Source organism: Thermobia domestica, chromosome 7 (assembly GCF_964235325.1).
Source record: "Thermobia domestica chromosome 7, izTheDome1.hap1.1, whole genome shotgun sequence".
Classification (NCBI taxonomy): Eukaryota; Metazoa; Arthropoda; class Insecta; order Zygentoma; family Lepismatidae; genus Thermobia; species Thermobia domestica.
In genome coordinates this window covers 288,244,076-288,380,700 of record NC_137460.1, presented here as the reverse complement: position 1 = coordinate 288,380,700, position 136,625 = coordinate 288,244,076, and the positions used below count along the sequence as shown (strand labels likewise).

At 36.6% G+C, this 136,625-nt stretch overlaps 1 protein-coding gene across 11 annotated transcripts; it reads left to right on the top strand.

The window, feature by feature from the left end:
• The first annotated feature begins 49,246 nt into the window (after window positions 1-49,246).
• LOC145691011 (uncharacterized) lies at window positions 49,247-133,258 on the top strand. Of its 11 annotated transcripts, none has more exons than XM_081766518.1 (10): window positions 49,247-49,360; window positions 61,922-62,260; window positions 83,397-83,905; window positions 87,873-88,430; window positions 92,614-93,150; window positions 102,647-103,210; window positions 104,606-104,959; window positions 117,448-117,963; window positions 122,840-123,346; window positions 132,371-133,258. In XM_081766518.1, the coding sequence occupies exons 2-10, from the start codon at window positions 61,977-61,979 to the stop codon at window positions 133,066-133,068; spliced, it is 4,527 nt and encodes a 1,508-aa protein (XP_081622644.1). In that variant the 5' UTR covers window positions 49,247-49,360; window positions 61,922-61,976; the 3' UTR covers window positions 133,069-133,258. The 11 variants fall into 11 exon arrangements, with proteins under 11 accessions (XP_081622644.1, XP_081622641.1, XP_081622640.1 ...); XM_081766515.1 differs by lacking the exon at window positions 49,247-49,360 and adding an exon at window positions 49,404-49,544; XM_081766514.1 differs by lacking the exon at window positions 49,247-49,360 and adding an exon at window positions 49,451-49,751.
• Window positions 133,259-136,625: the final 3,367 nt, after the last annotated feature.

The window sequence follows — 136,625 nt, the reverse complement described above, 5'->3', positions numbered from 1 at the left end:
CCATGATATATGCACAATTATACTGTTAGCAGGATATCACTTGACACAGAGATTAACACTCACGATAAATATTTTTAATGTATATATATATTTTAGCCTTTGAATAATCATAAGCAAGTACGTTTAACACAAACAATAATATACTTTACCAAATGGAATGTAGGCCCAAGATGATCATAAACGAACAAACGCGCACGTTAACAATACCGAGGAAAACGTACAAACATCAACGATTTTGAAAGTTCATTTACCAAAATACGTGATTATTATTCGAAATAAAAAATATATTCGTTCTTATCACCATTGGGGGTATGTAATGTTAATTAGTAATTCCTTTGGAAAGGTCCTTAACTGTTTTTCCTTTATTCCATTGCCTTCAATAGAATTGAGAAAGAAATTCGTCCAACTTTCTTCTTAGTTGACCGGCAACCTTACAGTTACATTTTAATTATATAAAAATTAAAATTATTACTTTGAAGATATGTTGTAATTTTACATTTTAAAATTCACTTTCTCACTTCAAAACATACTGTTAACTTTTATATATATATATATATAACATAAAAGAAGACTCCACTTAGATTATTGAGCAAAAATCATACAAAAAAGCAGGTAATCCTTTTAGTTCCCAAGTCTAACTGACCGCGCTCTCACAGCGTCAGGCTTACCTCATGCAATAAAGGCGTAATAATACACTAAAAATAAAAAAATAGTTCCCACAAAACGTTTAGTGTCTAGGTAGTTGCTTCACTAATAAAAATTGATTAATTAATTATTACATTATTAAAACACATTAACCACAGTTATTTACATGGCAATATAAATAATAAATGTTCTTTATAAAAAAAATATGCACATTATAGTATATAATTCGCTCCTGCCTTTTAGTCTTGCATTTCAGCTTCCAAAGATGGGAAAAAAATTAAGCTAAGTTAAATTCTCCATCCATATTTGGCCATACAAAAAATGGGCAAGCAACCACACACACATAAAAGAACTTGTAAAGAAAAAAGCACGCAGCATCTTAATTCCAAAAATTTTGTCTCTGACTAATTCCAAAAAGTCCTCTTCCATATACGAGGATTATTCAAAATGTTTATAACAATGGCGTTATAAGATATGATCCTAAGGTTGGTGAGTCGTTGTTGTCTTGTTAAGTTTCTGAGGTAATTTTTTATGATCTTTAGTTTGCTAAAACTCCTTTCCTGCCTTATAGGCAAAATAAATATTTGACCAGTTTTGTACCCTCAATCTGGCGCAGGGGCTTATAAGCCACGTTTGCTCCCTTTAGTTACGTCATTGCTTGTTACCTCCGCTTTCCAATCCTATATCCAACATAGTCGGCGTTCCATCGTTCTACATGTCCCAACCATGTCCGCCATAGAGTGGGAGCGCACAAAGTGACTGTATGCGCTCGTGGTATAAAAAATACCACGAGCGCACAAAATTTATAGCGATAGTGCCACATTGTGTGAAACAGTTTCTTGGCATTAACTGACTGATTTCTCATTACAATAGCACCATTAACCACCATTAAGGAAAAATATTGCATTATTCTGTATATTAGTCTTTCGTTGTAAACGGGGGCACGGTGGCTCAGTGGTAGAGTGTTTATCTCTGGTCGCTGGGGTCCCTGGTTCGATCCCCTACCAAGTAATTTTGTGGTGAACAACATCGTGTCCGTGGGTTTTCTCTGGATACTTACGTTTCCTCCAACTTTGTCTTTCCACCAATTCTTCCATCATCATTCACTTGCTGTAATCATCGTCTCCCTTAGTCTAAACGACATAATCCTGGGGCGTTAAAATGAAAGATTTCATTTCTTTTGTTTGTTGTAAATGGTAAATAGAATAAATATTGAACATCGGAGATGAAAATAAATTTTATATTGTATTTACCAAAATACAGTGAAACCAAGAATAACACATTTTGCGAGAGATGTTACGTGCATTGTGCTCGCTTCCCACAACGTCTGTCAATTTTTGCCCTGGAAAAGAAAACGCAACTTGGAGGTAAGTTAACATATTTTTGTTTAATGTTTTATATATTTGTTTTCTATTAGTATTCACAGCCAGTGTTCGTAGTTTGATGGAAATTTCCCTAATGTAAGGAAATTCCGTAGGTATATTTAGCAGAAAGGTAATTTTTCGATAAACCTTGAAAAATCCAGGGAAATTCTCGTGCTGACTGATTGATCAATATAAATGCTTAGTGTTTTCTTTGTTCTTCAGAAATAAACTAATAGAATACTAATATTTTGGGTAAGTGTGTGTGTGTTCAAAATAGCATTATTTGCACTCGTGTTTGGCCGGATGTATTTGTGTGTATTTTTTGTCGTTAAAAATAAAACAATCTTTGAGTCTAGGCTAAAGGAGACGGTGGTGATAAGAAATGAATGCAATGGTGGAATGAATAAAGTGGGAGGAAATGAGAGAACCCCATAAAAATCCACGAACACTGTGTTTGTTCACCACAAAGTTCACTTGGCGCGAGTTGGAATGAAACCAGGGACCCCATCCACCTATTTTCTTGATAAATTTGAAAAATTTGAGACAGTTTCAACGTATGCCGTAATGTTCTACTTTTTTCAGTAAAATATCACGGTTTATTATATCATATGCCTTACTCAGATCGTAAAAAATACCGAGTACTAATTTTTTCATTTATTTCTTTTAGTATATGGTCTATTAAGCTATAGGAAGCGGTTTGAAAGCTTTCGTTGAGCACAAAGCCGTGTTGCTCGTTCGTTATATCTGACATATGATAAAGTCCAATAATCTGCTCTTTACTAGGTGTTCAAATATTTTACTGAAAGCAGGTAGCAGCGAGATTGGTCTGCAATTTTCGACGGATGTGGTGTCTCCCTTCTTGTATATCTACGGGAAGTACCCAAAATTTTTTATGATCATAAGTGAATAAATTACAAGATCAATGAACTCCGCGTATTAACAACATTTAAAGTATCAGGTTGTCGGAAAAGTCATGACGTGTTTTGGTAAAAGATGACAAATGATGAATTTGCAGATATACTAGAGTTATGCGGATTCGTGCAATTGTTGTGTCATGAACAGCTAGGAGGTTGAGAGTCTTTGGTATTAATATTGTTCTTTCTTGGTTTAGTTTATACAGAGTTGACAACACATAGAAGACGAAAAATTGCATTTTCACATTTTATTGTTTTACTTCAAGAAAGGGAAAAGCGCACGAAGAGTCTTTGTAATTTTAACTGTCCTCAGTATTTCTGTGTTGTCCCTGTTCTTAAAGAATTACTGGAAAACTGGAAAAGTTAGTTAAACGAGTAAGATTGAGTGAAACGAGTAAAAATAGGAAACGTAAGGTGCTGAGAAAGGTTCGTTAAATTATTTAACTTTAAAAAATAGTCCAGTGCTCTGAAATACCAGATTGCAGTCAAGAGGATTACCTGTTAAGGGTTCGAAGTCCTTTAAAGGTCAGTTTCTCCTTCATGTCTTTGAGTGTTTTTATATCTTCCTTGTCTTTCAATTTAAAATTGAATTCTCTTGACTATTCTTTCTACATAAGACATGACTATTTTATAATGACTGAAATCAGTGTTTCGTCATTATTACAACATTTGAATCATAAAAGTGTGCAACGCGCTGAATTCACTGCACACAGAGTCCTTTCTCTCTTCCTCAGCAGTGATGCTATCAGTAGTAGCTTCAGCGTCGAGTGCACAATCCTCGCGTTCTTGGTTGGATTCCCGCTGAGGTAATTACGGAAAGTTTCATCATTTGCAATATTGATACCTCTGATGTATAATAACATGAAAAAATATTCTATTTCTCTGGGTCACATAGTTCTGACGACTTTCTTCGCAGGTGAAATACCAACAGAAAATTACGTCATCCGTATCAACCTTGATTCATACTGTCTGGGAAAGTAATGTGTTTAGCCAACAATTGATGAATACATAAAGCTTATCCTTACTGTTAGTATGGGCCCAAAATGTGACTGATCAAGAACAAACGTTGTTGTTTCCTAGCAATTGTGGAATTGTTCCTAACTGTGCATCATTTGCAGTAAACTGATCGAACTTACAACTGTAGTCAGAAGAACGAGCTATTTAAGATGCCACCTCACCTTTCTACCCAGAAGGGCAAAACAAAATTCATTACCGCTTTCAGCTAACAAATATTTATACTCCATTTCGTGTTGTCATAAAATAATTCTATATGTAAATCCATAAACGTAATAAGAATACTGCGTTCATAGGTAAATCTAAGAAACATCTGACATCTTTTCTGTTCCTATCAATAATTTCGGCTATGTAACTTTCCTTCTATTCTCGTACTACTACTACTACTAGTACTACTACTACTACTACTACTAATAATAATAATAATAATAATAATAATAATTATTATTATTATTATTATTATTATTATTATTATTATACATAGACTGTTTTCGTCAAAAACCTGTGACTTTAGGAGCTGTAGTGTAGAAACGTGACCGCCAAACTTATGAAACTTCTGAGTTACTGTAGTTTTAATCCTGCAGTAAGCTATCAACCAAAAGAACTAGGAACTTTTTTAAAAAATCTTACATTTGTTTATTGCCTACGAACTTATATTCCAAGATTAGCTAACTGGACCGTTACACGTTTTACCGACACTGTCTCCATTACCTGCTAGTAGATCGCGATCGACGGTTTGGCCGTCGCAGGTGTAGAGTTTTGTTGACGATACCACTAGACATTTGGTTTGCGTGAAATGATATTCCTTAGCGCTAATGTGCCTACAAAGTGAAATGTGTTTCTACACAATTTGGTTTTCTCGTTTGACTCAATAATTTTAAAAAAATTAAAAAAAAAATATTGTAAAGAAAACAAAACATAGGACTTTAGCGGGTATTGATCTGAAGACCCTATAAACGTGAGTCCACGTTGTTATATATTACACCACGAAGACGCATGATTTATCAAGAGGGGCAAAGTACTTCAAATCGAATATATTTCCTTATTTCGTTTTTATTATGTTTACTCTTTATGTTTTTTGCACAATGCATGGAGAAACAAATACAGTTTTCGCTACGGTGTCCAAGAATGTTGTTCTATGACTTATCAAAATATAGAAATCTACTGGCGAAATGATATGAGGTAATATGTAGTGTTTTGTTTTCATACCATCGATAGCAGTAAGGAACAGATGATACTATCTGCGAAAAACATGCTCTAATTTCTTGATAGAAAGTACAACAATGTGGAGCCCAAACATTCGTAGTCCGAAGGGTTCGTCTACCTCAAACGATATTGAAAGCAGACATTCATCAAAGAAAACATACTCTCAGTGCTGTGAGATTTTAAAGGAATCGTGTTTTTTGAGCTTCTACTTAAGAATAAAACAAGGGATTTCGAAGAGTGCTGTCGGTAATTGGACAGTATGAACGAAGCCATCATCTAGAAACGGCCAGAACTTGTTAATCGTAAAGGGACAATGTTCCAACATGTCAACTCGAAACCACACACAAATTTGGTCATTTGTCAAAAACTTTCAGAGCTTGGATGAGATGTGCTGGTACACCCACAATTCTCGCCCAGCTTTGCTCCGACAGACTTCCACTTCTTTCGCTCTCTTCAACAGATCTGCTGTGGTGTAACATTCAATTCCGATGAGGCTGTAGATCAGCACCTTCCTCAGTTTTTCACGGATAAAGACAGGTCCTACTATGAACGAGGAATTCTGCAGCTTGCTGAAAGTTGTCACAACATTATTGAACAAAATAGGCAATATATCATAGATTGAAATGTATTTTTGTGTTATGAAATACATGTTGTAAAACAGACCAAATGCATCATGACTTTCCTGACAACCCGATAACATAACTAGCAGAATATGATTTAGTACATTCTCTAAGCATGGTGACTATAATATCCAGAATTTTTATTGGACATTGTTCTCAATATACTATCGTTATGGCTCTCTGCTCTTCCTTATCACCGAGATTTTGCAGCACAGACCTGAAGCATGCTTCATTGCTTCTTACCAAACCTTTCTCTGCTATACGAAACGCATTCTCATCAGAAAGTTGGTACATGTCCAAACAACGTTTTAATTTACAAAGAAATTGAAGAGGAGCACCTGGAGTTACGTCCCCCGGGTAAGTTGGGAAACTGTTTAAGTCTTATACTGTTAGGCTCGAATGGAACAATGTAGGACACGAATTAATTTGGTAATGGATGAGGCATAAAATATCATGCGTAGTTAGCCAGACAATTCCTGGCTATATGAACGAACGGATTGTCATGCGCAGTGAGTAGGGATTACATCCTAGATTTGATTCCCTGTTTGGTCTGGCGTTACCGAGATTTCCACTCAGGCCAAAGGTTTGATCCAATATGGTAAATTCCATAGCATCGCGAAAAATTATTTCATTAACCAGATCGTCATTTTTAGGTCAGTCTACCTTTACGTTTTGTTAAGTTGGTGTTTGTCTATTTAAATTAGGTTGTGACGAACCAGATGGATTAGGATCTTATCGACCAACAAGATTTAAGGAGATTAATCGTTGTTCAATTGTATTATTATTATTCCTTCCAACTTATGTTCATCTCCGATATTCAACGGAGGATATGTTCGCATACGAGGAAATTTCTCAACATCCTGTTTCTCATCATTTTTAAATTTAGTTTCCAGTTTCTGAATACTTTCACTAAGGAACGTAATCTCCACTTTAGTACAACATTGTGAAATTTTGGATTGAGCCTCTGCGTGATTCGATTTTAATTGTCCAATACCATTCTGCGTTTCAGTTTTACAACGTTGTACGCTAGTAAGCTGTGTTTCACATTGCTTCCTTCGAGACGAAATAAGTTGAATAATTTTGTCATGATAACTTAATCGGGATTTACAACTGTCTAAACTAGATTCAACAACTTCTAATCTCGAATTACAATCACCAAAATCCATTTCTACTTTCGGAATTTGATCAAGCAATTCACAAGCTTTAGTTTCTATTTCCTTTAAGACTAGCGTTTACATGATCAGTTTTGACTGTTAGATCCCTAATCGAAGCTGAGAAACATTCCATCGTATCATTAAGTTAATTTATTTCTTGCATTAGTTTCTTACTACTATCATTCATTATCTGTGTCATATGGTTAATATTCGCGTTCATTTCTTGCCTATTTCCATTTATACCTGACTCTAATCTTCGCGTCATAGTTATTAAGGTCTCAATTGAGCTATTCGAAAATGAAATTGCACCTGAAGGCTCGTTAATTGATGTCCAGTGCACTATTGTTGGAGTTGCGTATTTTTTAGGAGATTATCAAACTTGCTAGCGTCAGCGAGTAGCGTGGAAGAACTTTGCAACTGGCGAAGCGTACCATGAGGCTCTGAGGCCGGGCTTACCCTGTTTTCTACCTATATTTTCTTTATATTTGGTTTCTTATAAAATAAAGTCAATATTTTGTAACTATTTCGATTCGAGGTCTCTGGGCGGACATTTATTTGTAACCACTCCGTGTAATCTGGTCGCTGTTCGTGGTTCGTGGTCCTATCAATAAGTATTTTTCTGATACCTCAACTTACCTGGATAGGACGATGAAGGGCCTCTCCAAGAAGGGTTACAAATTGTTTACAAATAGCTCGTCGGTCTCAATGATGAGACGAGCATTAGGCGCCGAGAGGTTCGGGTGTCGTCTCGAAAACCTCACGGTCGATCAGACGGTCATTCAGACCATAACGCACACAAACATCACTCACACAGACAACGGAAACACACCGGATTAAATAACACTATATTTATTTATTAGAATGCTATGATACAAAAAAAAATAACGAAGAGGAAGGAACACAACACTGAACACAGGATATGTATAATAATTTGCATCACTAAAATAACACTTTGCCTTTTTAATGCACTGTAGCCCTTTATATACATAAGATTATAATTCGGATTTCACTGTAAATGCTTCTCTCACACCATTGACGCACTTGGGGGATTAGCACTGGGGGAAAAGTTGCCTGAATAATCCCACGAGGAATCCAGTTGCTACGCCAAACAATCCTGAAGCCTAAAGATGAGTCTTCAGCAAATTAAAAGAGAAAGTAGAATGCTGATGTTGGAGGACGCGTATATAATTGACATGTACGCACAAGGTCTGCGGACCTGGGACTTCACTAGTTGGGGGCTAGCTGTAAGAAAACGTCCTTCACCGGCTAATAGCTTATGCCCTTAATACAAAGTCATACTTGAAGCTCGACGCGGCGTGCGTGGTTACGGTTTCTAAACCTGGAGTCAAACTTCCTGAGCACCAAAGCTCAAGATACGGGCTGCAATGGTCGACTGAAGAGTGTTGGCAGTTCATTCCAAAAATCACTCAGTTAACTCACCTGTATGCACATACACACAGAATACGGAAAATAATTTTAGTCAACTGCCTACAATGCACGAGACACTGCGATAACTCTGGCGTAAGAAAGTACAGATAACGAGCTGCAAAAGCAACGCAGTTGGTGCCACTTTGGTCACTTGAACATCTGGTCAGCCAATATTTCTCTAAACTTCTGCAATATTTCCATAAGCGATTAAAGAAAGCACTTAATTTAGTTCCAAATAACTGCAGAATATATATTGTGCATAATAATAAGTCAGGGAGAAACACTGAAATAGTTCGTCACTAACTGACATGTTGTCACTAAAAGCAATGTTTTAAATATATATATGAGAAAACAATGAAAGACTTCTTTGTCCAATTGTGTGGGAAAGAAGCATTCCCACCAAAGAAAGAACTTATATGCGTCGCAGAATGAAGTATAAATCGAAAAAATAGTCACTGTCTTTACGAAATATACAGAGAGAAAAATACTTTTATAACCTGGTAGCGGTTATAATTTCAACATTTAGTTTTTTTGCGGTAACAAAATAGTAGGTTGAAAACACTTGGAGCCCCTTCCGTCTAAGCCTCACCAGCTCGTTAGACAGGCTTACGGGCTATGCTGCTCAGGGAGAGAAGCTATTATCGCTGGGGATTGCACATATTATTGGGATGTGCGAAGGCTCGCCTCTAGGAGTTCAGTTTTAGCATTGAAGGTATCTTTCGATGCTAATATGTTATAAAATGATTTCCTTAACATAGTGTAAGAAGTTTCTGTGTACGATTATGTGTTTCTATTAGTGATAACTTGTTTAATTTAGGTATACACTCTCAGGACTTATTCAGAGTAGTTGTTTTAATCCCTCTAACTACCAAACGCGTACCGTACAGGATAAAAAGTAATATTTGTGTAATTTTAGTTGAGCTTTCCATTTCATAAAATCACTGGGGTATTTACGATTTTGTTTCGGGGGAATTTACTTGTTTGGGGAGGGGCTGTGCTAACTTTATTCCTGAAAATGTACAAATTCTGCAATATGTATAAAACAATAAAAAGTTGCGATAAAATTTCGGTGAGTGCTTAAGCCCGGAAGCCGTCCTCTTAATTTTGTCACTGTATAGAATACAATATTAAATATCTTGTGTTGATTCAAATGAAGATCCTTCTGAGTATTAACATTGCTAGTGAAGTCATTATCACGTGATGCATTAATTAAATGCAATATTGTGCTTACTTTAAAGTGTGCTTAAAACAAAAGCTTATCCAAGAAATTTGACAGTTAAATGTAAGAATGTACTTACTTTTACTCTCGTTCCATTTTCAAATATGCACGAAATAAAAACAGCAAGTGAGAAGGAAATTCTTCTCAACCCCGCTGCAAATCCCAGGCAGAAGAAATATTACTGCACTTCAAAATATTTGTAGTGGAGATAAACGAGAATATTCCATTAATATACACTTTGCATGTTTTCCTCCATGTAAATATTTGTTGAATAATAGTAATAATCCGTCTACTTTTGCTTATATAAATATTCATTTATTCGTGTTAAATTAAACAACAAAATTTAATATGTATACATGCAAATAAATTTAACTCTAAACAGAGTTGAAAATACAGCTAAGAAAGTTCTTTAAAATAAATAGATTTGGTAGTTTCTTTTGTTTAACTCAATAAGGAAAAAATAATGTTATTTGTGTTATTAGTTTATCGAGTCTACCCTACTTGTAGGATTACGCTTCGCCACTGCAATGCAATAGTGCTCACTTTTGGTTACCCAAGATATAGGCCCTATACAATGTTCAAAGAACATAACGAATAAAATTTGGAATCTGCCTTTTTTCAAATAGAGCTCTCCAAATAACGGTCTCATGATGTTATTATTGTTCTGCCTAATACTTTTAATCAACCCTACAGATCCATGTCCTCTCGCAGCAAAATTAAACTAATGTTTTCCACACAATATTTTTCATACTAATATATATTTTTATACTTTGATCCACGCGTGAAAATGGAGCTTTAGAACTAAGGTGACAGTATTAATAGATCAAGTCTGATCGGGCTATGTGACCAGAATACAAACCCAGAGAGAGAGAAGGAGGCAAGCAAACTTTCATGAAGAACTGACTTAAGTGATAGCGATTATTGCAGAACAAATAACAACCAAACAAAATCAAGATCACATTCAGAGCTCCTTCGTGACTAAGTGGGTAGCGTACATGTCTTTGACATGGAAATACGGGTTCGATTCCCGACGGGAGCTCATGTGGTTCGGATTCCACGGTAATATGTAGGTCCGCGTCTCATATAGCCTTGCTTCTGAAAGGGACTTTAAAGTCAAAATCAACTCAACTCAACTCAAGATCACATTGAACTCAAGTTTCTTATTTGTTATTTATAACTACTGGTATTCTTTCTTTTTTGGACAAACATTTCAACTTACTAAAAGGGCACTATCCCGTCATGTATTCCTGATTTCTACTCCTATTTGGATTTCAGACTTGTTGGCCGTGGGACCGTTTTTACCCGAGCCCTTTTGTTGCGGGTCCGTTTTGACTCGGCTTTTCTGTCCTGGCCCTTTTGTCCGACCCTTTCTGACATGGAACCCACTTTCTTAACTTCGTCTATTCCTTTCATCTGACTTTCACTCACTCTTCCTTACAAACAAAAATAAATTCTTCAATTCAACCGGTTAATTTCCAAAAATTGGTCCGGTAATACAGCACTTATAGGCCTACTACACATATACTAAATCTGTGGTGTAATTGCTTATTTCAAATAATTTATCATAAAGAAATAGTTCATATATATGGTTTCAGATTGTTTTGGACATGTAGTATTTTCGGGTTACATGCGTAGGATCGAAACTGCGTAGCGTCGAAACTGCGTACGATCGAAACTGCGTACGATCGAAACTGCGTACGACCGAAACTGCGTACGATCGAAACTGCGTACGATCGAAACTAAAACCGGCGTAGGATCGAAAACAGATAAGGTCATATGATCAAGCAATAAAAAAACAATTATTTTATAATCACAGAATATTAAGTAATAGTAATTTTTTGAAGTTATATAGGGAAAAACCGGAGTAGGATCAAAACTGTATACGACCGAAACTGCGTAGCGTCGAAACTGCGTAGGATCGAAACTGCGTACGGTCGAAACTGCGTAGCGTCGAAACTGCGTAGGATCGAAACTGCGTACGATCGAAACTGCGTAGCGTCGAAACTGCGTAGGATCGAAACTGCGTACGATCGAAACTGCGTACGATCGAAACTGCATAGAAACGAAACTGACAAATAAAATAGTGACAAATATAATTAAATAATCATACAGGGGTGTACCCAGGAAGTTTTTCTTGGGGGACTATGACTTATTCAGGAGGACCAAAAAAGCTAAGTCTTGTCTCAGCAGGGAGAAAGGAGAAGCCTCCCCCCAAAAGCCACTACTTCTGATCAAGTTGGCAAATTCCTTGTTCAGAAGATTGCCGTTAAGTTCAATTGACTTAGCTTAACATTTTCTTAGTTACCTAGTTGCTGTGAATTGTCACTTCTTTTATAGACTTTGCAGGTGGCACAATCGAAGGTTCATGTAATTAGTTCAAGTTTTTGCTAGTTTGGGCTTCGTCCCAAATTTACTAACTTCCAGGGTTGTTTTGTTTAAAACAAAATATTTAAAACAAATGATTAAAACTTTTTTTTTAAACAATTGATTTTGTTTAAAACAAATTTTGTTTATGTTTTAAACATTTTGTTTTAAACACGTGTATTTTGAAGACTTGTCTTAAACATATGTTTATTTGCATTTTATTTTATGTTCGTAAAAAAAAAAAAAATCTTCCAGAGCAAGAGAACTGTCCAAAAGTGCTCCCCAATCAGAAGACTATTTTCTTCCCATGTGAATGGTTTGATTTCTCGTGGCTACAGCAGGTCAATGTGGTGATCTACAATTTATTTTGTCTCTTTTCCTCCTTATTTTTAACGTATATTGTATTGTTTAAATGCTTCTCAGTTAACTTGCGAGAAAGTGTAGTAGTCGAAGGTTGGACTACTTATAGAACTGATATTAAAAAATAAATAAAATAGTTATCACGGAAACAAACTGTTGTGTTATATTCATTGCGACGTTGAGGTTCTGAAATTAAAATATCGCAAGCATTCGTTTGTACAGTACATGTTAGTTCTGTCTCCGTACAACATGGAATCGTTTAACATGGGTTATACGTAAAGAAAAGGACATGATTTGGTACAAATTTATTAGAGTAACTCAAACTCAATCAGGTAAGTAAACGATCAAACGAGTTTGTTGCAAAACGTGTAAGAAAGAAATGGGTGGTTTAGCTCCAAGAACGAAAATCATTATGAAAAATACAATGCTTGGTAAAAATGGAAACCCAAACAAATGGTAAAAATTTTGATCCGAAAATTTCTTCTGATGAATCTAACGTCAGTGGTGTGGCTGAGATGCAACTAGAAACTTCAGGTAACAATTAATTTTGTATCAACAATATCTTTCACATTATATTATGAAAATTTTATTTCGTACCTCTTCCCCACCACAGTTCTAAATTTTCTTTGAAACTTTACAACTTGGCATAGCTTGTATGAAGAGACCAGGTGAGAAACGCAAGGTATGGCAGTCGATCGTGTAACTAACCAAGTGTGATACTTATTATAACGTTAGTGCTGAACGTCAAGGTCTGGGACAATTTGATCTCAATTTGTTTGTTTGTATGTATGTACCACGCTACAGGGTGCAATATTCAGTCTTTTAACATTAATTTTTGAGGATAGAGACACGAGGCGTCGGAATTTGCTGTATAGATTTTGACTGCGATCCCACGTAAAATTTCAAAATTAGTGGGTCAGATCCCACTTTAAACAAAAAGCCCTATCTCATATAGCCTTGCTACTGATGCAAGTTGTAATCAATCAAACTAAACAAACTAATTTTATATGTTTCGAACAAACTTGGGTTGCAGGATAAATTTGGCTTCAACTCAACATTTAGAGCACAAGGGATCCAAGTTCATTTTCAGAAAGGTTCACTTTTGCTCAGCAAACGTAATATCTTCGTAGCATAGGGTATGAAATAAATGAAACAAAAACCACGGGAAAGCGTATGGACTAGAGTTTCATAGGACAACCGCTAGACAAGGGCGTTGACGGAATGGGGAGGAGGGCTAATTTTCCCTTCCCCCTCCTTGCTCATACATTTAAGATATTAACATTATACTTGTATTGTGTATGTTGCAGCGTTGGAATGATTAACAAGTCAAGCTCCGAATGTCATAGTCAATGATGCATAATTACGTTACATAAATGCAGAATGTGTTCAAAAGAATACATCGACGTAAAATGTCATATTTTCACAACCACGAATCCGAGATGAAAGAAAGAAAAACTACCTGAAAAAAAAGGAATCTAGAATTTTGTATGATTGCCGCTAGATAGGGACGTTCGTTTAGAAATCATCCGTCTTCTACCCTGAATTTCAGATTTTTGGGGGCAGTAATGCAGATTTAGAAACATTTTGCTTAGCAAAGTCCAACATTTAAAAATTGAAGTCCTTGCACCGAATAAATACGGATTTTGATCATTGGCCGTAAGGAGCTATAGGCCTATATTGCTTTCTTGTATATTTTTTTTACCCAAGGATTTACTTTCGAGTTTCGGGCCTGCTTAAAATTCAGGAAATTGGACCTAAGCAACTTCCCAGTTTTAATCATCTGTATGTTCTTCGTATTTATTCGGTGTAATTACCTCAGGCTTATTCTGTTGGACTTTGCTTATCAAAAGATTTCTAAAACTGTCTTACCGTCCCCAGAATCTGAAATGCAGGGTGCGGATGAGGGTGGTTGCCCTCCTGTTCCACTGACGCCCTTACTAGCGGCTGTCATATGAAACTATCCCACGCCTTTTCGCATGGTTTTAGTTACATTTGTTTTGGATTCTTGACTGCGAAGTATTATTTTTTGAAATAGAATTCATTTGCTGAGGAAAACTGAAGTTTATTGAAAATGGATTTGGATCTATTGTGCTCTGAACGTCCCAAATATTACCTTTCGTCAATAAATTTTTGACTCAAAAAACAACCAATTACATAGACTTGCAGAAAATATAAAGTTAGCACAATATGAAGTGTGCTTCAAACATTACTTTTCGAAATCGTAGCCCTAGTATTATAAAATAATTTTATTAGCACCAGTGTTATGAAATAGTAATCAAATTTTGCAACAAAAATCTCACCCGCCTCCACGAAACGCTAGCTTAGCCCCTAAAGGCATAACTACAAAACTTTTAGAAGCGGTAACTCGAAATGATTTTCTTTATGGTTAAAATAACCGCACAACAGCATTTCTGGTAAAATTCTAGCCCTCATGTAACATGACACTATTTGCATTTGAAATTTCGAATACTAAGCACAGATGTTCGCCATGATGCTTGATAGCACCATCTGATGTGTCAGACCACTTCCAAGATTCATCATTCTCCCTCAACCCGTTGTCAACGCACAAGGATGGTGAGGACTTTTGTTTTGCCATGTATATTGATAGATTGTGTGAAACCTCTATAGTTGGTAAATTTTAAAATCTACCTTAAAAGTTTACTATATCCAAGAAAATACTTACTGTATGAGAGTCGCTGGCAAGAGGGTGTAATAAAAGGGGTCGTTATATGAAATAAGTTCAAAATTACTAATCTATACGGAAATGTTCTGTACCCAACACTGTGTAGTCTTAAAGAGAATAAAATAAATGAAAAGATCGGTTGAAAGAGCAAAAAGTCTTAATAAATACGTGATTACACGATTTTGAAATATGTTTAAAATAATATTTTAAACTGTTCAAAATGTTTAAAACATGTACTTTTTTGTGTGTTTTTTAAAACATCTTTAAAACATTTTAAACACTTTTTTCATGTTTTAAACACGCGTTTTGTTCTTTTTTTTTTAAAAAAAAAAACTGTATTTTTTCCAACCCTGCTAACTTTTGACCAAGTTGGAAAATTAGAATGCGTTGTTGCCAATATTTACTTAAAAGACTTCCGTTTCTTTCAATTGACATTTGGATTAGCATTTTCTTACTTACCCAGTTGCTGTGATTTTCAATTTCTTTATGAACTTGGCAATTGGCAAAATTGAATGTTTATATAATCAGTTTAGTTTTAAGTAGGTGGGAATTTGTCGCCAGATACAAAATTTCTCATCCTACGGCCTCGCGCCTCATAAACCTACTAACATACCAAAATTCCTAGTTTTTATTCCGATTTCAATTACGGTACCTAAAATATGAGATTTTGTACATCCAAAAAGTCTATTTAAATTACACAGTTTTTTGTCTCTTTAAAGCTGCTAAAAATGGAAAATATTCACTTTTGGAAATTTTCTATATAGTCCCAGGAGGCTAAAAACTTTGCCAAATTTAATCCTTGTGGTTCTACTGGAAGTGCCTATCTGTAAAAAATCGTTGTATTATTTCAACGACATGCCTATGTGTTAGCACGATTGTGTTAAAATATAACACAAACAAGTGGTTAGAACAACTCACTCTCCGTTTGGAGTTGTGTGTCAAATGCCGCTAGTTGAAATGACACACAGCCTGTGTGTTAATACAAGTGTAGAATCTTCGGTGTTGTTTTCTGCGTGATTGCCAAATATGTTGGGTATCTAATTATAAAGGCTTATGAACTGAAGCTACAGGCAAACACAGTAGAAAGAAATACTTAAACAAATCCAAGTATACGCAAAATTTCAAAATACAAACCGCGCGATGTGTTTTCAATTGTTTTACAAAATGTTTCTGAAGAAACCCTAACAGCACAAGATGTGCTAGGCATGTACCATTTTGGTGTTCTAAATTCATCTCCCACATTTGATGCATTTATTGCTTCTTTTTTCAAAGTGGTTGTGTACTAGAAGCAACAAACGCATCAACTTGATTAGATGGCAACTGGCGCCGATCATTTGAAAGTGAATATGGAAGAACTATAAAATAAAGTAAATAGACAGTCGTCATTTTGTAATAAAATTAGGTCTACATGGCGAGCAGATTTTATCCCGAACGGTTATCGTCGCATATACGCGGGTTAAAGGAGCACTCTGATTAGCCAAATTCAAAAGACCTTAAGAATTTATCCCTCTACAAGCGACGGTTTACGTGTTATAGGCTGCCAAAAACATGAAAAAAGGAATTTTAAAGGTCCATAGCTCCAAAACTATGGGACCTACCGCAGTCGGGTCAAGACTTAACTTAGAAACTAGTATGTGCCCTATCCAAAAATGCGTGTGTGAGAATCCTGAGGTGCTTCCACAACAATTTTTATAGAGGGAGTTTAACTACGGGCCTATGATATAAAGTATTCTCCAACTACCTCCATAAAAATTGTTGCGTGAGTACTTTAGGAATATAAAACATGTATTTTTGGATAGAGCACATACTAGTTCCTTAGTGAAGTCTTGACTCGACAACAGTAGATCCCTTAGTTTTGGAGCTATGGACCTTTAGAATTCATTTTTTCATGTTTTCGGCAGCCTTTAACACGTAAAGAAGGAACTGCCATTTCGCCCCGCTGCTACAACCGTCAGCGTCTTGTATCGTGTTTACTGTAGTTTTTCTTTCAGTGGTCGACGGGATTGCAATGATTGTTAGTGACTGAATAGGTAATTATTACTCCTTGTTGCACATTTCATGAGGACTTACGTAACACAAATGAACATACTAATACATACATAAAATAAACTATAAAATTGTATTAGTTTAGCGATGCCACGTTTTTCATACTCGATACATGTGGGGTGAAACCCGATTAGCATGTACACCTGGTCTTACCCCACCATTAGGGTACTTCCGGGTGATTTGCTTTTTTGTGAAAAACATATATGCAAAACAATAGACAGAACCTATCAAATTTTTGTAGTATTCACGAATTATAAGTCAAGAGTAATTGTTCTGATCATCATTCCATTTTGTTGCCAATCTTGACTTTGACAACACATCAAATCTTAGTTACCCATTTCTATCCCACTTTCCCCTATATAAAAATTACTTTAATATCCTTTTTCATTCATACATTACAATATACGACTCAATTTCATTCATATAGTACTTTATAATATATATATATATATATAAAGCCTGTCATATTTTTTCCATGATAATAGAAGACACCTTCGATCTCTTCCCCCACTTAAAGAACTTTACAACGCAATACATTTTTTTGAAACATTTTCACTGCAATATTTGAAATGGATACAAAGAAATAGCGAACAATCTAAAGCGTTCTCAGGAAACTTTATGCTTCTGTAGTGTGTTTTTCATTTACATGAGATTTTTATTTGAAAATGCTACCCAAATAATGTTATTTAAGAATCTAGCAGACGAAAAAATCATCAATCTACAATGTCCTACATAGACATAATAGTACCCATTCTAGGATGACTCAAGAAAATTGTCTTTACCAAAAAAAAAAAAAAAAAAAAAAAAAAGTTGTTAATGGATTTTCACAAAGAATATTAGTACAAGAAATGCTATTCATTTATTATACGAAACACAATTTTCTTTTCTTAAACAATGAACGTTGCATCTTGCTCATATTGATATAGATAAGCTTATATTGAGAGCTGAAATGGGACGGAACTAAAATACGGGACACTTGCCTGTCCCGTCTAAATTGATGGGGACGCAGGACACTTGAGTCCAAAATCGGGACTCCCGTTTTTTACGGGACGTATGGCAGGCATTATATATATATATATATATATATATATATATATATATATATATATATATATATATATATATATATCTGTGTGTGTGTATATATATGTATATATATATATATATATGTGTGTATGGAAATCACTGTAAATATGGATAATTGTAGTAGTGTAATGTTGTTTTAATTTTTAATGGCATCAGTACATCTGTTTGAATTTAAATCTCTTCTACTTATTGTTTGGAACTTCCAGTTGTTTTGTCTTATATGCAGTTTTATAGAAATACATTACATTGGTGTTCTTCATGAACAACCCCCCCCCCCCCCGACTGACTGATCCTCGTACAGGCCAAATCGCTTAAGGTAGGAACTTGAAATGTGCACAGTATGTATAATTTATGACGTAGGGTACCACTAAGGAAGGATTTTTGGAAATTCGATGTGGAAGAGGGGGAGGAAGTGGGGTTCTAAGAATTTCAAAAAATTGAGCGTATCTCCAAATCACTTATCATCAGAAATCACTATGCCAACAGACGTATAGTCAGGCATAACCAGATTGTTCAAATTATTGAAAGACATTGCGCGTTAAGAGGCTATCAGAGGGGTAAAGAGCTAGAGTTTGATATTGAGAATGTACAATTGAAACAAGACCTAATTGTTGAGAATAACTGTGTTAGTATGTAATTGACATTATCATTACGTTTGAAGGAAATGACATGGATGTAAGGGCAAAAGAAGAGAAAATAACTAAGTATGAAAGACTTAAACATTAGGTCCATGACAACAAGCGATTTGAGGTTCTCCCCTTGGTCATAGGATCCAGGGGAGCTAAAACACATGTTGCAAGAAACGTGTTTACAAAACTTGGGGTGCCTAAATTCACCCAAAAGAAAATTGCTTTTGCTGCTTTGAAGTCTACGATTGAAATGTTAAATTGCCATTTTCATTATGTTAGTGAATGTATATTTTATGTGGATGTTTAAAAAAATTAAGGGACATTTCAATTTATTTTACTTTAATACGTATTTGAATTATGAGTAGGGATGCGCACGAGACAAGATTTGTGGCTGTCTCGTCTCGAAAATGTGCTGTAAAAGTGATGTCTCGACTCGAAAAATGTATATTTCTCTATTAGAAGAGCCGTGTCTCGACTCGAATATTGTAAGGAAAATCCTGTCTCGACTCGTCTCGTGCGCATCCCTAATTATGAGCAATGATGCCGAATGTAATTGGCTATGGTAAATATTGTAAATATGTTTTTTTACACTGCAAATATGGTTAATTATATTGTAAATTTTATTATTTTTTTAATTGACTGGTTTCGTGAACAATATTTTATTAATGTGGTGAATGTAATGCTTTTTTAAATTGAGAAAAGAAAATATGAATTGCACAACTTTTATGTGGAATTTGTGTGTGAGAGGAATATTTTGTACATTTTGAAAATTATTGACAGGCTTTTCAACATTACATTTTGATCGGGAAGAAAAATGTCATTTTCAAAATTTATCGCAACTAGGACTACGTTATTTTAGGAAATATTGGTAACTATAACAATAATTATTATACCTCCAAAACGGTTTGAATTATCAAATTGCCGTAAACAGTATTATGATCCTCACAACCTTTAAAAAGAATCTACGTAATTAGACATGGTACGTATCTAAGCACTATTTTTTTTTTCGAAATAGTCCTTGGAAATGCAATTTTCAATTCCTTGCAACTGTTCCGTCCGTCTTACTTCAGTTATTAGCATTGTAGAGGCCTCCAAAATTTTCGCGTTCCTGAATATTGGTGATGCTGTAGCGTCCTCGGTTTGCAACAATGAACAACAAGTTTGGTTTGGTTTGTTTTTGCTTTGAATGTAGATTTGAAATTTATAATAACCTGACGTAGTGCCATTAAAAAAAATAACTTTGTGATGGGTTGGCAACACTGTTAATTTGGTGGTATTGAAGAGTATGCCAGAAAATGTCACCCTGCTGATATTTGTATGTGCAAAATCCCAGCATTATATATCTATTCGCTTAAAAGTTATAAAGGCGTATCAAGATGAATAGTTCACCCCATATCCGAACACAAAGATGCCGCCTGTCGACAAACACAGACTTTTACATGGGAATGGCTGACCCCACGGTTTTTGTGTCCAATAATTTATATAACCTACATGGTTTCATTTAGATTCTTCCGTCCGAGTCCAGATACATCCCTTGTTGGTAAAATTAATTTTCAAGCTTATAAGAGTAAATGGTACTTAAGATGCATCAAAGTGCTTTTTTCGTGATTTTCGGTGATGCAGCGATGTGGATAAATATTTTTTGTACGATGCCCCTGTCGTTCCATTTTGTTATGTCTCATGATGGAGACATATTTCCGAGCCTACATTTAGTTACCTAATAATGACCTAACCACAATTTGTAAATAGAAAATGCACTAGAGAGAGTTTGCGAAAAGATCTTTTCTATTACTCAACACATCCCGTTTAAATATGTCATATACCTAGGCAGTGGCGTACCGAAGAGGGGGGATTGTAACCCCTCCCATTGAGTCCTTCATATACTACAGATCAGTTCACCCAAGGTGGTTTACAGTGCTGATAACGAGCACAGCGTAGAAGAAGGAACCAGAAGTCAGTAGCCCATAAATCCAGTAGTGAGTAACGTACACCGCTGTGGAAGTTGTTGTGGTGAGCAGCTAGTATTTCTGTTAAAGTGACACCTTATTGCGAAGGTCACATATGTGCACTTCCCGATGCAAAATGCAATGAGTCAGTGATTGTGAAAATGTGTGCGGCAAGCAGCAACAACATCATCAAGCGTGCAGTAGGAAGGGTAATAGCGCTGTAAAAGCACCAGCCCTAAATGTCAAGATCAAGTCGTGAGAGTGAAGAAAGGAGTCCAGCCAGGAAACCACGCGTTGTGAGAAACATCAGGACAGCAGTTGTGAAGAAGAACCCACCCACCCAAAGCAAACGTGCCATCTCATGCACTTATTTGTATGGCAGCCAGCGACTTCAGGTTTTTACTGTACCTTGTCAACATACCAGAAAATTCTTTTTAGGTGACTTGAACTCCTGTGGCTTCGGTGTTCCCAGCTAGAAAAAATCATGAAATTCGGCTAGGGATTTTTTTTTTAAAATTTCACTCCTACATTTTTTCAATAATCCCTCCCGTTAGCAACACTGCAATCTAACTTACACCAAAAAAATAGCCATGTCCCTCTTCTAAAATACAAGACGTAAACGATATCAATCGGGATAACAGTGTTTGGGCAATAAATCATTAACTGAAAGTCTACCAAAAACCCCAAAATCGATTTTGTCCCGAAAGGGTTAATGAGATATGCGCGCCAAAGATTTCGGTCTCTAATTTAACGTGACCCCCCCCCCCCCAAGTTTCTGGGCTGGTCCAGAGAATGAATGGCCTACATAGTACTGTCTACGGGCTGGATAGGCTACCAAATTTCAGCTTTCGTTCTCCCATAGTTAATGTGATATAGGCGCCGAAAATTTGGGGGCTAACTTCACCAGAGCCTCCCAACTTTCTGGGCTAGTCGAGATAAAGATCGATGGGCTAACAAATTTCATCTTTTGGGCCAATATAGTTAATAAGGTGTGAAAATCAAAGTTTTGGAGCGTTAACTTAACGTGAGCCCTTAACTTTTTGGGCAAGTTGAGATAATGAGTGTATCAGGTACTAAACTTCATGGGCCTTCCAACCCATTATTATTTAGCATTTGGGGCACTCAAGGAACACAGATACAGGGTCTCCAAATGTGAAAATGAAAATGCAATCTTTAAGTTTTATGTCCGACTGTCATTCTGGGTAGACTAAAGGAGACGCAGATGATGAGAATAAATGGAATGATGAAATGAAAGAGTTGTGGGAAAGGGAAACTCCGAGAAAACCCTCACACACGGTGTTTGTTCACCACAAACCCCACTTTGCGCAAGTTGGTATAGAACCAGGGCCCCGCAGCATGTGTGAACCCTCTGCCACTAAGCCACTGCGGCCCAGAAGTCCTCGAGACGAGACACATAGGCGTATACCTAACGTGTAATTTGTTCGTAGCGGGAATTTCTGTTATGGTATAGTTAATTACATACAATGAAAAACCGAAAATGTGATGTGGACAATCGCGACCGAAAATGTAATGTGGACAATCTCGAACAAGCAATAAACAATCTGCGTGATTTGTTTTAGATTTCGGAAAATAGGTTCTGCCAGATTTACGCTTATCGACTGTAATCGTTTATTTATTTATTTATTTATTTATTTATTTGGGAGGGAAGCAAAGTATAATACATTTCAGTCATTATACATGCAAAGAGATGTTTTATGGTAATTGTTTTTTGCTGAAATATAACTTCGGTATCTTTTATACGTGTTTAGGAGCTGAGATTATTATCTAATAATTATAAGTAAGATACAAGTTTTTTTTTTTTTTTTAACGAAGATACAAGTTTTTCACCTTCGTACAACAATTCATGTTTAATAGGCGTATAGAAGGGGCTCATGCCCAAAACATTGGGACACCATTTCTGGGGCCCCGGTTCCTGACCACCACTGTGCTGAGGGGTATCGGATCTTTCCAACGTCACCATCTGTATGAAACAACTCCATGCTGAAACGAGAAATAGAGTGGACTCAAGCCCAACATTTCGGAACCACATTTTCTGGAGCTTCGAGGCCAGGGCCCAATTTCTGACATTACCGCTTTCGTTAATCGACCCCGACCTTTCAAACGCTAACACTATAGTACAACACCATGTTAAATAGGCAAATAAAAGAGACCTGAACCCAAACTTTTGGGATCTCATTTCTGGAGTCTCAGGTCCCGGAGCTTTCCAACACCACAATATGTATCCAATAACTCCATGCTTAAAAGAAAAATATTGAAGCCAAGCTCAAAATTTCGGGACACCATTTTTGGACCTTTGAGACAAGGACCCAATTTCTGACGTTAACACTGTGCTCAGACGACCCGAACATTTCCAACTTCACCACCCACATACAATTCCATGTTTAATAGGCGTATAGAAAGAACCCGCGCCCAAAACTTCGGGACCCCATTTTTCTGGAGCCTCATGGCTGGGGCCCGGTTTCTGATATCACCACTGTGCTCGGGAGACCCGGACTTTTCCAATGCCACCATCTGCATCCACTAATTCCATGTCTAACACGGCTTCCCCATTGTAGGAGGATTTTGACGAATTTTCTGCAGGTTCTTTACAACTATTTACAACGTTTCAAACTATTCATAAGAAATGAAATTTCAATACATTAGAAACTATGTTCTTTTAAAATGTTCAAAATGGATGACAGCATTGATTTCCAGTAATAGTTGTAAACTTTCGTAATTTTATTCTCTATTTGAATAGTAGTTTAATTTCGAATCTTTTACGGTTAAAAATATTTTTGTGAAATGTAACGGAATACATTGAAATGCTCCTACTCCCACGGGTACGTGTTCCAATTATAAATCGATTTGAGGTTCAGCGTACAAATGAGAAACTCCCAAAGCGAAATACAATATTGTAACGTTGTTGACATACATATGAATAACTGGTGATTAGGTCGTTAAGCTGTACATAAAATCATATAAATTTTCATTCATATTACGCAGACAAGTACACACAGAACAGCATATGAATCTTTATCTGACTTTTGTTTCTCTAACTTTCTGATAGCCTTTAGAAATAATATCTTTACAATCGAAATATTCGTTAAACATTATTATTATTCTTATCCTTCAATATTCATCATACATCATATTCTTCATTACTTTAAATTCTTCATATTACATAACTATTTTACATTATATTCCGTCGAAGCTGTTTCAAAGTTAGTATTACACTTCTGACATAGTCATCATTACAAATCATAATTGATTCTCAATCCATACGCCTGTAACTTGTCCATCCTACCTGCAGTTTCGATCCTACGCAGTTTCGACGCTACGCAGTTTCGACCGTACGCAGTTTCGATCGTACGCAGTTTCGACGCTACGCAGTTTCGACCGTACGCAGTTTCGATCCTACGCAGTTTCGACGCTACGCAGTTTCGATCGTAAGCAGTTTCGACGCTACGCAGTTTCGACCGTACGCAGTTTCGATCCTACGCAGTTTAGGTCGTGTGGAGTCCATGGATATAACCCTAATTTATAGCTGCACAGCTTAAACAAATTAAAGAGAGAGAAAAAAATATATATTTTTTGAGCGCATGATTAAAACTTAAATTATTTCAGGGCAACTGCGTAGGATCGAAACTGCGTACGGTCGAAACTGCGTAGCGTCGAAACTGCGTAGCGTCGAAACTGCGTACGATCGAAACTGCGTAGGATCGAAACAGGTTTTGAGCTGAATTTTTCGATCGTACGCAGTTTCGATGCTACGCAGTTTCGATCCTACGCCGCATTCCCGTATTTTCAGGAAAGAATAAAATATGAGTAAAAGTTGCCTAAAGGTTCAGAAACCCGTCGGATAGTACTTAAAAGAAAGGTAGATGGCAGCACAGAAGTGCAGGTGATTTTTGAACACGTCTCAATAGCAGAGAATATATTTCGTAATATTTTGTTAGTGTTATAATGAGAAATTTATTCTTTTCAAAGCACAAATGCTTTTACTGCTAGTGATTGATACTGACCTGCATATGCATATTAATATCCTTTTACACTCACAGTTTTAGAAATAAATAAATTTTACTTATTCCGTAATGAGAGTTGCGTGACAACACCATAAAATGTTATATGAAATATATTTTTTGGAGGCAGAGACTATATATGCTGTGGGATATATAACGTCTCTGTTACATAAAATATTTTATATAAAAAAATGTCATTATAGTTGTTAGTGTAATTATGAGTGTGCTTCTGAATTAGTGATGGGAATTCTGATTCCTTTCTGGTATTCGATTCCTTTGGATTCGTTGAGTTCAAGGAATCATAAAAAGTAACGACTACTTTCGTTACTTTGATTACAAGGACTCATATGTCCCTCTGAATCCCTGTACTCAGTTGCCTTTTGGGTTTCTTTCCCTCAGTTCTGATTACCCGTACTCAAACCAGTGGCGGCCGGTGGATTGTGGTTTCGGGTGTTGCAGTACGAGCGATAAGAGACAGAAGATATAAAGTTGACTCATTGACTAATCAGCATAACTTTAGATGCAAATGCTATGTGACCAGTGGCGTGCCGTGACTTTTCTCACAGGGGACTAGGTTCGAAGAGAATGTGTGCTGTAGAGTGGAGGTCCTGAGTAGTATTATTGACACCAAATAACACAATTTATATGTTCCTGTAAACGCTTCTTCTACCAAGCCTCTTTCTTTCAAGAAATGGATAATTTCAGTCACAGTTTTATTTGAAAAATCTAAGAGTCTGTAAACCTATATTAATTCAGTCCGCAAATTGTTAAAATTTGAGAAAAAAAAACTCCCGTAAATTGATTTAAGGGTCAAAAACAAGCAATCAGGAAATCGAGATTTCAAGCACTGAAAATTCTTTAAATCTAACAGCTCAAGAAATTGTATCTCAATGAGATCTTGAAATCTCACCTCCATTTGTTCAATCAGAGTATCAATAATGTCATTGAAGAGACACACATATTTAATTTCTGAATATGTTGAGTCATCTACTTTACGTCTTTTATTAGAAGGTTCCCGTTGTCATGCAATTCTACTTTTCTATAAGTCTTCAAAATCGTTTCTTGCATTTCTAAGTCGAGGTACCATCTTTTGTACTTTTTGGATGCAATATTTCACATCCAAGGTTTTACTTTAAAGGATGTTGAATAGTATATCCGTGCGCGAAAAAAAAAAATGACAAAACTTTTAGTAGAAATGCAAAATCGAAATCCTTCAATGATAACACATTTTTTCTTTTTTTTTTTTCTTTTTTTGTAGTCATGAAAGCTTCGGTGTTGCAATTATCTGAATCTTCTACAATGTTCTCAGAACACCGTAAGAGTTCTATTTGATTTTCATTTACTGCATTCACAATTTTGGAATTGTAATTCCATCTTATAGTGGCAACCGTTGGAAATCACATAGTTACTTCTGATTCAGCAAGCGCGTTACAGCGTTTCGATGAATATGAAAAGAAATTTGGAATGCCACTTATTCTAAAATATATTTTACATTCCTTGATGTGATTGGCAGACTGTGGAACAACGAGATTGAGTCTGTGATGATAGCAGTGTATGGTGAGTGCACTCAAACACCTTTTCACAAAAGATTGTAAACCGTTCAAATGTCCAGAAAATGTGGCAGCTCCATCCATAGCCTAGTGCTACAAGCTTTTGCTTACAATTAAAATGAGAGAGAACTTGGAAAGCATGCTCACTTAGAGCAATCACAGTGCAATCACTGCTTTTTTTAGTAGTAACATCTGCAAAACAAATAAATCTTTCACGAATTGCCGTCTTTCACGTACCGATTGACTGTTGAGAGATCTTTGCAATGTCCGTAGTTTTGTCCAGCATTATTGCTGTAAGAAGTGTATTGTTTATTTCTGTCTTAATTTTATCCAGAATTACTCACCAACACATTTAATAATAAAATTCTGAATTCTGTTTGATGTTCCTTTAAACACTCCCTTGCTGTGAAGATGACAAGTCAACATGGGCGCCCGAACGAGAGGACAGGGTGGGTCCCGGACCTTCCTCTGGCTCACGAAAATGTATACGTAATATAGCAAACCACGTATATTAAATACCAGAAATACCAGACGCAACATAGCAACCATGGAGATGGACCCCTCCCTAGAAAATTTTCTTCAGGCGCCCCTGCAAGTCCATTTAGTGTCGTACTTAGAAAGTAACTGAATTACTTCAATATAATTTCCCTAATTGACAGAATCTTCCTGTTTGTTATGACCTCTAAATGATAGCTCTTGTTTAGCCATAAAACAAGAGGAATAAATCAATCGGTTCATTACTTCTCGGTTTGAATCAACTTCTGCATTGCTTGTTCAATTGCAAATCAATTCTGGTTTCCCGAAAGTTTTCAATTTAGTTATTGTGGACAGGTGTGAATAACAATTTTCTTGGCGCAACTTGGGTTTGTGAAAATTGTTCATGCCACAAAAGCCATCATTATTCTACACGTCCTTTTCTATGTGGAACAGAATACAAAGCCAGCAATACAGTTTGTTTCTTGTCTTACATGCAGTTAACTATTTTGAAGAAGCAAAATAATCCGTTTTGATATTATGTATATAATCTTTCATTTTTGTCTAAATGGAAATGCTTGAAGTTTTTCTACCACTGGTTATTATTTGTTGCATTTCTTGAAAATTAAGGAATCCAATGGTCCAGAATACAAGACTGAAACGGCCGATCCCTACCCCTACTGTCCCCTATACCAATTGAAGCAATATCACTGCTTGCGCTATCGCTTTGCTGCAAGGGACTCGATTTCTCAGACGAGTCCCCTTCCATACTTTATTCTTCGAGTCATTTGCAATATATATTGATAATCTAAAAAGTTCACACTTCACTAGATTTCTTAAAGTGTCAAGATTAATGCTGTAAATTTAATAGCGTTAAAACTATTAACTGTAAGAAGCAAACGAGCATTAAATTCGCTTACGACAGAACGCCCGAGCTTAGAGCTTCGACAACATAATATGAGGACTAGCTGACTGGATCCTGTTCCCTTCCCCGAGAAAAGCCGATTAAAACCCGAGCGTTTCCGATCTCCACTTCTAGGGATGCGTTCGAGTCGAGTCGAGACAGAATTTTCCTGACAAAATTCGAGTCGAGACACAGCTCTTCCAATAGAAAAATATATATTTTTCGAATCGAGACATCACTTTTACTGCACATTTTCGAGTCGAGACAGCCTCAAATCTTGTCTCGTGCGCATCCCTATCCACTTCGCTGTCGCACCCAGCACACGGGCGTTGACTATAGTTGTCAGAACAATTGAAATAGTGTTATTTTACGAAAATAGAGAAATACAAACAATGTTTTCGTTTTCTTTGGTATATATTTATCACAAAAATACTTTAATTAAAATGCCAGGGGACTAGCCTAGTCCCCTAGTCCCCTTGACGGCACGCCGCTGTATGTGACATGTTAAATTAAATAAAATTCTGTTTTTAAAAAATAAAAAATGCAGAACATTTTATCCGATTAATCACCTTAATTAATTAGTAAGTTCATTCTTCTCTCTTTGATGGACCAAATCTGTCTAATACATGCTGGTTGAACTCTGGTATTCTTATTGTCAGGTCTTTTTCGATGGAAAGCATAATCAATGGTGATAACATTTCTCGGGACATTCAATTCCTTGAAAGTGTCAATTCTTTCTCATGTGGAAAAACACTTTTCGTCTTTTGCTGACGCCATAGGTACTGTTAATATTAATTTCAGAAGTTTTGTAGATTCACTCAATATTTTTTCTAGATAATTGCTAACGATTCATTCTAGCCAACTCAGTCCTTGACAGTGATGCGAATTCCTCTTCAGCGTTGACTGAAGAGAGTTCGTAGCGCAGATTAGTGTTCTAAAAAAATATTCATTGAACACACTTTATTCACAGTTTATCCAGGAAAATTGAAAATAAATTGAGGAAATGTATCTGGTGCAAACAACACTACTGCATAAGATATCCTGTAAATTTAAACATGATTTCTTTTAAGAACACTCTCCTGAATTGCCCTTTGCTTGTTTTGTCTAAGCCTTAATTGCAAATTTTTCCTCAGTTGAAAGCTGGTCAATGTTTTTTGTAAGTTATTTACAGAAGTCATGGTATACAATTCATTCAGAATTTGTATGTTATTCTCAGAATTAAAGAACACACAATAAAATTAAACCTAATAATTAAAAACCAAACCAGCTGATACAAAATAGATAGTGGTATATGAATTCCGAATGTCACATATTCATACATCAATACACACACATGCGCGTAAAAGAAAAAAATTACATTCCAAATCATCCGTCTTGCTTGTCACACAATGCACGATGAACACAATATACTTCCACATGAGGCGAAACAATGCTTACCAATGTGATATGTTCTGGAAAGGAAACCTCGAAACCCGCCAGATGAAGGATCAGCATGTAACAGAAGCCAAAAAAATCAAAGAACATCAAAACAAACAGCACTGCCAGTTCTACACCCAGAAATGTTAACTGGGAGGGGTCCAAAGTATTTGAGGGAGGTCCAATACGTCTACATAATATAGAACCTGTCTTATACTGCACCCGAAAAGACGATAAGTAATTCTTACTTACTCTCACCTATATTTTTAGAAAAAAAAAATGATAGAACGATTATTTTTATAAGAAAAGAAGAGTACATGATGAGGCGTAAAATAAAATATTTAGCATACATCAATCGCTTCTGTGTTAAAAAAGTATAGTTTATTAAGAAACTCTATAAATGTTAGTCAAGTTTCCAAATTTTTGGGAGGTCCGGACCCGGTGGACCCCCTCGTGGCTACGCCCCTGAGCAATGCTAACTAGTCCCAAATTCAATGTGGCGTTCCCCATCATATAGTTTTATGTGGAAATTATCAAGAGTATAAAATATACTTATTTTATAAAAGAAATATGTTTATACTAAAATACTATCCACAGGGGAGGGGGTAGCGATTCTACATACTGACTTATTAATATTTGATTCACAATTTACTGTAGAAGAAACCTTCGTTATCAATATAAGCTAAGAATTAACTTGTAAATGTGGGTCTACTTTCATTTGTTTTCTCCTCTATTAGATATTCTCTTTCTTATTTTGAAATTCTGCAATCACTTTTTCTTAATTATCATTATATTGATTTGCTTCAGTAATTTAAAAGTATGAATGCATAAAAACAAATTCCATTTGTTAATTGCTAGTGAAAGAAAATTCAGAAATCTTATTTAGCGCGAAAAAACTTCTCGTTCACTGGAAACCGTACTGTGTTGCAGAAGCACTGCAACGACCAGTCCCTTTAACTTCTGAGATAGGGGAAAGGAGACTTAACATTTGCTCCAATTGCCGCGCTGAAGGAATCTGGTCGTTGCATGCTCGCTGCAACACAATGTAAATTAGAGACTCTGTGACGGATTATTTTTCGCTTTTTAAAACGGATTAACGGAACGGACAGTTACAGAAGTAAAAATATATGTTATTTAAAGTGTATATATGCAAGTATTAAAGAGTATTTTTTCTGTTCTTTACTACTATTGATAATTTTTTTTTTTAAATACTTTGGTCGTTGCGCAACGCTGCAACACTAACATTAGCCGCCACTGACTCAAACACGTTTTCAAAAGCTTGATTCCTCGTTTCCGTCAATGTATTCAGTTTGGCTTCGTAGTAGTTCGCATATCTTCGGCAGCGGTGGAAAATAGTTGTTTTCATTCTTCCTAACTTAATGAACACCCAACGTAGAACTGCCATAAGTTCGATTGTGCTATTGTGAATAACTGTGGGGCGGCTAAATAACACAAAGAATGAAGGGCTGTGTTTCACTTTATTTTAATATACTTTTTAAAAAATAGTGTTGGTTATTTACATGAATTTGAAGTGAATTAACATAATATCCTTCGAAAGTAAGAAAATATCGGGAAAATAAAATGAAATTTGAGATTTTAAAAAAAAAGTAGAACGCAAAACTTTCTGGCCTCCACTACAAATCAAGCCTTTACAAACAACAGCTACAAGCAGTATGCGGACGGCTCGGAGAATACCTTGGAATTCCTCCCCCGGAAAAATTGAAATCTCCCGTGACTAAATAGAAATTGGGTTCTGCCCTCCCTAAATAAATTAATTAGCATACTGACTACAGGTGACAAATTCGATAAGGTTCAAAAATTTAAGGTACCGGTACTTTCTGCGCAAGAATTGTAAGAGTGGTCTCGCATAGCGTAGCCGCTAACACTCTCTCGCCTTTGGTGCGAGCGGTCCCGGGTTCTATTCCCGGTGGGGACACTCGGTCGAAAAAGTGTAAAATCTTTCTGAGGCCAGCCATCCTGATTGGATTTCCTGTTTTTCCTCATGCACAGCAGACAAATGCCGGGATGGTACCTAATATATAGATCCTTGGCCGCTTCCTTCCTCCCCCCTACCCGGATAGCCAAGGACGTCATCCCTCATACGTGACGGGCTAAGGTAGCCATCCATGCTGAAAGCCCAGAAACCTAATTCCTAATCCTATAATCCTAAGGATGAAATAGAATCTTTGAGAGCAGGTAATACGTCGACTCTGATGACATTTTTAACGTATTTTTCTTTTGTCTGTTAGTTTGTCAAGAATGAAAGCAAATACTGGAATGCAAATAACCATAATCATAGATAATGGTGTTATGCACCAGAAAAGATGCATAAAAGCAACCATTAGCGTTGATATCTGTAGACATTTGCAGTGTTACCACAAATTACGATTCAAAAATCTATGTGAAGAAAGCGACTAGAAAAATGAATTTAACCGCATTAAATGAGAAATTGTGTTATCTTTGCGGTATTTTGAAATATTACATCTACTTAATTCTAATAATTGTATTTCAAAACGATTTTGCTTATTACAAATGTAATAAAAGTACTAGACAATTAGAACACAGCCGTATATTTGACAATTAGAACACAGCCGTATAAGGATTCAAATGGAATTGGAACTGCTCAAAATGGCAACAGATGGAGACATTTAGTTTCTGCTGCTGTGAACCATCTGGTTCCTTAATCCATAGCCGGAGAGGGGGCTAGCGTGTAGTTAGCCCCCTACTAAATATACTAAAGCTAAATATACTAAATTTATGTTACTAAAGCCAGGTGTGCCCACAAAGGGGGGCTATGACGCAAACTGCGTTATTGAAATATTGGGGGGTAAAAATCTATATAAATATGTTTGAGGGGGTGTAAAAATTAATCGCAAAGATTTTTTTTTTCATGGAAGAACACCTACGGATAGACAATTGAGGGGGGTGCGTCATGGACATGAGGGGGGGGGCACCACTGCTAAAGCTGATCAAACGTTAAAAATTGGTGATCAAATTATTGACATAAGAAAAAGTCGAATCATGGTGTAGGAGGACTGGCCCCCTCATTTTCTAACCATTATTTCTATGTTAGTAAAGTTGATCAAACGTTGAAAATCATTGATCAAACCTGATCGAACAATTGGCACACGGGCGTCATTTAGGGGGCAGGAGGGGCATTTCCCCCCCTGAGTTTGAGATTTATTTAGATTTTATCAATAGAATAGTAGTACGTCAGTGAAAAACGCGAAATTTTACATATATCAAGGGGTCTTGCCCCCCCAATCCAAATCTGAAATGACGCTACTGAATTGGCATCGAAAAATTCAGAATCAGGCGTGCAGGGGGACTAGCATGTAGTTACTCCCCCCCTGCTATAAAAATAATAGCTTTTATTTATGTTATTTTAAATATAGCTTATATTTATGTTAGTAAATCTGATCAAACCTTAAAAATTGTTGAGCATACCTGATCACACGATTGACATGAAAATAATTTTAATTTTTTTGTAAGGGGGTGCTAACTGCACGCAGGTGATTGCAATCTTCCAAAGTCTCCCAAATTCTGTTTTTATATGCAAATATATAAGAAAGACTGCCAGTGTAAATAGTTGTAAATACATTTAAAAACAATTTGTATATTACTAGAGAATAGACGGCTCCACACTTTTTTTTTATTACTTTGTTGTTTGTTCGCTTGTATGGCTAAAGCCTCGGATTCTGACCGCTGGATGCTAAAAGTTGCCATGCCGTGAGAAAGGGGAGGGAAACAGTTTAGCTTCGTCGTCCTGTTTACGAAGCGTGCATAAGGGCGAAGAGGAGAGAGCACTCAACAAGCAGAAGAATCAAGCAATGAAGATTTTTTTTTTTTTTTTTTTTTTACGAATGCGCACTATAATAGCCATATGCTTCCAACGTGTCTTTTCGTCTGTTTCGTGTGAGTATTCGTTACTAAATCTTGTCAATCTGTCCAATGCAGACGCGAATTGATTCCAGAAATCATATGTCTAACTTTAAATCCGAATCCAAATGAATACTTTGAGTCCTTGGACTCAAAAGATTCCGAAGTGAATCCGAGTCCTTTGAGTTCTTTTCGGTATTCGTTCCTTTCAGTACTCAAGAAGAGTCGTTACTTTGTAACGACTCCGCAAGTAACGACCCATCACTATTCTGAATGCACCAACAGCAATGTTGCCATCCTTGTTCTTTCATCTTCTAAATAGACGTACTGTGTTGAAGATATGATATAGGCAGTGGCGGCGTTTGGACGTTAAAAGTAAAGGGGGTTGGGGGCAAGACATGATCTGAATAGTTGTATGTCAATGTACCTGGTTGTTTCTAACACTTTATTTGACTAAAGGTTGTATAACCAATTGGATAGTATAAAATACCGTATATCGTGTTTCATATTTTATAAAATAAATTGCCAAGAAGAACGTAAGTAGGTACTAGCTCTTTGTAGTCTTAAACAACGAAAATCTAAGAAGAGATTTGATTCTTTGCTTATGAACATCTTAAAATTCTGTCTGGAAAATAGTCTGATCAGGGTATTTAATAACAAATTTCAAAACAAATAAATAGAAAGGATAATATTAATCATAGTAATGAATAATGAGGCTTGGTTTGCAAAAGTTATATTGAAATTGGAGATTAATGAAAATCTTATATTTTTAATTCCACACATGCCATTAAATGCACATTATTACTCTTAGAAAATGAAATACGTACTATTTTCACTTTCTTGGAACACATCAAAACACAATAATACTTAAAATAACTCCACACTCCAGGTATACAAAATAATCCTAAACCCCGAATTATGTTAAATTCACTAAATTTAATTGTATATATACTCGCACACCCCTAAACACATCACTTCAATGTATATTACACTGCAAAACAATTGAAAATATAGAAGTTTTTTTATTACTCTCTTTTTAATTAATATTCTTTATTACTAGAAAGAAGAAAAGATATTTTAGGAACTGATAATTTTTGTGCAATTAAAGAATAACTTGTGAAATACTTTTTTTTTTTTTTCGAAATGTTCTCTCAGTTAGTTTCAAAGCGGCTGACTTACATATCAACCCCTTGTAAGAAGAAGTGATAGTATGCTGGAATTTTGTCCTCCAATATGTTAATTTTTCGGTTATTTTCTGTGGCAATTAAAACGCAATTCCTGTAGCTTTCTTAACTCCACAGGAAGACAACCAATACGTACTCACGCAACGGCAAATATTATATGGTACCATTTTTTCTATGAAACAGTACTACATACAAAAACTACATTTCGAAATGAAACTACTTTAAAAAAAAGTGGGGCAACTGCCCCCTTTGCTTCCCTAATCGCCACCCAAAAAAACAGGCACCAGCTCAAATTCCTTATGATATAGGTCAAAGTGTGAAATATCTCTGTGTCGGACCCATCCATGGGAAGGAAATGTACTACCATCAACAAAAGAGCATTAGCACCTGTATTTTGCATATCTTTAGTACATTAACTAATAAGCTTAATATACACATTGCGCTATAAATGACAAACTGAAATCGGCATTGATAATTTATTGTATTTACCAGTAACTGCCACTTTAAAATTATCGAAACCGATGAACAAAAGTGTATTAATCTTTACATGACAATTTTGGATTTGGAAAATGAAATTTATTCTTTAAACTTCAACTACAGAAAATTGCTTTAAGGAGTCCTTTTTCACTCTCAATAAATGTATAAAATTCCTTGAAAGTAAATTTCAAATTTTCTATGATACAGTCCCTGTCATCTCTCTAAAATTATCTGAACAGATGAACAAAATATATTAATCGTTGATAGATGGTGAAAGGTGGCAGTTTTGGATTTACTGAATGAAAGTCACTTTATTAAATCTATACTTCGAACTAGATACAAATTTAAAAACAAAACGGCCATAAAATGGCTGGTAAGAAGTTTATACTGGTCACCGGCTTTAATCGAAATAACAGAATATTTCCGGCCAGGCCAGTGAAAAACCGGCCAGTTGGCAACCCTAATTGGTAGATTATTACGCATTCTCTATGTTTGTTTTAATAGTAAAATTATGTATTATGTAAAGATATATATATATATATATATATATATATATATATATATATATATATATATATATATATATATATATATATATATATATATATATATATATATATATATATTAGAAAATGAAATGTCTTTACTTTTAGAGACAAAGTGTTTCTAAGTCCGAGCCCTGAACCCTGTGTTGTAGTCTCGATCAGCGTTGACAGAATGCACGATAATTATCGGAACATACGATAATTTTGTGCTTCGATTGATAGGAAATAGTAATTACAAAACATACGATAATTTTAGGATTGAATAGAATATACCTTTTCCACTGGTATTGGTATTTCCACTGGTAAATTACGGAATAATTTTCTGGGGAGCCTCCTATTCCAGTGTTACTACTTTTCGTCTACAGAAAAAGGCAATAAGATCTATTTTTAATCTATCACCAAGGTCCTCATGCAAAAGGGTCTTTCAGTCAAATAAAATTTTAACTGTGCCTTGTCTGTACATATACAAAAGTATCATATATGTAAAGAGAAATGAAAGTAGTTTTCTTCATGTTGACGATGTACATTCATACAACACACGACAAAAGAATAACATATTCACAGCATACCAAAACTATGCGTGCACCAAAAGAAGTGTTCTTCCTATGTCCGCTAAGTTGTTTAATAAGCTCCCAAGTTATTTGAAGAATATCAAAAACATACGAAATTTCAAAAATGAACTATTTAATTTTTTGTGTAACAAAATGTATTATCATATTAATGAATACTTGGGTGATAGTTTGTAAAATAATGTAAATCAATTATATTGAAATGTCTTATTATTATTTGACAAGTCCTATGTACTGGTCTCTGACCAATAATGTACGACATGGATGAATAAACAATGAATGAATGAATTGCATATTTTCTTTGTGCATATGGAAGAATAACTGTTTGTGTGGTGATAGACAGGAACAAAAACAATAACAAAATAGTAAATAATATGACACTTTTCTTTCTGAATCCCAAACGGCTTCAGCGGAGAAGTCTTAGGTTAGGAAGATGACCATAAAATCAGAATGAAACTCTGTTCTCTTTTGGTGGCTGAGGGGGGAGAGGAGGAGTGTAGAATTGCTCTTCCTCGTCTGTACCGCCAAGAAACAGAGAGCAGGCTTTGTGACAAATTCAAGAGAATACTGGTAGGCAGTGTTTGAAGTGGGAAAAAAGCAGGGGCGGTATGTTTTATTACAATGATGAAATACAGTGATGGCATGTTGCCTAAAAGATTGCATTTCCATTTATATAATGACTCAATACCATGGAATAACTTTTCGTAGTAACTGCTAGGACATGGAGAGGCTTTGGCTACGCCCCCAGATTTCTGCGAATAATAATAAAAAAAATAGCCCCTTATGTTGTATTACAGAGAATTATACACGAAAATACTATAAAACCGATTTTATATTAATATTTTTTAAGCAATTTCTCGCAGGTAAACTCCCGGACTCATCACTCGACAGCTCATTAATTAATATTCTTGATACACCACATAATAACCAAACAGTTAAGCAAAATAACAGATTTTTTGATTTCATAAAATATATATGTTTTTCTCGTAAATACCGAGCTCAGTTTTGTATTTCTTTACCATTGTAGGTACAAAATAAGTTCCAGAGAACTCATAACAATACTTTCCGATTTCAGTTTAAAATAGTCCTGTAATTCACCGCCTTTTCTTTGGATTGAACCCACGGCTGATTTCTTTCTGTCATGTGACTCTTATCTCATCTGCAACCGACACACCAACAAGAGTTCTTGTGTAGGAGCAAGGAGTAAACTGTGTAGACACCTCATTTTAAAAACAAAAGATAAGAAAAATATAACAAAAATATCGTTGTTGTCAACTTTGAAATTATTTCTACATGAGAAATAAAATATTTGACGTGGAAAGCCATTCTTCAATTACTGTGTATAAAAATGGATTTCTTAAAGGTATATTAGCATCCACTTTCCAGTGATGGTATCTCTTGATCACTGAAAAATCAGATGCGGTATGGCATACCACCACCAGGGCTAGATTTCCATATTTTGCGCCCATAGGTTCTAGCGAAATTGCCGTCCCTAACCACAGCAATCGCATCGCTCTCTTAAACTTCCGTTTCCTGGATCCACTTCTTAAAATATTACTTTTAGGTTTCCTACTAAATTATAATTATTACTATTACTAGTTATTACTGTTCTTATTTCCTATTTTATGTAATCTATTTTAATTCCTATACCTGGCCAACATTTCGAGTAGATTCATTAGAACTTACCTGGCCTCGGCCTAACCCAGGCCCGCAACCAGAGAGGGGGCTAGGGGGCCTGCCCTCTAAACCTTTTGTGGCTCCTCCAGACCTCAACACAAAATGCTATTATTAATATTAAAAAAAAAATAGATATTTGTAAGAGAATTTTTAATGCCTTGGCCTCCTAACATATTCATGACCCCCATCCCCCAAACCTCTATGGCTGGTTTCGGGCCTGGCCTAACTTATTCAACATTAAATGGTGTTAAAGATGGCAAAATATAAAAACAATCTTAAATCATATAAAGAGTTATATTATTGTAATAAAAATTTACAAAATTACGTTTCTGAAACTTTCGTGTATCAAAACTGCTTGTGTCTTGCTTTGGCATTGGCAAAATCATTAATAACGTCATCAAACTCAAGTTTAACAGTCAAATCATTTTCGATGACCAAAAGAGCTAGATGAACCAGTCTCTTCTGAGAAAGAGTAGATCTCAAATAGTTTTTCATTCTTGACAGTGTGCAAAATTATCTTTCCGCCGCACGGCTAGTTGCTGGTGTACATAAAAACACTTTCAGGCAAATAAATACACGCCAATTTGTGAAAGTACGAGTGTCGAGCTGCCTACTGCCGCTCTTTTCAGCAGATCCATACACAACTGATCAAACCATCATAATAACCAACTGACTTATGATCAGTGAGGTAATCCTGATTTTTTAGGTGGGTATACGCTCATCTTCCGATACACACACACACACACACACACACACACACACACACACACACACACATATATATATATATATATATATATATATATATATATATATATATATATATACAGATGGTGATCAGAAAAATGGAAACACCTGTAGTTGGCAACACGTCAGATGTATGGGTTGGCAGTGGTGTCGTGGCGCCTGAAGCGCCGGACCGCTGGTGGTGGTGTGTTAGGTCGGTCTCCATACTACGTCAGGCGCAGTGGAACAGCAGTGTCCAGTGGCTGCAGCAGACGGAGGTAGTGTAAAATGGGAGACCTCTCAGATTTTCAAAGAGGGCAAATTGTTGGTGCGCGGTTATGTGGAGTGAGTGTGACGGCAGTGGCTACTGTGTTAGGTGTGTCGCGTGGGACAGTGTCGAAGGTGATGACGGCCTACACAACACATGGGAAAACCACATCGGGGAAGCGGAACAGTGGGCGGAAGAAAATCATGAGTGACAGGTCACGCCGGGTATTAAAGCGCATTGTCACGCAGAACCGTCGTGCCACTGCGGAGCAAGCAACGGAGGAACTCAGCACCTCCCCCACCCTGTTTCGACAATCACAGCCCGCCGCGAATTATATGACATGAACTTACGGGGTCGTGTTGCACGGGCCAAACCGCTCATCAGGGACCATAACGCTTTCGCACGCCGCAAACGGTGCCGCGACCATGCAACTTGGACCGTTGAGGACTGGAAACGTGTGATATGGTCGGATGAGTCATCCTTCACTCTATTCCCAACCACGGGCCGTGTTTATGTGTGGGGGACGCCCAAAGAAGCTTATGATCTGCAGTGTCTCCGCCCAACTGTGAAACATGACGGCGGCTCGGTGATGCTGTGGGCCGCAATATCATGGTTTTCATTGGGTCCTGTGGTCACACTTACCGGACGAATCACTGCCAACGATTATGTCGCAATTTTAGGAGACCACTTGCATCTTATGGTCCGGATGTTGTTCCCGGACAATGACGCCATCTTCCAGGATGATAATGCACCCATTCACACAGCTGCCGTTGTTGCAGCGTGGTTTGAGGAACATCGGGATGAAGTTCAACACCTCCCCTGGCCCGCCGAATCCCCAGATCTCAACATAATTGAACATCTGTGGTCCGTCTTGGAAACACGACTCCGGCGACGATTTCCACCTCCATTCCCTCTCACAGAACTGGCCGATGCCCTGCACGAGGAATGGTGTAAAATTCCACTTGCTACCATTCACGACCTCCATGCCTCCATCCCACGTCGCATCAAGGCTGTTCTGAAGGCGAAAGTTGGCCCGACACCATATTAATCTGGTAAGTTGCAATTTCGTTCAGATGTTTCCATTTTTCTGAACACCATCTGTATATATATATATATATATATATATATATATATATATATATATATATATATATATATATATATATATATATATATATATATATATATAAAGGTAACCAAGAAAGTTCTGTCGCTTTTGTGGAGGTCTTTGTTCAATTGGCCTGCGAATGGAGATAAGGCGAAGGTCAGTTGTTGGTGTGGGTATATCCAACATACTACCGGTTCTGGCAGTTCAGTTACACCATGAACTTGTGCTAGGACAGAGTGAACATGAGACCTCCACAGAGCATCATAAGGGCATATATACGAGTTCAAACTGGGGTCAAACGCCGCTGCAGCCGGGCGAAAGATATGCCAGGTCTTTGGTGAGGGTGTCGTGACTACGCAGACAATGCAGCGGTGGTTTAACAACTGTAACGAAACGCTCAAAGACGCAACACGTGCCGGAAGACCAACACATGTACAAAATGAAAATCTTCAGGCAGCAATTGAGGCGAACAGTAGCCATACATGTGAGGAACTGGGACTATAATTCAGTGTGGGTGGGGAAACCATTCGGCAGCACCTCCATCAATTTGGGAAGCACTACACGTTGGGTTAATGGATAACACATGATTTGACTCCGGGACAGAAGGCAACGCAAGCAGACGCCTGTGTTTCTTTGCTGCCTCGTCTGAGGGAGAAGTCATTTCTGGACAGGGTGTTTACATGTGATAAGAAATAGGTCTTGTACAAAGCCCCATGGCACCGTTATCATTGGTTAGCATCCCATAAACCGGTTCCAAAAGAGCCAAAACCAGCACTGCACCAGAAGAATGTCCTCCTGTGTGTTTGGTAGACTGCTCGCGGCATCGTGCATCGGGAACTGTCACCAGCTGGTTAGAGCATCAATGCAACTGTGTACTGCTAGCAGTTGAGAGATGTTCAAGAAAATCTCAAAACTCTGGATCGGAAAGGGTTCCTCCTATTACAGGACAACGCTAAGCCCTACGTGGCTAGGATTACCCGGGACACCATTCTACGCCTTGGATGGGAAAAAACTATTGCATCCACCATACTCTTCGGACATTGCACTGTCCGATTATTATCTGTTCCATTCCTTGAATACTCACCTTAGAGGACGCCAGTTCAAATCCCTAGTAGAGGTACAAAATGCACTTGATACCTTCTTCGTTTCACGGCCCACAAGTTCTACCGCGATGGAATCCATGGGCTTCCAGAGCGTTGGCAGAAAGTCGTCGATGCTGATGGATACTATTTTTGATCTTCGAGGTACGTCTTAGATGACATATCGATGTTTGAAGGTGGTGGGTGAAAAAGCGACAGAACTTCCGTGGTTATTTTTATATATATTCCTATTACAGCACTTGGGGGTTGAAAGTAGACACGAAAACAAACAAAATAATTTATTACATCGAAGTCGAAAGCGGTGTTCTTTCCAAGCCATAAGCGCGGGAAGTTACAGAAAATTGAAAATTGAGCATTAATAACGGAAAGATTAATAGTGTTACAAGAAGTGGTATGGTGAATTTCTAATTAAACCATACTTGTATTTTCGAAAAGTGCCACATTCAAAATATTTTGAGGCTTAGGTTTCCCGCAAAAGCGATTCAAAAAGAAAAATAATAACAAACGACAATCTTACCGAGTGAAGTAGCTCAAGTGGTAGACCGTTGGCATCGCATTCGGGAGGTCGTGGGTTCGATTCCCGCTGCCGACCATCCTGACTGGGTTTCTTCCAGGATTTTCCTCAGTCCTACCATGCAAATGCCGGGATAGTACCTACTGGACAGGCCCTGGCCAGTACCTTTCCAAATCTTTTCCATTGTTGTTAGATATCCAGTATAAAATGGCCTCTGACCTGTATCTAGTGATTGTTAAATAAATAAAATAAAATAAAATAAATACACATCCTGGAAATAAAAAGAAAAAATAGACAAAGACGAAATCAAAAATAACGTTCTCCCCCTTAAAGTCTTTCCTAAAAGAAATAAAAGTTGTAAAGTAAATAGAAAAACTGGTATCTTTTCCACATTTTTAATTTAAATTTGTATTTTTAATTTTTTTTCTTAAAAGTGAGGAGGCAAATGAAACCCGCAAATCTAGCTCTTCTATGTAGATTACAATTTCCGTGATCAGACATTTTCTCAGATATTGAAAGGTATTTTATCACTGCTTAATACATTATGAAGTCTTGAGCACACTGTCAGACAAAAGTGTTTGAAAAGAATGCTGTCTGGACTTATAAGCTGTTGTACTATTCCTTCATTAACTTAATCTGCCAAAGAAAAGCTTACAAAGGCCAGGGAGGAGTATTGGTTATCGATTTTTTTTAAAAAAAGTAGAATTACTCGAAGAGCTATTTCCAGCGAAATTTAAGCCTGGGGCCGTTTACACAATATGTATAAATTCCAATAATAATAATAATAATAATAATAATAATAATAATAATAATAATAATAATAATAATAATAATAATAATAATAATAATAATAATAATAATAATAATGATAATAAATCGGTCAAGAAGGTGTAAAAAAGCATTTGCAGTTCAGCTATCCTAAGAGAGGCTTTTCTTCATTCGCACTAGGGGACAAATGCCGGAATGATACCTAACTTATAGGGCCCAAGTAGTCTCCTTTCCAATAATTTTAACGAAGGACGTTGTCCTTGCATCTTCGTCATCAATCGGGAGATGCCATAACAACTTTTATAATGTGAAATCAATAAATTATTATACTTATGTCTTTTTTTGAAGTAGTAGCCGGCAAATTAACATCTTTGGATTTTTCTTCGCTAGTTCTCGATGTCTTTGCTTCTACGTTTTCGTCAACGGAATTTACACAACTATTGTCTCCTTTCCTTTTTAACCAATTTTCTAACACCTTGGACATCTTGCAAATTGAGAAGCAACTCTTAATTCGTCAACCGACAAAGAAACTTAAACACTACGAAGCAAATATTTTCGAAGTGATGGCTGTACTGAAATGATCAAAAATTGCTGTGACATGCTCATGCGCTACAAGTCTTTCCTGACTTTTGTTTTCTCTCCCCTCCTGTTAAGAAATTTTCTTCAAATATTCTTTATCTGAACGAAAACAAACCAACGATAGGCCAAGTGTTTTTATTTTTTATTTTTTTATTTTTGTGGAGGTCAATGATTCCTTGGCGGCAAATACATTCATTAATTTCCTCTTAACCCTTGAACTAAAGTGAAGACCACATTTTTTCGGAACCACCTTCCGCGATTAGAAAGGAACTGGTTCGATCCCATATTGTCTCACTCAAATTGTATCTAATCAGCAAATTTTTAATTTGAATCAAAGAGGGTGTAGAAGCTGTGGTCATTGCTGTGCCAAAACAGAACAACTTCAAGTGTCACCACGTGAATGTAGGCCCTACTCCTCACTACTCAACTCTATCTCTCACTGATCTTTAGAAACAAGAGTTTCCAAGAAAAGAATTTGGAAACAGCTATTATTTTATTATAATAGCAGAGGTCAGCTTTCAGAAGGTAGGAACAGCACATGTGATATCTTGAGAAAAAAACACGGCAGGTTGAGTGATGTTGTTCATTATAAAAGGGATTCTCGGTCGATTCTCACCCCCGAAAACGTAAACATCTTAAAAGAATTTAGACATCATTCGCGGCAACAGCCTGAAGACCAGCTGTTTAGTGGAATTTACTTTGAAATACATTTTTTGAAAAGCAGTTGTTGTTTGTTCCAATGAAGTGAATATACTATGAATCGAATGTAGCGTATACCCGCGTACTTCCTAAATTTTAGATGGCTATACGATAGGTTCCAAAAATTAGAGGTGGGTATACGCCGTATACTCGCGTATACCCTTCATTACATCCCTGCTTATGATATTTCCTACAACTAATCTGCTACAATATTATCCTAGTCTCGACCATTTGAAAAAAATGGCTTTCGCTTATTTTACTGAGTCGTTGGTGAAATATGTATTTTCAATAGTTTTATCGTTTTTTTTAAATCTCGGGCCCATGTGGCCCATGCCTAAATCCGGCCCTGACAACCCTCACTTCGACCACTTCTGCTAGGCCAACGTAAAACATTGCGAATTGCGATCTTAACTGTTTTTTTCACTTTTCCCTCCCACTATACAGTTTTACAAGTCATGTGTAGAGTAGAGAAGGAAGAAAAAAAGGATGCTAATACCAAATGTTAATATATAGTCATGGTGCGAATACTTAACTCACAATCCGAGCTCTTATTTACCCAACTTAAAAAAAAATGAATATGAAGGAAAGGAAAGTTCGAAAATATTGCAAAAAAAATTTACGTAGTAAACCAATAACAAAGAACATTGGTTCAATAGTGCTTTAGTAAGGGAAATAAACAGCCTGTCAGGCACGTAGCCAAGGGATGAGTCCAGGGGGTCCGGACATCCCCCTTCGAAACCAGAAATGAAAAAAATTAAGGAAGGATCAAATAAAAAAAAAACGAGAAAAAGAAGAATCAGCGTTAAAAATGAAAAGCTACAGCAAGTCTTTGGTTACTCTCTTTTATGAGAAACTTTGTGAGGAGGAAATCGGGGAGAGGATAAAGTTAAAAACGGATATTATTCCGAATTCCATCTGGCTCCATGCTAATCCTATGAATTACAAATGACAATTGATAAACTGATTCGATCAGATATGCTCTCAGGTAGAACTTAAGAAATGCCCACAATTACTAGACCCTAATAATATGAGCCTAGAACATGTAGCGCCTTACGCAGAGTCTTCTGACGAGTGATTAGTGTCATACTAAAGAGTTTTACTAGCATATGTTTCCTGCGGTAGTCAGGTCTTTAGTATGACGCTAATCATTCTTCAAAATGACTCTGCATAGGGCGGGTAGATTTAAAATGAAATGAAATGAAATACGTCCCATGGTTATGCCGGTTAGGCTAAAAGAGGCGGTGATGATGAGAAATGAGTGAAATGGTGGAATGAAGAAAGTGGGAGGAAACGGGAGAACCCCGAGAAAACCCACAGGGATCCCAAGCACCGGAGGTGAACGCTTTACCACTAAGCCACCGCGCCCCCAGGCGGGTAGATTCTAATTAAACTTGTTAAAAATATTTTCAATTTCGCTGCATATTTTACTCGAGATTTCTTCATATTTTGTTATTAAAATACTTATAGGGAAATCGGGTATTGGCGCTTGCGCGGGAAAATGGTGCTCACCTCTATATCTGACAAACCATCGTTCATAGACTGGCTAAAAATGTTCTGAAACCGAGTGGTGAACTCTGATAACAACATGACAGTAAACGATAGTAAACAGCATTATTGATTGAGACGAGGCAGCAGAAAACATTTTTATCAAGATTTTCTTATAAGAATTGTTACTTCTTGCGCGAGGTAAGTTGCACCGATACTTTCATTGAATATTCTTTTAAATTTTAATGTACAAATTTGTAGGATTCTTCCTGTTTATTTCGTGTTGCAACAATAAGATTCTGTTACAATCGGAAAGGAATGCAGCATTTTAATTCCAAATTGTCGAAGGCGGATAATAGCGCTCACGTTGAATTGTTCTGTATCTGGTTGGAACGTTTTGCTGCCATCACAAGTGCCTCAGTGGAAAGTTCTATTTTGTTGATAATGATAACTATTCAAGCCATACAGACCTACAGCTGTAAAGAAAAGGAAATTCATATGGTATCGTTACCCCCCACACACGTTACACAAGCTTCAGCCCTAAGCAGTTTTCAATGAAGAGTGCGAAACTTTTAAAAAGTGTCATAGCTCTGAAAAAGGCACACCGTACAGTAGCAACTATAGAAAAAGCTTTTAAGAAAAAAGTTTTCAAACAACAGGAATCTGGCCACTGAATCCAGACAATTTCTCCGATGAAGATTTTCTAGCTTCAGATAATCTTCAGCAACGAAACCCTGGGGTGCAAAATCAGGGAAACTTTTGCACTAAATGAAGACAGTAACAGAAGGTCTAAACATGAACACCAAACAAGGACTACCGAAGGTGTAAGAGAGGCCTCTCCGAGAAGGACCACAGAAGAAGAATCCTTCAATCAACAATTACAAGAATAGCAATATTCACTTCTCACATAAATTCCTCCCATAACAGGCCCTTACCAGCCAAAAACGAAAACTCGAAGAAACTCTGAAGACAAAAGTCAGAGATTTTAACAGCTATACCAATGAAGGAAAAGTTAGAAGAATCAGAGAAACGCCGAAAGAACAAATGTAACATTTTTTTTTGCGTTTAGCTAACATGGCCTTGAAGAAACCTAAAGTAGCAAGGAACATTAGTACCAATTTTGATAGCAGCTCCAAAGATGCAAAAGAAATTGTTGTTAGATAATATAGACGATTCCTTACATTTAATACGATACCTTCAGGAGAAAATTTGCAAAACGAAATATGCTTGATCTGTGATGAATCTGGACGAGTTGATAAATTATAGTTTTGGTGCACACGTTGTTTTCAGCCAGTCCATACCCAATATAGTGATGCAGATTGCGCAGAAACGTGTATTTGTGATCACTGTAAGAAGTGAAATAGTGTTCTTGTTCCTTTGTACTGGTCTATGGCTAAGTAGTCAATTTTTTTTCGTCTTAGGCTAAAGTTAATATAATTCTCTAAGAGCGTTATTATCCTACCCCTTCGGGTAATACCGCTCAACAGATTGTTTTCATTTTTCTCATATTTGGCTAACTTCTTATGATACCTCTACTTTGAAACTTTGTTATTGTCTCAATTCATGTGTCATATTTCATTTTATAAAAAAAAAAAAATTCAGGTACTAAATAAACGTGGTTTATTCATAAGACGAAATTTTCCTTAGGTGAGCGTCATTACCCAACTTGACCCTACTATAGTGCTGCCAATATGTCGTGAGCCGTGGCAAAAATGCGAACTAAAGTTCATACCCTCGCCACACCCAGGCGTTGAGTCAGTAAGGGTGCAGCTGTTGTTAACCAAGAGAACCTTAGCGAAAGGGAAAGGAATTCCTTAAGTCGATAACAGCGCTTGAGCGCTTGGAATGGAAGACTAAGTGTCAAGTCAATGTGGTATATCTTTAACATATTCTCATTTTACTATACTAACAAATCAATATGGTAATGTTGCCAATAAAATAGGTTAGATTGATCAAGTCCCTAATTCATGGCACGCCCCCCGTTACGAAATGCAGGCTAAATGAACCAACATATGTTGCCAGTAAAATAGTTTAGAATGATCTAGCCCCCCTTACACACACACACACACACATGGTGATCAGAAAAATGGAAACACCTGTAGTTGGCAACACGTCAGATGTATGGGTTGGCAGTGGTGTCGTGGCGCCTGAAGCGCTGGACCGCTGGTGGTGGTGTATTAGGTCGGTCTCCATACTACGTCACGCGCAGTGGAACAGCAGTGTCCAGTGGCTGCAGCAGAAGGAGGTAGTGAAAAATGGGAGACCTCTCAGATTTTCAAAGAGGGCAAATTGTTGGTGCGCGGTTATGTGGAGTGAGTGTGACGGCAGTGGCTACTGTGTTAGGTGTGTCGCGTGGGACAGTGTCGAAGGTGATGACGGCCTACACAACACACGGGAAAACCACATCGGGGAAGCGGAACAGTGGGCGGAAGAAAATCATGAGTGACAGTAGGTCATGCCGGGTATTAAAGTGCATTGTCACGCAGAATCGTCGTGCCACTGCGGAGCAAGTGATGGAGGAACTGTTTCGACAATCACAGTCCGCCGCGAATTACATGACATGAACTTACGGGGTCGTGTTGCACGGGCCAAACCGCTCATCCGGGACCATAACGCTTTCGCACGCCGCAAATGGTGCCGCGACCATGCAACTTGGACCGTTGAGGACTGGAAACGTGTGATATGGTCGGATGAGTTATCCTTCACCCTATTCCCATCCACGGACCGTGTTTATGTGTGGAGAACGCCCAAATAAGCTTATGATCTGCAGTGTCTCAAGCCCAACTGTGAAACATGGCGGCGGCTCGGTGATGCTGTGGGCTGCCATATCATGGTTTCCATTGGGTCCTGTGGTCACACTCAGCGGACGAATCACTGCCAACGATTATGTCGCAATTTTAGGAGACCACTTGCATCCTATGGTCCGGATGTTGTTCTCGGACAATGACGCCATCTTCCAGGATGATAATGCACCCATTCACACAGCTGGCGTTGTTGCAGCGTGGTTTGATAAACATCGGGATGAAGTTCAACACCTTCCCTGGCCCGCCCAATTCCCAGATCTCAACATAATTGAACATCTGTGGTCCGTCTTGGAAACACGACTCCGGCGACGATTTCCACCTCCATCCTCTCTCACAGAACTGGCCGATGCCCTGCACGAGGAATGGTGTAAAATTCCACTTGCTACCATTCACGACCTCTATGCCTCCATCCCACGTCGCATCAAGGCTGTTCTGAAGGCGAAAGTTGGCCCGACAGCATATTAATCTGGTAAGTTGCAATTTCGTTCAGGTGTTTCCATTTTTCTGATCACCATCTGTATATATATATACGGGCGGATCCAGCATATGATCAAGGGAGGGGCTAAAGCATCTTTTGCCGTTTTATCTCGTGTAAAGCAGGATTGAAGCCCATTTTATCCAGTGTATACCTGAGCGTGAAGGGGGCCCCCCTTGGATCCCCTATAACCCCGCTTGGATCCGCCTATATATAAGTATATATATATATATATATATATATATATATATATATATATATATATATATATATATATATATATATATATATATATATATACTTATGTGTTTACGAGAAATACGATAGTTTCTTCCCATATTCGATAAATTTTAGAGAGGGCCATAGTGTCTGGATCTAGTTATAGTTTAGTGATGTTAGTTTGAGGGAAATTTCCCGCGGCGTAAGGAGATTTAGCAAAGAATTTTTCAAAGAGGGAAAAAGGGAGATGTGATATTAGATAAAAAGTAGGAAAATTTTTATTTTTAAACAAATGTTATGATGTTAAGCACTGCGGCAGTATAAAAAAAGACGGTGGCATTCTTTCCAGAATTCCACACACAAAGTAACAAATTTATTTTTTTGGCAGAAATGTGTCGCATTATTGAACAATGTTGTTGCCAAGATAGAGGGAAACGAAACAACACAAATTCTTAAAAACACTAAATTATCCATTCTCGTCGACGAGAGTACGGACGAATGTTCATAAAAATATCTGTGTGTTTTGGTGAGATACGTTTCTCCCCTTAATGGACGCTCCAGAATAGAACTTCTAGAATTGATCCCATTTACGCGTAGCTGATTTTTCTGCAAACGTTTTATATAATACATTGAAAGAATGCGTAAGATTCAAAGACAATGTTATGAATAATATATTAGGCATTACAAGTGATGAAGCTAGTGTAATGATAAAGACAAAAAATCTTGTAATTTCACTAAGCTTCAAGCGGATGTTCAAAAGGTTTTGTTGATGAAATGTATTTGCCATTTTGCAGCATTAGCTGCGGGCAAGGCATGCTCAAAATTGCTGAGATCACCAGAAGAGCTCGTTCGAGCTGTTTCAACTAGTATTAACAGAAGTAATAACAGAAATTCAAAAGCACAAATGTATGTTGTGCAGATATGAGCACAGTATAATAATCCATAGATTCGCAATAATGCTCTCTTTAACACGTTAGCCGCCAAGCCATATTTCGGGATATTTTGTACCCCACTATTTGTGCATCAGAATTATGCACATGGCGGCCAATTAAACAATGGTATATCTATTGTGCTGCCAAAATGTCTTGAGCCGTGGCAAAAATGCGAACTAAAGCTCACATCCTCACACACCCACGCGTTGAGCCAATAAGGGTTCAGCTGTTGTTAAGCGAGAGAAAGCGAGTGGAATTTCTTCAGCCGATAGCAGCGCTTGCAACGGAAGACTAGGGATCAAGTCAATGTGGTATATTTGTAGCTAACTAGCTATACGAAAATTAGGGAAATTTTACCTAGAAAGGGAATTTTTGAGCATTTCTGAGGGAACTTTTGACTAGGACCTAGTATCACTGGTGCACACTGTAAAGTTCCAATTCCAAAAGAGGTTTCCGACAGTGGCCGTCTGGCCCATATGTGCTCAGTGAGGAAGAGTTGAGTACTACTTCCTTCACATCTACACTAAACTGACACCCTCTGTTTACATTTCCCCCCTCATTTTACCCTTCTCGCTTTTCTCTAACTTTTGCCCTATCCAACTAGGCCTTCAGCCCTCTTTCCCCGTCTGAACTTCCCTAATGCCCGATTGTGATCTTTTCCCAACTTTGACATTTCTTACTCTGATTGTGGCTTTCATCTTAGTGAGTGTCTTAAGAGAAATCCTTGTAAGGTAAACATAAGATAGTTTGATCAATGGATTAATTTATTCGAAATCAGGCAATTCGGTTGGTCCCTGGTTGGTCAACCAAATTATGTAACACCAGAATCTGTTTCTTCATTGCTGTCTTCTGAACTTAAATCTGCGAAAACAGGTGGAGGTTCTTTGTATATAACGGTTCTGGTGAGTTTTGCTGCATCACATTTTGAAGGTTTACAGGTAAAATTTAATACTTTGTATGACATCTTGATAAGGAACACATTTCTGCAGGCGACTGAATTTTATACAAAGTAATACACCTGTATTTTAGGTTTACAAGTGTAGAGTTACTAATGTAAAATCATTACAAGTGCTTTACGATGCATAAAATGAATGAGTGCATATGAAAGAGGACTGGGATATAGGGTATGCCGGATATAGTATATGTAAAGCCGCGTCAATTTCCGAAGGAGCTGGACGCTCATACTTTAAGGGATTATTCATTGAGTATCTACGAGCTTACCAAGGGGGTAACAAAGCGACTTTGATTTACTTATCGGGTAACTCTTTACTTTGGGCAAGGCAGTGATATACTGTCAGTACATATTATTGCCAAGCGAGCGTCAGCGAGTGAAGGCGGGTTAGAGCCCCGCAGGGCACGTTGTTTTATGTCTTTCCTTCTTGGGAACTGTAAATATAATTGCAGGAACTGGTTCAGATTAATTGCTTATTGTCACTGCCTTGTCCAAAGTAAAGACTTGCCACTTATCGACTGATACGAAAATAAAACAGAACGTACCTGTACTTCATATCTGCATGTGTAGTGCCCTTGTACTTGTGTGTGTAAAGGGGGGGGAATTTAACGCATATAGCATGTCTTGTGCACATGGATACTTCTTACTATTGCACTACGTAGAAAATTTATGGTATTTCATGTAGAAGTGGTAATAGAACACAGAAGTAACGCAGATCACGACGTTCTCATGTATGCTATTACCGTTATTGAAACTCATATCTTTGGCAAAACCAATTACTTTTCAGTGTTCTTGCTTATGCGTATACCCAGCATCGCTGACGCGCCTACTCCCTTTGGACGCACCTAACCGCGGGAATGCTAGCTTTCCCCTGCCCTCACTCGGTTAGGTATTCGTGCTCTTTAATAGCCACCTAGCACATGTTGGTTTGTGTTTTCTCACTGGTTCTTATGCCATACGTCCGGAAGTTGTATTTAAAAGCAAATAGATAAAGAATTGTGACTTTTCAACAGTTACTTTTGGTATCTCCTTGAATTGTTTTTTGCCAAGTGAGATTTTCATGTCGACCAGTGCAATCAGACATTACGAGATAATAAGAAATACATTAGTGAAAGAATTATAATTTTTCAACTATTATTTCGAATGGTACGCCAAAAGTAAACCTGCATGACCGCTACATTATCAAAGTCATGGTCGATATAACTTCTGGAAATGACCTTCGGGTTTTTTTCACCATGTTCGATAGATGTTGCAGACATTCTAATGTCTAATAAATATACCAAAATCTTTCAACTTTTATCAATTGCTACTCATTCAAGCACCATAGATCATACCACCAGTTCCATGACACAGCGTGGGAGGTGCTATTTCCATTATTTACTTCTAGTACTTTATGCTGTGCAATGCGCTTAATAACAGCCGAGTGGTGTTTGTTACCTAGGGCTTAAATTTTTGAAGACCTGGTGGATAAAGCATGACAGATATGGTAGGCTTTCATTGTGATTTTATGCAATAAGTGGTGCTGGTATACTCTTGGCACGTCGCATTTTGGACAATTTGCAGGTAAAATTGAATACTCTGTATGCAAGGACAACAAACTAAGGGTTCACTTAACAGACGGTTCTACAAAATAGAAAATTTGAATGTAAAATACTATGTGAAAAATTTTTCGTGAAGGAATGAGAGTGTGAATATAAGACATTACTGTCAGTGAATAGCATACTGAATGAAAGTAGTGTATGTGTGCTCTTCCATTATCCTTGTTTATGCGTATGTCCCATGTCGCTGACATACCTTCTCTTTACGAACGCACCCTGTCGCTTGGGCCCCTCTGCTGCGCTTCTACTCTTGACTCGGTTAGATAACGTTCGTGTTTTGCAGTATCGACCTAGTACGAGTTTGTTCGTGTTTTATTCATTAGTTTTTATGCCATACGTCATCATTGTATTTATAATGTGTCCTTTGAATCAGTCTGCAAGTAGTAATAGAGCTCCTCATGTAGTGCATGCTCTGCTAAAACAAATACAAAGCTCCAACCTCACCTGAAAACGTAAGAAATGTCAAAATTTGGTTGAACCGTCAGCTCGAGTAGTGCCGTACCAAATTTTACAGGCGACACTAGTGAGTACAAAGAAACACAGCTGTATTGTAGGCCGTTAAGTGTAAGATTGTTACATATGAAAGAAGACTGTATTTTGATGCTATTTTTCACCGATCGTGTATTACTGCAGAAGCTGTATTTTATGTTTACAAGTAGCCTAGAGTGTTACTAGTACGAAACCATGACAAGTTGTGTTAGAACTTCTATCATTGCCAAAACCCATTTCGGGTTAACCTTACAAAGCCCGCTCCAGTTGGTATTCTTGTGGAGAGACGATGTCAATTTTGATGATCTGAATTCAAACTTCCCTGGCACTAAACTAACCCGATCGTACCCTACTCTACTTAACCCTGCATTACTTTACTCTACAATACGCTTTAAAGCGGTTCTACTTATTAATGCGCAGCTGGAGCGTGCATTGTAAATTTTACCCCCACTATTTTTCACAATCCTCGTTTACGCGTATACTCACCGTTGCTGGCGCGCTACAAACGGTCCCATGAACTTCGCCCTGCTCTGACTCGGTAGATTCTATTTGTTTTGCTGGTCACGTAGCACATTAGTCTGTGTTTTTGCACAGTAATTTTTATGCCCTATATCCCGTTTCCGTATTTATATAGGAATCATAAAAAGCATTGTAATTTTTAAGCAGTTACTTGTGGTGGTCCCCTTGAATTTTATCTGCATCCAATGAAATCTTTCATGTCACCCCCCATAAATTTCATAGGGGGCAATATGATAGGAATTACTGAAACAATTACGGTTTTTCAAGAATTATTTCCTATGCCAAAGCAAACCAGCACACATTAAGGTTGCTGAAAAAATTTCAGAACACACTTACCAATTTTCTCCTTATCCGCGCATGTCAAGTTTACGCACATCATTCGATCCTCCTCTTTGCAGGGTTTCCAATGCCTATTTTTTTCCTATATATTTGAGTCTGTAAACTTCCTGTATACTCCTATATTTCGTACATTTGAACGAAACCTCTTATATTTTTGTGTCATTGGTACTTCCACTTGTGAAATTAGCATAAGGAAATAAAGTGTGGGTGGTTGGAGTCCTTTTTGTCCCCATAGTAGGGTGGTTGAATGGAGACTCTTCTGTGTTTCGTCCTTTCTTGCATATTGTCTAAAGATAATTACACCAAGCCATATACAATTAGCGCAAAAAGTATACATTCACCAACAAAATGGAACAAAAACTAGTTTGGTCATATTCATTAAAAAATTCTATGGATTTAAAAACTTATAGGTAATTTATTTAGGTGTATCAGTACTTTTTCCGGCTATAGTATACATGAAGCTGCATCAGTTCCCGAAGGAGCAGGACGCTCATACTTTTAGGGATTATTCATTGAGTATGTACGAATTTACAAAGGGGGTAACAAAGCGACTTTTATTTACTTATCGACAGATAAGAAAATAAAAAAGAACGTACCTGTACTTTATATCTGCATTTGTAGTGCCCTTGTACTTTATCTATGACTATGTGTGTGTGTGTGGGGGGGGGGGGGTTAACGCATGTCGCATGTCTTGTGCACATGGATACTTTTTACTATTGCACTACGTAGAAAATTTATGGTATTTCATGTAGAAATGGTAATAGAACACAGAAGAAACTCAGATCAGGGAGTTCTCATGTATACTATTACCCTTTTTCCACTAACAGTAGGCAGATAATTGTGGAATATCATGCACATAGTCAAATCTTACCTTAAAAGCACGAGCTGCAGAATGTTTTCATTTGATTTTATTGTACATTTCAGATAGTTGTTCCAGGAAGTGTACAACAGTATTTTTGCGGAAATAATTGAATCGAATTCCCTTTTCACAGCTTCCGAAGCCGCCTTTTTTTTCTTTCTTTCTTTCTTGTGATTTTCTATGTTTCGTTCATTAGCTTGTTATTGTCCTCCAGACAATTTGCGCTAGGTGACATGATAGCATACATAGAAATCAAGCCCACATAGCATAGATCAAGTTAAAGGAGACGTTTGGGATTAATTGTTTTACAACTGTTTCACATTTTGCATTAGGTGGCCATTAAAGTGCACAAATGCTATGTAACCGAGTCAGAACAGTTCGAAGCTAATGAGCCTTGGGCTAGGTACGTCCGTAAGAAGTAAGAACGGAATGTGCGCGTAAGTGATGTTAGTGAAAGCATCTTCCTATATACCCATCCCCATCTTCCTATATACCTTACCTATTGGACAACTTATTATTACAGGTTTAGTTACGGTAAGTTCTTCCCGGTCAAATCTATGTACTAAGTAAGTAAAAGAAATCAGACCTATCCTGCCCTAATCTAACTTAACTTCACGTATTTATAAGTAATTATTATCATGTTGATTTTAAGATGATGTCTTTGTATGCAGTGCGTTTAATTTCATCAGTACTTTTGCAAAATGTGATGTACTTAAACTTTCTCTATAGCTATAACTGAATTTCTGGCGGCGGACTATTTCTGTATACTATGTTTATGTTTACGACTATAGAGTTACTCGTGTGAAACCATTACGAGTGCTATATTATGGTTAAAATAAGTGGTTACATGTGAAAGAGGACTGTATTAGATATTATTTTCCTCTGGCATACTATTTCTGCATAGTATACAACCTAACCTAACTATCGTACCCTAGCACATGGTGTTCCATGTTTTTTGCTTAAAAATTGTTTTCGTGGCATATGAGATGCATGTTTCCAATGTACTAGAGAATCGCTTAAAGTAAGAAAGATGAAGCAAAGAATTCTATTCAAGTCCATGTAACAGATCTTTTCCAGAAATGAGAAAAATCTCGAAAACAAATCAAAATCCTGGATGGTATTGCCAATTTGGTAACGCTTACTTTCACGCCATAAAAAAGATTTAAAAAAAAAAAAGAAAAAAAAACCTACCAGGTAAATACTGGATTGGATCATCAATTTTTTTGTAACGGCTTAATTTTCCGTGCCACTTAAGTTCAATGTTTTTCTAGCTGATGTGTCCACTTTTTGTAAACTACGGTTTTGTTTAGAAAACTTTTTTTTTTTCGGTTTATATTCAACGCATTCTGACTAGTGATGGGTAAATTCCCGGGAAGATATTTCTCGAGAATATTCCCGGGAAGATTCCCAGAATGGGAATTTATCCGGGAATTTATGTTCAATCAGAAAGGAAATTGCATTCTATTACTATATTATGATTTCAAAGTTGAATTAGTTTTTATATCATAGCATATGATTACTGTTGTCCACAGAGTATTCTTTAAAATGTATATTCTGAACGGTACTATGTTACTTTATTAACACTTTATTATGTTTAGAGAGTAGGCCTACGCATAAATGTATATTTATTTACAATATGTTCTATCAATTAAATATGAAAAATTATATAGTAAATTATATAGTAACAGTTTAAATTTATATATAAGTGGGTTTGCTCTACTTGACTCTATTAATGATATTATAAACACATTAAATTTATAAATGTTATAAACCAAATAGGTTGGGTTAATGCTAGAAGATACATGTCTCACCAATTTATCAACATTTGCGCAAACATATTTATGTTCACAAAATTTGCAAGATACTTACTTATCTTTATATTTTAGCACGTAAGATTGCCATACACGACCTTTCATTCTACCTAGTTTTCGAAATTCCATACGTTAATTCATATGTAAAAGAAGTCCGAGTTCTTCTTCAGAAATTCTAGTCAGAGAGAGGAGACAGACCGACGTCTATTACTAATGGTGGTTCAGGGTTTATTAATACAGTGAAACCTCTGAATAACGGACACTAATGGGACATGAATTTTTGTCCGCTATTGAGAGGCGTCTATTACAGAGAGATTACAGAAATTTAATTTTTCACAATGGTAAATGTGTGCAGTAATATACAGTAACTGCATTATGTATGAGCGTAGATACGTAAAATTCAATATGAAGATAGCCTATTCTATTTAGTACGCATTTGAATTACTGGGAGGGATGAAGGAAAATTCATTTCTTAAATAATATTATTACTGGGGAATGTGTTAATATATTCGTTCTCTGGATGAATAGGCAAGTTATTGGAAGTGCATATGTTTATTGACCCAGTTCCAATCACAAAGAATATCCTCTTAATGAAAGTTTAAAAAAAGCGGGAAAACCTTAAACCCAGACTTATTCCAGTGTCATAAGTAAAAGAAAAATTTTACTTAAAAAAAAAAAAAAAAAAAAAAGTAAGAGAGGAAACATTGCTCGTTGAAAATGTTACTGTAAAACAAACATTATTTTGTTATTTAAGAAATTGTCGGGAAAGATGCAAGGCCCAGATGAAAAAGGGCTAAATTTGTTAGGGAAGGGAATATCTTTCGCGTAGAATTCTTGGCCTTACGAGTGACCTGCATGAGTGTTATTACTTATTGAAGGCTTTCTAGGATTTCCATCAGAAAGCAGTTTATTGCGGGTATAAACAAAGAATAATTTCAAGTTCAGCTTGAAGCTGTTCTGTTTGATGGTTCATCAGGTCTAGACTCATGACAGATACACTTGTGGGGAAAAGACTTTTCTGTCTACTGTAATATATTGCGCAACCGAGAATAATTCCTGTCCGTTATGAAGAGGTTATTGAAAGTTTTGGAGGAAAAAGAGGACTGTCCGCGTCCGTATCTGAGAGTGTCAGTTAAAGGGAGGGTTTCGTTCCATAAGAGAACATATAAATTTGCCGGGACAAAAAACTCTGTCCGTATTATAGAGGTGTCCGTTAAGGGAGGTTTCACTGTAGTACTTCATCTCTATTTCTACACAATTCTAAATTACTTTACAAAATGGTTCCTTTTCGTCATTTGTAAATTAGTACTTTGCTAATTTTGGCTGTTCTTTAGCATTGGCATCCAGTTTTGCACCTCCTTTTTTGCAATATTCTATTCCGATGCGGTTGTTTTATGGTTTCTTACGTTAAATTACCTTACCAACATTAAATTCAGACAGCATTGCAGAGCGAGCGTTAGCGAATGAAGGCGGGTTAGAGCCCCGCATGGCACGTTGTTTTCTATCTTCGTTACCAACAATTCACTTTCTTTTCTCATATAAATCACTTCCACTTACCTTTCCGTTTTGTATAAATAAATCCCGTACTGCCCTAAAAAAAATGTGTTCGATACCTTCTTGACTACTTGAACATCACTATCAACTCATTTCTTCCGTAAATCATCCTACTTTTTGCTAGTTTTGGCCCCCCAATTCTAAACAATTACCTTACTTTTTCGTGCAAATGGAAATGAAACTTAAAAAATCATATTAGTAGTTATATAAAGTACAGTCAAATAATTTTAAATTTTTTAACCTCAAATTTCTTTAAAACCTAGAAGTAAATCATAATATATTAAAATAAAGTAACTAGTCATATGGTTCTTATAATTTGGAAGATAAAATAAAGAAATGGAAATAGATTCCTTCCCGGGAATTTATTCCTCCCAGGGAAAAAACCCGGGAATATTCCCAGTTTTAAATTCCTTCTCACCGGGAATATTCCCACTGCCCATCACTAATTCTGACTCGTCTTCCAGAGTCTTTCCTAAGACAGTAACCGCTTGTAAGAATTTATAAAACGTTACTTGATTACTTACGCTAGACTACCATAATATTTGATTTAATTTGTTTATAAGGCTAAATTAGATAGTTCCATTTTATATCAGCGATTTCGTTTATTATTTTCAGGTAACATCATACCAAAAAAAAAAAAAAGACTTGAAATGATTAACAATATAGCTTACATCAAATGATATCATCTGATTGAAAAAGAAGAAATATATATATATATATATATATATATATATATATGTAATACTCAACAACATATTTATACGATTTCTTTTTTTAAAAAATCTGTATTCTTTTGACAGTGAAATGAAATTATACAGGTTCATGTTTGTTTTCATAAGTACCTCATTGCAGTATCACATGAAACGAACTTTGATGCTATTCCAGACTGATCTAGAATTCTCTAAGCGTAAAATAAAACATGGCACATTATAATATAAAAAAAAAAGGTACATTGTAATTCTCCTCCTCCAACAAGATTTTATTTCATGACTCCTCATGAAAACGCAATTAACAATTGAGCTATCTGTATTAAAATGTGGGTTTATACGAGCGATTATATATCCTCTATTGTGTTCCACCATTTATATTCCCTTTAAACCTCATTATTGAAGGAAGTAGTGGCATATATGAGGTATCACTCTACATTGGCATAACGTTGAATTTCTCAACTCAGTCACAAACCCGAAAAATGATGATATAATGAAAACATGAACTATATACAAATGAACATGCATGCACTACAACAACAACAACAACAAAAAAAAAAAAAAAAAAATCTACCAAACAACACCTTCAACACCTTAAAGTTAATTTGTGACACACATCTTTTGTTGGGAGAATTACAAAACAAAGTTTCAAACTAAATGAAGTGCCCAAGAAAGAAAAAAAAATTCAATTTAACATAGCAGATCAGTCTATCCTAAATAAGTAAGTACAACAAGCTGATGCCGTAAGTACATCTAAAAATGAGGTAATTATTCCGTCATTAGATGTCATCAACCTGATTCTAATAGAATATAAAACAAAATTATGCTTAAGTTCCATTTTTTTATTGGATTTTATTTCTGTATTTTTTTTCTTGCTTATCTCTACGACAGCCTATTTAAATAATAAGCAGCCTAACATTTGACGTTATGCATAGTTACCATAGCAACAGAAATTATTCGTGATCGCTATCATGGTTCTCGAGAATTCTGAGAGACTACATTAGTGGACCCAGGGCCTTCAAAAAAAACTTTTTTTTTAAAAAAAAAAAAAAACAGGGCCTTCGAAAAAAAAATTATATATTGTAGTAGTTATAGTCTGTTGTAGTAGTTATAGTCTCGACTAATAATAATATCGTTGTTGTAAACAATAATTTTATGAAAAAAAATTTTCTCTCTCAGTTCCAACACTGTTGGTGAGAAATGCAGGGTGTTTCAAAATGAATATCGGAGTTTCAAGTCTTCGTAGTACTTATCACATACATTATTTAAATCACATACTTATCACGTAGTACATTTTGCGTACAATTATAAACAATACATCAAGTAAAAGAGCAACTCAAACAGTCTTTACTACAAGTGTTCGATGTGAGATTCATTCGTTACACGGCACACATCTAGTTGATAGGGGAGAAAGGCCCATAAACTTTCCGCCATATGGCACAAAACACATTCAATTTAGGGGAGTTTCGTTTCAACTGTACCATCACTTGAGGATTTGCTGACAGCCAGATGCGAACATTTTGAGTGTTCACATCGATTTATCACTGAAGCCGACACGATCCAGAAAATCTTCATTGTTATGCAGCAATATTTCACTTGCGAAATTTGCACGTAAACCGTACTCTGTAGGCTTTAGACCTGTAGCAACTGCAAACGATAAGGATTAGTTGCAAACGTTTCCTTAATATTCTTCACACAGACATTTGCACTGTAATTACAGATTCAGTCTTTATTGCTCTCTAGTCTCCATCTTTGCTACTTGCTCTTTCTAACGGCAGACAGAGGAAACAATGCATGTGCATGCGTGCGTACAAAACTGTTTGAGTTGCTCTTTCATTTGATAATATTTAGTATATAATTGTAAGTTAATTGTAATAGATACTACAAAATTTCAAAACCCTGATATTAATTTTGAAACACCCTGCATTACTTCAAATTGTGTCACCCTATATTCATGTATTTTATATACATATCATCAGGGCCGGTCCTAGTCAATTTGTCGCCCCGTGCAATGGCATAATTTGCCGCCTCCCCCTTTCTCCAGAAAGAACAAATGTTGTCATGATTTTAAGTATGCTACTCCAGCATGAACAACGAAGGGGAGGGTAAGTGCAGTCGCACTCAGAAAGGCTTAAATACCTACTAAAAATACAATCTCGTTTATTTATTTAAATATTAATCTATTATGTTAATGAAAGATAAAGCAAACACACCTGCAGAGAAAATATGGTAATCCTTCTTATAGAATTGAATATCGAACTTCAATCTCATTGCAATTCCAGTGCAATCTAGCTCTTTTATCTTTATTTCTTGATTTTCCTTCTACATCTGTTAGCATTTTTTAAACTTGTTTCTATCTTCAATGATAAGGAACTTGTTTATGACAAAAAAAGACTAGTTGTTATATCAAAACTGTGATAACTAACTAAATGGAACAGATGTTCGCTACTATTCGAAAATTGAGTTCTTGCATTTGACAACAATCAAGCAATTTGTGCTCGGATTTATTTGATCATTTGCTGTAGCATTGTCCATGTGATCTTAAACTAATGCGACTTAAACATAATTTATGAATGTAGTATTCAAATAGAAGGTCAGCTTAGTAAATGTAACTTCTATCATCATGAAGTCTGATTCCAACAAGAAATATTTAATTTAAATAATATACTTATGACAGATTTTGCCGGACCTTCCAAACTTGCCGCAGCATGCAAATGCACGTGTTGCATATATGGTAGAGCCGGCTCTGCATATCGTATATATCTAGTCGACAAATTATTTATATATGATATTTAGAAAAATACTAGTAGACAAATTAGTATTTTTACCTTTAGACAAGTTATTTGAATTTTATGCTGTTCGTGACTTTATTTTCGTACTTATTAAAGGCCTGCTTTCACGAAAAAACAAAATTTCATTTCTACTTTTATTTCTTAGTTGATATTGATGAAAACTGGTGAAACCCGAATTGTTAGTAGGTATGGTATTCTAATAAACTGTAAAATATTTGTAGCGTATCAGTATCTAGCGTTTATGTTGCATTTTACTGTAATTACACCTACATAAAAATATTTCATACTTAAATAGACGTAAGATGAGTTACAAATGACTACTTGAAAAAAAACGAGAGGCAATGTTTTTTTTCTAAAAAAACGTACATTTCTGAAAAAATACGAACGTTTTTTTATTTGCAACACTATTATTATTATTATTGTAATTATTACGAGGACTCCAGAAAGTAGCACGTTTTGAAATAATAAAAAAAGTAATAGAATGAATAACCAAATTGTATTATATACACTTAAAAGCTACACTCTTAATCTATTTTTCCACATAATCGCCATGCAAATTAAGGCATTTATCATACCGTGGCACAAGTTTTTAAATACCGTCGCGGTTGAAATTGTTGTATGCGATTTCAATCACTGGCTTACACCGGCATTAAATTCAGCGTCAGTATCAAAGCGTTGTGTAGCGAGCCGTATGTTCATCGTTGGGAAGAGGTAGTAGTCGCTTGGCTACAAATTCGGGCTGTATGGTGGGTAATCGAATACCTCCCAGAGCTCTCGGGTACGCTTGGCCGTATGTGGACGTGCGTTGTCGTGAAGAAACACCTCGATAACTTTCCCTGGCGCTTGTTTTGAATCGCATGCCTTAACTTTTTCAGTGTTTCATAATACCTCTGCCAACAAAAGCCTAATCGCAGAACGTACCTTACAAGAGGCGGGATTTCACAGAAAACACAGTAAGAGCGTCAGAGTCCTCACACTACCACAACTGGATGCGTACTGAGTGTGGCAACGTTCTGACATCAGGATAGTAGCTCTACCCCCGCTCACCTCCGCGATAGGGCAAAATGTCTGTTACATGGTGGGCAGCTCTTGTATTATTATTATTTGTAACCTCAGAGTGAAAAAAAATCAGAAGAATTTTGAAGTCTTTACAGTGAGATGCTTGTTTCACGGATTTTGCACTGACAAATAAATGCTTTTGATGTTTTTATATTTAATCCTTTATTTATTCGTTTATTGTTTATTATTACAGGGAACTGGAAGTACGATAAGCCATGAGCAGCGAATGACATTGGTCCGTAGACAAGATGAGCAACACGTTTAATTCTTTGTGTGATCAAGTGTTGTGTGAAGTTGAAACAAGCTTAAGCTGTGACAATGTCCCTGAAAGTTTCCAGGTTGTGATCATTGATCCAAGCGAAGCACAGAATCTAGGCGCAAATGTTGAGATATTTCAGAGTAATACGGATAATGAACAACATACTTACGAACATGCTTTTGAACAGCTAGTGGATAATTCCTCGCCGGCGAATTCAAAACCTCTTTTGAATTCGGACACTGAAGTACAAACTGTTAAATCTCAGAGCCCAACGTAAGTGAATCCACAATGTTTATTATTATTATTATTATTATTATTATTATTATTATTATTATTATTATTATTATTATTATTAGTAGTAGTAGTAGTAGTAGTAGTAGTAATAGTAGTATTTCATTTATGACATTGATAATATTCCTATTAAAAAGGTTAAAAATAGAAAGTTGACTCTATCAAAGATGTAGGTATTAGCTTTGACTCTTAAATTGTTATTTAACATACATCTTGAATATATAGTTTCTAAAGCTAGAAGGAATTTACGAATTATAAAATGGATTTCTAAAGATTTCTTCCCTTTTAAAAACTGTTTAATACTATATTATGCCAATGTAAGAAGGCATCTGGAATACTACGTGTATTTGAAATAAAGATGGATGCCCAATATTTTCAAAAGAACACTGAAGTAGTTCAGAACTTGTTTCTCTCGTGGTTACGATGAAAATTTAAATTTCTATCAGAGAAATCCCATGACGAAATTAGGCACCTACTTGGCTTACTCAAATTATCGGGACGAAGAACCTTGTATAATATGAAACTTCTTCATAATGCTTTGATGGACAAGTTACTATTAATTGACGCTGTAAATCTACATGTTCCTACCATGTCAATAAGAAATTTCAAAATTTTTAAATATAATCCTAATCTTATGGATGTCCCAGTATATAAATGCTTGACGAGAGTTAACAGTTACTCATATTATTGATGTTTTTACTGCTGATTTTCTTTCTATTCAGAGGCAGTTCATTACCTATCACTTGTTACGAATTTTATTCTCCTTCGCGTGTGTTTTTATTTTATTGTCCTCTGTGTATGGTTTCTTATTATGGTGGTATTTTTTATTCAAATTATCTCTGTTCTGTTGGTTTTACTCCATTTATCTTTGTATCTTTATACTCTTTTGCTTTACGGTCTTGTTTTTTGTGCATGCTTTGTTTTGTATTGTTAACTTCTTTTATTACCTTGTAGAAACAGGGGCGTCATTTCAGACTTCGCTTGGGGGGGGGGGGCAAGAGCACCACCGACATAAGACTTTCACGTTTTGTACTAGTATATTAGTAGGCAATCTATTAAAGCATATGTATTTCTCAAACTCTTGGGGGGGGGGGGAAATTGCCCGTCCTGCTCCCCTAGATGACGCCCCTGTGTAGAAATTATAATTGGATTCTGTCTGTTATTTCCTGATACCAATAAAAAAAGATAGATAGATATAGATGTAGAAGTGGAGTAATTTAAATCACTTGATTTTTTTAAAATAAAAATAGTTGATTTAAATCAAATTCCGAAATAAATTAATTTAAACTGAAAATATGTAAAATCCCGTTTCTGTTCTGTTATTTCGATTATGGAAGATAATAATCATAATGCAATCAGGCTCACATGTATGTACAGCAAAGTATAAAACGAATGTCATACACAGGATGATTAGGGAAAATTCCGTTTTGAACGTGTAATACGGCAATCCTGCTTTCTTCTCTTCGTAACATAGGGCTTACGCTATTCCAACCGTTAACTATTCCAACGGGAAAATCACCTCGAACATTTAAGCGAAAATTCTTTTGTGTGTGCGTCTGTTTGTTCCCAGCTAATAGGGGCGTATTTAAAGGGGTCTCATCTCCTCTCCGAAACTTTTTTTTTTTAAAAAAAAAAAAAAAAAAGATTTTATAATTTCAGGCGAATTTTATGTATATGTATTTCATGCCGGAAGCTAGTTCCGATTTTTTAAAAATATGCCGTGCCAGATATCAGTAACTTTTGTAAGGAAAAAGGGTCATGCTGATAAACGTCGCTGTATTTTTTTTTTTTTGTTTTTTTTTTTTTTTGTTTTTTTTTGTTAAGGCTGTGTTTAGCGTTTTCAGCTGAGATCATCAATCCCTATATAAAAACATAGTGAACTTCTTTCCAAAGTATTATGAAAACTACTTGTCTAACACAGTTCGAAATTTCTCCAGATGTTAACCTATTCCAATACTACATGTTAACTTTTTTATTTTTAATCTAGTTCTTATAGTTCATTAATATTACTTTTTAGAAGGAAATATGACAGCGTTGGAAAGCACATAAGCAGGGATTCTTTTCCTGTTCGTCGAGGTGCAGATACCTAATCCATTCACACCATTGCTCCTCACTGATCAAACAGTTGGCAGGGGAGGGAAACATGTTACGAAATGAGATAAGATCGTTTATCTAAAAATGCCGAGAATGCATATCTTCGAAGGTTGCGGGAGGCAAGACTGGCTGCTGTCAGAAATGAGACAATATTATCTACCTACACATCATTTTACTTGCACAGTATTTTGTAACAAGTCTTCTTGTCAAACAGGGTGCGCTTTCTCTGTTTTCCTATTTCAACCATTTTTGATCCTAAATATTGATTCTTGCGCAGTGAAAAAAGAAGACACTTCAGAGGAAACGCAAAACTAAAAGCATTATCATCAGTATTTTGCTTTCCAAAATAAGGTATGTAACTTTAAAAAATAAAACTAAAAGAAATATCTGGAAAGATGAAAGAACAAATCATGGCATTTCATGCGTGTGCATAACAGTAATAGGCCTATACAAAATAAATAAATAAATATTACAATATTTCTAATGGTCTAGATAATTTGGATCGGATATTGGTATTTCAAGGATAAGCAAGTGAAATATTTTTCACTTTATTTTGACTGAAAACTTTATATATATATATATATATATATATATATATATATATATATAAAATGTGTGTGTGTGTTGTGCTATATAGTATATTTTGACTCAGTTTCCTGATCAACGTTACGTTACATCTTAGAAATCTACAATTACGTCACTTTTGAACAAAGAGATGTGTATCCTTTTTTTCCCCTATATAGTTTATTACACTTCATAATTTTAGGGAAAAATATCTGGCAACGTGTATCACTTCTACTCGTGATTCTTTTAAAGAACAAATTACCCGTTGGTCGCAAACTGAAGTTATTATTTTCAGCTGAGGAATCTTATCAAACTCTCAATCTAATTTGACCGATACACGAACCTGGTCGCACATTGGAACGATTACAGATCGCACGGAATCAATAAAAATATATCAACAGAAAGCTGTATAGTCTATATATCCACATTCGTGCAAAGGCCTACTTCTATTTTGTAGCTGACCATCCATCACAACAGTAATACTTGATCTGATGATGATTTGTGGGTGAAACATCTCAAACAAAATCTTGCGGCCTACAATCTGGCCTGGCGAAAACCTGGATAGCGTGTAACTTACATCAGCACTGAAAAGTTTCCTCCATCACCATGATATTATTCTACTGTATGTGAACAATGCAATGAACATAAGTATTTAGTAATATTATAAAGTGTACATTTATGCACTAATAATTATAACAAATATGTTTTGGTTAGTGGCGCATTTAGGAGACTATCGGGCTCAAGCCCTCCCCGAAATAATTTCATTATTTTTTTTCACATTATACGTACAACACAAATACTTACTGGTTCTCAAGCCTCCCCCTCCGAAACAAGATCCTAAATACGCCACTGGTTTTTATTACTTTTAAATCGATATTATAAGTACATCTCTACAAGCGCTTTGGCAGTTTATACTGGAAAATATTTCACTGTGGCGTAAGAAAAACAAAAACAATATTGATCGATATTCGTAATACATTTAAATTTTAGCAATTCGAAATGTATGTATTTTTTTTTATTTCTATTCACATAATGATTGGATAAACTTTTTAAGTTTACGCGCATACCCACTGTTGCTAATGCACCTGCTTCCTACAGACGCATCCCTGCACAAGTCCACCAGTTCATCTTATTCTGAACGTAGTGGTGTCCACGAGACCAGAAATTTCTCGTCTCGTCTTGATTATAATCTCGAATACCACACGAGAAGTACCTTTTTAAATTTGAGACGAGGGAAGAAATACAAGAATTATCTATTCGTTTTCGAGACGAGAAATTTCTCGAGTCCCGTGGGCAGCACTGATTCACCCAGGTTTTAATCTCAAACTGTTTAAGTGTTACATAATTCATATGTAAAAACCTACAAATTGGTAAAATGACGATACGAAAGCAATGAAGAGCATTTATCTACGTTTAAAATATGCAATATGGTTTAAATGTTATTATACCACATTATTCGTGGACCAGTCGTGACGTAGAACGGATGTGATAGCTTCCAGATAAAATTAAAGAAAAATTAGGGCATAATTTTTTTAAACATAAATTACCAAAACAGAACAATAAAATGTCGAGGCAAGAGCGAAAGAAGTCTTCGACGATCGGGACATGACGAGACCTATTAAATTTAGGAGACGAGACGAGAAAACCTTACTTCTCGTCTCACCTCGTCTCATGGGGAACACTATTTGAACGAAATAGATTCTTGCTTGTAGTGACTACCTGGCAGATATTGGTGCAATATTTTTTGATATGAATAATCGATTTTATGGCATATCAATCTGCAAGTGTCTCATCAATCTGTACGCTATTATTGGGGCATTAGCCAAGAACAGAACCCTGTAGAATGCATTACGTTACTATTTAGAAATAAAATCTTTGTGTTTTACGCCCCTCGGTTATGCCGACTAGGCTAAAGGAGACGGTGATGATGAGAATGAATGAAATGGTGGAATGAAGAAAGTGAGAGAAAATGAGAAAAACCACGTAGATGATGTTTATCCAACACAAAGCCCACTTGGTGCGATCTGAGATCGAACCGGGGAGCACACACACACACCAGAGGTGAGCGCTCTACCACTGAGCCACCGCGGTCCCCGTCATTCTTTAGGCCATAATAACTTATGTAGAAGAATTCTTGAAATTTCCATTTCCTTAATCTGCACGGGGTTTATTAAACTTCCAAACTATTCTATGCAAAAGTATTGGAAGTCTAATAGAATGGCTATGTCAGTCTGTCTGTTAACAGGTATCACACCAAAACCGGCAAGAGATGTGGAGAAGGGTTTTCTGGTATCGATTTAGTGTCCTAAGAATAGGTTCCATCTCCTCCCTCAATCTTCTATATAAATAGGAAGTGATAGAGATGGACCACTTACGGGCCATAAATCAAAAACTAAAATGTAACCGACCGATTACCGGTTACATTTCTGTTTAAGTTGGTTCCCGTATTTTAATGTTTACCGGTGGTTTACGCAGTGTTAAAGTTGGTTATTGTATTGTAATACTGCGCCCTAATGTTTCTAAAGATTGTTTTTACGTTAATTTGTTTCGTTGCCAATGAAATAAATGGTGCAAAGGGTGATTAGTCTTATATGAAAGATGCAAACACACCAATAATTTACCATTAAATTTCGAACTGTCTTTTCTGCAATTGCTCGCGTCACTGCACTAATTTCATTCATATGCTTGTATAGTAACATTTAATTTATACTTTACTTTACCTTATATAATTCTGTCAGTGGTTCACAGTTGTCATGCTGCCTATTATCAATTTGATGTGCATTTGTTGTTTATTCTGATGTTCATTTGGTACTCCTTCTGGCTATCATCACGAGGGGGCACTCGAATCGCTGTCAAGTAATCGTTGTTAACTAAGATGGCGGACAAGCTTGTAGTTAGATCGACTTAGTGTCATGACAACCGCGTAAACGAAACCGGACAAATATAGGTGAGTTAAACTTTTTTATCATATTTAAAAATTATAGAATCCGGATATTAAGTACCATGTATAAATCAGTTTGTTTCGAAGGCTAAGTGTCGGTATTGACATGTAATGGTTATAAATATTATTTCAATCGTGGTCACATATCTAGTATCGAAAACACGTTTATAAAGGTCTGGTATTGTGAAAAAGATGACGTAGTTCACCACCATGAGATAAAGAATACAGAAGGCGGTCTGAGTTAGGCTCCTCTAAATTTGGGAAAATTTGATAGCTAAAACACTTCTGGAAGTCAACCTTGTCTAAATTTTAATATTTTGGTCAACCTGAATAAGTAGAAGAAAAAGGAAAAGAAAAATCGAGAAGCCTGACTTCAAAATTAATTTAAACACCGTTAGGCCCAAGGCCGCCAAATACCATCTCCGCCATTACTGGTGAAGTATAGTGATGGCAAGGGGGATGTAATTCTTCAAAGTTGACGACAATGGGCCACACGGACGGTCTCCTACGACTGTAGGGTATCGAACTGGTGATCCAGTGGCATCAATTCTTTTGAAGTTTAAGAAGTGGATATACGAAATCTGCCTATTGAACTGAAAGATTGGACTTGCATAACCTGTGGAACTTCCTAACTGGTAATATCTTTTCTTTGTTTTTCCTTGTTTAATCATGAAGTGCTTCAAGATTACTATGCGTAGTTAAATCGAAAAGCGTTACGCGTCTTTCAAGCTCATTGTCATAGTCCACTTAGGTACTAATGATTGCATGCCATAAGCATGTATGATCGAAGTACGAAATCTTATGTACTTGATACGTAAACCTGAAAATCTTGTGTGTTGATACGGTAAACCTTTACTTTGCACGCACCCTTCCATAGTAATGTACTTTAAGATTTTTGAATGTTAGGTTAGGTAAGCTCAGTTAAACGCATGTCCCTTGATGATGTTTTTATTTTGTAAAATATTTGCTGTAGGTTAGGTTAGGTCAAACTTAAATGTGTGAACCATAATATTTATGTCGGCTAGGTTATGAAATTAAATTTTGTCTGTGCTTTCGAATCTAATATGTGTCTGTAGGTAGGTAAAATTTGAATTTAAAGAAGAAGTGTCCCATAATATTTTGGTTAGGTTAGAGAATTTAATTTTTGTCTGTGATGCCAGATCTAATATGTGCCTTTTATTTTGTCATGTGATATATTTTATTTTGCCGGGGTGAACTTCACTTTCAACGCACTTGTGATAACTTGACGGTTTATGTTAGAATATTAAATGCTCCGTAACGTATGTCATTGATAAGTGGTAATGATGATGAAGTTTCTTTGAGAGTGTCTCATATATATATATATATATATATTACTGTGTCCTTTCTTTTAAAATACATTTGTGTAGGTTAGGGAAAAGTATATCGTAAGTGTAGAGCCGGTAACAATTGTACTTTGAACGTGTTTTCCATATTTTGCCGTGTGCCCTTTTGATCTTATTTCGTAATATAGTTTGTATGTGCGCTTTCCATATTTCATCGGGTGCTCTTTAATATTGATTTGTAATACATTTCTACATGCGCAATATGTGTGAAATCGGGAAAATTGTACTTTTAACGTGTTTATTATTTAGTGATGTGCCCTTTTCATAGTATCTCGTAACGTGCTCGTAATTTAAAATTCTCTTTCGTGTGTCTTGTCATATTGTTTTCGCAACATATATTCAGTATGGTCGGTTAGGAAAATTTAAAAGAAAATTTACGTATTCTTTGATGTTGATATCGGTCTGTGCTGATCCGGTGAAATTTTATTTGGACATACCTTTGGATTTAATATCATTATTTCTAGAACTATCACTTCGTGCGACGTTTTTTTTTTTTTTTTCTTTCGTTTCTTCCTTCGGTAGGTAGATGTTTACTTTGAGCCATGATTATAATTACGTGCCTATCCAATCCATTAAACATATATTTTGCCTCATCGAAACTAGTAACGTTGGAATATGTCTCAACTTGCTTCCCCCAATTAGAATATGATTCCTTACGCGTATCCATCCCTATTCAAGCTTAACTGATTATGAACAGAAACAATAATAAGTTAAAATAATAATAGTTGGAAAGGCGTTCTAATATTTGAACCTGTCGAATAGATTTTTTTTTCACTCACTATACATTTGTAAATATTTCATTCTTCATTGATAACAGTGTTTTTCACGTTATATGTATTATGAAAATGATGAATAGGCTAATGTGAAGTAATAATACTACTTATTCATGTTAAGTTAAAAGAATGACGTTGTAGTAGTAATGATATGGCCTATGTTTGTATTTCATTTGATATGCGACAGGGATATCATAAAGAACGAACGCTCGATTAAGATGTTTATTTATAAATATAGAAGTAGAGAGGATGGATCGCAAATTTTGTGTTAGTATTAAGAGTTTCCTATATGTATTAAAGTTGAGAATCATGTCTGATAATCTGAATATGTTAAACCGTTATGATGACATAATTTCATAAAATGTTGATAGAGTATCTTCGAGATACCACGATGGAGGCAAATGTTTAATATTGTTTTTTTTTAAAATGTTTAATATTGTAATTAACGATTGGCACGAATAAATAGTCATACAAATTCAGCTCTATAATTTCAAAAATAATCTATACAATTAAAATTTATGAAATTTTTTTTAAATTTTTTTTTTTTTTAACTTTAGTACTAATTAAGCTAAACAATGTTGACTCTTATTCTTGGTTGGCCACAAAACAAGAATCTGGAAACTTCTGATGATAAATAAGTCTAATATAACCTTGATTTTTTTTTTCAATACCCTGAAAACGTATTGTTATAAGTGGCGATACCATCCAGGATCTTTGATTTATTTCCGAGATGTTCTTGTTCCTGGAAACTCGATTTGTTATAAGTGGCTACACCAGCCAGGATTCTATTTACTTTAGCATTGAAACATAATAACTTAAAACCCGAGTTGTTATAATCGGCGATCCAATCCAGGATTTGCCTGATATGTATTCATTTCTTTTACGACCGTAAAATCGGTTTGTTATAAGTGGCGACCTCAGCTTTAGGATATTTGTTTAGTTGATAATTTGTGTTAGGATATGTATTAATATTTTTATAATTATTGTTTTGTGTGCCAAACTGAGATAAGTATGTGAAGTAATGAGTGGATTGATGATAATGAGCTATTAGACGCGTGACCCAATTAATGCAAAATGAGTGACGAAAGTCTTAGTGTAGATGGTTCTACCGAACACTTTAAATGTTGTGATAATAAATGTAATACTAGTGACAGTGTATCCATACGCTGTGAAACTTGTGATCAATGGTTCCACATCCGTTGTTTAAACATTCCTGATGAGGAACAGGAAGTGTTACGTACCACTAACAATAAATGGGTTTGCTTTGACTGCAAATTGGATGGTGCGTTGGATACGGAAACTGAACCACCTGTGGTGCGAAATCCGAAAAAGAAGGGTGTACCCGAAATTGAAATTGGTGGGGGACCATTGCTTAAAACGTTGATTGGGATCATTAAGGATTTGAGAACTGAAATGTCAGTTATGAATAATAAAATGGATGCTAACAAAAATGAATTAAAGGTAGACATTGTCACAATTAAAGAATCTTTGTCCGTGGTACAGGAGGATTTATCCACTGTCAAGCGTGAATTGAAACGTGAGGTGTCACAGTTAAGAACTGAATTGGAAGAGAGTAATCAAAATTTAGGCCAAACTGTAGAAAATGTCAAAGAGTTCTGTAGTAGAGAAGTAGATAATTTGCATGTTGAAATTACCAAAGTTAGATCAGACTTAGAAAATACAAGTAAAATTTGTAAAGAAACTGCCGAAACTGTAGATTGTAAGGTTGAAACTTTGGCTAAAGATATCGAAACTCTGAAAGGTGACATTAGTAAAGTAAATGTAAGGTTAAACAGTGAACTTCAAAATGTAAAAGAGAGGCAAGTTGAGGAACATAGACAATTTCGGGAAACTAATGAGAAGACAGTCAACATGATACAATCGATAGAAAAGGATGTAATTGATGCGTATCGTCATAGTCGTGATCGATGTGAACGAAATGCCGAAACCTTGAAAAATTTGATCGAGAACCGTGGTAATCTAAATTTAACTGAAACTCCTTTTGAAAGTTGTAGATCGGTTCGAAATGATAAGGCACTGCCGAGAACTCCGGTATTCAAACTTGATGAAATTTTAGCGAATGACACCGAGAATGACATGAATTATTCTTCATCTCCTTCGTCGGATTCTGAAAAATGCCGCAAGGAATTTCGCAGGGCTAATCGTCTGAAGAAGATGAAAAAGACAAAGAAATCGGTTCGTACGGGTATGAGTGAGAATCAGTGTGGTCATAGAGATTTGGTCATTAACGATCAGGACAATCCAGTAAGTTTGGAGTTAAATCAAAAGATTAAGCCTTGGGAAACTAGTCCTTCTTATAAAAGGGGGGCTGGCACGTATCTCAAAGAAATTCATCACTTCCCAAAATTTGACGGTCAATTGACGCAAGGGGTAGCACAAATTTTCTTAGATGATCTTTTACAAACGATGAGTATGTACGTTCTCACGGATAGAGATCGTGTATATATAGTGGGACGAGTTCTAGAAAAGTCAGCTAAAATTTGGTATCGTAGTGTCGCCTCTCAAATCAAGTCTTTCTCTGACTTCGTGCGGCTTTTCAAGCTTCAATACATATCGGAACGACTAGAGAGGGCACAAAAGCGCCACCTCTACTCGTTACGGTATGATAAGGCAAAACATGCTTCCTTGTTAGGTTTTGTGAGGCATATTGTAGAAAAATATAATTCAATTGTGACTTCGCCTTCAGATCAAGAGTTGAAAGATCTGATTTTAGACTGCCTTCCTGAGGAAGAAGCCAAAATTTTGAAACTAGGCTCAGTTAGCACGGTGCAAGACTTGATGTTACGAATAGCTGAGTTAGAGTGTAGTCCGACTCCCTCGTTAGGAAATCAGGGCGATCAAAAATTTCAACCTAGGAAACCACAGGTTAGGAAAACATTCTTCTTACCTAATAGCTCTAGTCGAACTGACAATGCAGTACAGACCGAGCCGATTTGCAATGAAGGTAGTGTACAATTTGGAAATAAACCTCAAAATTTTAACGGGAAATTATATCGTAATAGCTGGAAAAGAAATCGGAACCAAAAACAAGGATGGGATAAAAATAGAAATAATAACTTCAGACCCATGAACGGTATTCAGCCGGTTCCGATGTATGGGGGTGTACCAGTACCAGTACCATATACGGTACCGGGCATGTATAACTTTAGTAGTATGAAACCGGTTATGATGCCAGGTCCTTCCGTTACTATGGTAACTTCTTCGTTTCCCCAAAACTTACCTGTTGTGACTACTGTCACTTCCGCTTTACGTCCACCGTACCCTTCGGTGACTGCGGAACCAACAAGTCCGGTAGTTGTTTCGGAAAACATGTTGAGCAGTCGTCACTAAGGGGAGACGACGGCTGCTCCAACCAACTTCTCTCCCCGAATCAAAATGTTAGTAAACTTTATTCTTTTGAGAAAGAAAATGTGTCGATTGAAAATGAGTCTTCCTTGAAATTACTGACATATTTTGTGTTAAAAGAGGAAGAAGGGAATATGTCCAAACAAGATTTCGAGATATTTCCTTCCCCTTCTATAGATTGCAAGGTGGGGGAAATGCAAATTAAGTGTATCCTTGACACGGGCGCTGAGTTAAATCTTTTAAATTATAATATTTGGCAGAACCTACAAAATTCCTTTCGTTCGGCAAAACTCAAACCAGTGCCAAGTGTACACTTAACTGCGTTTGCAGGCAAAGATAATTTTCCTGTTAAGGGATTGCTTGAATTAACCTTGAACATACAAGATAATCTTTTTAATGTCCCAGTCTTTGTCGTGAAGGACATGAAAGCTGGGCTGTTATTAGGCTCGCCATTCTTTGCTAAGTTTAGAGTTACTTTGGATAGTCATAACAGAAAGTTAATCTTGAAAAATAATAGTGAGGAAGAAGTAACTTTGGATATCTCTTATCCAAAGATACTCCTTGTTCATTTAGATACTAATTCGAAATTATGTGAACCTAACCAAATTCTTTCTTCTTCTCACGAACAATGTAGAGATTACGGTGAGATTTCTGAACTCGAAATCAAAGAATACATTAAAAGTCGCGATGATTTAGATGATGATATAAAATTAAAATTAGAAAATTTGCTCCTTAAATTCAAGCACTTATTTTGTGAATATTCCAAACCCATTCGATGCGAACCTTATAAAATAGAATTAACAGACCAAGAACCCGTGGTCGGAAAGATCTATCCAATCCCTCAGGCTATGCAAAAAGAGTTTGAGGAGGAGTTGAATAAATGGATAAGGTTGGGGATAGCTAAAGAACATCCTAGCAGTTACCGCAATCCGATACATTGCGTTAGAAAGTCTTCTGGAGGTGTTAGGCCTGTAATCGACCTCAGATTATTGAACTTACAGGTCGTAAGTCCTAAAATACAGGTCGAACCTATTAATGAAATTCTCACTCGCATCTCTGGAGCTAAAATCTTCAGCTCCATGGATGCTACAATGGGATATTATGGTATTCGACTACATCCAGATTCCTTCGCATCCACAAGCTTTATATATTTAGGCCGACAGTATGTACTATGCGTCCTTCCAATGGGTTTAAAGTCAAGTTCTAGTATCTTCCAAAATGTGATGAACTCATATTTTGGACTAGATACTAGACATTTTGTTGTAGTATATCTGGACGATTTAATGTGCTTTAGTTCTACTTTCGATGAGCATTTCATTCATTTAGAACAACTTTTTGAAATTCTAACCTTTGGAAATTTTGCGCTCAATTTCAAGAAGTGTCAGTTCGTCAAGTCTGAAATTTTATTTTTGGGACACGTTGTGAATGGGAAGGAATTAAAGCCAAATCCCAAACATAATGAAGCGATAAAGTACTTTCCGATACCGAAAACCAAGAAGAAACTTAGATCCTTCTTGGGCATTCTTTCTTGGCGGAGAAAATTCGTTCCTCAGTTCGCTGCTCTAACAGCGCCGTTTTTCGATTTGTTAAAGAAAGACAAGAAATATTGTCTAACTGAGGAATTGCTGAATAGATTCCAACAATTGAGGGAATTGTTGAGTGAGCCTCCAGCGCTCAGTCAACCCAATTTCGATCAACCCTTTCACTTATTTTCAGATGCGTCTCTAGAAAATTTGGCCGGCTATCTGGCTCAGTATGATGATACTGGAGAACTTCTCGTTATCGGATACGCAAGTAGAAAATTAAAGTTGTATGAAGTTTCCTATTCGATTTTTCAACTGGAGTTGCTGGCAGTATTGTTTCTGTGCGAACATTTCTCATATTATATTTTAGGTAGAAAAGTTACAGTCCATTGTGACAACAGCGCAGTGACATACGCTTTTACGTTACAGAACTTAGATCCCCGAACCACAAAAATTTTATTAAAGTTACAGAGGTTCGATCTTCGGTTCGAGCACATAAAAGGGGTGGACAATAAAATAGCCGACATATTGAGTCGTAATACTCCGGAGCTCCCTGCCGAACCTGAAGAATACCATGTTAATTCTGTTAATTTTGTTAATTTTGTTTGTTATGATGAGAGCACGTGGTTCACTGTAAATGAGTTAATGCAAATGCAAGCGGGTGATAAGTGCTGTAACGAATTAAAAGCGAAAATGTCAGACAGTGCCGATTCTCGAATTCGTATAGTAAATAATTTGGTCTATATTCAAAATTCGAAAACGAAACGTTGGCTGCTAGTAATCCCAGAGTTATTGATTGAGAGAACGATTAGGAAGGTTCATGAAACGGGGCATTTTGGCGTTAGTAAATGTTTGAAATTAGTTCAGGAATTGTTTTTCTGGAAAGGACAAAAACGTACGTTCCAAAAGTTCATTAATAATTGTGAACTGTGTGCCCGAACGAAGTTCTCCAATAGAATTATTGCTCGTGAGGATCTACATATTGAGGCAGATAAGCCACATATCAAATTATGCATAGATCTCGTAGGAAAATTGCCATGTAGTTATGGATTCTACTACATCCTCTCAATTGTTGATGTCTATTCACGGTTTCTATGTTATTTGCCGCTGAGGAATGCCACAGCTGCTGAGATTGTTCGGACTCTAGAAAAGGAATATTTCTATCTCTTCCCTTACCCAAATTCTATCATATCCGACCAGGGCCCACAGTTCCTCTCGAACACGTGGAAGAATTACTGTAAGGATCACCAAATTCAGCATATTTTGGTCTCTCCGTACAACCCTTCTGGGAATGGCATTATCGAACGTTCGCATCGAGAACTCAACCGAATTATTCGATTATTGTGCAGCCATAATCACACTAAGTGGAAAACAGTGCTAAAGACGGCACAAGACCTCTTAAACTATTCTTATAATAGCACCATTGGATGCACACCTGCCGAGGTGTTCATTTCTTTTTCAGCTACCGATAGATTTCGAGAAAAATTTCCATGGCCGTCTGAACTGAAAACAGTAGAAAATTCTAAACGGCATATTCAGGTGGAACCCCGTTTGTTATCAAAACGAAAGCGAAAGTCGCAAAATAATGTGATTGAAATTAAGGAAATGGATTTGGTTATGGTCAAAACCCATTTTCAATCGGATGCGTTTAAGAAGGTCACACACAAGTACATGCCTGTATTCACGGGGCCTTTTGTTGTGACTCGAGTGCATCACAACTCTGTTTCTTTGAAAGATTTGGAGGGGAGAGAAGTGCCGACTCAAAATTTATCGAACGTAAAATTGTTCAACTGTTCTCCAGAAAAGAGAGAAGAATTATTAAAAGATTTTAAATAGTCATATATAAAAAAAAAGAGATATAATTTGTTGAAATGTTTTAAGAAGTTAAAAAAAAAAAAATTTCTTAAAGCCGCCGGGAAAAATGTAACCGACCGATTACCGGTTACATTTCTGTTTAAGTTGGTTCCCGTATTTTAATGTTTACCGGTGGTTTACGCAGTGTTAAAGTTGGTTATTGTATTGTAATACTGCGCCCTAATGTTTCTAAAGATTGTTTTTACGTTAATTTGTTTCGTTGCCAATGAAATAAATGGTGCAAAGGGTGATTAGTCTTATATGAAAGATGCAAACACACCAATAATTTACCATTAAATTTCGAACTGTCTTTTCTGCAATTGCTCGCGTCACTGCACTAATTTCATTCATATGCTTGTATAGTAACATTTAATTTATACTTTACTTTACCTTATATAATTCTGTCAGTGGTTCACAGTTGTCATGCTGCCTATTATCAATTTGATGTGCATTTGTTGTTTATTCTGATGTTCATTTGGTACTCCTTCTGGCTATCATCACGAGGGGGCACTCGAATCGCTGTCAAGTAATCGTTGTTAACTAAGATGGCGGACAAGCTTGTAGTTAGATCGACTTAGTGTCATGACAACCGCGTAAACGAAACCGGACAAATATAGGTGAGTTAAACTTTTTTATCATATTTAAAAATTATAGAATCCGGATATTAAGTACCATGTATAAATCAGTTTGTTTCGAAGGCTAAGTGTCGGTATTGACATGTAATGGTTATAAATATTATTTCAATCGTGGTCACATATCTAGTATCGAAAACACGTTTATAAAGGTCTGGTATTGTGAAAAAGATGACGTAGTTCACCACCATGAGATAAAGAATACAGAAGGCGGTCTGAGTTAGGCTCCTCTAAATTTGGGAAAATTTGATAGCTAAAACACTTCTGGAAGTCAACCTTGTCTAAATTTTAATATTTTGGTCAACCTGAATAAGTAGAAGAAAAAGGAAAAGAAAAATCGAGGAGCCTGACTTCAAAATTAATTTAAACACCGTTAGGCCCAAGGCCGCCAAATACCATCTCCGCCATTACTGGTGAAGTATAGTGATGGCAAGGGGGATGTAATTCTTCAAAGTTGACGACAATGGGCCACACGGACGGTCTCCTACGACTGTAGGGTATCGAACTGGTGATCCAGTGGCATCAATTCTTTTGAAGTTTAAGAAGTGGATATACGAAATCTGCCTATTGAACTGAAAGATTGGACTTGCATAACCTGTGGAACTTCCTAACTGGTAATATCTTTTCTTTGTTTTTCCTTGTTTAATCATGAAGTGCTTCAAGATTACTATGCGTAGTTAAATCGAAAAGCGTTACGCGTCTTTCAAGCTCATTGTCATAGTCCACTTAGGTACTAATGATTGCATGCCATAAGCATGTATGATCGAAGTACGAAATCTTATGTACTTGATACGTAAACCTGAAAATCTTGTGTGTTGATACGGTAAACCTTTACTTTGCACGCACCCTTCCATAGTAATGTACTTTAAGATTTTTGAATGTTAGGTTAGGTAAGCTCAGTTAAACGCATGTCCCTTGATGATGTTTTTATTTTGTAAAATATTTGCTGTAGGTTAGGTTAGGTCAAACTTAAATGTGTGAACCATAATATTTATGTCGGCTAGGTTATGAAATTAAATTTTGTCTGTGCTTTCGAATCTAATATGTGTCTGTAGGTAGGTAAAATTTGAATTTAAAGAAGAAGTGTCCCATAATATTTTGGTTAGGTTAGAGAATTTAATTTTTGTCTGTGATGCCAGATCTAATATGTGCCTTTTATTTTGTCATGTGATATATTTTATTTTGCCGGGGTGAACTTCACTTTCAACGCACTTGTGATAACTTGACGGTTTATGTTAGAATATTAAATGCTCCGTAACGTATGTCATTGATAAGTGGTAATGATGATGAAGTTTCTTTGAGAGTGTCTCATATATATATATATATATATATATATATATATATATATATATATATATATTACTGTGTCCTTTCTTTTAAAATACATTTGTGTAGGTTAGGGAAAAGTATATCGTAAGTGTAGAGCCGGTAACAATTGTACTTTGAACATGTTTTCCATATTTTGCCGTGTGCCCTTTTGATCTTATTTCGTAATATAGTTTGTATGTGCGCTTTCCATATTTCATCGGGTGCTCTTTAATATTGATTTGTAATACATTTCTACATGCGCAATATGTGTGAAATCGGGAAAATTGTACTTTTAACGTGTTTATTATTTAGTGATGTGCCCTTTTCATAGTATCTCGTAACGTGCTCGTAATTTAAAATTCTCTTTCGTGTGTCTTGTCATATTGTTTTCGCAACATATATTCAGTATGGTAGGTTAGGAAAATTTAAAAGAAAATTTACGTATTCTTTGATGTTGATATCGGTCTGTGCTGATCCGGTGAAATTTTATTTGGACATACCTTTGGATTTAATATCATTATTTCTAGAACTATCACTTCGTGCGACGTTTTTTTTTTTTTTTTTCTTTCGTTTCTTCCTTCGGTAGGTAGATGTTTACTTTGAGCCATGATTATAATTACGTGCCTATCCAATCCATTAAACATATATTTTGCCTCATCGAAACTAGTAACGTTGGAATATGTCTCAACTTGCTTCCCCCAATTAGAATATGATTCCTTACGCGTATCCATCCCTATTCAAGCTTAACTGATTATGAACAGAAACAATAATAAGTTAAAATAATAATAGTTGGAAAGGCGTTCTAATATTTGAACCTGTCGAATAGATTTTTTTTTTCACTCACTATACATTTGTAAATATTTCATTCTTCATTGATAACAGTGTTTTTCACGTTATATGTATTATGAAAATGATGAATAGGCTAATGTGAAGTAATAATACTACTTATTCATGTTAAGTTAAAAGAATGACGTTGTAGTAGTAATGATATGGCCTATGTTTGTATTTCATTTGATATGCGACAGGGATATCATAAAGAACGAACGCTCGATTAAGATGTTTATTTATAAATATAGAAGTAGAGAGGATGGATCGCAAATTTTGTGTTAGTATTAAGAGTTTCCTATATGTATTAAAGTTGAGAATCATGTCTGATAATCTGAATATGTTAAACCGTTATGATGACATAATTTCATAAAATGTTGATAGAGTATCTTCGAGATACCACGATGGAGGCAAATGTTTAATATTGTTTTTTTTTTAAATGTTTAATATTGTAATTAACGATTGGCACGAATAAATAGTCATACAAATTCAGCTCTATAATTTCAAAAATAATCTATACAATTAAAATTTATGAAATTTTTTTTAAATTTTTTTTTTTTATTTTAGTACTAATTAAGCTAAACAATGTTGACTCTTATTCTTGGTTGGCCACAAAACAAGAATCTGGAAACTTCTGATGATAAATAAGTCTAATATAACCTTGATTTTTTTTTTTTTTCAATACCCTGAAAACGTATTGTTATAAGTGGCGATACCATCCAGGATCTTTGATTTATTTCCGAGATGTTCTTGTTCCTGGAAACTCGATTTGTTATAAGTGGCTACACCAGCCAGGATTCTATTTACTTTAGCATTGAAACATAATAACTTAAAACCCGAGTTGTTATAATCGGCGATCCAATCCAGGATTTGCCTGATATGTATTCATTTCTTTTACGACCGTAAAATCGGTTTGTTATAATATTAGTTAGCGACGAGCGGTTTTAGGGAATTGATTCAACGTCTTTAGAAAATATACCATCTCCATTCCTATCTCTCTTATTGAAAGCCGGAACTGGTAGAAATTTACTACTATTTCCGGTTTCAATATTAATTGTCATAGAGCATAAACGACAGGATATATCGAAAAGCAGTTCTCGGTCGTTTTCTTACACATATATTAAGTATATATTACATAGTATCGATTTCTATGTAAACGTTTCAGTTACTGCGACAAAAAAGCTAGTTTATTCTACAATGTACAGTTCGAAACTACTTTTATAAGATGAACACTTCCATCACTTAAAAGCAACAAAGACAGGTTTTCTAAAACGTTCATACGTCGTTAGCTCCAATATGCCTGTACAGGTAGCTATTCGCGGAAATGTTTACGTACAGTCAATGAAATCTTTAAGATCTATGAAGAGAAAGAAAACAGATTTTGCTCTTTTCTGCTCTCAACCTGCATTCCATCAGTTTCTTTATCTCAGAAGACAACTCAAAGTTCGCGCACATAACTAGCGGGGGACAGAGAATGAAAGAAACCTACCTGGTTAGCCTCCTATCTGCTGTTCTGCGTTGTTGCAAAATGTAGGGCCATGTATTAAACAACATTTAAATGGAAGAAAATTAATTTTTAATTAGCGCCCTCTAATATTACTCTAGCAAGAAAAAGTAAACGTGAACATGCTATATTGATACTAACAAACATTTGGACGAATTTTGAATGTATAAAATAAATAGTTTTCATAATATTTTGGAAAGAAATATGCCATGTTGTTATATAGGGAAATCCCAACGCATTCCGAGTGTTGGACATAGCCTTAAAACTTAAGAAACATTGTTTGGGATTGAAATAGGTTAACGATTGGGGTTTAATTCAAAATTCAACCCCAATACTTTCACTTAAATGACATGATTAGCATTTAATACTAATTCCTAATGTTTTTCCTTCAGTTCGTGACTTGTAGTATACGAGGAGAAAGATTTAATTTAAATCAAAAAATCAATTTAAATCAAAGAAATGAACAAAAATGATTTTTTTTTAAGAAAATCATAATTTTTTCCAGCCTGCACACAATACATACATGTAAAATAATGGCTGTGACAATCTTTACTTTAGCATAAGCTAACACCACTTTGTCATATATCTTCAGTTAACGTCTTCAGTCAAACGATTTAAGTTACTTTTAGTGTTTATATCTTCTATATTGTATATTGCTTTTATGCATTCATTCAGATTTCCTACCGAGACGGAGGATAATTATTGATATCGGCAAAGTATTGGTGATAATTTGTTGTATTTCTTGTAAACAGTTCCGGAAATAGTTTTTTCTTAATGTTTACCAGGCGCTTGCATCCTCATGGCAATTGAAAAGTTATGTAGCTGCTAAGGTTTCTACCAGGAAAAATTATATAAATTATTGAAATGAGTTTAGTGTTAGAAAAAGCTATTCTAATTATATATATATACATATATATATATATATATATATATATATATATATATATATATATATATATATATATATATATATATATATATATATATATATAAAAGCGTGTCTCTTTATATACGTGGGCCGCTTCTCTTCAAGTGCTAATAAATCTGATACATAGAAAATACGAATGTGGCTAACGTGGAATTAATTATAATCCCTCACCGTAATCTTCTGTTGCATCTGGCACAAATTGTATGCATAATTTTGTGATATAGTCCCAAGAATAGGACCGAAATAGTACTGGAGATGTTTCGTAAGCGTTTCTATTGCATTGATTTGTTTATTTTAGTGAGAACGAATCATAACAAGAATTTATACCTGTCAAATAAGAGAGTTGCACAAATACCTCCCAGTAAAAGTCCTGTCTTGTGACGTATGGTATCTGATTTAGCAGGTGATGAGGTCTCTTTTGCTTCATAGCAACAAGCCTTGGAGATGATTTGCTAATATCATCATCATCTTTACATTTACAGTCACTTGTTTCGATTTCTTTGAACGTGATGAAGACGAATTACGTAATTCGTTTCGTTTGTAGATGTGTGCACTTCCCCAGATTTACGCGTCATTAAGATGGTGTTGCACCCATTTCTGCGGTAGGCATCCCAGGCAATTTTGTTAACTCCTGGTACATAGCTGATGGTGAAATGTTCATTGGAATTGTCCTAATTCTTTACATAGGCATGGAAGTTCATTTTCTTAGTAGTCCTGTGTAAAGTGGATCCAGGGAATTCGGGTCCATTGCACTGCAATGGTACTCTGCATCTCATTATGTGGTGGTGCCTTGAAATACCCTTGACAATACGGCCACAGTGTGGTATGAAAGAGCTTAATCGCCAAAAGCTTCCTGTAATCCCTTGTATTCGGATTTTTAATGCGTTCCCTTCATCTGTAATTTGAAATTTTATTCAGTACTCGCTCGTTCTGGCATTAAACACGATAGGGGCGATTAAATACACAATATTAACTGCGTTGAGTTCACTGACATGGAGTAATAATATTGTCGCAATGGCTCAGTGGTAGGGCGTTCACCTCTGGTGCATGGGATCCCTGGTTCGATCCCAGCTCGCGCCAAGTGGACTTTGTGGTGGACAAACACCGTGCGTGGTTTTTCTCAGGGTTCTCCCGTTTTCTTTATTCCGCCCTTTCCTTCATTTCTCATCATCACCGTCTCCTTTACCCTAGCAAGCATAACCGTGAGACGTAAAACTTGAAGATTTCGTTTCATTTTTATGGAGAAATAATCTGCAATTTACCTGTGGACACGGGTACAAGTCTCTACAACACCACTTGTTTGTCATTTGTCACAATTTTATTAGACGAGCGTGTTCCAGCAATGTTGCTAGTTAAAAAAAAAGCAGCCCTCATAAAATAAATTGTTGAACTGTGCATTCAAATATATTATTTATTTATTTATTTATTTATTATATTTTTAGGGTGGAAGTTGTTACTGAAACAGCGAATAAACCAGCTCCATTGATGAATGCAGTAGGTGAAAAACAGTTTGAAATCAGGTTTATTTCTTCGGACGATCCAGTCCCCAACAAACGAAGCAAAGTGACAGTGATACGAAAGGTCGGTACTAAAAAGGTGAACACTCAGTCAGTTCCTAAAGTGATTGTGAAAGACGAACAACTAAAATGTAAAATCTGTCAGCAAGTCTTTCGAACACCTGCAGAATTGAAGTCTGTTAGGAGTCAATACGTTTGCAACTACTGTTACAAGATATTTGGAAATTCCTGTGAGGGAAAACAGTCTACTGAACATTTTGAAAGTAAAAAACAACCACCATGTGAGAGTAGAGTTTTACATGTTAGTGACAACTCTTCTGTGCCAAAACAAGATTCCGTTCTTGCAAAAGTGGAGACAAGTGATAAGGTTCCTACATCTACCCTCAAGAATAACCAACAGCCTAGTCAGAAATGTTCCGCAAAATCCAGTACAAGTGAGTTTTTTTCGTCTCTTGAGATGTAGGTTATTCTTTATCTTATTGAGTAAATGTCATCAAGACAAAGTTAGATGTTATACCTAATTTAATAGTTGTCTAATAATAGTTTGTAGATGTTAATGGTACAGGTCTTATTTAGATTATTATAACTGCACGTAGAAGATGAAATATAAGCGGAATTTTACTGTTACAACCTCCGGCACAGCTGAAGAACTCATATTGTAGAATGAAACTATTTACCTAAAGTTGCGTACTCTTAGCTTATTTGGACCAACATAAGATGTCATTTCATTCGCTACTGGGTTTACGGATTCTTACGGCAGGTGGGTACGGAATTTCATATATGTTATTTTCAACAAACTTACCAGTAAAAAGATCGTTACCTAATTCTCTGTGTGTGTCTGTCTGTCTGTTTATTTGCGTTTTATTTATTTATTTATTTATTTTTTAAATTTTGAGCTCTCTATTCGATAGAGTATCAAAAACTATGTGAGAAAATGATGGAATCTTACGCGTCAATCTTGCCGTTCCCGAGATATTGGCCAAAATATAGTTCCGGTTTCGAGAGATAGGGGCCATATCTCGGAAACCGTAAGTTGTGCAGAGATCATATTGGTGTTGATCAATACCTAAGAGGATGAACATTTTGATACCAAATAGTAACCGGTGGCCACTGTCCAACTGACCACCGTTCCCCATATGTTGGCCAAAAAAGTTCAAATTTCGGGAGATTTAAGGGGCCATACCTTGGGAGCCGTAAGTCATAGGAAGAGATATTTTGCGAGAAACAGAAGAAGGTGCTGATAAAAAAAATTACTTTTACATGTACGAACAGTCACAGTTATCCTTCCCGTTCCGTCTCCATATTTTTTTAGTTCGTTCATTAATGCTCTTGGAGCATTCTCAACTGGTGTATTCTTCTTTGTTACATACTCAAAATCTAATATCAAAATTATGAAAAAAAAACGCATATTATTTGCTCAGCTTTCACTCCTAGCGTGTGCTTATCATTTTATGTGTATTGTGATTTCATAAATACACGCTAGTAATGGAAGTTGGACAAATCGTGTGTTTTTATTTTGTTGTTAGTTTTTGAGTATGTAACAAAGAAGACTAAAAATAACATATATGAAATTCCGTAGCCACCTTTATAAGGAGCTGTAAGCCCAGTAGCAGACGTAGCACATGAAACATTGACATCATAGATTGCTCCGAGTAGTACAGGGTGATAAGAAACGGGAAATTTTGAAAGTTGTGTTGGCAAACGTGTGCGTTTTGGTAACACTGAATAACGTACGCCAGCCTGTCAACGATTCCCTGTCATTTAGTTATTATGAATGCTTAGAGTGGTGCATAATGTGCTTGCGCGATCAAAGCGTTTTATAAGAACAATAAGCATGGAGGGACACGTAGAGAATTCCGCCGTCATTTTAATTTAGGCCGCCACGGGCACAAGACAATTCTATGGAGCTACACCAACGTTCATTCATTGCACAATAACAAAGTTACTGTGTGGTGTGCTACCTCATCATACGGTGTGATGGGCCTTTATTGTTTTGAGGACGAGAGTGGCAATGCGATTATTGTCACATCGAATCGTTACGTCGCGTGCAACAACTAAAAGAATTCCACAAATTATCGAAACACCCTGGTTTCAACAAGATGGATTAACGTTCCGCACAGCACGAATATTGATGACTGCTGTACGCCAATTGTTTGGAGAATGTGTAATTTCAAATAATGGTATCATTCAATGGCCTCCCAGATCTGATTTGTGTGTGCGTGTTCTAAAATGGCACTATTTTTACTGTGACATGAAATATTTTTTAAAGAAAAATTGTTTTCATGAAATTATTCAATTTTCGAAATATCCCGTTTGTTTGTTTTTCCTATCACCCTGTATATGTTACGTAAAAAATGAAATATAGAATGTGTCTTGTCAGTATAAACCGTCCTAGGATCTGTGTTATAAATAAATTCAAGAAGTACTCCTCTATTCCTGTTAAGAATTATTCGTTCAAAAATTTTATTCCTTGAATTTTCACTGTCTATGCTCGCAGTATTATCAAAATATATGTAAAAGCTTAAGTGGAAGTAAGATGACCGGAATAGATTACACAGCTATCAGCCAGGCAAATTAATATATTTTCACTTCTAAACATAAACATCTTTAGCTTCCACTACGGAATAGTATAAGTGGAATAGTGTATCAATATAGTACCTGGTATATACATCAATATAGTATATACTGGGTGTACCAGAAGTAGTGACTCATCTTTTAAGTGATCAGTACATTTTTATTATAAACAAGAATAACATGAAACAAAATTGTAGGTACAGAGGAATGATGTAAAAATCAAATGCTTTATAGTATCTAATCCCTATTGTCCATTTGGAGGCCCACCTGGCGGCCATTTACATCGTTGCATGCCTGCATCTGGAGATGCACATTTCTGCACGCATGCACATCTGAACGGGAATGTTGTTAAATTCCTCGGTGATTCGCGCCGTCAATTCCGCAGCACTGTTTATGGGTCTTGTATATACCTTGTCCTTGAAATGTCGTCATAGGAAGAAGTCGGGAGGGGTGAAGTCCGGTGATAGTGGCGGCCACTCCACTGTTCCCCGACGACCAATCTATCGCCCGGGAAAGGTGGTGTTCAAAACGTTATGGACAATCCGGGCAAAGTATGGTGGATCACAATCATGCTGCCAGCACAATGTGTCAAAATCATCCCTCTCCTGCAACAGAGGTTTCACAGACTCTTTGAGTAAGTTAAAGTACGTCTCCCCAATCACCGAAACTGCACCTAACAACTGTCATTACTTCTCAGACACCCTGTAGTATAAGTGGTGTATTAGTCTTGAAATAATTGTTTCTTTCGTGGTTACTGCTGACATTGAAGCTGTCAATAATGTTAGACTGTGTTTACATAGTTAACTGTCTAATTCCCCTCCAACATTGCCATATTCAGTACGCATCCAGGTGTGGTATTGTGAGGAGTGTGACGCTCTTACTGTGTTTTCTGTGACGTGTTACAATGTACGCTGCAATAGAAAATCCCGCCTCTTGTGAGATGCGTTCTGGGATTAGGTTTTTGTTGGCAAAAAACCAGAACCTAATTGAAATCCATCGCCAACTGTGTGAAGTATACGGACATGGAATAATGAGTGAAGGACGAGCGAAGGCACGTCCACACACGGCCAAGTATACCCGAGAGCTCTTAGATGATTTTGGATGGAAGGTGTTCGATCACCCACCATACAGCCCGTATTTGGCACCGAGCGACTACCATCTCTCCCCAGCGATCAAGACATGGCTCCTTACACAACGCTTTGATACTGACCCAAACTGCAAGCCGGTGTAAGCCAGTGGTTGAAATCGCGGGCGGCATATTTCTACCGCGATGGTATTGAAAATCTTGTGCCACGGTATGATAAGACCGATTATGTATTTAAAAAAAGCAAGCTTAAGAGTGTACATTTCAAATGTATATAATACAATTTGGTTTGTTCATTTTGTTACTTTTTATTTCAAAACGTCCTACTTCCTGGACAGCCCTCGTAAATATATCCGGTCATGGAATCACGACAAAAATTACCTAAATATTAGTATATTTGTATTGAATTACATCCCAAAATTGAGATCACATTCCTAGGCACCCCATGGATGCATGTGTTTAAATTTATCCACGCGTGAGGACTTCTTACTAGTAACTTGATCGTCATTTCTTTGAAATGTGGTGTATTCTTTAGTCTCCTGGAATTGGAGATATTTCATGTTCAAAACAAAAATAAATAAATTTCAATATTCGTTGTTAGCCTTTCTAAAATATCCGAATTGTTCTACTTGATTGTTTAAAACTAGTTTCAAAGAAGTGACATGATAGGTATTACCAAGAGAACTTTTAAATGTTTGTATACTGGGAGTATTGTATTGATGGAATGCCATTTCTGTTCGTAGATTTTTCAGTAGCTGCCAACGGGAAAATGGTGTCACTGCAGTCATTTTGGAAGGGAGAAGTGACGAAGGGAAAGGATTCGACACATGTTTTATTAGACATCCTGAAGCAAGAAGAGACTCAGATACTCCTGCACACGAGCAAGTCGTCACTAAAAACCTGGCAAATGGTTGCAGATGAGATGTCCAGAAGAGGAGCGCCATTGCCACATGCAGACAGACAGAAATCGGGGTTAGAATGCCGTTTAAGGTGGAGGAGTCTCAGGCACCACTACTCAGAGTACAAGAAACGAGTCATGGACAAAGGAGAGGATGGAATTGTTGCTCCCAAGTACTTTGAGGAGGTTCGTGAGGTATTTTCCGTTAAATACAGAATAACCTCATGTTTAACACCTCGTTTAGTTGAAACCTCAATATCGTCTGAATCAAAGGATAATTATTGCATTGAAGATTCACCATGTGTGTCGGAAGAACTGTCAGATCGTACTATTGATAACAGTTCAGATGATCAAGAACATGGAGGTGGTACTATGGGAATGAAATCCAGTCCCGAGTTACAAAGTAAGTAATTTATTTTTTTTATTATTATTATCATTATTATTAGTATTAGTATTACTAGTAGTAGTAGTAGTAATACTGGTAGTATTAGTATTACTAATATTAGTAATGGTAGTAGTATTAGTAGTGGTAGTGGTGGTGTCATATGTGCAGAGAGAATACATACGTAAGTTGTTTTGTTTATGTTGGCGAAATCAAGAACTGCACTTCCATGTGGGCGAAATTAAGCTAGAACGACACATCTGTTGCTGTGAGCTGTAGTGTGTCTGAAGTTGTAAGTGGGTGAGTGTAATCAAATGGCACCTGGATTAAACCGTTACTGGGAATGGTATGTCATGACCTATTCCATGCTCGTTTTTCCTACATACGAAAAGCTAAATAGTATAGAGAATGAATTCCCTCTCAGAGTGACTACTTCGCAAACTATTAGGACTCGTTACGGGAATCAAGGAGAGTTGCCTTCAAAATCGGTCCGCCATAAACAGGACAATCTTCTATATGTTTAAACATTTATTACTTTCATATGAGGTTTATTAAATTTTATTCGTATACTAGCATCAATTACCTGCTTCGCTGGGATAAATTAACAGAAAATAGTCTTTTCCCCTTCACCAAGTTTTATTACAAAATATAATAAATACAAGTGTCTCTAATTCAATGTTTCTTCCTCAATGACCAAGTGAAGGAATACTAAGTGTTTTGCCGGGTGCCCCTTCCACTCATGGCAGTTTCCAGAACACTTTGGCAGGTTGTAAGTTAGACTCGGATTGTAAGATTAAGATGGAATCCCAAGTCCAGTGCGACATAGGAAGGGAAGAGGTGTTCCTAGTCCACAGCGACATAGGAAGGTAATGGTTAGGCGATCAGTTGGTCGACTGATACCAGGTCCCTCTTCGTGAGGTCCGCCTTCTTTCGGTGTTCCTCGGTGTCTTCCGTGTCGGCATGTTGTCTGCTAGGTTGTTTATAATCAATAGCACGCGTTGAGTTGACACGTGCGTCTGTTGTGATGTGGGGATCCTTGCAATATTATCGTACAAGGTAAACTATTTACTTTCAAACTTACTTATCATGATCGAGAGAGAAACCGAACGCAGAAGCCATAAAAGAAAAAGAAATTAATGAAATCTTCGAGTTTAACGTCCAACGTTTCTGCCCTTTACTTAAGCTAAGGGAGACGATGATTAAAGCAAGTGAACGATGATGAATTGGTGGAATGTGAGAGTAGGAGGAAATAGGAGCATCCTGAGTAAACCCAGTGGCACGATGTTGTCCACCACAAACTTACTTGGCCGGGGATCGAATCAAGGACCCCGTGCACCAGACATAAGCCATAAATGAAGTTAAATTTGATATTAGGGGACTATTTCTTTGTAATGAGGAGATTAAGATTGGAATTACAATGTCCTTTTGTCCGACCGGACGTCAAAGATGGTTTGTTTTCGGAGATGTACGAAAACGTGATGAATTTAATTTGTTTTGAAGCCGTCAGGAGAAATCGGTACATATTTATGGATGATAAATATTTAAAACACTATTAAGTAAAAGTTCCTATACCGTAAATAGTTCAGATATATGTAATAAACAATCGTATAGCAATATATAAAGGATTGACCATTTTCTTAATTCGCTTTAATGGACAAAAACGCTGAAATTTTGTACCAAGCAAATATCGGCAGGGAGAAATTGTTTAACATCTCTGTGATACCACAAGGTTAACAATGTTGCCAAACACACATAAAGTTGTATTTCTTCAAATGGCATTACCTTCAGGTTATTACATATTTTAAATCTACATACAAAACGAAAACTTAAACGTTACACTTATTATTCAGTGTTCCAAACTGAAGCACGCTACAGCATCATAAACATCAAAATTTTGGTGACCTTTCCAGCAGTAATAACGCAAAGGAAACAGAGTTGCAATGTACACTAATGTTCAAAATGATTGTCGCAATCTATAATTGTCTTCTTGTCAGAATATAATTTGATAATGATTTTGCAAGGTACTTTTAATACTGACACTATGTGTATGATCGGAAAATATATATTTGTGGTAAATTTCATACGACAAGAATTATAAATACGAAAATTAGAATGAGTAAAACAAAGTATTGCTAAATGGGCAAGGAAGATTTATTTTCGTTTTATTGTTCTTATTTACTGCTCTTTTGACATGAAATTTGCCACATACATGTCTTTGTCGATTATACACATACTAGCATTATAAAAAAATACAGGGCGAATTCGTTATCAAATTATATTCCTACAACAACATATTTATAGACATGCGACAATAATTTTGGACATGAGTGTACATCCAAAATATTTTGGTGCATAGTACTATCATAATAGGATTTTGAATGAATATGAACAAAGTTACAAGGGATTGAAAATTTGACTTTTGTCAAAAGCCTTATTTCGAAAAACTACTTAGATAAGTACCTCATCCAATTGCACATATAATTTTCAGCAGGCGTGAAGATTACAATGCCGTTTACAACAATTTGATATTTCGAACAGTTCTGGAGATATAGTAAGAGCTGTTAAACTTTGCAGCATTGTTTAAAATTGTGTAATTCCGAGAACATTGCAATTATACCTACCAAAAAGTATTGTCATAATGTCATAGAAGGAAAGCAAATGAAGAATTGTTTTAAGAAGTTTCCCCAAATACGCCGTTTTAAGCAATATATCAAATTTGATATTTTTTTTTTTTTTCATATCTCCGGAATGGTTTGAGATGTCAAATTGCTGTAAACAACAGTATGATCTTTATGCCTATTAAAAGCAATTTGCGTAATTTGATGTGATACTTATCTAAACACTTTCCCAAATGAAGTCCTTTGACGAAAGTCAAATTTTCAAATCCTTGTAACATCGTTTCCACTTGTTCGAAATACGTCATATAATGACCGTAGTATTCTTCATTAAGGTACTCTATCCCTCTTACTTGCATTCTTACTGTTGTAAACCCTTGCAAAGTTTCGTTGTTTTTCGATGTTTGTGATACTGTACTGTCCTTAGTTGGCAACGCCGCATGACAAGTGCAGTATTGCATGTTTTCGTTTTACATTGAAATTTAAGTGTGTGATAATCTGACGTAGTGCCGTTTTTTTTTTTAAAAAAAAAAAAAGTTGAGTGAACAAATTTGATACCATAGAACTTGCCAAAGAATGTTCTGCCGATATTTTCATGGTAGGAAATTTCAGCATTTTATGTTCATTAGTTACAGGGGGGCGTATCAAGATAAATAATCCACCATATATATATATATATATATATATATATATACTACTACTGTATACAAACAATGCTGTGTATTCTTTTTTGTAAACATCACCACATGTATTTACTACACACCACGTGGGATTTCTACGAGCAGCAGATGACAGAATAACAGCAGCCCTAACGCCACCCTGGAGGCCTATAAATTCGACAGCAACCAGGGACCAGTACCACTTCTCTGCTGTCCCTCCTACTGCTTGCTTCGGAGCATTAGGAGAACCTAACCCCAAAGCCTCTAGTCTGCTGCGGGACTCTTGTCTATTCGTTTCCTCCTGGTTTAGTGTCTTTCGGGGCTCTGTGATGTCTAACCCCCTCACTACGTGCTTCGAGCATTGGGGTTTCCTTCGCCTCTCTGCTTAGCCTCCTTTCGGGTTCTGTGGAGATTCTGTTCTTGGCCACACGGTCAAGGAATACCTCCGAGATTCAGCCTCGGAGATTTTTTCTTTGAACTGATCTTATTCCTCTATTGCAACCAGTAGTTACAGATGTATTACTTAAAATTTGAGTATTGAAGTAGTATTGCCTCGTTTGGAAGTCTACCGTAACGAAACTCATTTATTTATTTATTAGTAGTTGCATTATTACTTGTATTATTTATTCCTTTGCATTCTTTAATTCTCTTCTGTAATTTGAGATACTTTCTCTCTTTGTAGCAGTTAGTAAGTAAATAGATTTACTTAGTCAAGTTTGTTCCAGTCTTTTTTGTTACGTTTCTTAATTGCATGTGTGTCTTTAAATTACTGAAAAATTGTTCCCCTTGATTTATTTACAAATTTTCATTTGAAGGAAGTTACGTATTTCAGAGATATTAAGAAAGAAAATTCTGTTATAAGGTTCACAGTTTTTGAGCTGACAACACAACGGAAGTACTATATTGATAGTGTATTATTTCTATTCGTAGATTTCTCAGTAACCACCAACGGGAATGCAACTTCTCTGGAATCATTTTGGGAGCGAGAAGTCACAACGGAAAATGATTCGACGCATGTTTTATTAGACATCCTGAAAGAAGAAAAAACTCAGAAGCTCCTGCGCACAAGTGAATCAGCACCAGAAGCATGGCAGATGGTTGCAGATGGGATGTCCAGAAGAGGAGCAGCACTGCCTCTTGCAGACAGACAGAAGGCGGGATTAGAATGCTGCTTAAGGTGGAGACATCTCAAAGACTATTACTTACAGCACAAGGATCGCGTCGTAAAGAATGGAGAGAATACAATTGTGACTCCCAAGTACTTTTATGAGGTTCACGAAGTACTTTCCGTTCAGCACAGAGTAGCCTCATATTTAACGATAGATTTAGTATCATCTGAATCAAAGAATGACTCCTGCAGTGACGTATCACCGTTTGTGTTGGAAGAACTGTCAACTCACACTATTGATAATAGTTCAGACGATCAGGAATGTGCAAAGGAAGCGAAATCCAGTTCCAAGTCACAAAGTAAGTCATTTTATTATTATTAGTATTATTTTCGTAAATCTGAAAGAAGAGTTGTTTGGGTAAGGGGAAAAAAGAAGGAATGTCACAAAATTGTATTTTCGAGAAAACTACGTTTTAATATTGAAAACCGCGTACAAAATGAATAGGGTTAGTCAAATCTTACCAAGAGTCATCAACAGATAGGACAAAGCGCCCTTTAAAGCACCCATATGGACATTCCGTGTTTTTTTCCGCTTACCCTTCAATTATTCTTTTTATAAAAGCTTCGCTCTATTACATATTATTCCAATGTTATCCATGATCTGTTTCTTCGAAACTCAATACCTAATGTATTTAATCAGCTAATAGAAAATATGTCAAATAATTACAAAAGTTCATTACTTACTGAAGCATCTAAATAACAGTTCTAAATCTATACGTTTCAGCAATGATCTCTTGCTTCGTCAGTAAGTAGAATAAATCAAAAATAATGGAAGCTTAGCGAAACCAAACTATAAAAGCATTACACTGTATATGGAGAACTTAGTAGCTGTGCATATGAACAAGATCGAAATACTATTTAATAAACTAATCTATGTTGATATGTCGATTTTAGTCAAAATATTTAATATATGACTTCGATTATAATAGAATGAAACCGAAATACCGAGACAAAAATATGCTTTACACATACGAATGGTTATATTTATCATATTCAAACTAAAAATGTGTATGAAGATATCAAAAGCTTTACTAATTACTTCGATACAAGTGATTATGCGCAATACAATAGATACGAAGTATGTCAAATAAACAAGAAAATACTTGGAAAAATGAAGGATGAAATTAAAGGAACAATTATACGAGGCGCATCGAGAAAGCAACTTTTCCAAAGGCCTTGAACAGAAACAAAACACAATTGAATGGAAACATTTATTATACAGATACAAGATATGTTCAGCTATTTTTCACCATATTCACCACCGGCATTCAGACTTTTATCATACCGTGGGACCAACTTCTGTATACCTGTGTTATAGAACTCGGCCGCGTAAGATTGGAACCACTCTTTGATAAACTTCCCCGTCATTCTGAAAATGCTGATACTGACGTGACAGGAATCCCTTCAGGTGTAAAAACAAATGGTAATCGCTCGGAACGTGGTCCCCGAACAAGGTCATCTGTAGTGACGGTTGGCCTCCCACTGCGCTCCTCATCATGTACATTTTGGCGTCCTGCTATAAATTGTCTACATCAGCAACGCACCTTCTGCCTGCTCGTGATGTTAGGCCCTTAGACCTGGTACAGCTGACGATTGATTTCAATTAGCGCTATGCCCTGTGCATTCAGAAGCTTTATCACTGCTCGCACTTGACACGTGGCAGGAGCTGGAATAGGAACGTCCATCTTCAACCACTGCCACGACACTGTTGAGAGCACTAGGGAAGTTTCGCTGATGCATTCGCCATGCTAGGACCTGACTCTCTCATGTGCACACATTCGCTTCGCGCAACATACGGTTTCCTAGCTTTGGGACGCGTGGGAAACTTACTTTCTGGATTCGCCTCGTAGAGTAATTTGTTGGATTAAGATAAAAATGCACTAAACGCACCACAAATTGATCTAACAGACAAACTCTTTAAAAATAAGTTTGATAAAGAAAATCGTTGTTAAAAAAGCGAAAGATATTAACAATGTTGTATATGTATAAGCATGAGTTATGTAGTGTAGGAGTAAATAAACTAGCATGAAATTGTGTAGATGATCAGTAATATGTTTTGAAAGATGATGTAAACAGTTTTCCATGGGGTCATTATGAGATAGAAGTGAAGTATATGTTGTTATAGTGTAATAGTTTTAAATATAAATTCTTTATGAGTAAATGTCATAAGTACTATGAGAAGTGTAATATACCTAAACTCATCCCATATAACAAACTTAGACTATTTTTTTTTTTTTTAATTTATTTCTGGGTAGGTTTCTAAGGGATGATTTTAGAACTTGAGGCAGAATCACTATTTCTGATTAACTAATACTTCGCGTAATCTTGCAATAGTACTTTATAACGTAATTCCATATCTCATATGAGAGTGGGGCCACGGTGGCTCAGTGGTAGAGCGTTAACCTCTGATACGTGGGGTCCTTGGTTCGATTAAAGCCCGCGCCAAGTAGACTATGTGGTGGAGAAACACCGTGTGTGGGTGGGTTTTCTCGGGGTTCTCCCGTTTCCTCCCACTTCATTCATTCTACCATTTCATTCATTTTTTATCATCATCGTCTCCTGTAGCCTAATCGGCATAATCGTGAGACGTAAAACTAAAAAAGAATCATTTCATTTTCTCATATGAGATTTCACACCTTCATATTGTAATGTTTTAATTGCATGCATTGTCATGTCTGTCACGGCCGCGTCGGTAGAGCAGGTAATTCTTTGCTAATTCCTAAGCATTGCACAGAGACACACGGCAAATCATTTCTGCCTACTAGTATCCGTCTCTGGAATAGTTTACCCCCGAGTCATGGTGGAAAGACTACAAGGTGGATGCAATGCAGTGCTACATTCTTGTCGCTCTGGCGCATGACGTCATCTTGGTCGCAGACGTGGCCAACGAGAGTCAGATGAACTTTTAACAAGCGCTTGCTCGCCGGTATTTTACACGCAAACTTCTCTTCTATTTATAGCGATCTTCAACGAAGTAAAAGTTTTAGTACAAACAATAATTATATAAACGTAATGTAATCAATGCTTAAGCTAAGTGAATTCAAAGGAAGATATTTATAATAGCAAAAGAAACAGCAATATCAGTTCATATTAAACACCTTTGAAGCTTGAACAAGCCAATATTGCTCACTACATTTTCTGTTCTTTCTTTCTTTTCTTTTCTTTCTTTCTTTCTTTCTTTTTTTTTTTAACTGAAGTAATACACTGGAGTATGTATAGGCCTGAATAATCTATAACACAGTGTGTCGTTAATGCATTTCATTATTATATATTTATGTATGCTCAAGTATATTTTCGTAACACATTGATCGGTTTTGATTTACTATTATTATTATTTTGCTTGAAAGAGAATTCTTTACTGATGACCCCATATAAATTTTGAGAATATCTCAAGGGAGAATTCATTGTTTTCGTAAACAGAGATGCACGTACGTATATTTTCGTTATGCTTGGACAGTTTTTTTTAAGAGGTTGCTCAAACGTAAGTTTCATCAGAATCTCAGGGAAGGTTAAAAACTTTATTGAGCAGGGACGCACGTATTTAATATTTTAAACATCGTTTTTATTTTTGATTTATTAAAAAAATCATCTTATTTGAAATCGCTGATCGCGTATTTATAGAATTTGTATTTGAACAAAAGGTTTGGTGAAATTGACAATTCTCCGAATATTAGTGTCAAAATTTACGCTATAACAAACTGTATTATTAAACATTTGTACGAAATAAAACGTTACATATACTATTGTGTTCTAAAAATATATAGAAATAAATATGTATATAGAAAGCATCTCAAACAAAGAAATTGCAACAACATGATTGTTTCAAGCAAGAAACAAAGTAGGCCTACTAGGCGTATGTGAAGACGATATAGGGGTGTTACAGCTAGACTAGAAAACATATAAACTATAAAATTACATAATTTTCTTAATTTTCTTGATAAGTTTTCTCTTTGCTGTCCCGTGGACTAAAGAAGACAAAAGATAAATGCAAGTGGATGATTATGTGGAATTTGGTGGAATGAGAATGCGGGAGCACTCCGAGAAACTCAGGGACACGATGTTGTCCACCACAAACTCACTTGACCGAGAAGCGGACTAGTATCCCTTGCACCAGAGGTGAGCCTTCTGCCACTGAGCCACCGTGCTTCCTTGATTGGTTGAGAATCTATCATATTTTAAAATTTACTGCAGTCATTCTTAATTTTGTAATTCTGGAGGGGACCCCTAAATATGTATATATAATTATCCAAAGTTATGATTAAAATGAACAAAAATTTCAAAATCAGTGTAAAAATGTCCCGACAATGACGCCCTGACATGGTAGGTGGATACTTTATTCTCTTGATCTAACACATTGTTATATATCTTTGTAACCGTTAATCGTTATTACGAACCTTCCATTCGTTAGTTAATTTGAAGTGCAATGTCCCGTTTCAACGCCGAGGCTACAGAAAATGCAGACCTTCAGAATGGAATGGGATCTGAACTACTTTAACGTGTTCATTGCTCTCCGTATGCGTAACTAGAGGCAAGTAAGCCCCCTAGATCATCGTGCCTCCCTTCTCGAGTTACATGCCTCCCTCTGTGGGGAAAATTTTGTCTCAATATATTATGTAGAAGGAAACGATGGTAGAAATGATCACTTCTGTCGCTCCCCCTCCCTCATGATTTCGAATCCGGGTCTTGAATCAAAGTTCGTCTTTTTAAATCATACTATTATGCAGAATCAACACAAGCTACTGTGGTTCTATGTACTATTATTACATTCTAAAAAGAAACTACATAATGAAATAGCTATTTTTACAATTTCATTTAACATTGCATTTATTTATTATTTTTATGTAAAACATCATATTTTCGGTTTATTTTGTCCTTCGCCTGCAAGCTAAAATCCATTTCTGGAGACATTCCCCTTCTTTTTGAGGAAATCTAAAGTATTTTATATTAGTTCCCTTAGTTTTTCTGTAATAATTACTACAACCGTACACTGCACGGTTTGGCATTCTTGATATCATTTAAAAGAACAAAGTAACAAAGAATTTCCACTTGTCACTTAAAGCCGCACCTTTTCCCGTTGTCTCTTGCAAACCAGATGACGTCACAGCCACGACAGCGCTTCAGGCGACATGCGCATGCAATCACCTTGTAGTCTTTCCACCATGCCCCCGAGTGTGAGAAACTTAAATTCGAAATCAAAATTTGCCCTAAAAACGAAACATTTGCTAAAGCAGAACCTGTGCACTTAACATACCCATTCTCTGATAAAAATAATACAAAAGTTTCGTAAGATTCTTTGCAACTGTCGTATTTATGTAGTTCTGTATTGTATTAGTTATTTTTATATTGTGTTCTTAGTAAACATGTGTGTGTGTGTTTTATGTATATGTATATGTAATGTGAATCAGTGTATAGTTTTTTTTTTTTTTTTAATTATTGTATCAAATAATTTTTAATTTTTTTGTTAGTAGTTAGGTGTAAGAAAGGTCCTTATGTCCTTAACCTCGCTGCTGTAGAAAAACGGCAATAAATAAATTTTATCAGTTAATGACCGAGTTGCAAAGCATAATGACATCATTGAGTACCTTTCGATGTAGCTTTGCTTTACACTCAAGCTTGGCTCATGAGTAATAAGGCCAAGGATGAAATAACTAAAATCCTAGAATTATATTTGCAGACAAACTATGTTAAAATTGAAAAGTCTGTACATACACAGCACAAAAAGTTGGTTTAACGATGCGTAAGCCTTTCCTTCCTCTGTTAGTCAACATTATGTTAGCCGTTTTGAATCCAATATTTTGCAGGAAGACGAATTTAAATTCCTAAAAAATTATTCCTGTGTTGGTGGCATGCTGGTAATGTGTGTGTGTGTGTTGGAATTAAAGATCAGCTATTCTTTCAGATCTGGGTAGAATAGATTAAAATTTACTGTCAAATATTAAAAAAAATAGTCACCTAATTTTTCGGTTTTAGTTTTTTCATTTTTATTTTTGTTCCCTTGGTTTTCTTGAATGCACTTCCGTAGTTCTTGACAGTAAATAAATACGAGGTGAGATTGGAAAGTTTTTAAGACTGGGCTAGAGTAAGGCCGCGCTAAGAAGAGCTCTGACAGCTCTCACGTGCGATCAAGCGCGGTTGCCACGTTTATCTTCTGTGACAATACAATATAACAAGGAGCACATTTTGTGGGAAAAGAATCACCTATGTATTACAACAAAAATATTGTTTAACATTATGCTTGACGAAAGTATTAATCAAAAGAAACAAACAAATTAGTTTGCGTTAAGATAGTTTACAAAATCGTAAAGAAAACAACCGTTACTTCTAAACACATAGGGCCTTACGCAGAATCGTTTTGACGTATGATTAGCGTCATACTAAATGACTCTGCATGGAAACATATGTTAGTCGAACTCTTTAGTATGACATCGAGCTTCTTCGTGGCTAAGAGGTTAGCGCCTTTGGCATGGGAGACCATGTTCGATTCCCGGCGGGAGCTCATGTGGTATGGATTCCACGTTAATCAGTAGGTCCACGTCTCATATACCCTTGCTGCTGAAAGAGACATTAAACTCAAAATCAACTCAACTCTTTAGTACGACACTAAACACGCGTCAGAACGACTCTCCGTAAGACCCATATCTTTTTTTAAAATTGAAAACTACTTACGTTAGGGAATGGCTTTCAATTGTAGACAATTTAATTCCATTTACTGTAGAAATCCTACGCATTTTCCTAGGGAGGATAAAGTTTCCGTCGGTTCAGCGAGGTCTTTCAGCACTTCTCTTTTGTGATTCTTTTCACAGTTGTAGGGCTAATGTATAAAGCTGAATCTACTCTTTCAATCACTTTATTCAATGGCAATAAAGGACCGTCGTTACGTTCTTTTTCCAAATATTCCCTAAGATTAAACACAAATTCCCGTGCCTGACTTGTCGAGGGCACCCCCTTTCCGCACTTCAGTCATTGTGTTCATAAACACAAACACACACACATACACATACTAAATTTATATTTCAGTTCTATGAGAATAATACGAATACAAACTATGTTCCACTGATGAACGAAAATAACAACGATTACTTAACAATATTCAAACCAATACACTTAGATGATAGCACAAAAAATCAAAACCTGTCAAAACAAAAACTTTTACAGTAATGAGTAGGTATAAATGTGACAACACTGTTCTGTTACCATGGAAACAACCTAGTGTTTCCAAATGTATTTTTGTGGGTCTAAACCTATCCTACTCTTCACATATTGGTGAAAGAATGTCTTCTACGAAAAGACAAACATAGCTGGATCATGTTCGTTACTTTCTAACTACTCAATTTCTAAATCAATCCTTATGAAAAGTTCATTATAACGGTCTTTGTAGTATATAGACTATGCACATTTATTCGATGTCAACAAATTTCCTACAAAGACCATTAGAAATTCTACTAATTTCAGCCTGACATTCCAAATCACGGTTCATTGCCCTTGAACTTTAGAAGAGTCGTACAGACTCGCTACCCTCTTCGCTTTCAATTCCACGAAAACCTACTCCCTGCGGCGACAGGGAGGTGGACCGGTTGTTGTTCCATGTAAGCCCACTTCTATTTACATAGCAAACTTGTCAAAAGGACATAGTTGTGTCAATAAGTGGGAAAAAAATCATTATTGTGGCAATAACGTTGGCCTAGTGGAACTACGTTCTGCTGGAATGTTGAGGAGTAAAATGAAGTACGATTATTTTTTAAATATCTAGTTTGTAAATATTTCAACTTATAATCTGATCTAATCAGTGATAAAGGAATTCGATTCCTTCATCGTTCTGTCAAGTGGTCGCTTTGATTCTTCTTGCTATGACAGTTTGCAACACTGTCGTCAACTTGCACGATGTTAGATCTGTCAGAGCTCAGGTTACGGTGGCCTTAGTCTAGTAATTTAAAAATGGCAGTACTTACTGGCTGTTGCGATGGATCTCCTTCAAAGTAGTTCCCTGCTGCCTGAATACACAGATCCCAACGGTGTTTCCACTTCTGGAGGAATTCCTGAAAATTATCTTTCGTAAGGGTGTGAAGAACTCTCTCCATATTTGCCTAGGTGTCTTCAATTGAGTCAAATCTCTCCCCTTTTAACAACAGTTTTAATTTAAAAAAACAGGTAGAAGTCGGTAGGGATCAAATCAGGGGAACGGGGGGGGGGGGCTGCGAAAGGAATGTTAAATTTAGCCAGAAGTTCCTGGATCGATAACCAGAATGATCCGGTGTATTATCATGACGGAGGACCCAATTCTTACCTTTTCAGACTGCAGGCTTTTTCTCCCGCAAATTTCCGCACAAACTATGAAAGACACTTAGTCCTGGCTGAATATCCGCTCTTAGGGGCAAATTCGTGATGCACAATATTCGTAGAATAAAGATAAAGATAAAAAAAAAAAAAAAAAAAACGACATTGTCTTCACATTGGACTGACTTCGTCGCGCTTTCTTCTGTCGTGGTGAACTGAGAAGAATGAGCCTTTTTTCCTGGCGGCACATGGAGCTCCTCCGTGGCTAAGCGGTTAGCGTACGCGCCTTTGGCGTGGGAGACCCGGGTTCGATTCCCGGCGGGAGCTCATGTGGTTCGGATTCCACGTTAATCAGTAGGTCCACGTCTCATATAGCCTCGCTGCTAAAAGGGACGCTAAACTAAAATCAACTCAACTCAACCTGGCGGCACATGTTTCATCACCTCATTTCTGGGCCCTTTTCGGCCTGATTAAGCAGGTCTTGGGATACTTCTAGTTGGTGTTCTTTCTCCTCGTGTGACAATTTTTCAATGAATTTCGCGGATACTCGATGCATGTTCAAATAGTCAGTTAAGATTGACTGAACTGCGTAGAAACTTAAACTCAGGTCGTCAGCTATCTCCCTAATTGTAAGTCTGCGGTCCGAGCGCACTAAATCGCGAACTTTGTTGTTTTCCTTGGTTTTTGACGTGGAAGACCGGCCTACCGGGGTTCATCTTAGACTCGGTCGCGGCCGTCTTTGAATCTCTTAAACCATATAAACACGTTTGGCCGCCTCAGACATTTATCTCCAAAAGCTGTGTTTAAGTACTTGTAAGTCTCCGAAGCAGATTTTCCACTTTTAAAACAAAATTTGACACAAACGCGTTGTTCCAGTTGTTCTTCCATTTTGCGCAATTAAAAATCTGCTACGACATATACATACATACCCGCACTGAACAGATTGCTACTCTGTAGGAACAAAGATATCGCAGTGATTCTTGCAGCACGTATCAGGGTCACACCAATCTACTGCTTACATGCTAATGGGCAATTATAACTACTTCTCTTAAACAGTGACGCCACCTATCTTAAAACTTTTCAGTCACATCTTGAAAATATACAGATACAGATGTGTTAATTGAACTATTTTTGGTAGAGGTTATATATATATATATATATATATATATATATATAATGTGTGCGTGTTTAAATTATTGACGGCACTTTCTCCATGATTAAAAAAAAAAAAAAAAAAAAAAACTTATTTCGATAAAGTTGGTTGGTTGTATTGGAGTATAGCGTTCTTTTTGTATCGAGGCTATAGCGGACATGGACTTGCCGCTTAACTGCATTCCAACCACATGAGCTCCCATCGGGAATCAAATCCTGGACTTTCGCGCCATAGGCGCGTAGACAAACCAACAAAGAAACTCGTTTGAAGAAGGTTATCTTAATCCTAGAATTTTACTATAAGCTACACTTCTTAAAATGATTACATAACGGAAAACTATATTGATAGAATGCCATTTCTGTTCGTAGATGTCTCAGTGTCTACCAACCGGAAAGCAGTGTCTTTGCAGTCATTTTGGAAGCGAGAAGTGACGAAGGGAAAGGATTCGACGCACGTTTTATTAGACGTCCTGAAAGGGGAAGAGATTCAGAAGCTGCTGGGCACAGGCAAGTTGTCACCGGAAGCATGGCAGCTGGTTGCAGATGGGATGTCGAGGAGAGGCGCACCATTGCCATATACTGACAAACAGAAGTCGGGCCTCGAATGCCGTTTGAGGTGGAAGAGACTCAAGCACCAGTACTCAGAGTACAAAAAGAGAGTCATGGACAAAGGAGAGGATAGAATTGTGGCACCCGAGTATTTTCATGAGATTCATGACGTACTCACCGTCACCGTTAAACACAGAAAGACCTCATGTTTAGTGCCAGATGTAGTTGAAGCCTCAAAATCTTGTGAATCAAAGGATGACTCTGGTATTGACTTGTTACCATCTGTGTTGGAAGAACCGTCAAATCACACTATTGATAATAGTTCAGAACATCGGAAAGACGTAAATGATGTTATGGAAACAGAATCCAATCCAGAGTTACAAAGTAAGTTATTGCATAATTGCTATTCTTGAATATGTTAAAAGGATTTATTCTTTTCATATAGGCTTAATTTTATTATCTGCTATACGTGTATTATTAGTCATCCGTTTCTTTTAAAACAGTTATTCTATGTACTTAATGATAATCTGGTAGAATGCATATCAAATACAGTGCAGCCCACTTACAACGAACTCGAAATAGCGAATTATTGGATATCACGAATATAAATGAAATCCCCGTCACACCACATATTTAAAGCATGGAAGAAATGGCCGTATACTATGAACAATATTTTGCGTAAAGACCGCTTATGGCGAAGTTTTCAGAACGGGATCATGTTTCTGTGTCTTCTGCTCGTGGATAACTCAGGTATACCGCAGAACTAGTTTTCACAGCTGTTGTCGGTGTGCAAGCCAGGCATGACTCACCCCTCCCACTCGGATGGCAGCAGAAATCGCGTGAGCGTGACTACAAAGGAAGATAAAGCAGATTCCGATGTTGAGGGAGAAGTGGAAAATGTGAAACAACCCGTGAGTTCAAAAGAAGCGATCTAAAGTTTGTAAAACTTGCTATCTTTTCGAACACAACAACACGGAGCCGGATAATGCATTTAGGGCATTTGAGGAATAGAAGCGGCGGTGCTACGAACAGCGGCAGCAGACACAGTTCAGAAGAAAATTACATATTTCTTCAAGCATGCTTGAATAGATAGAAAGAACTGCAATATGTACGATAGGCTAGATAACAACCCAATTAATAAAATTATCTTCAGATGTAATGCTATACTACTGTATATTCTGTTTTAAACGTATCTGCTCGTTATCTAATCCTTTGTTTTTTTCAATAATTCGGAAAATACATGAGTTTGTTTATAACGAAGTTCGGATATAAAGAACTCATTGTATTGGTCCCTTGAAATTCGTTATAAGTGGGCTGCTCTGTAATCATAGACGTTCAGTACTTACCGAAGCATCCAAATATAGCGCTCCTAGATTGAGACGTTTCAGCGATGATTTCTAGCTTTCTTCAGTGCATATAATAGTAATAATATTGCTTGAAAAGCTACATTATTAATAACTGCCTTTCATTAAAGGTTGCTAGAGTATCCTTTAATGTTCCTTGTTTGTAACGTGCGCTATTTTTTTTATTATCTGTGAATAAACTAGTCTCTAGTGTAAAATAATTGTTTGATTTTAATGATACATTGTTTTTAAGCTTCCGTTGTTTCATATCTAAAAGTGAGTACAGTCAAATAATTGCTACTCAGAACTAAGTGTTGTGAAAAGAATTAAGGTTTGTGGATACATATTTATTCAGGGGGTTACACATACTTTAACATGTAAGTATCAAAATATTGACTGATTTTATATTTAACCTTTTTTTTTTTTTTTCCTGTAGATTCTTCAAAGTGCAAAACTACCAAGCATAGTATGAAATTCCTTTGGGAACGAGAGGTTGGAAATGGCAAAACTTATACAGAGATTCTGTTGGAAATTTTGAAGGAGGAAGCATTTCAGCGTGTTTTACGTAGTGGCAAATCGAAATCAGAAATATGGGAATTCGTTGCAGATGAAATGGTTAAAAGAGGCGCACCAATTCCAGGAAACAAGCAAGTAGTAGCGTCTAAATGCTACTCCAAATGGTGTGTATTAAAATTTGTATGTAATAAATACAGAGAAGAGCATCCTTTATCCAAGAATAACTTTTATGTTTCGAAATACTACGATAAAGTAATGGAAGTTTCTGCAAATCGTAAGTTGCAATTCAATTTTATTTTGATTGTAATACAGTGAAACCTGTCTATGTTGGCCACCATCGGTTCCACTGAAAAGTGGCCTGTTAGACAGGTGGCCAACTTAAAGAAAATAAGTATGATTAGTGTACTTTTAGAACTGGATTTCTAGTATTATTTGATTGTAAAATTTTAATAAGCAATTGCACGACAGTTATTTTTAAATAATGTATATAGAGTAATCATAACAATATACAGTACTAGAAAAAATTACTACGTATGTTTGATATATGTACAGTATTTTCTGTAGATACTTTTCGAAAAATAGCGAATTAGTTATTAACAAATTTATTCATGGTGGTTCATTCTTTGACGTATTCTCTTTGGAACATATGCACATTCTAATTTTGTAGTTGGTGTACAGCATCATCCACCTATTGTTAATGAGCTACAAGTGTTTCCTTAGGAGCAAAAGATGTTTCGAGAAAATCTTAAGGGAATTAATAGCTCAAAACCTGAGCTATCTTTCGACAAACCTTCAGGTGCCAATATTTTACAATTGAGATGATTAGCTTTAACCTTGAGAATTTTCGGGAATTACTAAAGCTCCCCACTGATGAAAGGAGCCGATATAGCTAATGGTTTCACCAAAACAGAGTAAACAAATACGTACAACCATTTCCTGAATTCCTGTACTTGCCTTTTCTTATTCACATTTTCCTTCATCACCCCTTTATCAGGTTAGTGTTCTGGCCATTGACACGGTATTTTGCGTGGCCAAGATAACGCAGGTAAATTTATCATCATAGGGTAAACATTGCTTCTATGCGGCCAACTTCCAAGATATACAGGTGGCCAACTTACAGAGTAATAAGTAACGAATATCCTATGGGGAAAAATGCAGGTTCAAGACGAACCAGGCCAATATAAACAGGTGGCCAAATCGATACGTTTTACTGTATAACTATCAGTTTTAATCGTGTTATACGTTAAGATTTGTATATTAACGCATTTTTATGTATATGATGAAATAGCCATTTACTTTTGATGCGTTTTTTAAAATTTAGGCCGTGTCCAAAAGATACAAGTGTGCATTCGAAATACGCTTACTTCCGGAACTGACGTCACCTAGTGTGCGTCAAAAGGTCCAAGTTTAAGAGTCTGCGAGTGCATAGTACGTAGTGTGCGAGGATGTACACTACGTTAGCACACTTGCGTACTTAAGATGGGAGTTCTTCGTAGTAGGAACAACAATAATGTCAAAGTGACTTAATAAAATTTTAAAAAAACATAGTTTTAATATTTTAGTTGAGGTGAATATATTTGTGGGCTGATCTAATAACTTACTTGATAAATATAGACCTACAAATTAGTGATTTTACAAGTGGAATATAAAACTGTTACGCAAATAACAAACGTATTTACGTTGTGTTCTTTGAGTATGGAATGGAATTTAAAATACTATAGGGAAAGCAACCAAATGTTTCTTTAATAATGCTATAAAGACATTTCTTTTTAAATATTACATGGTTTATGTAGCTTAATTGAAATAACTACACTATCGGTAATGGAACTATCTGCACGTAAATGACAAATTTTAATGCCGTATGAATTATGCTCCATCCGTATCCGTATGAATTAAGCTCTAGCATAGAGTAATGAATACCTAGATTATTCATTTCTCTATAGCTGCATCTACAGCTGGCTGCAAATGTTAATTCGTAGGTAGATAGGCCTATTTTTTTAGTTTTGATTCTAAGCAAAATCCTTCAAAAGCTACCATATTCCCCTTGCACTTGAGAGACTGTAATAAACCAATTACCATTTTGCATTTTTGACAGCTACCCAAAAGTGAAATACAGATCCAAAGTTTCTTTCTCCACATTCATCAAAAATTTCACAAATTCCTCTTGGTAAGTCTTTACTTTTGCCATTTCATTTTTTTTTTTTTTTTTTTTTTTTTTTTTTTTTTTTTTTTTTTATATTCTTCGATTCAGAGATATGATCTTTCGGTTCCGGTTTTGAGAACTTGCCTGTTAGGTCACATTTTATATATATATATATATATATATATATATATATATATAAAAGTTAGTAACTAGGTTGGTTCCTTTCTGTACCAAATTTTAATATTTAATTCACATAGTATTGTCGAGGGAGCGTCAGCGAATGATGGCAGCTTAGAGGCTCGGAGAGCACGTTCTTTTCAGTCTTGGTTACGAATCGGTTCATTGAACGATTCATTGAATGAAATAACCAAAGTAAAGACTTGCCTTCCTTTTAGTTCATATGATCCCATTACGGTACTCATTATGAATTAGTTATGAACAAATAATTCCTTTCGTACAGGTGAATAATGAGAGCCACTACATTGCATACTGTATTTTTTCATAAAAACGTCTCTTAATTTTCATAAAATTCTTATTAGATTAATAGTACCTTTTGATGGATATATTTGGACGAGGGGATTTGTTTCGTTACTGAGCAATCATTTTCGTAGTGGGAAGCATGCAGGAGAGACAGTGGATATATTTCAAGAAAGATGCAGGGCACCGAGAGCATATTGAAGTGCACTTAAATGTTGAAGTGTATACAATGTACAGAAGCGGGCTTATAAGATAGTAATCTTATATTATATATATATATATATATATATATATATATATATATATATATATATATATTAACATATTACTTTAATTAGTTATCCACCTTGAGTATACGTGATTCTTATAAATTGGTATTTCATAGTAACATAATAGCTTTTTCCTGTAAATTTTGGTCCTCATGTTGTTCAGCTCTACCACTTCTTTCCTTGTCATCATTGTAAGTGTTAATTTTGGTGTACACTAAATATATGGAGGCACTATTTTGAAGATTTACGGGTAAAATCTATAGTTTCACAAAGAAGCAGAAACTCTTAAGTCATTTTAAGGTTACCCCATATTGTCAATCTGTACGATATATTTATCTTTAATATAACTGGAAAGTCATTCATCTAAAAAAAAAAAAATTTAAAAAAAGCATGTTAATTTTTTCTAGTACGCGAAATTCTCCCTTCTTTTGTTATCAATGTTCCATATTTCACCACGATGAGGCGCTGTAAACAAGTGTGGATCAAAAGCTAATTTGACGAAGTGTACACTATTTAGTGTGCACTCCATTTGTAGACTTAGAGTGTGCATCATCGAAGTGTGCACTATGCACTTTTGGACACGGCCATATAATCACCCGCAATATTTTCCTCTGCCTTCTTTTCCTGAAGCCATCGTCTGGCAGATTTTCTCAGATCAACATTGGGTTGCTTCTATTTAAACTCTTCTGGCTACTTCTTGCTATACAGGGAAACAGTTAGACTTGGAGCACAATTTTAAACATAGTAAAGCCGTGAGATGTATAAAACTTGGGAACCAGAACTTTTGAAGCACTAAAATTTAACCAAAGATGGCAGTGAAATTTCAGTGTTGAGAAACTCTCAGGATATTGTAGAGCTATTGTGGAACTTTAAGCTCGTAGAACACTTGCTTATGATCCCATTCCTTACCTAGATTACCTTTGTTCAAATTTATTTATGGGTCACTTGCCCTGATAAAATACGATTCATAGATTAATCATTCTAACAACCAGGATGTCTTATATAAAATGTCGACTTCTTTGGTTGAATACTTAGATTTGCCTAGATGTTTAGACAATCCTGAGATTGTTAAATTTTTGTCTTTGGAATTCCGTTCTTCCGGATAAGCAATGGAATTAACCTATTAATAATAAATCTCTCATATAAAAATTTCCTAATATAATTTGGCACCAAAATTTCCGGAGTAATCAAGTTGAGTGAGCTCCACGATAGTTCTAGATACAGATAGATGTGGCAACATTTAAATGTTATCCAGCTTTGTTTGATTTTCATTGGTTCCCGAGTTTTCCACACCTCACAGCTTTAGTAAAGTTATAATTGTGCTCCAGGTGAAAGTTTCTTGTTTTTTCTATGCTGCAAGAAACAGTCAGAAGAATATGAACAAAAGCCATTCAGTGTTGATCGGAGAAAAAACAATCACACTCCCTTTCAGGAAGAGGAAAGAGCGAAATATTACAGAGGGTTAAAAATTAGAAAACGTATTGGAGGTAAACAATTATTTTAGTACAGTGAATCTTCTAACGGAGACTTCTAGAAAGCGGACACTTCTAAATAACGGCCCCTTTTCAATTCCCGGCCACAAGATATTCAGTACAATGGGAAAGTTACTTCTGAATAGTATACATTCTCAATAACGTACGCGGACACTGAAAACTATTCCCATCGCCTATGTAGATCTTCCAAATAACAGACAGCCAAAAATAAAATTCTCCTGTTTTGTGAAATTTCAAATAATACTGTGCAGGATTTCTAACATTGTCGGGCATTGTTGAGTAAGGTATTTAGAGCAAGGGTCAAGGGGCTCCCCCCTTGGGAAATTTCCGCCATTATATTAGTAATGTTCCTTAGGGTCCTGAGCATCAAAAAATACTTGTTGGTCAACATATAAGTGCAACACCTGAGTCCTGGGGCCCTTAACCCTTTAGCATCCGTGTATATTTACAGACATCAATGGGATCTTTTTAATTACCATAGATCAGACCGCTAGTGCAACATTGAAACAAGTTATACCTCGATAGATTTGTAAGGGATAGTGTTTTTGTAATGAACGAGACATTTCTGCGTACAAAGGAAAAATAATTGAGGGATATTTAAGAAAATTTCTCTAGAAAAGTCCCTTCTCGCGATTCTTTGTTATTATGTGGCAACCCTGCAAACTAGTTAATAATAAAACGGATTTATGTGTCCTATTTCATGTTCAACTTAAACTGAAAATTTCGTCTTGATCTATCAAATAGCAGCTGAGGAAATATGTATTTTATAGTTTTCACTGGGTTCATAATAATCGATTTTCATAAAAGTACAAGTATGATTTTTATTTTATTTTTCCGTTTTATTTTTCTATCGAAAACAAGTGATACAATCTGATGTTCTACAATGAATACAACTTCCAAACATGTCTGCTGGTATGTGAAGTTACCAAACAACTCTCGAAGCTATTGCATAGTGCATAATGCTTCAGCAACTTCTTAAATCCACACATTTTGCATTCCTGATTAACACTGTCTGAGTCGTCGTCTTGAACATACATCTGATATTTTTTCCGGATAGAACTTGACATTTCTACATTGTACTCCTTAATTATGTGCGCTGGAAATATGCACAAATCTCCATAAAAGCTTTGTCATGTGCCATGTAAGCATTTTTTGAATGTTTCATTTTCACTAGGTTAGTGTCTAGTTCTTTCTTGTATAGTCTTTACTGTGTAAGTTGTGGTACCTCGTTTCGGCTGCTATGAAATCCATTTCTCGAATCTGTAACTGTAGTGATTCATCTTCCTTTCGAATAGGTGTTCCTTAAATTACATGTGGCGTGGGAGACCCGGGTTCGATTCCCGGCGGGAGCTCATGTGGTTCGGATTCCACGTTAAGCAGTAGGTCCACGTCTCATATAGCCTCGCTGCTGAAAGGGACGCTAAACTAAAATCAACTCAACATTAAATTACATGTTCAGCAATTCTAGTGACACATGTGTGATTCCCATAAAACATCCTTTCCCTTTTTCGTGATCCCCATTTTCACTGTTTCTAGCAAAATACGCACTGCTCCAATAAGATGTCTGCTACAAACTGTCGTGCAGCACTACGCTTTAAATATGGTAAATTGTCCACCAAAAGTGTACAATTTTTCGCTAAATATGATTCAGCAGACTAACTTAGCAAACGTGGTAATTTTGTGAAACTGGTAGTCCCAGCGATAGACTGTGTTTCTTTTGTTGTATTCTGTTGGAATTTGAATGCAAATTGATGTTAAGCGGTGAAGTTTTGCCGTGTAACTCTTGCTGCAATTCCTTTGACCTGAAAATTTTTATAGAAGCTTTTCTTCGGTAAAATGTTTCGTCCTCATGTGAGTTTTGTTTTATGCGTAGTATATTGCACAGATTTTTCGATTTTTCACAAGTTCCTTTTCCTGTTACAGTTGTCTGTCTGACTGGCTTCTTTTTGTTTGCCATTCTTCTTCAGAATAACTGAGAGCACGTGGATTCCAGAGTGAATGTGCTAATATTATCAACTGAGACAGACAAGAATACAAAGAATATGGCAGATTGTTTAGTATTACGGGAATTAAAAAAAACTATATACTATATACTATATATATGTGTTATATACTATATTAAGTGCGATTATGTGTGTGCATATGCAATAAGAATACATGCACTATGCAATAACTTCGAGAGGTTTTTTCTTTGAAAACTTCACATACCAGCAAACATGTTGGAATGCTTTATTCATTATAGAACACCAGAAAAACAAGTATTTTCAAAAGAACATAATGTAACTACACAAGAGTAAAATTATTTTTTTGAAATATTTTCTACTATACCATGGACCAACAAACCATAAAACCTTCCTGGGGAATTTCTCGGTTCTGAAAATCTATCATAACATAACGAATGAAAAAAATCAATAAGAATAATTTGTATCACTTGTTTTCGATAGAAAAATAAAAATCATGGAAAAATAAAATAACTGAAAGAATCGCGAGAAGGGACTTTTTTTTCTAGAGTATTTTTTTTAAATACCCCTTCTTTTTTTTTTCCTTAGTACGCAGAAATGTCTCGTTGATTACATAAACAAAGCCTACACCCTTACATATCGATCGAGGTATAACTGGTTCCAGTGTTGTGCTTGGATCATTTAAAAAGATCCCATCGATGTCTGTAAATATACACGGGTGCTAAAGGGTTAAGAGCTCCAGGACCCACGTGTTGCACTTATATGTTGATCAACAAGTATTTTTTGATGCTCAGGACCCCAAGGAACTTTACTAATATAGCGGCGAAAATTCCCCAACGGGGGGGGGGGAGTATTACCCCCTTGGCCCATGTTTAATTTTATTTCGCTTAGTTTGTTTTTTAAGTGCATACTGTTTAGTAGCAATTTTCAACATTGGTTGAACAATGAAATGACGTCTCGTGCATTTTATCTTCGTCTGGCTACAAGTGATCCATTAGATAATGTTGGCTAAATTTGAGTGTAAATTGCAGTAATTCTTCTTGTGTTGCACCCTAAGCTTTTTGTGAATAGTAGACAGTTTTACGTTCCCCGTTACTGTCCACTATATAGAAATTTCACTGTATTTAATCTATTAGTTTGAAGGTGATGAGGTTTGAATATACGACGTAGTTATTGAGGTTCTCGAGCACTAGTGTGACTTACAAGTGGAAAATTATTTTCTGTGTAATGAAGCCGATAGGTGTCAACTGAAAATATATTGATGTAAATTTGTCTTTAATATCTCAGCTTGGAAAATTTATTTGAACTACCTCTTTCGAAAGATAACAATAGAATTTCTGATGCATTTAAACTGCAACCGTGGTCCTTATACAGGGTGATTCAGAAGGAATGTCACATAATTTGAGAGATGATTCTACACGTGAAAATAAACTGAAAACGTCCTATGAAGATGTGTCCGATTTTCGATCGTTATGGAACTGGATCGGGTTAAAGATTACACACATCCATGAATGAAGACAAGTGTGAATATTATTTACCGAAATGCTGTGTAGTCGCTGTGGTGGATAGAATAATGGCGGGACAGATGACTGATCCATCCTACAAAAAGAGGTGTGGGGGGGAATGGTAGCACTGACGTCGCACTGAGCAACAGCTACAAGCGTACCCAGTGTGCAATCGTAGGTTGGATCAGTGAGCAGTCGCATGACTGTGTGCATGTCGTGCTTGAGTGTTGCACCGATTCACTGTACCAAACAAGTATCCCAGTATCTGAATAATACATTTCCTCAACGGTGGATTGGCTGTAGCGGACTCATTAACTGGCATCCCAGATCACTCAGCCTAACCCTATTACATTTATGTTTATGGAGCTGGTTAAAGGGGAATGTGTACGCTACGAAGGTGGATACACGTGAAGAACTTGCCCGCATTAAAGCCCACAGAGATGATGTTCGATGTGCAACACAACACACCCTTCAACGCAATGAAGAAAGTGAGAGAACGCGGAAACCGCGAGGAAACTCACGCACACGATGTTCGTCCACTCAAAACTTGGCGCGAGCTGGGATCGAACCAAGGACCTCATGCACCAGAGGTGAACATTCTACCACAGCCGCCGCGGCCTCTATACTAGCTGTGTGTCCGTACTGCCTAATACGTACGATTATTTTGTTAAGATATCTCTTTTAAGTATTGTGCAGCGCTTTGATTATGGGTATTTTTCGAGTGTTAAAATTCAGGGAGACAACAAGATCAGAGAATGCTTGTAGGCTTTATTAAATTTAACTGAAATTAGTGAGTCGATTTTTTTGAGTTTGAATTAATAATCTATCGAGCTCCAGTTTTTATTCCTATCCATACTTTTTCCTACAAAGCAAAAGGAGAATAAAATGATGTAGTTTCTCCAATACAATGTTGAAGCTCTTTGTTTACAATAGCAACTGAGTAAACAAAATTCCTCACAAAGCTGGTTATATTTGACTAGTGGTGCCATTAAAGAACCCTTTTACCCGTGACCTATTTCAAGCTCAAGTAGTAACATGATCTTGCGGCTTCCCAAAAAATAGCAATTGTGTACTAAAGTTAGAATGTTGTAGCGAAGATTATCATACAACAGAAGGAGGGTTCACATTCAAATGGATTTTAGCCCTATTGTGCTTAGATGGTAGAAATTACTTCGTTTAAATAAATACTTCAGGTGTTAAAGCAGTTTGTTTCTTTATGTTAGATCACATTTTCAGGAGTAATAGAATTTGTGTTGTAATGTTGAAAATGGTTTTGCATTAACAAAACAGGTTATCCATTGAATTGTGTAGTTGGTTTGTCGTCTATTTGTGAGATTACATACTTGATGCGGGATATTGGTGGTATGATTGTTTTTACTATTAAAGAGCAGTCAAAAACAAAAAAACAAATTAATTTTGATAAAAAAAAACGTAGTGCGTCGTCGATCCCTTTAACAAATCGCGCAATAATTACAAATCATTCCACGCTACAAATCATATATCATAGGAGCCCATGTGGCTTGGATCCCACGTTAAGCTGTAAATTCACGTCTGATAGCCGAGGTACTGAAAGGGACACAAAACTGCGGTCCAACAAATCATTAATTAAAAGAACTAATGACAGAAATTAATCTCGGATAGCAATTGCTAGTACACAGTACATTTGACGTATTTCTGCATATATTCACAGATACTGGTTTATATCCACTTAGTAGTAGTTCGTCTTCAGATGACAGTACTTCTTGTAGGTCGTTAACCCTCGGATTACTAAGGGGGGGGGGGATTTTGTACCTGCTTCAGTATATTTTTGTAAATATTCTTCTAATCGTTCCTTTAAAATTGTAAAAAAAAAAAAAAAATATATTATTGCTCAACATATTTAGCTAAATCGTATACTTTTTGGTGGTTCAAATTGAACGTTAATGTGGCTAGTAAAATTTTCTATTTTAAGTTGGTGGGCACAATTTCTCCCCCCTCCCATTGGTACGAGATTTGACTGACATTTAGTAGTGTGAAGATATGTGTATTTGGACACATGGCAAAGTATCTTATTTTGAACAATGGGACATTTTATTTTAAAAGAACATTACAGCGAAAAGAATAACTATTCATTTTAAGTTAAATCACCTTTCGACTTTTTTTTTTTTCTAAGTTCATTTGCCTTTGCTGTCTGTTATTTACTTCTTACGTTTGTAATTTCTCAATTAATAAAACAACAGATTGCTTCCCCGTCCGCATTCCTACCATCACCTTACCTTGGTTAATCTACGAGCACGCACTTTTTCATCGAGACGCAAATCAGAGCGAATAACCGAGGATATGAACCCGGAAAGAACGCTGTACAAAATCGATTGAGAGACTTTTGAAGGGGACAGTCGACATGGAGTTAGAAACGAGTTAAGATGTAGACCGCGAACCTCGTTTTGGATTTCACGACTGATATAACCTTGCTCTGTCCTATAGAGCACCTTTGTTTCAGCTAACGTCAGATAGCTGTTAACGACGATGTATTGTTTTTTTGAGAAGAAGTTTCGACTCTTAACTAAAATTACGGTCTTCGTAAAGTTGGTTTCTCAGTCCGGGTTTCGCTTACTCTTAACCTTTGGTTACTTGAACGACCAGCCAGCCAAACAGAGAGATGGACGGACGTCGGCCCGCTGGAGGAATCGTCAAGAGGGCAACAATCAGACCTGCAAGTAAGTGCAAGTAGGTTAACCTATCCTGAAAGTTTCTCCCTTCTTACCCCTTTTCATCCCCTTTAACATCACAGTCTGTTTCTTTTGTACATGTCAGATTTTATTTAAATGCAACCCAGGTTAGATCCCGTACCTCACGTTTTGTTAAGTTCTATGTTTGCAAATCCTGGGCGCAACTTGTCGGTTCTGTCATCCCCAATCACGTCATTTATAAGTACATTATCTGAGCTCTCAGACCGACAAGGGGGGACTGCACAGTAGTGTTACTTCTAGATGGCACCATAATAAATAGATATTAGTCTTATCCTGTGTACTGTTCAGTTCAGTCTTTGTAGATTTTTGTGAGAGCAGGGTGGCCACTCACCTGGAAAACCTGGAAAAGTCAGGGAATTTTTTAATTCTGGAAAAGTCAGGGAATTTTGATGAAAAACATGGAATTTTTACTCGGGAGAAAATTTACGTTCTGCTGTATTCCTAGCCATTTAGCCGGTTTATTTATATACAAAATAGCTTTGGTCGCTGGGGGCTTCGCTCCCAGATTTCTCCTCCCTTCCAGGTTTCGTTTATCTAGCTCTGCTGGTTTGGGCTGCGCATACTTTCTTCATATTCTTTTGTCATTTAGTGCTGCCCATGAATTGAGCTGGAGCGAAATCGGGACCATTTTGTAATTAACACACTTGTTTAGTTCGATGGCTGCTTGATTTCCAGAATTCGCTCGGGGCTGCGCCCCTGCATCCCGTTTTGGTGGTCACGTGATTAATATAAAGGCTGAACAATAGTTGAGTATTTCTGCCGGAAGAGTTCCGAATGTGTGTCGAATTCCACAAAATGTGTGGAATTTTGGTTAATGTGTGTATTTCTATGTGGAATCAAAAACTGTGTGGATTCCACATGCATTTGTACTCAGTGGCGGCAGTACTTTTTGCGCCACACGATTAATTGGCCATGCTTTTTTACAGATATTTGACCTTTTGACCACCAATTTGAAGTAATGGCATTCCCCTCTCCCTAGTTTTTACACCCAATTCCGCTACTGCATGTACTATTGTTCTAAAAAGAAAAAAAAATCTGCTTCAAACAAATTTTTCTGATTTCTTAAAAGCACATTTTAATAGTGCTCATTTACTTCAGTTCCGTTGTTTTGTTACACAATATTTCCCATCTATGTCGACCTGTTCCCCGGTTGCATAACCACCGCACGCCACTGCTGGCACGACAAAACCTTTGGGACCCGGGCCTACCTAAAGTTGTTAATGCCGGCTTTCTAGACCCAAGTCCGCTACTTCTTAATACAGGTAGCTCCATAATTGTCCTCTCCATTCATTTGTGACGTCAAAGAACGATAGCATAACCTTGTACTGCAGTATGACAGTGGTTGCTAATAAGCACACCTGGTGAAGGTATTGTATATTTGTTGTTAAATCCGGAGAAATATTTGATTGCAAATTAACGAATAATAAGTAGATAATGAGTAGAACAGTTTCTTGATTTGAATTTTGCAATTTTAAACCGATTTTATGTAAATTCTGTAATGGTGTTTTTCCAAGAAAATAAATTTAAGAATTATTGACTACTTATTTTTTAAACATATATTTGTTTAAAAACGAAATGAAAATTTCAGTCAAGGGAGTTGAGGATTGTCGCAGGGTGCGGGCTCCACCTCCATTGGCCATTTCCTAGCTATGGGCCTGGATCAAAATACCATGTTTTCGAGTAATTCTTTTTCTTAACACATGGACTTCTTTGCCGTATAACTCACATGATTTGTGTTTAATAATGGTTTACGGGTTTGCAGGGCCGGCGACAGGGGAGGGGGAATAGGGGACAAATGCCCGGGGGCCTGGAATCACAAAAGAATAATTAAAAGCAATAATTTTACTGGAATTTAGGGGTTCGTGTCCCTGAGTTGCCCAAGGTTCCTATATATACCAATTTTAGATCTCTCTAGAAATTTTCTGGAAAACCGGGAAAATTTCTGGAAAAGTCAGGGAATTTTGAAATTCCAAATGAGTGGCCACCCTGTGAGAGTTTCTAATTTGTTTCTTTTGCGAGATATTTAATCTTAACAGGTGAGTAGAAAATGACTCCCATTGGTAGTCCGCGTTACAAAAAATACTTAGGTAGTGCGAGGGTTAATAACCCGGTATTCTTTTATACACTTTTATAGCTCACTATTTGGATAAGATGTGGTATTATTCTTGTTATTATTATTTTCCAGGTTCTAAAAGCCACACGAAAACAGAACAAATAGATACTTACGAATTTTGGCGAGTACAAACCTCGAATGGTCAAGATATGATGCAAGTACTATTAGAGATTCTTAAAGAAGAAAAATTCCAGGAACTGTTGAATAATAAAAAAATATCAAAGGATGAAGCATGGGATAAAATTATGAATGAAGTGAGTTGTAGGGGTGTAAAAATAACGCGTACATTGGCATCAAAACTCATTAATAAATGGTCTCAATTGAAACAGGAATATTTACTTTTCAAAGAACGTTCCTCGCAAGGAGCTGAAAACCAAATGGATGTTCCGGAGTATGCAGAAGATCTAGCTGAGGTGCTTTCAGTCGAAGAAAAAGTTACTTCATATCCAATGATTGAGAAGGAAAGTTCGTCTTTCCACAAGTCCTGTGACCATTCATTCCCTTCTACAGTTAAAATGACTTCAAAGCGCTCTAGTACCATGTCTGTTTCTGCATCTAGGAAAGTACAAGATAAGAAGAATGTCGACAGTAAGTATAAACTGTAGTGTTAGCGATTGTTATAAGTTGTCTTGTCGCAAACCATGAAGTTCGGTCAAAATAGCTTACTTTACATCCAGCATATTTTCTATTACAATTGTCTCCACGCACATCAATTTCAATATGTTAATTGGACTATTCTGTATCGTTATTGGTAGTGCGCTCTGGATACCGCATAATTGGATTGATTCCAAGAGCTGCATGAATGAAATCATTATCGTAGTGCAGTCTTCCGGACTTTCAGTTCCACAGGTCTTGTCATTTCAGTCAAAGAGCATAACGTAGACGATCAAAAATGGCGAAAGAGGACTCCTTTGATCTGTACGTCCTTCCTGTACGTACTCGCGATACGCCATTGCCACTACAATCGAAGAACATAATCGACTTATATTTTGATTTTGCTACATACCAGTCGTACATTTTTGGGTCTTCGTGAGCCTTGTCGAGATCGGATGTACCCATTGAGTAGATTGTGATTTCGGTTTCGGGTCTTATCCGTATACCCACGTCTTGACCATTTTAGACCCGCGCCGAGACCACAGAAGAGCGCCCAACATAACTACTCCTCCATAACAGGAGATGCAAGTAAAAGTAATGCCACCTGTAGGTTAAAGACATCATAGACTCCTCTTCCACGATGCAAAATCTGGTCAACCTGCGTCATGTAGCTTTCCTATTTAAAAAAAAAAAAAAAAAAAAGTCGGATACTTTCCCGACAGGTTTCGTATTTTTTGTTTAACACGATCATCTGTTAAAGCAACTTGATCAGGTTTGATCAAAGTAATTGAAATGGGCATTGGTTGTTGTTTACGGACAACGTAAAGATGCTTCTGTAGCATTCTGCTGTATTGGTTTCACTTTCCTTCATCACTCATGTAGTGTTTAATATAGACTACATTTCTTGATCGAGCTTGGATTGACGTCTTTGTTACTTTTTTTTTCCTCCCTTCCTATGCTCCATTGTGATTATTGTTTAAACAGTAAACTGGATAACACTCCCGTTACAATACTACAGTAATGCCGCTAAGAATCCTCCTTGTTGTGCGGCCAAATGCGTCTTCTTCTTGTCCAATGACTTTCTTCTGTCCACAAGGTAACGGAGCATGTTCTTGTGACACTTCAATATTGCTTTCTAAGTATTTGTCAGCGAAACATTGCCTTTTAAGACATTCACAAGTGTTTTGTATTAGTGAAGCATCTGCATTGGCAATTATAGCTTACGTAAACGACATCCTATTTGCAGCGTCGTAAGTGTTTCCTCAGAAATTGAATGTCACATTCTGTTAAACGTTAACAGTGAAATTAATATAGTATAAACCAGCAGGAAGTACGGAACCATGAGAGAGTGTTATGATTCCTATGCATTATTACAATACTTTATCTAGCTTATTACCACAATTATAGCGTTCCTATTGGTCAAGAAAGTAAAGGAAGCGCATTGAAAAGACTGAAAATCAGGTTAAGTCAGGAAAATTTTATAAAATATATTTTTTCTAACATTAATTGTACACCAATTTCAGCATAGCCAACCATTAATGATCACAATATGGGACGTTGCTCAAATTTTCATGGGAGGTAAGTAGAATGTACGTATGAGCAGTTGATTACTATTTGTCTTTATACAATAAATTTTCTCATATATAAATATTCGCAATTGTTTATTCCTTGTTTATATGTCAACGTCATCCGAAACCTATCATGAAAGTCAGGGAATTTTCTGCCAAAGGTCAGGGAAATAGATTTCTCCAGATCAGTAGGAATCCTGAATTAATTTACATCATAAAACAACGAACTTCTATACATTTCATACGATTCAGTAAACAATGCGTGTTTAATAAGACGTCCTTAAAATGTAATTTATATATATGTATAGTTCTTACCAAATGTTAAATTAATGCTGGGATTTAAACCGAAAAGTGACTCTAAAGATATGCAAAAAGGACAATCGACACCAGAGATATACGTTATTGGTTTGTCATCACAAATGTATGTATATTGCGACATCAGTAAATCTGGCATTGTTAGAGACACAATGGTGTCATTGCTACATATTGTCAACACAGATCATGAGTATGGATATGGGTTTTGTGCTGAACAAATACCAAGTGGGGCGGTTTCCTTCGGGTTCTTCCTTTTTCTCCGCTGTTCACATTCCTTTGGTTCTTACATCATTAACTCAGTAATTGCTATCTCATTTGTGGGACGTTCAATTAATGTTTTAATTTGAAGTATAAATGTTAAGCAGTTAGTTTTCATCTGTAAATAATTGCAGGATTTCCGAAACTCGTATTTGTAATAATCACCCGTGTAAACAATGTTTTGGGACAAGATTGTGTTTTTCTCAGGAATAGGCTGATTTCTGCTCGCTTTCCGGCATGGGTTTACTTCCACGATAGCGTTCGTTACTGGAAAATAGAATTTTATAAAGGAAACCAAATATATTAATATAATACAGGGTTAGCATAAAAGATTCATTCATTTTGAAAAGGTTAAACTCGTACACACATGAAAGATATATGAAAAGAACCACAAACTCACCAAATTTATACACCCTCTACAAATGTTCAATATGTGCCCCTTTGCTGACACGACATACATCCAGACGAATGTCTTTTTTTCTTCCTTTCCGTCCATTTCCGACAGGTACTAACCTCATACTGCCACATCCGATTAGGAAAGATAATGGACTCGTGCTGCCACCTGAAATAAAATACACAATACAAACTTGGTACATTCATTTCAATCAAATTGTTAAGCCCCCCCCCCCCGCCCATCTATTTCAAGAGCACTCCCCTCCTTCAGTTATTACGTTGACAATTTTCTCTTATTGTTTACCCTTTCTTTGTTTTGCTGTTTGGAGAGTCTGTCCATTATCCACCACCTATGGACCCGCCGTGTCCCGGACTGGCAACCGGCAGCCGCAAGGAAAGGATAATGGCATGGTTTGGCTACTCTTGTTCATTTCTTACCTTTTGGTAATATTAGTACAGTTAATAGCTTGTTTTCACCTCCCCTCCAGTTATCGTCAGACAACTGTCCTTGAGTACTCTTATTTATCAAGTAATATAAATCTCTATTTTCCAATTAACAAAAGTCAAATTATACGTATCACATTTACATTAGCGCCGAGATCTAGTTTGTAACCAAGTAGCTCAACCGAAACGGAAATGACGTTTTCTGCACCAGTGTATTTTAATATTTTCTCCTTTTTCGCCCTCTAATTTTTGAGCCCCCAAATCTTTTTCGCCCAATGCACATGCCTAAGCGGGAAAGCGGCCGGGGGGGGGGGGGGGGGGTAGAATGTATAGTAACAGCTTTCAATTGCTGTTTAGCGTGGTTATTCAAGTTGCAGAAGCAGCGTCGAAAGTGAAGAGATGTTGTAATTAGTTGTGGTGTTCGGTGTATCTTCTGCTGCTGTGCAGAGAAGAAACATGTCAGCTTCCAAATATTCCGACTAGTTCAGTTCTTTCTGATTGTTAGATAGTTCTTTATAGTGGTTTTGAGAAATACAAGTGACAATTTTTTTCTGTCTGCAACATTTGCCTGAGCATCTTTTGTTGAGCAACATAGGACGGCAAGCGATAGAGTGTCACGTGAAAGGTGTAAAGCATTTGCAAATGGTCATATCCTTTTTAATATTAGGAACAGTTTTGCTTTTGTCAATCATGAAAACAAGCCAGTACCTTCTGTCTTTGAGTGTCATTCTTTTCGTGCTTCATTTATACAAAACTTAAAGGTTTCTGATGTTGCGTCCTCCAAGTGTGGATTGTACGATGCAGTGGGTATGAGTCCAGCAACGAAACAAGATTTTGTTTACAGGAGTTCTTAGTAAACGATAGCATTATGAAAGCATAATTATTATGCTGTATTCAAAGTGCAATTGCTTTACAACAATGCGCAGTGCTACTAAAGATGTGAAAGTATTACGTACGTCCTCAGGCAGTGAGATTGCCGGGAGAATAGAGCTTCAGCGTGGCAAAAATAGCATAAACTTTACTTTATGTGTAATCACTTTATTTAAAAGTGAAGTAATTCAGTTGTTTGAAACATAAATGTGTGATTGTGTAATACCGTAAAAGAGTCATCCAACTCACGGCAGATTGTGCGATTGTGTAATACCATAAAAGAGTCATCCAACTCACGGCAGATTTGCGATTGTGTAATACCGTAAAAGAGTCATTCACCTCATGGCAGATTGTACGATTGTGTAATACCGTAAAAGAGTCATCCAACTCACGGCAGATTTGTGATTGTGTAATACCGTAAAAGATTCATCCAACTCCAGCAGATTGTGCGATTGTGTAATACCGTAAAAGAGTCATCCAACTCACGGCAGATTGTGCGATTGTGTAATACCGTAAAAGAGTCATCCAACTCACGGCAGATTGTGATTGTCGACTCAATCTGTGGAGTGTGTTGCTTAAGTTCCTCTGTAGTTGCAGGACATTTTCCTGTGGCAATCCACTTTAATGCTCTGCGAGATCGGTCACTGAAAGTTTTCGTTCGACCACTGCTCCTCTTCGCTGATGTGGTTTTGCCGTGAGTTTTGTAGATCATTATCACTTCGGACGCTGTCCCTGGGACATACGTAACACACCACTATCGTCACGCTCGCATTACATAACTGATTGCCAACAAGTTGCCCTCTTTGGAAATCATATAAGTCACGTATGTTACACAATCACCATGTCTGCTGTTCTTTATATAGTATGAAGTTCGCTCTCACACCTTTCACACCAGCAATAGCTCGGCGCTGCGGTCGCAGTCTTATGACCCGACTGTTGCCGTTGCAGCCATGATGTGTTTGATAACATTAAATTGAAAAGCATAACTAGATATTTATACTTTCTTTTTTCTTCTTTTTTAGGTAGAGTAATTGCTAAAAAGACGAAGAAACATGGAAGAAGGAGAAAGTCCAATATTTGGAAAAAAGAAGTAGAGAATGGCAAAACTTTTACGCACATCCTACTCGATATTTTGAAAGAAGAAAAATTTTATCAGCTTTACCTTCGAGAACCAAATAAAGGCAAAGTGTGGCAAAAGGTAGCAGACGAACTTAATAGTAGATGTTTACCTCATATAGACCGACCTATATCTCAACATAAATGCCGTGTGCAATGGTCGACTATCAGAGATCGATGTTTGAAAAACATAAACATGCGTGAAAGTGAAATTAGGAAGTATTACGACGATGTCTGTATTGTTAGTAAAATTTTAGAGAAACTCGAACTCGAATTGGAGAAGAAGGAAGAAAATTTGTGTTCAGATGATGATATACAATTCACTGATGGATCACATGTACAAATGGAAAATAGTGTATCCAGTTTAATGACGGACAGTGTGGAAGAGGGGGTAGAGGAGTCTGTTAAACAACGTAAGTATACAGGAGAATACTTTTCCACTTATGTCAATAGTACTGTATTAATAATATACAGGGTGTTCATTAATAACCCTGAAGGGAAAGAATAACCTGATTTTAAAAGTCCATATATCTTGATTTTAAAAAAAAAAAAAAAAACATAGTACAAAAATCGGATAAATTGCAAAATACTAACAAAATCTTCAAGTTTTAGCTATGTTATTACAAATGCTTTATATGTCCACCAGCAGCAGCACCAACAACATCTAGACGATAGCTTAATTCCAGTATTTCATCGGAAGTGCGAGGCGGACTCAGACTCTTATCTTTGGACAAGCATCCTGTCTCTTCAAATTGGCGATACCAACGACGAATGTTTTTGGGTGCAGACGGAACAATGCCAAAACGCCGATGAAAAGCACACTGGACCGATAGCACTGACTCAGTCTTTGCAAACTGCAGTACACATAACGCCTTCTGTTGAGAGGACGCCGCCGTTTTACTTCTCACTGACTGCAAACTGAGAAGGTGCATTGATTGACATCTAGCGGCGATTTTCTGAAACTCTAGGCCACGCCCATTCAAACATTCATTTCCTTACCGGTATGTCCCACGTAACTATTACCGTCCACTATCAGGTAATTCTCTTTGTAATACATTATATAATTGATTTTCAAATACTACTTATCATTTAAAATTACTGGAACCTTCAAATTTTGAAATAAGAAACTGAGAACATGTAGTGAAATGAATTCATTTCCTTATTCATTACTCTTCAATGGAATGAAACAAAAGAAAATAGCAAACGCTTAACCCTTATGAATTACGGCTTTTTAAATGTAAATAATAGACTTTCATTCAAGCAGCTATAGTCATCCCTGTTTATCCTAGGATCATAGTTCGTATCTCATTCTCCTCAGAATAGAACAGCCTTTCGAACGGTACCACTCCCATTTCCCTATCATGTCCTGAGGCGGGAAATTTTGAGAGAAATCAGAACTTTTTTATTTAGTTTTCTTATTTCAATGTTTCAGTCCTTCTGGAGCCTCCTCCCTCCCGTCTGTGTATTAAAGCACAAATCTCAAAATCAGTTGAAAAATGCTAAGGAATGTACTAAATGCGTGTACAAAATTTCAAGCTTCTATCTTGAATAGTAAGGGCGGGAAAAATATTTACCTATGAGGTAAGAACATCCCCACAATGCCCCAGAAGATTTCAAGTGACCAAGATGTAATATAAAAATTTCCTGAGACATTCCTATTTATCCTAGGATAATGTTTTGTACCTCATTCTCTTCAGAATAGAATAGCTATTCAAACAGTACCACTCACATGAGTCTATCGTGTCCCCAAAGACGGACATTTTGAGAGAAATAGAGATTTTTGGTGAAAAAATACCTTTTTTGTAAGTTGAAACCCCACTGGGCTTCCCTGAGTTAACGCACACATCTCAGAATCAACTGAAAAATACTAAGGGGTATGCTGAACGTGTGTACAAAATTTTAGGCTTCTATCTTGAAAAATAAAGTAAAAAATATTTAAAAATATGCTAAGTATATCCCCACAATACCCAAGATTCCCGCTTAAAACAGGATCTCAGGTAAAAATTTCCTGGGACATCACTATTTATCCTAGGATAATGTTTTGTACCCCATTCTCTTCAGAATAGAATAGCTATTCAAACAGTACCACTCACATGAGCCTACCATATCCCCAAGGAGGGACATTTTGAAGAAAATGGAGATTTTTGGTGAAAAAGTCCCTTTTTTGTAAGTTGAGACCCCATCGTTTCCTCATGCTATAGACCGCATTTACAACCATTTATATACATGATTAATATTATAGATAGAATAAACAAAGTAACTTTAAAGAGTGAACACAAATATTCATGAACAACACTCACATAACCCAAGTTCACCATAATAAAAAAAAAAATAAAAAAAATGAAATTGTAGCCATTTTGGGTACAAACACAAAGTCACTTTAAAAGAGTGAAAACGAATATTTATAAACAAATGCTAGGTCTATATCCCAAAACTACACCGCTTCACCATATTGTTAAATTTTCTTATACAATGCCAAAAAGCAAGTACAGTAAATGTACATACTTTGTTTTAGGCTGCAACTATTGTAACACTAGACTATAATATTGATAAGAAAAACTAAGTAGGACCAAACTTTTATAAAAAATTGTAATCTAAATAGCCTACTGCTAACATAAGAGACCAAATAATATGGTTGTCTGTTCAAAACCTGATTTGTATCATTTGTTTTATTGAGTTCAGAAAGCTAGAATACTTCAGTCCTACTTTTTTTTTTTAATGTTGCAAAGACTGATTTTACCACTTCGTCACAACGAAAGAAAAAATGAAAATATTAAATTGTCTTATAATTACCTCAGAAATTCAAAAATTGATCTCAAATTTCTGAGGTCACTGAAACGTTTCGTACTGGACAAAAATATTTAACACTGTAGGACTTAATACCTGTTGGTTTGGCTACATTTTAATACCTCTAACTTCCCAATATTCCTATATTTCAAAGGTCTACACAAAAGTTTGCGGTGGTATGTGAAAAGTTGAACCAACTTTTGTGCAACACTTTTTTAAAATCGACTTGACATCATAATTTATAAGATGTAAAGGTACAAATTGTGCTACATGGATAGAGAAAGAATTGTTCTCAATAGCTAAAGCCAAAAATACCACTTATAGAAAAAATAGGCCAAACTTGGAAGGTGTATAAAACTTACCCCGAAAATCACTGTCTTATAATTACTCCGAGGCACCCTATTTATTTATTTATTTATTTATAATGATCAGTTTTATTTAATTTGCATTATTCATTCCCTCTTTGGTGTCCTGATTCTCCATTTCTTATACTTGTTTCTTTAATTATGTTGTTATATATTATTTATTTTACTTGTTTATTTTGTTATTTATCTATTATTGGTCTTCTCTTCTTTTAGAGGTGTGCACAAGCTCTGACCAAGCCCGCAGGCCGGGCTCGGGCATACAAAACATATATCACTTCGGGCCCGGCTCGGGCTTGGGCCGTGAATTTTTAAATATACAACCATAGTTCTCGGGCCTTTTCGGGCCTAACTCTGTAAACACTGTACAACGATATATACAGGGTGCGAATTACCGGGGGGATGAGGAGGATTTCCCCCCTCAATCACATTTCGTTCCCCCCCAAAGAAGTCAGCTGAAGTATCCCCATCGGGGATGCTCGCTTTCCCCCCCAAACTATGCTCAGTATAACTCCAAATTTCTTCGGAATGATCGATGTAAACTATTAATTTTTAGTCATTTCTACTTACCACCTAATTACCCACTATTTTCATCGCTGTTTAGTTGATATATATTATTATGGCTACGGTTGCTACTTGCAATCGTATCTTCATACCCTTCAGTTCGTCATCGTTCGTGAATTTGAATGTACTAATTGCGTATAACAAAGTCACATATGGGTTTATAAATGCTCTTAGCGGTTGGCCAAGAAGAAGTAAACAAATAGTTTCTTCCACCATACTTGGCGAAGGCGGGACATGTCATATTCATCCTCTACATTTGTATCGATTATCATCTTATTTTAATTTTTGTTATAACATGTTATTTCATTTTCCAGTGTACTCTTTGTTAGCACATGGTTTTCATTTCCTAGTAGTTTGTGCGTATGCAACTCAAAAGTTGCATTTAATTTGTGATAATTAGCATAGCAATCACTGCCTTTTACAGTTTACGGAAATGAACTTTCGAAACTGTATTCAAAATCTGAGATATAGGTATTCTCTCGTAAGTATGTTTTAACGTACATGCTGGGGATACGCTCCTAGTGAGCAGACATGTTAGGGAAGATGATTTTTAGGTGAATAAGCGCATAATTGAAGATTTGTTTCAGCATTTGTTAATACGACTGGTTCTCCGTGTCATTGTCCGTGTCTGTATAAGCATTTCAACTGGAACGGGTTTTTTTTTTTTTTTTTTAGTTAACCCTTTATTTTTCCACCTTTCTTTTCGCTGTACAGTTTGCTGTCGACGCTAATAATGTTGCCTGAAAAACTTCAATGTAATGTTTTACTTTACTTGAATAACGTAGCCCATAGTGAATCAACTCATCTGCAACCTAACAGTAAAGTAATTGTAAGTGTTGATTTCCTGAGCCCCATCACGGAGTCGATATTTGGAGGGAAAAAAGCCGTGAAGAGCACATCTTTAGCGGAGAGTAGAAGCACAAGCTCGAAATTTGAATTGAGATATTTTAAATATTTGGCCTTCGATTTGACCTTGATGTCAGAAATCGGAACCACCAACAATCCATTTCTTGTTTGATAGGATAATATCTAGATTTTCTTTTTTTTTTTAAGTATGTCCGGTTTAACTGATAATTTTAGTAGTTTTCATAAGACTAAAGTTTTTTTTTTTTTTTTTTTTTTTTTACCTGTATGTAATAATGCAAAGTGGAAGATTTCAATATGAGTGGAAAAATTAACATATTCTTTTGATCATGGCTATCGCTTGGGCCGAATTATTAACTAAATTGTGAAGATATGTGTATTTGGACACATAACGAAACATTTTATTTCGAACTATGGGACATTTTATTTTAAAATTCAATGTAGTGAAAACCATAATCGTAGTGGGCGCAACTTGTCATTTCTGACATCCCCAATTACACTATCTATTAGCGCATTATCTGAGCTTCCAGACTGACAAAGGGCGGCTGCACAAAATAAACCTTAGAGAGTTTCGAGGACAAGAGTGAGTACAACATTTAAACACTTTCAGAAAGGTTTGGTGGTGTGTGTGTGTGTGTGTGTGTGTGTGTGTGTGTGTGTGTCAGACAATATATACGTGCATACTTATTGCTGGTAGATTTATTAAATTAATAAATCTCTTATTTATTACAGATGTCACTCACACTCACACACACACACACACACACACACATATATATATATATATATATATATATATATATATATATATATATATATATATATATATATATATATATATAGGGTGTCCGAGAAGTCCTTCCCTGATTACAGAAATTGATAACTCAGGCTAGAAATAAGATAGAAATATGAAACTGGTGTTGAATTGTTTACAAACTATAAAAGTTTTTGTCTGTGTTAGGTTTGTTCTGTTTTACCAAGTCTCAATTTTTTTTTGTTTTAGGTTTGTAGTACGTAAGTAAGAAGCCCAAGAAGCCATGCCAACCAACCAGGAGAAGGCACAGTGTGTCCTGTGGTACCATGAGACACGATCACCAACCACGGTGCAGAGACAGTTCCAAACAACATTTGGGAGGACTCTACCTGATGTCAAGAGCGTTAAAGCCTGGTATGAGAAGTTCAAGAACACAGGGCCGGTTGCTGACCTTCCGAGGTCTGGTCGACCAAGAACCTCAGCAGACACGGTGGAGGCTGTGCGGCAGTCTTTTCTGAGAAGTCCTAAGAAATCGGTGCGCAGGGCCTCACGTGAATTACAGATGCCAAAAAGCTCTATCCCTGACATTTTACACAAACGTTTATTGTTTCGTGCTTACAAAGTGCAACTCGTTCAGGCCTTGTTGCCCGACGACGGTACACGTCGATATGACTTTGCGGTCGAAATGCTATCACGTATTGAGGACGATAATGGTTATCTCAGACGAATTGCCTTTTCCGACGAATGGACATTCTTTGTCAGTGGAGTAGTGAATCGCCATAATATACGCATTTGGGGTTCAGAACCCCCCAGGGAGGTCAGGGAGTTCACCAGAGGCAGTCCAAAGGTGAATGTTTGGTGCACGTTATTGCACGATCGAATTATCGGGCCATTCTTCTTCGCTGAGGATACCATCACATCTGCAGTGTACCTGGATATGTTGCAGCTGTATGCTGTTCCTCAGCTGCTTCAGTATCGCCCCGATGTCCAGCAAGACGGTGCACCACCTCATTGGGGTTTGAACGTCCGTGCCTATCTCGATAGGACATTTCCTGGGCGATGGATTGGTCGTGATGGACCAACAGCTTGGCCTCCACGCTCTCCTGACATAACCCCATTAGACTTCTTTTTATGGGGTTATGTCAAGGATGAGGTCTACCGAACACGTGTACCAGATCTTGAAAACCAGCAGCAACGAATAACCACAGTCGTTGCATCGATCCCTCCAGTGATGTTGGCTAATGTGTGGATGGAAATTGAATATCGCCTAGATGTGCTACGTGCTACCAAGGGTGCTCATGTGGAAGTGTACTGATGTGACCAAAACTTTTATAGTTTGTAAACAATTCAACACCAGTTTCATATTTCTATCTTATTTCTAGCCTGAGTTATCAATTTCTGTAATCAGGGAAGGACTTCTCGGACACCCTGTATATATATATATGGGGGTAAGGCATTATTGTTTTATTTTGACTGTTTGCACCTTCAGACTTTATGTCTTGGTCTAATTTCCCCCCCCCCCTCCCAATATAGATTATTTAATTCGCACACTGGATATATATCACCGTTCTTTCTGGAGAACTTTAAAAGTACAGCTGCAAAACTAAACCTCTAATTGCTGTAAATAAAAGTACAATTTTGCGTTAATTATTAAGTTTCTGTAATTCGGGCTTATTTCGGACTCATTTGGTTATTATATGAGCTCGAGCCGGGCTCGGGGCTAAAATGCTAAAACATATTTCGGACTCGGGTCGGGTCTCACATTGTAAATTCACGGCCGGGCCAGGCTCGGGCTAAAAATTCCAGCCCGTGCAGACCTCTATCTTCTTTATTCGATTTTTTCCTGTATGGTTTTTAGTTAATCCACTCAGTACTGTGCGCCACACTCATTTTATGTGCTATGATCCTTGTGCTTGGCGATGGCTGTTCCGCCACATTAGTAAGCACCGCTCCTTTGAAGGCGGGAGTTCTGGTTGTTCGTCGTTCCGCTTGGACGTGAAGGTGCTCTTGCAAGCGTTCACCATTTTTTCATAACTATTCACTCTGATTAATCGTGGACACGGTGACTCAGTGGTATAACGCTCACCTCTGTTGCGACAGGTCCCTGGTTCAATCCCAGGTCAAGTGAGCTTGTGATAGACAACATCATATCCCGTGGATTTTTCATTTCTTCCCATATCCTCATTCGCGTTTATTAGTCATTTCATTTAGTCTGCAGGGTATCGCAACAGTGGGACGCAAAAATTAAGGTTTTCATTACATTCATTTTTGAGTACAATATGCACTTGGTCGAAAAAGTGTAAGTTTTTTCAAGCCAGCTATCGTGATTGAGATTTTCCCGGATTTTCCTCATTCACACTAGGCAAATACCGGGATGTTACCTCACATGTTCCCAGATCGTTTCCTTACATTCCTTTTTTCCTTCCCACTTCACAGGGCAGTGTGATGGCCGAGGAACATCATTCCTCATAGTGACAGGCTAACATGGCCATAGATGCCGAAAGCCCAGAAATCTAATTCTTAATTCTAGTGACAGGCTAACATGGCCATAGATGCTGAAAGCCCAGAAATCTAATTCTTAATCCTAATCCTAGTGAGGGGCTAACATGGCCATAGATATCGAAAGCCCAGAAACATAATTCTTAATCCTAGTGAAAATGACATGGCCATAGATACCGAAAGCCCAGAAACATAATTCCTAATCATAGTGAAAATTACATGGCCATAAATGCCGAAAGCCCAGAAATCTAATTCTTAATCTTAATCCTAGTGAGGGGCTAATATGAACATAGATACCGAAAGCTCAGAAATATAATTCCTAATCCTAGTAAAAATTACATGGCATAGATGCCGAAAGCTCAGAAACATAGTTGTTAATCCTGGTGACAGAGTATATGGCCATAGATGCCGAAAGCCCGGAAATCTAATCCTAATTCTAGTGAAAATTACATGGCCATGGATGCCGAAAGCCCAGAAATATAATTCCTAATCCTAGTGAAAATTACATGACCATGGATGCCGAAAGCCCAGAAATATAATTCTTAATTCTAGTGACAGGCTAACATGGCCATAGATGCCGAAAACCCAGAAATCTAGTATTTAATCCTAATCCTAGTGAGGGGCTAACATGCCCATAGATACCGATGGCCATAGATGCCGAAAGGCCAGAGATCTAATTCTTAATCCTAATGCTAGTGAGGGGCTAACATGAACATAAATACCGAAAGCCCAGAAATATAATTCCTAATCCTAGTGAAAATTACATGGCCATGGATGCCGAAAGCCCAGAAATATAATTCTTAATTCTAGTGACAGGCTAACATGGCCATAGATGCCGAAAACCCAGAAAACTAGTTCTTGATCCTAGTGAGGGGCTAACATGGCCATAGGTACCGAAAGCCCAGAAATATAATTCTTAAACCCTAGTGACATTCTAACATGGCCATAGATGCCGAAAGCCCAAAAATCTAATTCCTAATCCTAGTGAGGGGCTAAAACGGCCATAGATGGCGAAAGCCCAGAAATCTAATTGCTAATCCTAATCGGCCTAATAATTGCTAATCCTAATAATTTAAGTTTTCTTTCTCGGATTACAAAATTCTTAATCTGAGACATGATTTTTTTAAAAATAAATTTCAGTAAATCCTTAAAGATTTAGAGTTTATGCTTTGTTAGTAGTATAATTTTCTATAATTTTCATCCTCCAGCTTCCATTCAGTTATTACCACCACAAGTTGTTTATACTTGAATTTAATCTAATAATACCAACATATTTATATGCGAAAGTGACTTTAATATACAAGATACTCGAAATTTTTGTTTGGTAAAATTTATTGAAAACTTTCAGTGGAAATTCGTTCTACGAGCGTAAATTAATAATATTGTCAACAATACTGTATCTTAGAGTAACTATTTTAATAGCAGTCATGAATGGAAATTATTATTATTAACCATTACCATAGCGATAATTATTATAACTTTTTATGCTTAATTTTTCTACTAAAGCAATATATATTTATTTGCAATATTCGATCTTACAAACTAATAATTCAAGAACTTTTTAAGTTTTAATTTCAGTCGTTAACTGTAATATTTTTTACTTGCAGGAGTATGTGAGGATCAGTCTGAATTACCTTCCTCAGATTTCTGGAACACTACGATCGACGGAGAAAAAACGCCCTCCTCAGTATTATTAGATATTCTCAAAGAGGAAAGATTTCAGCTCTTACTGAACACAACCGAAACGCTGGAAGACGTGTGGAAGACGATAGCATGTGAAATGAATGTACGAGGTGTACCCGAAATGAATCATGAGTCTGCGTGGAATAATTGCCACACGAGGTGGCGGAGTCTGAGATGCGATTACATTAAGTACAACAGGCTCAGGGAAGTGGCAAGTTGTAGTGGACTTCAACTTTCTCAATACATGAACGAGATACGTGATGTGTTGATTGCAGAACACAAAATACTCTTTGAATCAATGCCCGTTAAGACACAACAAAATCTTCTCTCAGAACTCGAGTCAACACATGGATCTTCATCAAGCATTGAAGAAAGAAAGGACTCTGTGACTCCTAATGAAGAACTAGTTGTTACCCAAACGACGTTTAACTCATTGATGGCAGCAGTAAGTGAACATTCAGAGAAGATTAGTGCTTTGGAAAAAATGTTGGCTGGATCTTCTGCAGCTCAGGAGAAACATCGAGCAAGTGTAAGTGCAAAGGTCGAATTCAATATAGGTGATGGGAGGACAAAAAGAAAAAGAAAAGAATCACAACGATACTTAGAGTATATGTTCACGTGACAGAAATGTGTCTTGAGTGACAGAACTTTCAAAAAACTATTCTCTATTCCTGGATAGAGTTCATGTATTTTTTAGTATTATTACTTCAAGTGTTTGAAAAGAAGTTGTTTTGTGGATATCTCGAAAAGTTCCTTTAACCTCATAGTTTGTAACTTGCATGCAAGAGTCCAGAAATAATTTTAGTTCGTAACTTGTAAGCGAGAGTCCGGAAATAATTTTAGTTTGTAACTTGCTAGCAAAAGTCCCAAAATGACTTTAATTTGTAACCCAAAATAAGAGTCCCGAAATAATTTTAATTTGTAACTTGCAAGCAAGAGTCCCGAAATAATTTTGTGACTTACAAGCAAGAGTCTCGGAATAATTTTAGGTTGTAACTTGCAAGCAAACATCCCGAAATAATTTTAAATTTTAACTTGCAAGCAAGAGTCCCGAAATAATTTCAATTTTCGACTTGCCCTTCAGATTTTTGACTTTTGGAGATTCCAGTAATTTTTTAAAAAAATTAATTTGGATAGGCGCTCAGATTTTACCACTTCGAACTCCTTAAATTTAATGATAACGAATATTGTGATAGCGTGCATCTGATAATGAGATCTTGTGATATTTTCTTAAACCTGAAATTCGGGAATTTTTAATGTTCTTTGATGAATTGCATCAATACATTTTAATCTTGTACCCGATTGTAAAGGTTATGTGCTTAATTGTGAACTTTCAGAAAATAAATTTTATTATTAAACAATTTTAAATTAGGTTGTCATTGATTTTTTATTATTTTTTTAAGGGGTGTTGATGAGATATTCAACTGCGAAATAATTAACTAATAGTTGAACATTTTCATCAACAGTGTTCCGCTCAGAATCAAATGCATAAAGCTTACGTTTAATTTCCATTCATTTATGAGCATAATCTAAATCTGGATATGAACATGATCATATCCAGACCGAGATCAACTACTGCTTATATATTTGCCATACTTTCCTACGAATAACATGTGAATTTTTGATAATAAGGCAGTATATGGGATAGGAAAATTATATCAAGGAACCAAAGAATAGCAGAGCAGTTGTAGTTAGTTACGCTGTAGGGCGATCACTTTTCCACGTTGAAAATATACGAGGCGCATCCGGAAAGTAACTTTCCCACGCATCCTATAGCTAGGAAACCGTGTTGCGCGAAGCGACTTCATGCACGTGAGAGAGTAAGGTCCTAACATGGCGCATGCGCCAGCGGAACTTCCCTAATGCTCTCAGTAGCATCGTGGTAGTGGTTGAAGACGGACGTTCCTATTCCAGCTCCTGACGCGTGTGAAGTGCGAGCAGTGATAGTTTTTGAATGCACAGGGCATAGCCGATTGAAATCCATCGTCAGCTGTATCGTTGCAAAAATGTCAATGCTGACCTCATGCGCTGTGCTTTGATCTGGAGTTAGTTGCTTCGGCACCTACCTGGCACACAACTTCTTCAACAACAGGCGCTTCGTTACATGGTGTGCAATAAGTAGCGTGAACTAACTGCTGAGTTCCATTATTGTGGACCTACGATTTAGCGTGATGCGTTCCCGAACAAAGTCAACAAGATCGTCTGTAATGACGGTTGGCCTCCCACTTCGCTCCTTATCATACACATTTTGGCTTCTTGCTGCAAATTGTTTAAACCAGCAACGCACCATCTGCTTCTCCCTGACGTTTAGGCCCATAGACGTGGCACAGCTGACGATGGATTTCAATTGGCGCTATGTCCTGTGCATTCAAAAACTGCTCGCACTTCACATGCGGCGGGAACTGGAATAGGAACGTCCATCTTCAACCACTGCCACGACATTACTGAGAGCACTAGGGAAGTTCTGCTGGCGCATGAGCCATGCTAGGATCTTACTCTCTCACGTGTACGCAGTCGCTTTGCGTAAGGTACAGTTTCCTACCTAAGAGACGCGTGGAAAAGTCACTTTCTGGATGCGCCTCGTATATATAAAACAAAGAACATTTAAAACGCAAATAGTTAATCTTGCAGCATATTCAAAAATTCAACAAGAAATCGCTGATCTGTTTAACAACCCGTAGTCATTGAAAAGCATTCACAAATATGTGAGGTAAATCTTTCCGCCTTCTCTCTTCATGTCAGCACCTTCAAAACTGTAGTCTTGAAAAGCAATTTGTTGTTTGCAGTTCAGTTAATTGTATTTTAAAAGTTGTTGTAGTGATTTGGAAACACACCCACACCTTTAAGATCTTATTTAGATATGCACGGGGAAACACTACAGTAGCTTATGTTTACAACACAATTTACGTCAGAAATAACATTTGCAAGTGGAAATTCCGTTTTTTCTATATATATAAAAAATAACAGTAGTGTTGTTGGGGAGGGAAAAAAAGATAGATTAGATTTGCAGCTTGATTGAGTTTTTTTGATTTTGCAGTCTGCAATATTTCTTTCTCGGGATGAACAAACAGGTGGAAGTCTTTACACGTGTAATTGTAATTAAGTTATATTGCAATTTCACTTCTGACTAAATTAACATGACTGTTGTTGCAGTAATTTCTCCAATAGGAATTCATAAAGGAAAAGACACGTACATCAAATACATACAGAAATAGAAAGCATATAGGATAGCAAAAATGTAATATTTGGAAATTTGCAATCTCCCGCCTGCAATATTTGACACCATATACGAGTCTCTTCCCGAAATTAATTTTCCCACGCATCTCATAGCTGGAAACCGTATGCGCGAAGCAGCTGTGTGCGTGAGAGAATAAGGACCTAGCATGGCGCATTCGCCAGCGGAACTTCCCTAGTGCTGCGCTGTCAGTAGCTTCGTGGCACTGGTTGAAAATTGACGTTCGTATTCCAGCTCCTGCCGCGTATGAAGTGCGAGCAGTGGTAAAGTTTTGAATACACAGGGCGTAGCGCCAATTGAATTCCATCGTCAGCTGTGCTAGGTCTATGGGCCTAACGTCATGAGTAAGCAGTTCCCGCAGATTTCCCTCTCCTTATTGCACAACATTGTCACTGAGTGCCTGTTGTTGAAGTTATGTATCAGGTGGATGCCGAAGCAACTGACTCCAGAACACAAAGCAAGGTGCATGGAGTCAGCATTGACATTTTTTGCAACCAACGATACAGCTGATGATGAATTTCAATCGGCGCTATGCCCTGTGCATTCAAAAACTTGATCACTATTCACACTTCACACGCGGCGGGAGCTGGAATAGGAACGTCCATCTTCAACCACTGCCACTACACTAATTCTTCTCTGGACAATGAAACCATTTTTCCTTTATCGTAGCTTGTTCCTCAAGTTTCCCATCAAAGAAAACAACTCTGGTGACGTACAACTGCCATGTTCCAATTCTGTTATTGTGGTCTGGAAAGGCAGGAGTGCATTTTTAAAAATGGATACTATGTAGGAATATTATACACATTTCCTTTACAGATTCCTCTCCTCTCTTCTCAGGAATACTTCCAAATTTGACGAAGACAATTATCTTCCCTCAAATGTAAGAAATAAGATTTTAAGGTGGATCACTACCCGGAAGTCAGTATAAGCATTAGTATATTGCC

What these genes read in the sequence shown, in the direction of transcription:
- LOC145691011 (XM_081766518.1), top strand. Translation starts at nt 61,977, where the DNA reads ATGAGCAACACGTTTAATTCTTTGTGTGATCAAGTGTTGTGTGAAGTT. An exon ending in GTTAAATCTCAGAGCCCAAC is followed by an intron (nt 62,261 to 83,396) that starts GTAAGTGAATCC and finishes TTATATTTTTAG; the next exon opens with GGTGGAAGTTGTTACTGAAA. An exon ending in AGAGGAGTCTGTTAAACAAC is followed by an intron (nt 123,347 to 132,370) that starts GTAAGTATACAG and finishes TTTTACTTGCAG; the next exon opens with GAGTATGTGAGGATCAGTCT.